This window comes from Eretmochelys imbricata, chromosome 2 (assembly GCF_965152235.1).
Source record: "Eretmochelys imbricata isolate rEreImb1 chromosome 2, rEreImb1.hap1, whole genome shotgun sequence".
Lineage (NCBI taxonomy): Eukaryota > Metazoa > Chordata > Testudines > Cheloniidae > Eretmochelys > Eretmochelys imbricata.
Genome location: NC_135573.1, coordinates 63,066,978 through 63,211,156, shown reverse-complemented (window position 1 = coordinate 63,211,156; position 144,179 = coordinate 63,066,978).

The following is a 144,179-nucleotide window of genomic DNA, read 5'->3' as shown; positions in this document are numbered from 1 at the left end:
TGGTGTGTGTGGGTGAATATCAATATTAACCCCAAAAAGGGGGGTGTGAATTTTAAAACCAGTTAAAATCTGTGACACTAATTTGTTTTAGATTGTTTTTACACATTCAATAATAGTAGCACTAGGAAGTCTAGAGGTTTAATTTCACTTCTGAAGGATAGGTTCACAAAATATTGTAAGAAACATGAGTGAAGGGACAGGAAGCCTGGGCTTGCAGTTAGACTTGGAATCAAGCGGTCTGGATTCTGTCTCACCCAGAAGGTCTATGGGAGATCTTGGGCAAGTTGCACATTTACCTACAAACCAAATTGCACTTGGGGTTCTAGCCACCTGATTTGTGCCTGTACTTAGGTAGTTCAAATGGAAATACTCACTCTTGTTTCAACGATTTAGCTGGAACTGGATACACATAAAGGAGGTCATCCTGAAAATGCGGTCCTTGAATGAACTGAGGCAGAGAGATTATCGGTAAAATGAAGACAATACTTACCCTACTCCCACGCAACCTATTAGACTAGTTTATCAATATTTGTAAAGTGCATTGAGATCCTTGGATGGAAGGCACTATAGAAATGTTACTACGAGTTTGGTGTTGATTCAGTTCCCTGTGGAAATGTGTCTTCATTGCACAACCAGGAGGCAATTGCCACAAATCTGGTGTCGTACCTGTCAAGTCTGAGGTCATTCACAGAGCCCCGTGGGCAAGCCTGCATAACCTAATGATGCCAGTCTCTTCCTTCCATAAGCACCAAATCCACCAACAAAATTTAAAACCTCAGGCTAACATTTTCAAAGTTGGATGCCTAAAGTTCAGCTATTAATTCCATACTTGGGCTCCTCAATATGGCCTGATTTTTAGAAGTGCCAAATAGCTGCAGCTCCCATTTAAGTCATTTGGCCTAAATAAATAAAGTTCAGGGATCTGTAACCTTGATGCTAAATGAACAGTATGCTGTACACAGAACCACGGACAGCTACGCTCACCGAGACCAACAATAGCTATGGGTATCTGTCTCTTATTGTCAGGAGCACTAAAACTCTCCCATTTGTTAAATACAGACCTAAGGGTAAATAGCAGAAAAGCTACTGTCACAGATGCTAAAGTGAAAACAGAAGGGTCAGTATATTTCTGGAAACAGCAGAAATAATACCAAGTATTAGAACAGTTTCAGCAATGAACGTCATTGTTGGCTGCAGTCCTAATGCAAAATTGTCATCATACTATTTCATATTAGTCATCACTAGCTGGCAAAATCCTAACGCGCCTTCCATGCAGGTGCAGAGTCTGAGCAGAGCTCTGTGGCCTGCCTGAGCTCTGCATCCATAGGGCAGGGTTCTAATGCTGAGGAGGTGGGGCCGCTCTGGGGGTATCTAGCCCTGACTCTTTTCCCAAAGGAGAGTCTGACACATGGCAGTGGGGGCTACTGGGGAGCGATGTTGGGGGAAGAATGCCTCCCTTGACATCACCGCCTGGGGGGGATGTGCTCTTCTTAGCTGAGTGACAGGGGTAGCCAATGAAGGGGGCAAGCTGCTCAACTACTTCACAGCATGAAAGCTGGCAATTGACTCCAAATCTGAGTTTCTGGTAGGGAACATGGAGCCCATCCTGGCCAAAAATACCCCTGTCAAAGCCTCTTGCAGCTTGTCCACTCTTGCAACAAAAGTGCTGGATTATGGAGCCCTCTGAGTATTTCCCGATGCAGCAAAATCCCTGGGGGTGAGGAGCATTGCCACTGTAGCATACTCCCCCATCTACAGGAGCCAGTGGAAACCTCTCCATGCCTATATGTTGCAGATGGGGTTCTGCAGGTCTGCTCAGAGGGTGCAGGTGCAGGAAAGGGAGAACACCAAGGGAGCAGCCACTCTGTACAACATGCTTCTCTCAGGTACTGGCTGATACCCAGCTGCCATCTTCACAGCTCTTAACACTCCTCAAACCATCATTACCATCCCTCTGTGCCTGCTACTGGAAGAGTAAGACGCAGGCACGAAGAGTTATCCTGGCTCCCTCAAAAACTGTAGTTCCCCATATCTATGCAGATGGGGCCTGGTTTCCCAGTGTAACCTGGAGCACGTGCAGGGTTTCCAAGTCTTACTCGCCTCTCCATGATTTCCCAGATACCTCTCTGTTGAGGAGAGCATGGACAGGACACTCAGTCCACATAGTAAACCTCATGGCATTTTCCCTATCCTGCCTGTAGCTTTACATGTGGGCCACATTTTCTATTTTATTATTGTTAAGTTAAGAGGTGTATTCAAAGGCTTATTTAGGAGGAGGAGTATTTTATTTGTGCCTATAGGTGCACCGTCATTTCTAAACTGAGAAAAGGTGTAAATTGTTCCTTTGTACTGAGTTAAGGAAACAGAATTAAAAATTGCAGTCTGCGATGTGCCCTTTTATTTTAACAGATTCCAAAAGTTAAAAATGTATGATTGATGGCCTACAAACTAGGTATGACTGGGCATTATTTATTTATTTTATTTAAAATGTGCATTAAGTTGAATAACCCTACTGAGGCCACAGTCTTGTTTTCAAAGGAGCCCTGGGATACAACGAGATTGAAAAGTTGCACACAAATTTCCATAAATTCAAATACACACAAACATCAGCATTAAAATTTAATGATTGTGTATCCATAGGCTTTTCAAATGCTGCTAGGGCTTCCTTTAAAATGATTGGGGCGTGTTGCGTGAATTACATTTCTGTAGCATTGTTACCTTCTTGATTTTTTTTCTTTTATCAAAAGTAATTTTAATCCTGCCTGCTATATGATTTCCTTTGGAAACTATATTTCACGTGTGTTTTTTCTGAACTGATATTTGCAAGCAGCTATTGAGGTACCGTTTGTAAAATCAGGGACTGTGCAGACATACACAACTGCTTATTTTATAAGAGGCTTGGTGAGATGTATTTGATGAGAAACATAATGTTATAAGGTACATGAGGTGCACATATTATAGCAGTGCAATCTTATTACTGAGAGCCTTGCCTGTCCTTACCTCATGCTTATAACTATTACTTGCTGCTTCACATGTAAAATTGGATCCTGATCCTGTTAAAGACCTAGCACGTGCTTAAGTTTAAGCATTGTGCTCACATGGAGCACATGCATAAGATTTTGCAGGATCAATTCCTTATGCTTTCAGGGCAGGGAAACATATTTTGTTTGTACTGTGAAGTGCCTATGTGATTTTTTTTCTGAATAATTAATGATGATTCCAAATTATACACTAAAATATTAACTTTAACACGTTTTTTAGATAAAAATGAAGGTCAAAATGTTCAAACTCGAATGACTGTTTGGTTTCTTAATCCATATTTAGCGTGGCTCAATTTTTATCCATTGTCTTCACATGACAATACAAAAAAGCTTAGTTAATACTGTTTGCAGTGCAAAATTTCACCCTTTTAATACCTTTTAATGTTGAACTCTATTATCATTCTGTAAACTTGGCAGTCATTTGGAGGAAATTCACAGTACTGATTCTTAGTAAGTGAAAATCATCTTTAGGCCATTGAAAACTGGCTTTTATTTTTATTACATGGACTCACAGAAGGTAGCAGGGGGTTAAGGCAAGCTTGAAATGTGCACAGGACTCGACTATTAGAAGCATCCCTTTTAGGTAGATGTATAGGGCAAAATTTCTGCTTTTAGTTTCGTCAGCCAAATGTGGAGTAACTCCATTGATTTTGACAGCAGACACGCTGGCATGTCTGAGAGCAGATTTTGGTTCATTGCCTGCATATTCACAGACAAAATGGCACAGGTCCTTATACTCAGTGAAATAGTGATAGCTTGTATTTTGCTCCTTCACACAGCAATAACAAAATGGTGGCACAAGAGCTCTCCTGTCTTACACATTCTGTGCTTACAATGCATTATGTACAATCCTGGAAGCCATATGGCCACAGGGTCTTTTAACTCAAGAGGGATACTCAGAAGTGCTAACAAAAAGGCAAGGTTACTATATATAGTTTACACTCCTGTGGAAAAAATAGATCAATAGCATATGAATTAATTAGGACTTTAGTTGCTATCATTAGGGGAAACAAGCTATCTAAAAAACCATTTAATTTTTGGAACATCAGAGAAGATAGAAACCTACAATACATTAAGAAAATCGACTTTTTGGCTTACTGTGTTCATCTGTTGCCTGGAAAGCTAATCTCTTAATGGAAGCATTGGTTTCACTTTCCTGATGCCAAACTTGTTAAAAAAAATGAAGTTTATTATAGTTTATTGTGAATTGTTCTCAATTCCTGGATTTATTAGACTAAGTGCTTGGTAATATTCCTTTTGATTTATTATTGCTCATTTATTTATGTTGTGGTGTTAGTATAACACCCTATATGTGCTATGGATCTCTCCTTTGATAAGGAAATTGGGCCAAATTCTGCCCTTTCACCCCACGCAACATCATCGACTGATTTCAGTGAAGCTATATGGAGTGGAAGTTAAGGCAGAATTGCGTTCCTGTCTTTAAAAGAAAAAGAACATCCTATTTCATTTCTGGCTAAAACTGAAGTTAGAAATCTCCTGGACACCGCTATCTTTCATACTGTCTCATCATAGCACATTTTTGTCTGGCGTCACTGGCAAATCCAATGCAAATTATTCTCCTAGTGGTATTTAACTAAAATATATGATAGCAGTGCTTCCCAGGGCAGATCTGGACTGGGAACTATTTGGTTCAGTGGTTCTGTCTATATTCTTACAGCCAATTATACACTGTGATTTGTAACCCACCTAGAAACCACTTATTGTTTTAGTTTTACTCCTGTATCTAAAAATAAAGGCCATATGCTCCCCTTCATTATTTAAAGTGGATGCAAGCAAAATACAAAAGAAGAGATCACAAATTTGTGGAAAGACCTACAGTATCTCTGCAAATCTATGAGCTCCTGTAACATCTGTATAGTATCTTGTTTCTTTTCATTGATGACATGGATGTCAGGGGTCTGCAGCAGACTTCAGCTACCACTGATGATCGTGCACAGGGCTTTAAAACACCATCAGTTTTGTAGTGCTGTCTATTTGACTTGCCTTTCTGATGAGACATGAAAGTGAGGCAATGGCTGCTTGTGATTATTAAAGATCAAGTTGCAGTGAGCTCTGATGTACTGTCCAAATTCTAATTCAGGTTATTACTTTTGTCCCATCTAAATTTCCCCTGCTGTTTCATTTGATAAGGTATTCTTCCATTTCCTTCCTTAAAAACTCTTACGTAGAGTTGCTGACACAATATAGCTACCGTATGACATCCATTTCAGTGGTGAGTGACATGATCCCTTACATAATCTAAAACATTTTTAAAAGATAGGGTTCAAAGCGGGTAATAAAATGTTTAAAAAAGGTAAGTTTCAATAGTTTTAAAAAGATCTGTTCAACCCAGATAGGGTTTTCTTCCTGAGTATTTAGGCTGTAAGTTCTGTAGGGCAGGGACTGATTCTTACTATATGTGTACAAGGTGCCTAGCACAATAGGGCCTTGACCTTGGTTGGGGCCTCTAGGCATTACGATAATACAAATAACGGTAATCATAAATGTGAATACTGTACAGTTTGAGTCCAGTTCACTGTAGGCCTGCTCAAATACAGCAATCAATAATCCACAATTAAATTGAGTTGGTTGGCTTTGGAGATACAAACTAACATGTCTGTTTCTCTCAAATGTTTCCATGCCTTCTTCCAGGCTGCCCTTGACTCACTGAAAGCTCTCTCTGAGCTGGTCCATAAGCCCACCACCCTCTCTTCCTTGAAATCTCATAAAACCCACTTCTGGCACAATTAGCCAGCTGCTGATGTCTTGAGGGGTAGATGGGTTTACTGACACTTTATTTGTAATTGTGCATGTGTATAATATATACTGTATATATTTAATTATATCCGTCTCCACCCAGTCATTGTATGTTATTTGTCTTCTTAAATTCTAAAATTGTCAAGGCAGGAACTGCCCTCAGATGTATTTGTACAGCACCTACCACATTTAGGCAAAGTCCTGATTGGGACCTCTATGCACTAGTGTAATATAAATATAAAATTATAATGTAATCTATCCTCAAGGAAACAATCACTTTGTATTTCATTAGCTGCAAGCAACTCAAAAGGAATAAGTGACCATTAACAAATCTTAAAGATTATACTGTCTAGATTAGAGATTTTTAATTTGCTCCTGATTCAGAAATGAAGACAAATTTGAATTACTGTAATACATTTAAATACACTCATTGACATAACCCCCAATGGAGACAAACCACAAGAATGCCTATTTTGGGTTATATGGTGTGTATGTAATTTATTGTTCAGTACTAATATTTGTAAAAGAGTTATCATAGAATGTCAGGTTTGGAAGGGACCTCAGGAGGTCATCTAGTCCAACCCCCTGCTTAAAGCAGGGCCAATCTCCAATTTTTGCCCCAGATCCCTCAATGGCCCTCTCAAGGATTGAATTCACAACCGTGGATTTAGCAAGCTAATGCTCAAACCACTGAGCTATCCCTCCCACCCATTTACTGTTTAGATTTACTCTTATTTATTGGTAGCAATGAGTTACTTAGTGGCAAATGTTCTCATAATTGAAGTTCAGTTGTAATAGCTTGATCACCTAATACTGTGATTGGAAAAAATGTATGAGATGAAATGATGAAAAAGGGGAATGGAATTTTAATAAACATTCATTCTCAGGAGGACTTGGGTGTACTGTAAATATACCACAGTAGTATCAAAGCAACATTTCTTTTGAACTGAATAATGCAAATTAGGAGTACCTTACTTCCATATCACTTTCTGTTTTTAGTCCAAGTAACTTCTTATTTTCAAAGGAAAACTAAATGTGGTCCGGCCTTGTTTTCTTCCTGAAAACTGGGTCTTGCTTATAATGCCAAACTTTCTAGTTGTCAACATTTTTACAAAGTATGAAATGCATTTTCAAGCTCATTAGTGAGTTAGGGTGAAAAACCAAGATACTGTGAATAGTCTAAACTTTTGATCATTTGTGACTGATGGTGCTTTTTAGCAGCCATAGTGCCACACTCTGCCTTCAATAAGACACATGCACAGCTCTCATTGAAGTCAATGGTAGAAATGTCCTCATATCTGAGAGCAGAATTTGGCTAATAGTTCAAAATGTTTAAATCTTTGCACTGAACAGCTTAAGCAGCATTAGGTACCGTGGTGAGAGGCACTATATAAAAAACTCACACAGGGCCCTAATCTGCTCCCATTAACATCAATCAAAATTTTTCCATTAATGTCAATTGGAAATGAATCAGACCCGTAGTCAGTTGTCATAAATGAGAATCAAATTCCTTCCATACACCCTACCGTCTTACCATATTCTGCTTATTGTCACTCTCTTACTCTGGTTTTTCCATATGCTTTTATCCACTACTTAGTCATATCAATGCTCTTGTACAGGCCACCTGCTTCCCATTTTCCCCTGCTCCCCATTTTACAATATCACAGGTTAGTATAACATGCAAGTCTTTTTTCATTATTTCTGCTGGTAGCTCTAGCTTTTCGGCTTATGTCCAAGATGTTGTTAAATAAATAACCAAACATACTGCAATATAATCTAATTAAAACAAAGTCATAGATTCTTTAACTTTTTATGTCACCAAAGAATTCAGGGTCATATCTGCCCATCCCACCTAAAAGCACATGGAAGCAGAGATCAACCTGAGAAGATCTTTTGAGGAGAGAATTATCAGTGGCTTCTGGGGAAGCACAGTTGTACCATGTCTGCCTCCTCCTTGATGCAAAGCAGCCAGCAGGTGGAGGAGATGTGGAGTGGTTAGCAAAAGATGTGTAGACTGAGGAGTCATGGGTAATGATCCAGGGTATACACATATTTCCATTAGGTCTCCACATAAGCCCCAAACTCTATTCTGCCAGTGGTTCTCATCCTGTTGTTGCACTCATGTACATCTTCTCTGGGTACAGGGATGCTGGAACATTTTTATAGTGGGGGTGCTGAGAACCATTGAACCAAACTGTAAACCCCGTATGTAATGGAAACCACTTCAATCCGGGGGGTGCAGCAGTACCCCCAGCGCCCCTAGTTCCAGCATCTATGTCTGGGTATGATTTCTGCCATTTGCCAAGAAACATGCCATGCACAGGTACTGCTCCCTGCATCCTCTCCTTTCTATCTATGCACATCCCATCAGTGGGTAATACTGCTCAGACATATTTGGTGTGTGCAGAATGGCGGTGACTGTGCAGCAGGATGGGACACACCCACATTGCAGTATTTTCCCTTCAGACAGCCTTCTCAGGTTCTCTTGCACATTTTTTTACACATACTATAAGGGAATGCAGCATATAGATTTTACATTTACAGTGAACCTTAGATTTCTATTGCACAGGGAAGAGGTATGGTCTTATGGTCAGAGATCATGACTGGGAATCAGAGTTATGGGTTTTATTTCTAGCATAATAACCATGCACCCCTCAGGAAGTCCATGCCTCAGTTTTCCCATCTGTAAAATGTGATTACACCTTTCTGAGAGGTGTTAAAAGGTTGAATTATTATTTGTGAAGTGCTGTGAGATCCCTGGATGAAAGGTTCTATATAAATGCACAGTGTGAGTTTTAATTAAGGCAATGGAAGGAACTACTGAAGGGTTGAGTTTGTATCATCGTCTGTTGATTGGTTGGTTTGGGTGTAATTATGAGTATATAAAGAATCCAGATTCCTATTATGTAGTTTCATATTGAGTACAACCTAGAAGACAGAGCAGCTTTTAAACTAAACCAGGTTCCTTTCAGCTATTTATTCATCTCTGACAATTACAATGTAGACAGCAACTATTGGGAGTCCACAGTTTCAGGTTTTTTACCGGTTTACAGAGAGTGGTGAACTGCTAAAACGTTAGTGGCATTGCTTTTAAAAATGTTACCTCCCAGACAATCTTGTGTACCACAGCCAACTGAGAAAACAAGTTAAAAGCTTAAGTTAAATGGTTTGTATATAATACACTGCCCCTTTGAATAATTGAACTGGAATCCATTTGAATCAACAATATTACCTGTCACATGGAACTACAGTTTTCAATATCAATGCACACCTTAAGTAAAACCCTTTACTTTTTATAAAAAGACATTTTAATTGTCCTGTTTGCAGCAGATTATTATTCTATTATTAACTTTACATTTAGTTAGCTCGCCCCCTTTTGTGTATACCTTTTTTTGCACTAGTCCATTACAGTAAAGACTGTTCTGAAACATCACCTATCAACAAATTCTATAATCCTGAAGGATATAAATCACCATGTTCTATAGATATGTTTTCAGCTTTGCCCCAAGTTCTGCCTTCCTTTAGGTGTGAGGGACATGGCAAGCTGATTTTTAGCTTAGGTTTGGCTCATTTTATATGGATTAGTTCAATGGGAAAAAAAGGGTGCCTGCCAATTTCAGCAAACACTAAAAGCTACGGTAAAACCAGAAAGTAACTGCTTCTACTGTGTGACTGAGTATTTGCCTTTGTCTTCCTATGTGTTTTGGTTTGCAGCCATTAATAGCTTGGACTCCATGAAGCAGTAGCAAAGGGGAGTGTGTCAGAGCAGCAGGCCAAAATTAAATTACAGCAACCTTGCGCTTTGCATTAAAATTTCCACTAAGTGATGGAGGCTTGTAATCGTCCAGATTTTCCTTAAAGACAATGGCCCTCCATGCAACTGGCTACACTCAGTTAATTCATGCTGTCAGCTTCCTTTATTGGCTGTGGGGAATGCAGTATTGATTCTTGAACTCAACAGCAGCACAACGAGCCACTAGTGCATGGTCAAAATGCAGCAATAAAGGGCTGGCAGCTTGAGAAAAGCAGGCATTCCATTGCACAAACAAGGTCAATTAGAGGACAGTGCAGCATAATATAAATAGCATTAGCATCCCTCTTAAACCCAGATGATATCATGCTGGCCAGATGACAGTAAATAAAATAAGGTTTAATACAGAATAAATAAAAAGGCATTTAGTGTGATACAATTGAAAAACCTTGTATCACTTTAAAAGTGCTATCAATGGTAAAATACTTATTTTTTAAAAAAATAATGGTTAGAGATCTATTCTTTTCACTATCCTGTTCAGGTAAAGCTCTGTGTAGATTAGCCAGTTATCAGTGTTCACATATGCAATGAAACTGTGGTGAATATTTTTGTTTGAGAACTGGCTAATTCTTACATTATAGTAATGAGATATTATGTCTGCCAATGTAATCAATTATTTTTATTCATTTGAACCTTTCAGTGGCATTTGAGTGTAAACACAGCACAAAAAAGTCTCTGTATTTTAGTTCAGCAAGTTTAAAAAAAAGGTTGCCATTATTGCTGTGCGGTTCTTTAAGGTCTTGCAATCATTGCCTTTTATCTATGAGACCTTTTCTTACTGCTGTGTCAGCTCAGAATTCATTACAAATGTAATATCATCACACTGTTAACCCGTACAGTCCATCAAAGAAGTGCAGCTCTCAGACTAGATATGGACAGCTTGGATAGACAGTTGGTAAACCTAGACTACGGAAAAAAGCTGAAAAGTTTTAAAGAATTGTTTAGACTGGAAAAGGTCCCTTTGTTTCAATGGACTCTTAAATAATGAATGTACTAAAGGTTGACAAAAGAAAGGAAAAGTTTGGAAGCCTGAGTCATCACTGCAGTCTTCCAGTTTTATGCCAGTGTAAGTCCATTGCCATTTTAAAAATAACAAAAACCCTGTTTCTCTGAGCTTTTTGAAAGGCTCATAAGCAGCTATGAGCCATTTTCCATTAAAGTTAATGAGAGTTGGATCAGGCCCTATGTGATGAAGATGTTTAGATTGAATATAAATTTTTCATATAGAATCAAATATCACATCGGGCTGTATTTTATATCAGGCCTGATGTCATGACATAATAATCGTGTTGTTCTGCCCTCGATGTATGAAAATGTCTATGAGGAGATGTAGAAATATCAGCGTTTTCCTGTTAAATTGCATGAGTCTTCCAAATTTCCAGTAGGATATTCAGTCATTGTATGGACAATTCCAGTCAATACTGTCAGTGATGACTTTAATGGGAGATGCTGGTTTCAGGCAGAAAACAACAGGTCTGTCTCCAAGGTTGAGAATGCAAGTCAGTGTTCTTTGTTGTCTGTCATTCCTGAAGTTGCTGCTTTCCTTCAAGGGTGAAGCCAAGTAAAAGAGGATAAAAGCAGTATAGAAGTCAATAAAGAGAAAAAAATAAATCTGAGAGGAAAGACCCAGATAAGGAGAGTACCCCAGTTCCTGGGCTCTGGGCTATGATGGCACCTCTCGCCTCTAGGATTTCCCCCCATTTTTCCTCTCAAGCAGTCAGAGTCCTTGCCCCTTTGTGGAGTAGCAGCCTTGGTTAAATACTAAATGCTTTTGGTGGCTACCAATCTGGAAAGCAGTTTAGCTTCTCCCTATTCCTCTCTTCAAGCGAGGAAGTATTATTGGAGATTTTAGGATCAATTTCTTTTCTGTGAGACTAAGATGGCTAAGAATATAATTGAGTTCCTGCTTCTGGAAGGGAATACCAATGAAGCTGAGCCCTCAGGGTGACGTCTTTTAAAATACAACCTCAAACTGACTGTGCGTGTTTTGGGACAAAACCAAAAGGGTGAGATAATGTATGTGAAGCTGAATGAAATGTACGCCAATCTAGAGCAATGGGCAGTTAAAACAAGTTCATCTTAGAGTTGGTAACATAAGTGAGATTTGTGATTTTTATTGTGAATTGAACCATGCTTTTCATTAACTGTTAGTGGAAAAATAAGGAGACCATTATCTTACGCAGCATGTTTCACTAATTTTATTAAGGTGCTTCTTCCATGCCTTTTTCACAGTGCAGTTGCCGGGAATCGGTGAAAGTCATAAACCCTTGGGGAGGAATTTTGCCCCAGAGAGCATAGACCCTGAGCTCCTGAGTGTGCAGGGGAAATGTGCAGGTTGGTGTAGTTTGCTTCCCTTTGCATGCCTGGTCAGTCTGCGGGTTATTAGTGGTGGGGGAATCATCTCCTCTCTGCACATCCTCTTTATGACCATGTCCCATCCTGGGGATGTAAAGAATGATCAGGGATTATACTTGTCCCTGGCCCTTGTGTATGAGGGAGGTTTCTTGAAGCCTACATCTCACCCCATGCAAGGGCCAGAGACAATCTGGCCCCTAGAAAGTAGTTCTTTTCAGAGGATGTTGAACCTGAAATCTGCTCACTCTTGAACACTGTATTGTGAATGAAACCACTGAGTTTCATCACTCACCTTTCCTCCCATGCTCCCAAAACTGCACTACCTTTACCACAGGCTATTTTCTTGTTCCTATAGGCCGTGCAAGGAGCTCACTCTCTTCTCACAGCCCACTCCTGACTATTGGCTGTGTCCTTCCCTTTTGGGTGCTCAGTGACTTGCTAGGTGACTATCCAATCCCCATCTCCTTTTAGAGTCATTGGAAGAGCAGGCTGTTTTTCCTTCACTCTTTTCAACAGCAATATGAGGAAATGCTCCTCTGGTTGTTCCGCTGCTACTGCTGTGAAGGTCATGCCATTTGGGACGTGATGTGTCCGTGAATATACCACATGATTAAAGAGGAACCTACTAGCCCCTAAAGAGCTCAGGAGGGTGGAAGAGACTGGCTACCCCCAAAAAAGCCAGGAGGAGAGGGATGGATTTTTCAGACCAACAGTCTCGCATCTCTCAGAAGATTCATAGATTCATAGATATTAAGGTCAGAAGGGACCATTATGATCATCTAGTCTGACCTCCTGCACAACACAGGCCACAGAATCTCACCCACCCACTCCTGCGAAAAACCTCTCACCTTTGTCTGAGCTATAGAAGTCCTCAAATCGTGGTTTAAAGACTTCAAGGAGCAGAGAATCCTCCAGCAAGTGACCCATGCCCCATGCTACAGAGGAAGGCAAAAAACCTCCAGGTCCTCTTCCAATCTGCCCTGGAGGAAAATTCCTTCCCGAGCCCAAATATGGCCATCAGCTAAACCCTGAGCATATGGGCAAGATTCACCAGCCAGATACCCAGGAAAGAATTCTCTGTAGTAACTCATATCCCACCCCATCTAACATCCCATCACAGGCCATTGGGCCTATTTACCATGAATATTTAAAGATCAATTAATTGCCAAAATCATGTTATCCCATCATACCATCTCCTCCATAAACTTATCAAATTTAATCTTAAAGCCAGATAGGTCTTTTGCTCCCACTGCTTCCCTTGGAAGGTTATTCCAAAACTTCACTCCTCTGATGGCTAGAAACTTTGTCTAATTTCAAGTCTAAACTTCCCAATGACCAAAGATGCACGGGGACCTGTTGAGGGAGAGGTTGTGCAGAAGGAGGCAGGGTCTTGAGTAGCCTGGATGAAGGTGCAGGCATTGTACTGGGGGAAATGATAATCTTCTCCCAAGTTGAAAGAAAAACTTGGAGAATTTCAAGTTAATACTGAAACTCAAACCCAGACAGTGCCCCTCTCCAACACAGCAGATCATGACTGCTGATCTGACCAGCAGTCATGAACCCCAACCCCCAGAAAACGGGGAGAAGTGCAAGAGGGGATAGCAAGGAAATGGAGATGATGGAGCTGTGCCCTTTCCTCATGCCTGAATGTACCTGAGGGAGGGAGAAGGGGCTTCTCTCCTTCCATTGGTCACATGCGGAGGCGGTGGGATAGGTGAACCAATTGGACTCCCTGCTCTCCCTCCTTAATTTAAGCCTTCTCCTGAAGCAAATTAGGTGAAGGGTATGGATGGAAGAAGGAAGGGGACAAACCCAGCAAGCCCAAGGTGACTAGGACAACAGAGAACTGGCCTGCAGTCTTATGTATATGTACATGTGTAATACACGAAAGGAACCCAGATCATAGTGTCTCCCTTCTCAAATATTAAGAATATGTGCTATCATCAGCACATGGCACATTAAGGGGCAGGGCATGGCTGAGATATGATGAGGTGTTTAGACTCAAGACAGCAAATGAGCCAAACTTGCCCCAAGTTCAGAAGGATCAACATCTATGGTTAGAATTCATGACTCCAATCCAGCATGTTACACAGACAGTGGGCTATCTCTACCAAAAATGCAGGATTCAAAAGGGGATATCAGGTCTAATGTCTGTTATGCATTTAATAAAAGGGAGTGTTTTTGTTCCCCTTGAAAATATAAGCATTATATAGGAAATGTGAAGGCCAACACAATCTCCATACTTTCTGTGCGGGTAGATGAAAGGTCCCATCTGATGAAAAGCAAGGTGGTTATTCCATTCCCAGCACTCCACCAGGAGCAGTGGATAGAAGCAGCAGTGAGGGGGAAAAACTCCATCTTTAGTTAAATTAGAGCTGTTCAGGACCTTTTTATGGGATTATCTGAACAAGACAGATGCAGTTTATTTGTGGAAGGGATTTGGTAGATTTTCAGAACCCAAGAAGGACAACACTTTCAGGTATAGGCAGAAAACTTGAAATTCATTAAGGATTAGAAGGAAAAATTTGTAAAAAGATTGAGGTGGAGGTAGCAGCTGAAAGAATAGCTGGACTGTTTTACCAGTGTTGGACCTATAGCTAGTCCCTCTGGGTGTGCTACCTAAAAAATCTAAAGGAGAATACAGGATTGTCTACCATTTATCTTACCCTTTGTGAATGACAATATTTACCCTCAATTGTGTTCAATTTGGTATTCTTTATTTGATGCAGCAGTAGCTATGGTTTAAAAATGCAACCTAAGGGCACAATTAGCAAAATGCTACTTTTAATCTGCATTTTGATTACTTCCTGTTCATCACTGGTTACTTCCTGTTCAAGATTTTAACTTCCTAGGTTTTCAGTTTGAAGGATATTGCTATTTTGACAAGCCCATGCCCATGGCTTGTTCTTTATCATGTTTAGCCTTTGAAAGGTTTGGCACAGGTGAATATACTCACCTACTGACAGCATTTCAGGAGAAGGCAGAGTGCTTGTGATTCTGATTAGCCTCACAAAAAGTGTAAGGAAGAAGTTAATGTATTTGGGAACTGAATTGGATACAATGCAGAGTGTATCATGGCTACCCAATGAAAAGTTAAATAATGTCAGGATGTTGATAAGCACAATCAAAGATTGTAGGAAAGTTATGCTAAGGCAGGTACAGATTATCACAGGTCACTTAAACTTTGAATGTCTGGTGTCAACACTGGGTAGAGCCTTTTATGTTCTCCTGGCAGCTACCACCTGTGCAGTCAAGAAGTCATTTTGCCAGGGTGACCAAGAAAAAGAAGAAAGATTTGGAGGTATGGGCAAAATTTTCTAGAATAGTGTAATGAGTTATCAGTCTGGCTGTCTGGATGCTGGGAACAGAGCTTCAGATGCAACTGGAAGAAGCAGTTTGGGAGTGTATTTCCAAGGGAATTGGTGTGCACAGAAGTGGCCTGAGGAGAGGGCGTGCCAAGAGATATTACTTTTTTCAAGTGTTTTCTGATGTTGGTTCCAGTCACTGTCTGGGATGAGGAATTTAAAAATAAGTGGGCTCATTTCTGGGTCAACAACCAAGCAGTGGTTCACATTTTAATGGGCAGTTAACATAGTTGCTACAGGTAATATAGCAGGTAAGGGCATTTGTATTTCACTGCCTTTTGTTTTAGCATACTTTTCCAGGCAATACCTATTCCTGGTGTTGATGATGGCATTGCTGATGCTTTGGTTTGGTTTCAGGACAACAGATTCTGGGAGCTCATGCCATTTGCCAGCTGAGACCCGCAGGTGCTGTCTCACCATTTGTGGAATTATGGCTCCTGACTACTTTAGGATTGGAGGAAAGTTCCATTGCCCCAAGGAGCATAAGGGTTTACAAGGCTAGTTTTGTTGACTTCATTTAATTTAGAGCTAACCCTAACCCCAACCCCGAGCATCAGATGGTGAGATATGCAGTGTCAGTGGTGCATCATGGACTGGTTTCATCCACAATATTGGGTCATTTTGTTGGAGGCTGGCAGGATTTGCTGTCTCTGTTGGAGCATTCTTACTAAGGAAGCACTTGGCAGGATGGTCCAGAGATGATGGATTCAGAGTAGACAACAAGCATCCTATAATCATACAGATTTTGTCAGGATTCTTGGAATTTTTCCATAGAGAATGCAACCTTGGGATGAAGGCAGTTCTACTAAAGCTGCATTCTTTGGTGCTTTCAAGGTTAGTGAGCTGGTGCCACTTCTTCACAATATAATGTGATGATCAGCGCAAGTTCTCCTATACATTTCAAAAGCTGGAGCTTCCAGCTTCACAAATTGCATGGTTGTACTTAGAAGAAAATCTTATCTCAAAACTGGATGAAATCAGGCGTGTGGCAAGTCAATAATTTTCCATGGTTTAAACTTCCTGAGAAGGACCACACTTCTGAAGCCTGGCACAACATTGATCAAAGATATCACACAATCTCTGAGCTCAGTAGGTTATTCTCAAACTCGTTGTGCAGCCAATCAGATATTGTATGCAATTTTCTGCTTCCTCATTGATTTATCTGAAATCAGTTCAGCATTAAAGCATTAAAAGAGATGTGTGTATAAGATGTGTGTATTATGTGTTTCTTTGTATGGTTGTTTTATTTTATTTAAACTATTATTCTGAATTGATTGAGGAGGGGAGGATTCCAGAGTTATTTCAAATCAAGATCACAAACTTCCCAATTTTCAAATGTGGTTCCTTAAAGTAGACATCCAAATCTTTCCATTGGCTTCATTGGGCTTTGGATCGGGCCTTAAATGAAGAATTTTATATTATCAATATTATATTTTTTACAGATGGAAAACATCATGCATATAGATGAGTGTAATCTATTCCTTGTTTTATGGATTCACAGTCCATGCAAAACAAATCAATGTGATGATCCTGAATGAGCTGGATTATGCAAACCATGTTTATAGCTTCTATCGGTAGTTAAGGTTGTAACAACTATCCCATTTTAAGTAGCATTGAATCTCTTCTAACTTTGCCACATAAAACAAACAAAGCTTCTTTCGACCTAAAAATTCTCAAGTTTAGTCTCAGGTCAAAGGAGATAATGTATTGGCAAGTCTTAAACAGATTAAACAAGCTGTTTTTTGAGTTTCAAGATAGCAAAACTCTAACTCTAATGTTTTTGACATTTAGACAAAAGTCCAAAATTGCTATATAAATTAACTCATTCTGTATCGTTCCATCAAGACAATGGACGTGCATCAAATAGCTTTGTAAAGAGCTGGATGTGTGCTGAAGTAACTATGTCAGGCAGCCTGAAGAGAACTGTTTATTTGTTAGATTACTGACACCTCCTTATGTCACAGAAAGAATACAGAGAACTGCAGCTCTTCGGAGAAATTGAGCAGCCTCTGAGAAACTGCAGAAAAGTACTTGATAGAGGTGGGTGAATAATAAAAGGCATTAGCAAACATTTATTCATGTTAAAAACAATGATTCACTTCAACTGTAATCACAACCCTTTTTATTCATTGTCCTTCAACATGCAAACATGTGACTTTTTTTTTAATTAATGGAAAGAGAGAGAGTTCTGTCTCTGTATTTACACTAAAAATGTCATGAATACTCATACAAATATGTTTTCACATGAATGTTTACCCCATAAGTGACTTCTTCAGTTCTTCCTCTTGTTTATCAAATTCATTCAGTCATAGAGTAGAAACAATACCATGCTATTCAGGTAACCAACCACACTGTTCTAATAGGTTAATTCAGATGTGAGTAATTCAAGGATAGTTCCAGTGAATACATAGAGCTAGGCTGATCAGACAGCAAATGTGAAAAATCGGGACAGAGGATTGGGGGGTAATAGGAGCCTATATAAGAAAAAGACCCAAAAATTGGGATGTCCCTATAAAATCGGGACATCTGGTCACCCTATGTAGTGCTAATGAGCGATTCATAGGATGAAAATGGTTCACTGAGCAAACTTACAAAAACTAGTCCAAGCCAAAAGCTGCAAGAAAGGAGACATGGGAAAATGATGAAAAATAAAGTTAACCAAACTTTTGTGAACTACATAAATATTTGGTTCAGTTTTGGAAAGTACTTTTGCCAGATTCTGTTCTGTTACACCAGTGCAAATCTAGATTAGCTGATGTCAGTGGAGTTACTCCAGACTGACACCAGTCTGAGGCCCTGACTACAGTGGGATTTTAAGCACTGGTGTAGCTGTGCCAGTGCAAACCCCTAGTGTAGACATGATTTACATTGGTGCATTGTAGTTTGCACTGGTATTGTTTACCCCATAAGGGTATAACCCCGTACTGATCTAAATGTTTTACAATGATACAGTGCAAGTTGTGCTAGTGCTACTTAGTCCACATCCATGCAACTTAGTGTAGACACAGTTTACACTGAGGTAGTTCACCCTACACAGATGCAATCCCTGGTGTAGACACAACTTAAACTGGTGCAGTGCGGTTTGTACCCGTGCATAGTGTCATAGATTCCAAAGCCAGAAGGTACCACTGTGATTATCTAGACCGACCTCCCAATTTTTATGTCATGAACTTTATCAATGATGATTTTATGTTTTTTTCCAGGTCACTAATAAAAATTTAAGTAGCTCAGAGCTCACGGCCAAAAACGTATCCCTGTTGGACCCCACTAGAAACACACCTGTTATTATTCCCTGTTTACAGTTACATTCTGAGACCTATCACTCGGCCAACTTTTTATCCATTTAATGTGTGCCATGTTAATTTTTTATCTTTCTAGTTTTTTCATCAAAATGTCATGTGATACCAAGTGAAATGCCTTACAAAAGTCTATTACATCTACACGATTACCTTTATCAACAAACTTGTAATCACATCCAAAAAAGATATCAAGTTAGTTTGACAGAATCTATTTTCCATATATTGATTAGCATTAATTATAGTGCCTTCCTTTAATTCTTTATTAATTGAGTCCTATATCAGCTGCTTCATTATCTTGCCAGGGATCAATATCAGGCTGACAGGCCTATAATTAGTTGGGTCATCCCATATATCCTTTTTAAATATTGGCAAAACATTAGCTTTCTTCCACTTCCGTGGTGTTCCAAGACTTATTGAAAAGCAACATTAGTCTAGTGAGCTCCTCTGCCAGCTCTTTTAAAACTCTTGGATGGAAGTTATTTGGACCTCCTGATTTAAAAATGTCTAAATTTAGTAACTGCTGCTTAACATCACTTTGGAATAGTAGTGGAAAGGAAAGAGTGTTATATGATATGTCTACATCATCATTCCCCCCCCCCATACAGAATAGAAATATTTATTGTACACTTCTTCCTTTTTTGCATTATTATTGATAATTCTACCATTTCCATCTAGAAATGGACTAAAACTATTATTAGGATTCTTTTTGTTCCTAATATATTAACCCCCACCCCATTCTTATTGTCCTTAACTCTGCTGCCCATGATGTCTCCTTGTCTCCTTTAGCTTCCTTTATCAGTTTTCTAGAATTCCTAGCTTCTGATTTATATTAATTATTGTTAATGTCCCCTTTCTTCCATTTGTTATATATTATTGTTTACTTTTTTTTATATAGCTGCCTTCACCTTCCCTCTAAACCAGATCATTTTTTAAATCAATGTGGCCTTCTTTCTTGATTGTGGCTTTGGGGGCATCTAGTAAAGTGTTCTTAAATTCCCAATTATAATTCACATTTTTCTGATTAAATTCTTCCTCCCAGCTGATTTGGCTTATAATTTTTTTTTGTGAAATTGGCCCTTTTAAAGCACTAAGTGTATATATTACTGGCCAGCTCTTTATTCTCTTTGTGCATTATAAATGTGATCAAATCATGATCACTTGTCCGTAAGTTACCGTTAATTTTTAGTTACGCGATTGGTCCCTATTTACTGTCAAGATGAGGTGTAATAGAATTCTCCCATGTTGTACACAGCAGTTTCTGAGTTAGGAAATTGTCATCTATAATATTTAGAAATTCCAAGGATGTTTCAGGATGCAGCATAAGACTTCCAGCATATGTCACTCAAATTGAAGTCCCCCATGATCACACAGGATTTTTTTTCCTGCTGCTTATTTTGGTGAAAATCTTGTTGCACTGATTTAAACAATGTGTATGCTGGGGGGAGGGGGGGAGCGCAGCTGCCTTTGTGGCTAAAACCCTAGTGTAGACAAGACCCGAGAGACAAGGAAGGGTGCCACAGCAGATATCCTGAAAAGAATAGGGCAGTGGAGTGAAAGTGACTTAGAAGTAAAGGAAACAGGACTAGACTGAAGTGAATGAAACTATTATCTGAAATAGATTTGGGTGGAAATATTGCATAAAGTAATTGTGGTTATACTTTGCTGCTGGTGTACCTCTGGTACTATACAGCAGCTGAAGCCTCCAGGAGGCATTCTGCCTTACTAAGTCAGAGTTCCTCATTGGGGTCTCCCAGGCAATTTGGAGTGTATCTGTATGTAAGTGTACCACACTCTTCATCATGATATGAGTCTTTCCCTCTCTCCACCCAGCGAGTTATTTTAGCCAGTGTAGCGAATGGCAGAGGCATGGCTCCACCCATGTTCTGGCAGCTAGCATCCCCTGGGGTGCTAGGAAGGGACAATCACATTGTGCTAGGCACATGCATAGGGATGCAAGGGGCAGGAGGAAGAGGCACATTGTTCCCCCTCCTCCATCTGCATATCAGCTCCTGGAGGGATGGGGCCACAGTTTGGCCCTAATTGATCAGGATTAATGTTATAACTGATGCCACAAGAAAATAATGGATGCTAATATCAGTAAGAGAGACACCCTAAAGGTTTTTGCATTTAAATAAGATGTATTGAATTACAAAGTTGTATCTGGAAATGATTTAAAAACCAGGAGGGTTACTGAGACTATATTCAAAAAAACAAGATGAGACTAGAAAAAGAATTACTGAGCAGATTTAGAGATATATCGTTTCTTTCAATGAACTCTTCCATTTAATATTCAATGAGTCAGTCTTTGCTGTCTGGAACACATTGAATTGAAACAAGAATTTGGCCTTAATACAAAAATTAGTACCATAACCAACCACAAAATGAATGTTAACTGAACACTCCATCACAGAATGCATCTTCCAAAAGGGCTTATCTGCATATGTTTATCTCTAAAATAGATAGTCTTCTCAAAATTGTGCCAATCAAAAATCAGCACATCAAAACTTCAGTGGCATGCAACCTCTGTGAAGTTTAGTCCTGGTGCTGCAACTGCAATGCCAGTAAAGAGACCAAAAAGCTTTTGGCAAAGTATTTTTGTTTTTTGTGAGTTTTTTTGGATGAAATACAAAAACTGCATTACATTCTTGAGTGGATAGGACTGTATTAAAATTCTGAGAAAAAACAGTGTTTTTCCATCATGAAATGGGAATCTACTTAATTCATTTTTTACCTGCTGATTCTTTTGGGTTCATGTGGGATCACACACTTCTAAAAATACACCTAGTGACCCATATGTATTCCCATTGAAAGGGTTCAGAGTGGCTGATGTTCCACACACTCACTCATATACACACACAGATACACACTCCTTGAATATTCATGGACCCCACAAAAATGGCATATTGAAATGATGGGAGAAAATATAACACATTCCATTTTTATCTTGAATTTCAGATTCTGTTTTTTTAAATTTCTTAGCGAATGTTGCACCCATTTAAGGTATTGGTTTGGTAACCCTGGAAACTGAAGTCCTCTATCCACAGAAGGGCCATGGCATGGACAGTGAAAGTGTAAGCTTCCACACACCATCTTGCTAGAGTGCCTCAGCCCTAATGTGGAGGGAGCATCCGTGGGGTAAGTGGCTAGTTCAGTTTCCATACTACTTCAATTCCTGGTCCTGCAGGCTGACACTGCCAGTGAAGATGTTGATTGGGCTAAAGTGGGATGTTGACATGTCCCCCTAAGAACTGGAGTGAAACCACCAACTTATTTCACATAGACCACATAACAGCCATGAGATTGTAATGTTACTATTCCCTTTTGCCATCTAGACCTCCAAATAAATTTTCACTGTATATGGAATTTAAATCCATAGTTAAATGCCCCTGTTATTTCATATGGGTCTCTTTAAGATCTCCGGTTATGTCAGAAAACTCTCTCTGTTTCCAGGGCTGAAGATATCAGCAGTCAGGATGGACATATCTGCCTATAATAAGAAAACTATGCAACCTTCCTATGGAGGTGAAATGCAAAGGATTTGTACACTATAAAAATAAATGAAGTATTATACAGTCCCAAGTTTCTGATCCTACAATCTCTCCTATCCCCTACAATCAAGGGAAGTGCCATATGCCAAGGGATTGCAAGAACAGTCCCACAGTTGATTTTTCCAAATCTGATCATCACGTATGATTTGTGGACCTGCAGGACATGAGAGTAATGTATAAAGTAAAGAATGATATAGACAAGGTAGATTTTGAATTTCTGTTCTGCCGTCACAACAGAAGAACCAGAGGACTGTCAATACAATTAAAAGATGGGAAATTCAGAACTGATAAAAGTAAATACTTTTCCACACAACATGCAATTAAACTGTGGAACTCACTGCCACAGGAAGTCCTGGAGGCCAATAATTTAGCAAGATTGAAAAAGAGATCGGATATTTATATGGATAGCAAGAATATCCAAAGTTGTCATAATTAATTATAAACATTTAGTTTAAGGGATATTAAACTTCATCTGCCAGGGCTTAAGCCACTCTCTGTCTCTTATAGATAAGAATGAGTCCTAACATAATTACCCCACATCTGCCTACTACAGGATTCTCATACCTTTCTAAAGCTTGTGGCTTTTATGACCGTTACTGGGGACAGGATACTGGACTAGATGGAGCTCAGTCTGATCCAGTTGTATAATTCCTATATTCCTAAAACATTTGCATGTTATATTTTTTATACAACCACACTTTAACCTATGGGTCTAGTGGCAATTAGTGAATTTTCAAATGAACAGAAAACTGGTTCAATTATAGAAAATAGCACAATATGATATTTATGAAGTGCCAATTTTGTGTAATTAGAGAAAAATCAGTAATTATCTGCAGATCTATTCATTAATATTTGAATGTAGGTAAATAGAAATGTCATTTATTCATTAAAATTCAAGAAAACAAAAGAATAGCTGATGATTATTATGCATTTGATTCTAGCTCTATGTGTCTTGTAACGAGGTGGTTAAGATAATGGCACCAGTAGCACTCAGCTGAATATAGGTTGCTTTCTTTGATGTGTCGGATAATATTCTGCTGCTGTATAATTATAATGCCAACAACCACAGTAAGAAAAAAAAAAACGACAGCATGAGAATTAATCGCTTAATAGCTGTAACTATTAGTATAAGGCAAAAGTGATCCCACTAAGTTATATACAGGTCACAGGCCTCTTGGTTTATTTACTACCATGAAAAGAGCCATTTATCACCACTTAATTATCGCCACCATACAACATAATTTTTGCTATGTGATATGTATGTGAGTAAAAGTATTCCAAACAGACCATCAAGCTCTGAGCTGATCACAGTGCCACTGAGAAAATGTGTAAATGCCTTATACATCTCATTACCAATAACTGCTATGAATTGTGATCCTGAGACAGAATGTTTCTGAGTATTTGAACCCAACTATTAGATTTTTATTGTCTTTAGTAATTTCAAAGGTGAAGCTGACTCATGGTCCTGAATGCAGATCTATAATTACATGATGAAGGCTATCAACTTCACAAATATAATTCAGGCACCTCCCACTCACAACTAGCACAAGATCCTGCTGGTGACAGGGCTCAAAACACTTGACTACAGATCCAATAGTCAGTAGTTTCAAGACCGCGCAAACCTGTTGCAACTGATCTGGGAGCGTTTTATTGTTTTGATCTTTCGAAGTCATGAATACAACTATTCACGATTGCGCCTTTGCTTCAGATAGACCCTTCCATGTCCACTACAAGGCATACTGAGCACTGTGGCCACCATCCAGCAAATCACATAAACACACACTTAACTTTAAGCAGGCGAGTGCTGGTAACACTGTTGACTTCAGCAGAATTTCATCCAGGCTTAAGATGAATAGAGACCAGAGCGCTCAGTAATTTACCTGATTAGACAGTAAATCCCGGATGGCGGCAGAGTTTACTGAAACTTTTCCCACTAGATTCTTATGATTTATTGGAAGATTTCAATTTATGTCATTTTCCTTTTGGGAGTTTGGTTACATCCTAAACTTTTATCAGACTAGATGCTTGTTTTTAGCCATTATAGAAAATTATTTAATTTTCTAGTAACTATTTTGTTGCACACTCACTGCAGATGGAGTTTTTGAAGGTAACTAGAGCAAATTTTGCAGTCTAAGGATCTTTATGATGGAAGTGTTGTTCATAACTGCATAGTTAAAGCTGGATTCCATTTTTGCACTTAAAACAAGGATCCAACCTCTTTATATGTATGAAGTCTATAGATAGTGTATCCTCCCCAAAATAATAGCAATTACTATTTGAGTATCGAATGAATTTTCTGAGAATTTACAAGTAAATCCAATAATAAGTGTACAAGTTAAAATTAATTACACCCTGGGTCTTTTAAGAAACTGGGCATCTGTGTCAGTCTTTTCTTTTTCCTGAATGATCTTAATGGAATAATGCAGATGCTTTATACTTTCCATATAGTTCAAATTAATTGAAATCTTCTGCATAGGCTTTATGTGAGGAAACTAGGATGTAATTAAGATAGTTATTAATGATTTTGTATCAAATTGTTCTGATTATGTAGGCTACTGACAGGTTCAGGTAACTCTTAAGTGAGTCCATTGTGATATCAAAAGTAACTCAATGAATATCACTCACCTTCTACGGCTAATTTCAGTGTAACCGTTTTATTGGTTCAGTGACTCAATGGTCTGAGGGAGAGTGGACACCTGTTAAGAGTTTTCACTGGTAGACTAACTGGTGCAATTGTCACTGCTTTTTAAAGATTGTGTGGCTGTGTACAAGGTGGGCATCAGTGCTTGAAATGTTCCTTATGGCACTGCTACCTCAGCAGTGTTGCCGGAGGAACTGAAGCAGGAGCCCAGATATATTGGGACACAGGGATTAAGATCTCCTAGCCCCTCTCCACATAGTGCTAGTCTCATTAACACAGCCTTCTAAAACAAATAAGTCAATTGCAAATTAAGGGCCAGATTTACTGGTACACTTCAGCTGCTTTGTGCTGCTGTGGTAATTCAAAGCAGCTGTAAACTGTTTAACTGGCTGCTTGCATTACTTGGGTGTATTTGTGAATCTGCCCTTAAAAGTTAAATTTAAAAAAAAATTGATATTGTTAGAACATATCTTCAGATCACTAGAAATACCATATCACCATGTTTTTTGGGGGGTATCGTGTTTGTGCATAAAATATTTAATTATTTTTAAAAATTAAGGAAATTCCTAGACAAATAATTACATTAATGTAGAGTCAAGGCTGAGGCGCGGGTTAATTTAAGGGCAAAAAACGTTAGTAGAATACTGCAATTAGCCCCATACCAATTATTATGACTTTAGGAAATTGAAAGTTAAAAGAAATCTAAATATATTAAGGTAACAAATGCCTTGTTAAGGTACAAAATAACTTTTCCCCATGAGGGTGAAAAATAGGATAAAATCTAATGTGTCATTTCAAATCAGTTAATCTAATCAGGGACCACAAACATTAAAACACCTTAACCATAATCACGTTGTTATTGCATGGTGTCACTAGTAAGTGTAGGTGTTCAGATACATAATGAGGGATAAATATGTAACAGGATAGATAGAACATGCTGTGAAAGATACTGCTGGTATTTTGACATTTTAGCCTATCAGTCTTGCTGTATTTGGATTTTAATACAGGCTAACAACAATCATACAAGGTGATGTGCAACTTAATACAAAGCAACCTTAGGAGATTCATTAAGCATTTATATATCACACCACCCTCCAAGTTTAGGATTAAAATGTATTATCAAATATAGATATATATGGAGAAATAAACATATCTGTGATAGTTACATTATGTTTGAAGAGAGAGACAGAAAATATCCATAGAGGTATTATATCCTTCTTGCTGCTGGCTGGCGCTGATGTGAGTTTGACAGAGTAATATTCCTACACTAATCCCATTTGAAAAAAACCAACCCTTTGTGCATAAATATATATTGTAGTAGTAAAATAATATTTAGGATCCATTCTTTAAAAACTGTCTTATTGTTTCCTGTAGGAACAAAAAATAAAAGCAGCCAATGTCTATAATGCAACTATGAAGGGAAAAACACTCCACTCTTACTTCGCTGTAATTGGTATTGAGCATCACAATGCACGTGCACTTGGGTCTTACTTGTATACTTCAAGGGTTCCATGCTATTTCTACTTGAACCCATTTTTTGATATGGCTCAGCTCTGCAGTGCTAGCTACCTCTTGTTATGCAGTTGAAAAACTGTGGCCATTAAAAATAGGATACGGTGTGATTTTGTTTTGCAGCGCTGTGTGGATAATCAGTTGCTGTTCATAACAGCTCTGTGGTTGGTTGATTTATAGCAGGAGGGTGACTTTGAATTGACAAGCAGGCAGTTCATGAAAAAGAATATTGTATCTTTAAGGCTTTCTGACTGATTGTGTTTAACTGTGCTACTCAGCAGGCAATAATTAGGCTGTAGCTTTGCTGAGAGTCTCAAAGCAAGGACTGTGTTGCTCTGTGCACTTGATTTTGTTTTTTAAAAAGCACAACAATTTCTGGATTTGAACAAATGGGATTTTTACTGTTTTTTAGCCAGTATGGGAGCAAACAGAAAGCAGACCCCTAGAGGCTCCTAAAGTTATCTCCCCATGCAGATAGTCTCTAGGGAGTTATGGCTGCTTGCAAAAGGAAGCAATGAGAACCATTATAGAAACACATGACACTATTGCTGAAGGTCAGAGTGGTACTGGAATAAAAGAGAGGCTGCTGATACAAAGTGACATGGCTGCCGTGTCTTCTGGCCTAGTTCACAATTTTGATTAGCATGTAGCTCAAATACATTGTTAACGTCATTAATAAATAAAAGTGCATAATAATCATGATGGAATGAACTGGTGCTTCCCCAGGCTGCTTTGGTGGGAGGTGGGGGGGAGGAAGGTGAGGGAAAATGGGAATCTTAGATAAAAGAAAGCAAACAGAATATGCAGTTAGAATTGCAGCCTGAGGAAACGTTTGCTCTGGAAATACTGCCGCAGTTTTATGAAGTGGACACTGCAGTGAACAATTGCAAACAATGTCACATTGCATGTGAGAACAACTCATCAACCTTTTCCTTCAGAGCATAGTGACAGTGTAACATAATGTGGAGAGGAAATACCACAAACTTTATAATCCAGTCTCCGTATAAACAGCACAGGACCCTCATTACTAAATTAGTTTGGACAACATTGTTTTCCCCTCACACCTCCAGTTTTTGTTGTTGTTTTGATATTTTTGTGCTCTGAGATATCATCAAATAATACCAGTTAGGCTTTTGTAACACTTGAGATTTTATTACATGGTTGCTCTCTAAAGTATAAAGTAAAGATATATTCTCTTCTACTCTACCAGTTTTGTTTAAAACAATACGCCTTTTTGATTTTTTTGGTGCTATTAGAGACAAAGAAGAAATGATGCTGTTGATGGTACTAGCCTATGCCGTGTTTAGCAACAGTTAATAGTTTATGCCAATGGGTCATATTTTAAGTCAGAAGAATAGAAGAATATTATATATATTTACTCCAGAGTGCAAGATTGTTGTGCGAGGTCCAACACAACTGTTGTGATGAATATGGCTCTGACTCTGAAAAAACATTGCTTCTGATAGTCCAGATAATAGTGCTGGTAATTTTGAGGTAAACTCATGTTTGCTTTAGAAATTAGTCTTCTTTACCCAACTCTCCTGTTAGCCCAATCTTTTAGTTTATCTCCTCAGTTCACCTTAACAAGAAAATAAACCAGCGTGTAAATTGGCAGGAGCAGTGAGTGCATCAACCCATTGTCCTGAGGTGTGCAGTTTTTAAAAAGGGTTAATCCAAGTAAATTATGAAAGTTTATAAAAATTCTCTCATTGAAAGATAAGAGCAAAAATTACTTTCCAAATACAGCTGGGCTTGCAACAGCTAGATGGATTCAGTGCCACTGCCTAAGATTCACCTATCTATATTTCCTGTTGTTTTCAAGGTTGATTCATTTTGTGTAGTTGATAAATGCTCTTTGGAATCAGGATATACAGAAGATCACAGATTAAATTGCAAAAGTATTTTTTCCAAGTGACAATGAGCCTAATTCACTGTCAGCTAATGCCAGGTGTTTTCCTCCCTAGTTCTTCAAAACAGTGGCTGTATAGGACTATTCACAGAGGCTTAGTGCAGGAAGGAAAATGATTACATGAAGTTGAATAATATGAATAATTCATGACATCACATTTTGTAATCCTGGTGTTAAGCATAAAACCAGTGGTTTATTTTTCAACCAAATGTTTTTGTATCATTTCAGAGAGTGCAAAACAATAACTGCATACATAATGTGAAAAGTGTACTGGCAAATAGGACACCTTATAGCGCTTTCAGTGTCATCTGGGGTATTACAATAAGCATGCTTTGAGGCAATGTCTGTGGGTGCCCATCGTACTTTGGAATCTTCTGGGGTCAATGGAATGGCTGCCTTTTCATTTATTTTTAAAATATTGCCCCAGATCTTTACTTCTAATTTGAAAATAAATATTTATATATTGATAAAAATACATACTCTCCCCATCCCATCTTTCCTGTTAATTTGCAAGGTTATGCTACTGAGAATAAAAACAGTGATTAAACCCTTTCTATTTTTCCATTACTATCTATCTATCTATAGAGAGAGTATGTAATGAGAACTGTTGTTCTCAGTTTTATTTATATATATAATTAATTGCGATTAAAAAATTAATCATGATTAATCGTGCAATTAATCACCCTGATAGACAATAATAGAATACCATTTATTTAAATATTTTTGGATGTTTTATACATTTTCAAATATATTGATTTCAATTACAACACAGAATACAAAGTGTACAGTGCTCAATTTATATTTATTTTTTATTACAAATATTTGCATGGTAAAAAATAAAAGAAATAGTATTTTTCAATTCACCTCATACAAATACTGTAGTGCAATCTCTTTATCATGAAAGTTGATAAAGTAGAATTATGTACCAAAAAACCCTGCATTAAAAATAAAACAACGTAAAACTTTAGAGCCTACAAATCCAATCAGTCCTACTTCTTGTTTAGCCAATCGCTCAGACCAACCAGTTTGTTTTCATTTGCAGGAGATAATGCTGCCTGCTTCTTGTTTACAATGTCACCTGAAAGTGAGAAAAGGCATTTGCATGGCACTGTTGTAGCTGGCGTCACAACATATTTACATGCCAGATGCACTAAAGATTCATTTGTCCCTTCATGCTTCATGAAGTCCATGCTGATGACGGATTCTGTTCAATAACGATCCAAAGCAGTGTGAACCACCGCATGTTCATTTTCATCATCTGAGTCAGATGCCACCAGCAGAAGGTTGATTTTATTTTTTGGTGGTCTGGGTTCTGTAGTTTCCACATTGAAGTGTGGCTCTTTTAAGACTTCTGAAAGCCAGCTCCACACCTCATCCCTCTCAGATTCTGGAAGGAACTTCAGATTCTTAAATCTTGGGTTGAGTGCCATAACTATCTTTAGAAATTTCACATTGGTACCTTCTCTGCATTTTGTCAAATTTGCAGCGAAACTGTTCTTAAAATGAACAACATGTTCTGGGTCATTATCTGAGACTGCTATAACATGAAATATATGGCAGAATGTGGGTAAAACAGAGCAAGAGACATACAATTCTCCCCCAAGGAGTTCAAATTTTATTAACGCATTGTTTTTTTTAACGAGTGTCATCAGCATGGAAGCATGTGCTCTGGAGCAATGGCCAAAGCAGGAAGAGGTATATGAATCTTTAGTGCATCTGGCACATAAGTATCTTGCAATGCCAGCTGCAGCATTGCCATGCAAATGCCTGTTCTCACTTTCAGGTGACATTGTAATTAAGAAGTGGGCAGCATTATCTCCCGTAAATGTAAACAAACTTGTTTCTCTAAGCAATTGGCTAAACAAGAAGTAGGACAGAGTGGATTTGTAGGCGCTAAAGTTTTACATTGTTTTGTTTTTGAGTGTAGTTATGTAACAAAAACCCTACATTTGTAAGTTGCACTTTCATGATAAAGAGATTGCGCTACAGTACTTGTATGATGTGAATTGACAAATACTATTTCTTTTGTTTATCATTTTTACAGTGCAAATATTTGTAATAAAACATAATATAAAATGAGTACTGTACACTTTGTATTTTGCGTTGTAATTGAAATTGATATATTGGAAAATGTAGAAAAACATTCAAATATATTTAATAAATTTCAATTGTTATTCTATTGTTTAACAGTGTGATTAATTTTTTTGAGTTAATTGCATGAGTTACTGCAATTAATCGACAGCCCTAATATATATATAAAAACTAAGAACAATGGTGACAGTGCATTGAGTGAATGCTGGCATAAAGTGTTATTTATTCCTACACAAAATGCATTGACATTTCAACAAACTTTACATTTTTTCTTTTCTGCCCCGAAATATTTATCATGTAGAATATTGGGACAGAAGAAATTTTTAATGAAATGCAATCCAGTGCTGTTTGAAGCTTGACACTATCATCTGATGGAACATCTTTCTTTCTAAAAATGACCCTACATGAGAGGGAGGTTGTTTTGTGTCCTCTGTGTTACAGTTTTCAGGTCAGAGCTTCTGGAACAATGCTCTTACATGGGGCTGATTATTATGCCATCATCCATGCTGAAATAATTGTGTACCTGGGCCATCTGCGTCTGCCTTTTCCAGCACCTTCCTAGGGACAGCTCCAGGGCACTCGCTTGAGGTCAGAATGGACTCCTACTGGGTTGTCCACATATTTGTCTTGTAGGAAAGAACAATCTGTCAATGAATTTCAAAGCTGTTTAACAAAACATCCACTGCTTCTAAATATCACAACACCAAATATCATCCATGTGTACACACCAAACAAATATATCTATGTAATGCAGTAAACACGTCAGTTAGAACTCTTATAACTGCTAGAATGGCATTTTAATCAGTTTTACTATTTAAAATAAAAAATTAATGATTAATTATGGTAGTCAGTCATCTTCAAACTGGTTAAGATTCTGGAAGCTCCTGAGAGTAATATATGAGTGTTTGTTTCAGATTTAGGCATGTTATAACCATTTTTGCCTAGTTTATATTTCTGAAAATCTAGCAGAATGAATTTGTCATTTTGTAGAATTCAGGGTTTTTAAAAATGGCTTTAGTGTATTACTATATAAAACAGGTCTTTTTAATTTAATCTTTTATTTAAAGAAATGTTTTCACCCAAGATACTAAAATAAGAACATTATAAACGTATTCAGGGCAAATGTAATAGATTTAGAGTTTAATTGTAATGTTCTGTTAAGAATTTTTAATGGAAAACCTGATGACCCAATTATAGAATGAAAGTAGAAAATCAGAACACAGTATCTGGATTTGAATATAAAAATGCTGAAATGCATAATACATAGGAGTTTGAGATCTATTCTACTTCTTCTCAAGAAGGTACAAAATTATCAAGAATTAACAGAGAGAGCAGACATCAGACCCTGTAAAAGAGCTGATCGTTCTGTGGAAGAATATAAATTATATTTAAAATCAGAATAATAGTACCACAGAATTTACTCCTAAACAGCCCCTCAGTGCAATGCCAAAGAAGTGATTTTCTTTTGCTCCTGTGTTGTCATCCCATGGTTCTCTATAACATCATTGCCTATAGTGTCACAAGTGTTAGCTTCTGGCCAAGACGCTACTGACTATCAATCATGGAATCTGCTGGTTTGGGGAGAGATTTTCAAAAGCAAAAAAGGCAATTAGACACTTGACTTCTTTGGAAAGCCAATGGGAGTTGTGCGCTTAGCTGCTCTTTGTATCTTTGAAAATGTCCCTCTTACAGCATAGATTCCTCTAATGCCTACACTTTCCCCCACCTTTTCTCTTCCTAAGAGAACAGCTGCAAAGTAAAGACTCTTCGCATAATGTACCAGTTCTGGTACAGGATAGTGATCCACTACTATTTGGTACGGAGATAAAATATTAGTCTTCCTTCAGTAAATGATACTTTGGATTCTTCTTAGTGGTGGCAAGGACGGGGTGAGTGTGGCTCTGGTGATGTCCTGATTTGGAGGAAAGAGGTTATCAAGCTAAGTTCTTAATATATTTCCCTTCCCTTGATGAAAACATGCAGATGTGCTGGTGCTAAAGACAGCAAACCCATTAACAACATGATATGTACTGGGTTTTTTTGTGGGTGGTCCTAAACTCCTAGGCTCAGAAAGGCATTACGTCTTGTGCCCTTCAATAAAAAGGGCTTAGTCTACCTGAGCTGGTCCTTTGTGTGCATGGGAGGTTACAGCTCAGCCCTGTGTTGGCTCTGTGGCACGAGCTGTTCTTTGGCAATCCTCCCTTGTTAGTAGGTCTGCTGTTGATCAAACTCAGCACCTATAGAGGATTATCTGTGGGATGAAGGATGTTTCCAAGCACAAACAGGCTATGACAGACCTTTTGGAACATGATGTGCAGATGTTTTTTTGCCTCCTTTCAAGACTTAAATCCACTTGGGCTTGGCTACCCCTTCACCTCTTCAATTGGCACTCACTTATACCCAGCCTCACAGCTTGGTTTGTTCTTTTAGTTTTTCACAGAGAAATGACAGGGGATGGGACTGGAAAGCACCACTCTCCAACTGGATTGTGAACCATAGCATCATGCACTGGGAATGCAAATGCAAATTAGCTCACGAGCCCATTCAGGAGAAAGCCAAAGGATGAAGTATGATGACATTACTTACAATTGCCCTGGATTCCTTTGTCCAGATCTCTCAGACATGGTAGCCAATGTTTTCAACCTGGAAACACAAAGAGAGATTAAAAACTGATTACAGGCTTTGCTGATGGAGTATGCCAGCTAAACTCAAGGTTATTGGTTGATCCCGTGTAGCAGGCATGAGTTCAGCTACTGTGCTGAAGAGGGTTGGATTTGCAGGGATTCTTACAGCTTATGTTGCTAAACCTAACTCTATTGATCCTCCAAGGATCCGAGTTCCTTCTGGGATATGTTGAGTACCCTCACCTATTGAGACAATTGGGAATTGAGGGCTCTCAGCGCTCTTTGGTAGGTACTCAGCTCCTTGCAAAATCAGGTTCTTGGGGAAGACTGCTGGTAGAACAAAGATGGAGCCTTACCTCCATCTTCTATTGCCAGTCCCCCTGAAAGGTGGATCAGAACAGGTAAGACTCCTGACTCCCAAAGAAGATATCATCACAACTGAACTGCTGCCCCAGAGCCCTTTCCCAGAAGTAGGTAAAAGTCTGAAGAAATTCTTGATGCGTCTTTAAGGGAATGAAAAAACTGATGTTTACTTGCAGACGGGCTAAGTGAACTAAGTGTTTTAAAAATACCCACAGAATTGGGAACTTCAGTTATCTGATCTTAATCCGAAGTAAAGGTGCAGCTGGAGTTTTCCAAAAAAGCAAAATAAATCCCAAATAAAATATTCAAAACTAACAGGTTCAGCCAGACCCTAAGGCCCATTTGAATAAAGCCTCAGTGTAGCCTGGAAGGAACTCTATTTCCAAAGCTGCAATTGACATAGGCAGCCCAGTGTGACCCTCAGTCACAGCGGGATTTACAATTACTGTCTAAAACAAGATTTCAGGGTTATTGATCCAGGCATGTATTGAGTTTCCTACTAAGGAGCTTTGCTAGTATGTTCAGGAAAAAAGATACTTTGAAACCTAAAATAATTATAGAATGTTAATGATAGAGAACTCCATACAGTATTTAGTTCTTGCTCTTTCTTTCCACCAGTTTTACTTACACACACATACACTACCCTGCAACCAATTAAAGCTGATGAGCTAGTTATAACCCCCACAACTCAAAAACGTTATTTCAGTAAGTTGAGCAATGCAGAAATATCAGTGGCAAAATAAGGATAGTTAAGTGGAAAACATAGTCAATAATTAATCAGCTGAGTAAGATCATACATTTTTAATACATGTTTAGAAGAATCTGTGCATAATGCTGCATTTGTTGCATACCAAAGAATTTGCAAAGATATGAAATGCAGAGCATATTGTGTGCTAACTTCAAATAGTTCAATATGTGAAATCAATGAAAGATCATGTTGATCTTTTATTGCCAGTCCTGCAAGGTATTGTGTACCTTCCCCGAAAGGTGTGGCACCACTCAGCTACCATTGACTTGGGTATGATGGCCCTCAGGAGAAGAGCTTGCCATCTTTCTGCATTGGAAGCTTACTCACTACTTCCAGACAAACAATGGGTGTGTGAAAAGTTTCTGTTTGCTTGGCACATAATGCAGAAAGGTGGCTCTTTATTTACTGCTGCCTTTAACTGACTATAGAAATTATGAGTGCAGGGCTGACCAAAAGCTATGCAAAAATAAAACAAGCTTGAAAACTTTCTAGTTTGGCAACAACTTGAAATTTCTGCAAAAGGCAGATGTGCTCAAAAAATTTAGTTTAGTCAAAACCCCAATTTCCAGTCAAAAAACAATTTTGACAGAAAATTTTGAAGTGCTTGAAGTACCTTGTGGAATTAAGGCCACAATTCATAAAAGAAGAAGAATGTAGTGATAGGCAAATCATCACAGAGTAATGCTATGGTGACAAATGTAAACTGATTTTAAAGGAAATTGTTGGGCTCTGTACATGGTTCTGCCACAGACTTACATACCCATGAGCAAGTCACTTAATCTCCCTGTGCCTTAGTTTCTCCATCTGTATAAAATGGGGATAATAATATCAACTCTGTAGGGGAGTTGTGAGACTTAGTTAATTGCTTATAAAGCAATTAGATCCTCCAATGGAAAGTGGTATTGAAGTGCACAATGTTACTATTGTTTTCAAAGCTAAAGATTGTCCACAACATTTGCTCAGAGATCATATGACATAAAGTAGTACTCCTACTTACTGACTAATACTCCAGTACCAGTAAGGTTTGGGAACATAACCCAAGGAACTGTAAGAAGCATAAAATTCTGGATACTAGAGAGCGATTTTTTTCCCCTCTTCCTGGGATAGTACACATTGAATTTTGTCAAGCTGATGTGTTTGGTGCTTGCATAGAGAAGGAGAGTATGAATAGGTGTGAACTACCCCTGCTCCTTGAAACTCTCTGTTGGTCATTCCATGGAGCAGTCTTGATGATGACTCAAAGAAAGACCATATGTCCAGACTTCAGGCAGGACGAACAGTTGCTGTGGTAACAGTCGCAGTAAAAGGGAGAAGAGTCAAGTGAGGGGAGGGCTACATGGACAGATACAAAAGAGATGATCCCAAATAAAGGGGGTGTATGTGTAATAATCCATTGTGGAATGGAATGCCTAAACGATTTGCCAAAACAAGAGTCAACTTTCCAGTCAAAATTACCTTGGATGTTTTTTACTTAAACCATTACGTTAATTACATTGCCACTCTCTATGCTGCTATAATTAATAGTTTTACAGTATTTCCATTATAAACTGAGAAATTGAGCACCAAGAAAATAGCAAATAGAAAGTGACTGAAATAAGTGAAGTTTCTGGGACTGATAATAGAATGCAGAGGTTTTTCTTTTATAACAGTAAGAAACTCCAAACCATCCAAAATAGTGAATATTGTAAGCAAAACCTTACAGGATAATTTACTTAGAGCAAACAGTATATTTTAAAAACACTAAGTGGCACAGAATTCTGAGGATGCACTATGATACCATGGCAATGGGCATCTTTATAATAACCTAAACAGCTAGCAAAGAAATCAGGAGGGTAATGAGCAGCATGGCTGATTAGTCAGAGATTGAACACTGTGGAAGAATGCCTGGAAGAAAGATATGAGAGAGAGAGAGAGAGAGAGCACAACTTGGAGTGAGATAAATAGACTGAGTAGAAACAAAGGCAGAAAAAGATCTGTTCTTGTAGGAGAAAGAATGAGGTCCATAGCAGAAAATACGGGGCTTAGAGAGGAGCAGTTAGCCTTGGGCCATGAAAGAGCATCAGGAGCTGAGTGAAGAGATGCCTAAATAAAAGGGTGTACATGAGGTAAAGAGAGAAAAGCTGGATGATAATAGCTATACATGGGGGTCAGGGGTCTAGCTGGAAATGGTCCAAAGAAAGGAGAGACCCTGATATTTGGAGAGGAAGACGGGCATGGTGACTCAAGAGATGACAACTGTTTCTGCTGATGAGGTACAATTTGTTTGGTGTTTGTTTGTTAGCAGAATTGTAACAAGGTTTCCCCTCTGTCCCTTAAAAAAGAGAATTTCAATGGGATTAAAGACACATTCCTATTTGCCTTCGCCTCTGATGTCTGTACCTTATCCCTCCTTCAGCATGATTTGCTGCTCTCCTCAGTTCTACTCTCTCCCTCAGTGCTGTCCCTTGTCTCGCAGGCAGGTGCTTTCCTGCATAACCTCTGCATTTGTACAATGAGCAGGCTCAAGTACTCTTGTCAAGACATCTTCAAAATGCTAATTCACATTTCCCTGTTTTTGTTTTCTCTTAGGGTTCCAGGCTCAGGTGAAATTCACTCCTATGCATCAGGCTGGCACAAGGCCTATGCGTCACTTAAGCCTCAATGACATCTTTACGGGCTTAGTGCTGGCCTGCAGCAGAAGCGGGGATTTCATCCTCAGTACCATTCAGTAGCTCTAAAACCTTTCTTTGAAAGTAAATGAATTTCAGACACATAACATCATCATGCCCCTTGTCATCAAGTCTTGAACTTGGTTGTAGACTAGTGGCTTCTTGTCAATACACTAAGCTATAAGAGTCATGAATTAAATCTTCCAATCTGTTCTTCTTTGTTTGGGTACAACAATATCAGTGGGACCTTCAACACTTATTTTAGCCCTTCTATCTGCTGAGTATAAATACCAAAGCAAATTCATTGATAAAGGTGCACTTTCTTACCCTACCTCACACACTGAATCAGCGTTGGTACAAGCACCTAGTACTACTGGATCACATTATGATAGGTAAGGAGCTGTGTATTCTTAGTGTGGATGAGCACACAACTGTGTAAACACTTGTGTTTCTGTAACTAATACATCGAGAAATTCCCAGTATTAGTTGGCTGTCAAACTCCTATTTCTACCTGTGTGTGTTTGTAGCTGAATCTCATATTGCCTTTGGTTGCTGTAATATACATTTCAAAAGGAACTCAAAGTTGTTCAAAAATTGGCAGAACTAAAGAAACAGTTTGCAAAGGGACTGACGCTGCAGTTCTGTATCCAACCATGCTCTAGAGGATCAATAATGGGAGAACGTTTGTATGCTGGGATTCAAGGTCAAGCCAACAATCTCCTGGAGAAAGTAAAAATGAATAATCATTTGATTAATGCATGTAGTGAAGGACCAGAAGATTAAGGGAAGATGTAATTTGGGCACTTTAATTTAGTACCCAAATATCTTTTAACAAGGACAGCACTTTGCCATTTAACTGGATTCCTCCTCACCCCCTTTTCACTATGAAACCATTTTAAATAGCTAATGCTATAAACTAAGAGCTAAAATGAGTATAGTGCCACACAGTTACATAAAAATCATTCTTGGAGAACTTCTATAGCTGCCTTTTATAATACAAAACAAGACAATACCCCATATCCTTATCTTCATCAGAACTCCATTTGGCGTAGCTGAGGGGGTAGCTCCATTTGGTGTAGCTGATGTTAAGATCTTTCTAGACATGTAAGAAGATAAGGTTGCCACGCAGAAGAGCTTATAATGTACAGGCCCAATTCAGCAAGGAAGCTCAAGCCTTACTTCTTATGGAAATCAATGGGACAACTCAAATGCTCAATATTATGCTCATGTTTAGGTATCTTGCTGAATTGGGGTCTTAATAATCTATATATTCCCAAGCAAAACTCATTGCTAAAACACTGAAGGATGCAAGTGTGTCTGAGTGGGGTCCAGCTAACACTTCAAAAACAATTTCTCACTTACAAAATTTCAAGTCCTTGCAAAAAAAAAAAAAAAAAAGGTAATTTAGTCTGGCAATGAAAGAGTTCTAGAAATTCCCCTCTGCCTTCATCACTCATTGTTACCCCACCCATTTTATATCTATCCCCCTTGCAGTCTCTTGATTTTGTATATTGGTTATGAAATGCATAGTAAAGGTATTGAAATAAATAGTCTCAGAATACTTAAGGTGTTGCCTAATTTTTGTACATTTGCACATAGTGTGATGTGCTTGAAGAATATTGTTATGAACAGCAATGGGATGAGTAATCTATTTGATATTAGGAAAGAGTGTGTTTGATTATATGATGTTGTAGATTGATGTAAGTGGATGTAGACTCTGAAAGTTTATATTTTTAATTACTGTGTGATAATTATACTGCATTGTAATAAGCTAACTCATTGTAGTTTTTATAGCAAGTCAAGTTGTGGTATTTGTTGTTGTTATTTTAAACGTATAGAATAGGAAATGTGACTTTATAATCTCTTAGGGGTAGATTCTGTAACCCTTCCTCACATAACTAGTCCCATTAATGTCAAGGGATCCATTTCCAATATATTATAATGCTCACAATAAAGGCAAACACCAGGAAGGAGATAAATTTGGGCTGAATATCCAGAGTGAAATTCTGTCCCATTGAAGTCAGTGGAACTTTTGCCATTGACTTCAATGGGATCAAGATTTCACCCCCTGTGTGCAGCCTCTGTTCAGAGCACTATCATATTAGAAATGTTATTGCACCATATAATACGTGAAACACCTATAAAATATTTATAGAGTGACCGAGAGAGATAGCATAACCACTAGCAACTGGCTTGATAGTATGCAAGATCTTCAGCTTGTGTAAGTTGGCACAGCTCCATTGAACTCATCGGAGAATCTGGCCCTGTACCTATAAGTGCTCTTGTCATATTATTTGGAGATACTAAAATTTTATGAATATTCATCCTCTCTGCTAGATTTTTTAATTTTTAATCTGGTTAAAAGTATTGTACATTATAATAGATGTTGCATATTAATTTACCAGTTGGGGACATTTTAAACATGATTTGATTAAATTAACTCTCTTGCTGCTTTACATTTCCTTGTTTAACAGCAAATTTAGATATTTGATGCAAATAGTAAAATAAGAGTTGAACAAAATTGTTCTTGAAAATATAGTACAAAGCTAATACCTTTATATAGAACAACACTCTGTTGTCTTTTTTTGATGATAATTCTAACATATAAATGCAAGTGTACATCTCTGCTGTTCTGTGAAATATGGCTTAGTTCTAATTGACTGGAAGTTGTGAAAGTCTGGTTTAGAACTGAACATGTAGAGAACAGCTAAATACACAATATGGGAATGTGTTTTAAATTCTCAGCTCTTTTGTTCCCCTCTGAAGAAAATACATTTAGTTCTGAGCTGAACAATGCTGCATTTCTACCATTGCACAAAAGCAATAAGGTAATTGTTTCTTTACTATTTTTTTATTATAGTGTTACAAACTGTACAAAATAGGAAAGGCTGTAATATTAGGTGAAACCTAATTTCAGCATGGTTATCGTACAGTTTTCATTTCCCTGAGGAAAAAATAAATACATTTGCAGACTAAGATTTCAGATGCAGAAGTAGAAGTATGAATGCTTCCCCCTTTCCTTTTATTATTCACTTTATGAATTAGCCCTCGTTTACTTGTTTCGATTGGTGTCGACATATTTTTGAATACTATTAGCATTGCAATCAGGCCTGTTCTCAGGTTATTGAATAGTGTGTTGACTTCTGAAATAAATAGATATGCAGTGTGAAGGACGAGCTGTCACTTTGGGAGAGCTTTGCTGATCTAAATTAAAAGGCACTTCTAATTGAAAACTGTAATAGCAGGTGGGTTAGGAAGACAATGGAACCACTCAGCCCTTTTCAGTTTCTGTGGGGTTGTGTTTGGAAATATAGGGAGAGGAGTAACTTGACAATATTATGCTACAGTAGAAGTAACAGTATTAAATTATGCTTAAGTAACCATATCACTTTGATGCACTTCAGATATTTGCTTTAGTCCCTAATGGAACTTTACTGTTACATAGAATACAGCTTTACGATACTGATCCTAAGGAGTGAAGGATTCCTGCAATTCCTGTTCAAGGCAATGGAAGTTCTAGGTGCCCAGCATGCCTTAAATCCAACCTCTGCTCCATCATCTTCATTACGGGCCCAGTCCAAAGCCGACTGAAGACCATGGAAAGTTTCCCATTGACTTTAATAGATTTTGGATCAGGGCCTAAGGGCCTGATTCTGATCTCAGGCACACCAGTTTTACCGTTATGTAAACACCAGTTTTATCATTATTACTGGCTTCAATAGTCGCTCCTAATTTACACCAGGGTATGTGTGCGATCTGAATCAATCTCACTGATAATGAGAAAAGCATCTTTATCTATGAGACAACATAAATAAATAAAGGCATAAATAAAGTTAAAAGAGTCTGTATTCTTGTGTATTAACTGCAATGCTATCTGTCAAGTGTTTGTTGTAATTGCTGTGAATGGGTATTTGTGTAGCACTGATATACGAAATATCATACTAAGGATAGTTTTGCAAACAGCTACACTTCTTCATCAGTGTTTCTAGTTACATATTTTTTCCAAAAAATAAGTTCACTGAAAATAATTATGGAAAGTTAAACTAAGAGCTAAAATAACCTATGGTTTCTCTTATTTGAATAGCTACCAGCTATCTGAGCCTGTTTTTTTCCTTTTTTATTCTGGTCCTCTAAGGGTTAACAATTGAGGCCTGTCTATAGCTCATTTCTATAGTAACAGCAAGACTGAGACTTTTTTATGGGCACCTAATAATTAGAAAGTGCTAGAAGGTATAACAATATAATGAATCAAAACTGATAGACTTGTGGGTTTCCATAGAAACATGTATAATTATGATAATCGGTCCCTGGCGTACCCTCAGAATCGTATACATTCAGTTAAATGCAATAAACATTAGGCACTATTTAGTGAGCTGTGATGCAGATTAACAGTGTGAGATACAGGGAGGCTATGAATAAAATTGCTGTACAGTTTATCTCAAACTAATTTCCCAGATTGCTTTAATAGGCATGCTATGTGGATGTGAAGAATTGAAAGTGTATTTTGTTAGTGGTAAAGCTAACAAAGATAATATTTCATAAAGTGGCTGACTGATTGTTAATTTCAATGCAGATCAAAATTTACTGCAGCACGTTATTACATGCGGGATCACAGAACCCACAGAGCAAATGACATGGTGGGGTTCAACTGATTTATTTTGAAAAATTATAAAGCATTCTTGTTTCCAATTTTACCCCCTTCTTACCGGTTATTATTATTTTTTGTTTTGTTTATCTTGCTCTTATTTTAGCAACACACTCCACAACATTGATGATAACAGGGCCTAACACTAATGCCAGATTATCTAGGGCAAAGCAAAGGTCTGGCAATTTGGCATGTGACTATTCAACATTACAGGATCTCCCTTTCAGTTTTCGAGGTGACCTATGTTTGTGTTTTTAATAGCTTATGGATAAAAAGGATCTAAAAATCTGTGATCGTTGGTAATTTTAGGCATATGAGCTGGAATGCAGGTCCCCAACACAGCTCTCAAACAATAAGCTGTCCATAAAGGATAGAGATCTGTGGGAAAAAACATATGGGGGATGGAGCCTTGAGGTCATGAGGCCTGGATGAGGTGATACATTTAATCATACTTTAATCAATCACAGTGAAATTCACTCGCATGCAGAGTGTAGCACTTTAAATTCTACTTAATCCATTGTTTTGAAAATGTAAGTGGACTTAACTGAGGCACTGGTCTTGCGCTGGCCTTCTGCACCAAGGGGAGTGTCACACCTAGTGTGCACTTTATCTTTGGGTGGTGGGGAAAGAGGTGTCTTTTTGCTCACCTACTCCTCCAAATCAGTTTCTCCCTTTTTCCATTCTCTAGCTACTGGGATAGAGGAGATCTGCCATTCTCTCTCTATCTTTGCTCCTAGAAGCGAGAACCTTCTTCTGATCGAAGTTAGAATAAATTCAAGAGGCTTCTGTGCAGTTCTGAGCAGTTCTTCCTTGCTTTCTCCTCTCCCTGAGGAAGGAAGAGGGGAAAGTGTTTGTCCATTTTTCTCCTCTTCTCACCTCCATGCTGGGGTAAACTAGGAAATTTCTGCACAGCCAGGTCTGGCTGGTCATCATTCCCCAAGCAGTCTGGGAAGCTTGCTTCTTACTGCTGTTCTTCTGAAGTCCAGGCAGAGTGAATGGAGCACAGATTAACACACTTTCACAGCAGACCAGGTAAGTGTGAGGGATTCTTACACTGCTGGTAGGACAAAGTATCTGCATTTGTTCATTTGTCACTCAGGCATTCATAAATGGACATTTCCAATGTGTAAACATTTCAGCCTTCAGCACTTCCGATGTGTTGCCCTTTTAGAAAAGCGTGACTTCCAGCTGAGACAAGGCCCCCTTGCTGGTTTGGTCAGGTCTTGAATCTGTTTTGACTCACTGGAGGAATTCTACTAGCAGGTTATGCTTCCAGGTGACCAGACTTCAATCCCATGTGCAGCTCCCAAAAGGGGAGGGAAATCAAAGTATCCAAAAAGCAACATCCAGACAGGTTTAGCACAGTCAGTCTGATTAGCTTAGCAAGACAGATGGTGCCTTTTGGTTCACCTGATATATCTGCTGCCTTCATGATAAGTGTCAGGGTTGTAGTTTCAGGTGCAGTAACTTACCAGAGGATATACCTGAAAGCATCCATTTAAAAAAAAAAAAAAGACCCCAGCCTAATTTTGTGCCTGCAGTTTGCATCTGCATTATAGTAAACTATGGGCATAAATTGATAGAATTTAGATGAGCAGCTACCTGATTTGACAACTTCTTCTCTTATGCTGTAAGCTCTTTGGGGCAGCCACTGTGTCTTTGTATCTTTGTGCAGTGCCATGCACATCTGGACCATTATCCAGATTAGGACTTCTGGGTGCTACTGCAATAGAAATAATATTAGGCACCTCCAGTGTCATATCTACCTTCCTCAATTGACTATATCTTCAGAATAGAACCCTCAATTGATTTCACCCCCAAAATCAGAGGGAGGCTGTTTTTGAAAATGTGGTCCATCAGACCCAGCCACTGGGTGAGGGATGCCATTTAATGATTAAGACACCACCATAATACCCTTCAGTTGTGTTTCTGCTTGTTCTATGATAAAGTGGGGCTCCTGGGGGAAGTTTCTATCACTTCCAGAATTAAGATTTATTTTCAAACCCGCATACACAGCTGTTCTTGACTTGTACCTCTCACCTGTTGCTAGATTTCTTTGTACGGGCAAACATCTTGTTCCCCTGTGATTTCTTTTGTCGTGGCAGAGTGAACTCTTTCTCATAGGCTTACTCAAAAGGTTCATAGCTATATTTTCATCTTACTTCTTTGTGAGTCAGAGCTCCCTACAGCTCAACATCTTATTCTTCTTTCCCATGTTGCTACAGTTGATTACCTCGGTATGTGAGCATTTCTAAGCAGCAGCTGCTGATCATATATGCAGAGTTATTGACTTAGAATTTCTCAAGCAATGGAAATTTAACTACAACCTCTCTTATAATATGATTGTTCAAATGCTAGATATAAGAACATTTCAAATATTAAAAACTAATAGAACTTTGTTGTGCAGTAGAAAAATCAGGATATGAACATTCTGTATCTTAATTTTTGTGAAGTGTGGTAATTATCACTATTGATCATTTTATTCATTAGTTATCTGTGGTTACAATTAATTTCAGGCATCAACAGACCTTACAGTGGCAAAAGAGATTCCAACCTAGTAAATGGTGAATATTTTTGTGTTTAAAAATTAAAAACAAAAAACATTTCTCCTCCAGAGATTAATTTCTCCCATATTTATATCCAGGAAATGAGGTCCAGAGATCTCAATGGGAGATATTAGAAACACAACCTTATTTTTCACAATATTTTATTAAATTGAAGATAGTGTCACCCAGCCTGAGTGCCATGAGTTCAGTTGTCTTAGTTTCCAGTAGCTTTGATAAAATAATAATAACTGCTGGGACAGGGTCGGGGGAGATGGCTGTAGGAGAGTAATTTTTTTTTGAAGCAAAAGATATTTTTATTTGCATAACACACTTACAAAGTAAAAACAATGTGCAATGTGTAACACAGCAACCAATCACAATTGTTTTCTCATTAGCTTCAGGGGAAGGAAGTGTTCAAGCTTGCCCGGGCCCAGAGCGAGGGGGCTTCATCGACTCCCGTGGTCTTCCACCCCCTCGAGTTACCTGGCTCCACGCCCGAGTGTCACCAACAATTCCCTCCTCTGAAAGCACCCAACAAGAGGGGCAGGCTGTGGGGTGGACAATCCTGGGGAGGGGGTCACGTGCACCCACGTGTGAGAGGACCCCTCTAGGGTGGTGGTGTCCACAGCAGCAATGGCTGGGGCTGGGGTCCCTTACTCTCTCCCCCAGTCAAAGGGTCAGACAAAGGGACCCGGACAGGGACACTGAGCAGAGAACCTCGGACAGCACCCACTGCTCCTCAAAAGCATTAAGGGAGTCGGTGGATGCCGCCCAGAGGAACTCTGCCCGGATACGTGAACGGACTGAGGATCAGAAAACGGCCCCACAGTCACAGGAAACTCCATCGGCCAACCTCCTCTCTCTGGTTTTATAGATGGCCGTTTTAGCCAGGGCCAGGAGGAGGTTAACTAGGAGATCCCTCGACTTTGTGAGGCCATAGATGGGGAGTGCATAAATAAAAAGGTGAGAGGAAAAATGTAACCAAAAACGTAATAGGAGATTTGTGAGGAGCCGGAACAGGGGCTGCAGCCTGGCTCACTCCAGATATACGTGCGCCTCACACCACAAAAGGGTTTCCCTCACACCACAAAAGGGACAAGTATCTAGGATGGGGGTGAACAGCGCCAAGTACGTGCCCGTGCTCACAGCTCCGTGAAGGAGCCGCCAACTGATGTCCCCGATGGGCCTCGGGACCAAGGTGGAATACAGGCTGGCCCACTGGGGCTGCTCACCCTCCAAAGGTGGCAGAAGGTCTCGCCATTTTGTGTTGGGGCGGGACACCAGGGTGAGGGCGTGAAGGGTGTGGAGTGCAAGCGTGTATAGATGTTTCCTTGGCACAGTTTGGAAGCATACTGGCTGCAGTTCATGCAGCCGGTTTGCAGTGAAGGGGCGGGGAGGAATTGGATCTGCGGGGCAGGGGTCCAACTAAAAAGTCTGGTGGGCCTGGGGTAGAGGGTGGGCGGGGCGTGGACCCGGTCGAGGTAAGCTCGAGCAGCGGGCGGCAAAGCGGCCTTCACCTCCTGAAGTACGCACTGGGGGGTACGAGGTCTGGAGAGCCCCATGTGCCTGGCGAGCGTCAGGGGATCCAGCCAGTCTCCCCGGTCATAGTCCAGGAGGTCTCCGACTCTCATGACTTCTGCCAGGATCAAGCTCTGGTGCACCGAGCAGGACTCCGCCACCTGCACATGGAGCTGGGGGTTGTGTAGCAGGGGCTCCACCAGGAGATCTACCCCCTTGGTGGCTGCCATGGACCTGGTTGTTAAAAATAGTTTCCAAGTCCAGGGGAGGTCCTGGTAGAAGATCGGCAGCCCAGAGAAGACCTCCTGGATGGAGATAAAAGAGCTACCGGTCATATCAGAGCCCTCGGATGCGGGGCAGGATGGCGTGCGCCAGTATGCTCCATGCCGAACTGCCTGCACCATAGAGGAGTCTCTGTAGGGCCTGGAGGCGGAAGACACGGACCTGAGTGTGTAGACACTTCAGGCCCTGTCCTCCTTCCTTCAGGGGTTAGATGAAGGACCCCTACAGGGGCCCAGTGCGTTCCTGACCAAAAGAACCCCAGAATCGATGTCCGGAGGTTGTTCAGGAAACCCGGGGCCGGGACCAGTGTGTTGAGCCGGTACCAGAGCTTGGACAGGACTAGTTGATTAAGCACCAGCGCTCTCCCACGAAGGGAGAGACATCGGAGTAGTCCCGTCCATTTCCGGAGCCGCTCTATCACCCTGCCCTCTAAATTTTCCCAGTTCTCCGGCGGAGAGGGATGCGTGGCAGAAAGGTAAACGCCGAGGTAGAGCAGCGGACCCGCGCTCCATCAGATGGTCTGAAGCGCGGGTGGGAGGGAGCTCTCCTGCCGCCATCTCCTACTGCCAAGCCAGAGCTCTTGACCCAGTTGACCCGGACAGAGGAGGCTGCCGAATAGATGGCCTGGCAAGCCTCCACCAGCGCCAAGTCGCCCGGGTCCTGGACCACGAGGAGCACGTCATCAGTGTACACCGATAGGACCAGCCGCAGCTCCGGCTCCCGCAGCACCAACACTGTCAACCTCCTGCGGAAGAGGCAGAGGAAGGGCTTGATCGCCAGAGCGTACAGCTGGCACGAGAGGGGCACCCCTGCCATACTCCTCTCCTGAAGCTGACCAGTTCGGTCAGGGTCCAGTTGAGCTTAACCAAACACTCTGTGGAGGTGTACAGCGCCCGGAGAAAACCCACAAACTGGGGTCCGAAGCCAAACACCTGCAGAGTGCTCAGGAGGTACCCGTGGTCCACCCTATCAAACGCCTTCTCCTGATCTAGGGACAGGAGGGCGAATGACAGACCGTCTCTACGCCCAAGTTCCAAAAGGTCCCGAACCAGAAATAGGTTATCAAAGATACTGCGGTCTGGGAAGGTGTAGGTCTGGTCTGGGTGGATCACGTCCGCCAGCACAGACCCTAGCCTCAGCGAGATTGCTTTCGCTACGATTTTGTATTCTGTGCTGAGGATGAGACGGGACACCAATTTCGTAAATCGCAGAGGTCCCCCTTCTTCGGCAATAAGGCGAACATGGCTCGCCTGCACGAAAGACGGAGGACCCTGCTCTGCAAAGACTCGGCCCAGATGGTGACTAGGTCTGGGCCGAGGACATCCCAAAACACACGGTAGAACTCCATGGTCAGCCCATCCATGCCTGGAGACTTGTTAGTGGGCATACAACGGAGGGCTTCCGAGAACTCAGCCAGAGTGAGAGGCAACTCTAGCTGGTCTCGGTCGCTTGCGCTGACCATAGGGAGCTCCTCCCAGAGCACTCTGCAAGTGCTAGGGTCGGTCAGATCCGGGGAGAAAAGACTTGTGTAGAAGGCTCGGGCCCTCCCGCACATCTCCGCTGGTTCTGTGAGGGGGGTTCCGTCTTCTGCCAGGAGGCAGGTGACGTGTTTCTTGGCCCCCCTCATTTTCTCCAGGGCATAGAAGAAGCGGGGGCTGCGATCCATCTCCCGAAGGAGGCGGATGCGGAATCGAACAAAGGCACCCCGGGCCCAATGGTCCTCGAGGGCCCGGAGCTCCTCCCGCTTCTCCCAGCACGCTCCGCAGAGGAGCGGGTCTTCGGGGTTGGCGGCCAGATGCCTTTCCAGCTCTAAGACCTCCCATTCCAACTGCTCTATCGCCGCATTTCTCCATCGGCTGGTGCCCCGCGTGCAGAAAAGCCGGGCACACACCTTTCCCAGGTCCCACCATCGCCGTGCCGAGGGAAAGGCATGCCGCTGCCCTCGCCAGGCCAGCCAGAATTCCCGGAAGGATGTCATGAAGCTCTCATCCTCCGACAGGCTGTTGTTAAAATGCCAATAGGCCGGCCCCGGCCTCTCCGCACAGAGGGAAGCTGTCATGGTGGCTAGGTGATGGTCAGAAAATGGGGCCAGCTGAATGCTGGAGGAGTTGGCTCATGAGAGATGGAAACGTGATAGATAAATGCAGTCCAACCATGAGTGGCTCGACTGATGGGCTTCCACCCAGACAAAGGTGAACGTGGAAGTGTCATCCAGGTGGTGGTCACGCCAGATGTCCACTAGGGAGTGATGTTCAACTATCTCCCGGAGGGTGTCTGTGGCGGCCGGGCACTGCTCGGTGGTATTAAAATCCCCTCCCAGGACCAGGCACTCGTGAGAATCTAAGGTGCCGAGGAAGGCAGACGCCTGCTGATAGAATTGCAGCCGCTCCGGGCCCGATGTCGGGGCATAGACGTTAACGAGTTTAACCACGAGCCCCTCTATACGGATCCAGAGTTGCAGCAGGTGTCCCTGCACGGCCTCGGCGACCCCTAGCACCTCGGGCCGTAGGTCGGGGGAGAACAGGGTCCACTCCAGCCTGCCGAATCGTGGAATGGCTAAAGTAGACCCTGTCCCCCCACTCCAGCCGCCAACTATCTTCAGCGGTCGGATCCGTATGGGTCTCCTGCAGGAAAATCACAGAGTACCCTCCCTCCCGAAGGAAGGAGAGCACTTGGAACCTGCGGAGAGCCATCCTACAACCCCGGGTGTTCAACGTTGTGATGGTGAGAGGTGTCATGGGGAGGGCCGGGGGGGATCCTCGCTGGCAGGGAAGCTTGCATCCCCCAGTGGGCCACGCAACAGTCCCTAACCCATCCCGTAGGTGAGTAACTGGTCACGGAAGACGCAGACCCGCCAGTAGGCTGCGGCATCCTGCTTCCCCATCCCTTTGCCTTCCCCCATGAGGGCCCTTGTGGCCCGGAGGATTTGAAAAAAATCCCCCCATCGCTGGAGAGCAAGCTGTACCTTGTTGCGGGAGCCACCGACATCCTCTAAAAACTTCCGTAGCTTTCCTCGCAGCTCATGGCGGGGTGAGGTTATGGTTTCCTGGTTGTTCCCCGGCGGGGCCCTTGGTGCAGCCTAGTGGCCCACTAAAACGGGCAAGCAGGGTGCGGACCCCCGACGGGGTGCCTGGTGGGGTGGAGCTTCTAGGCCCGCCTCAAACCCTGGGACGATAGGGGGTGGTGGAGGGAAAATAGCAGCTCCTAATGGGTCGGGGCAGGAGAACGCAAAGGCCGCTCCCTGGGGGTCATCGGTTGGAAAAGGGAAGGAGACAGCTCTGGGGGCGGCGATAACATCGCAGGAGGTAGACTGGATAGGGGTAGGGGCAGGGGCAGCGGCAGGGGCAGAGGTGAGGTTCTGGGTTTCGGGAGGCAAGCAGCAGGATGGTGGCGCCTCCCAATCAGGCTCAAGGGTTAAGGGGGTAGGGAGGGAGCTCTCAGTGATACCGGGCACGGGCTCTATGGTGGATTTAGTGGCTACAGCATTAGGAGGTGGATTATCTTCTATAGGCCCCCGCCCGGGAAGGAAATCGATTGCTCTGCACCAACGGGGGGTGCCCCTGGACTCCTCCATTGACCTGGCCGCTGATGGCGCCAGCTGTCACCTGAGCAGGCTCAGTGGTCATCAGCGGGGTGCCATCAGCGGCCAGGTCAATGGAGGAGTCCAGGGGCTTCTCGGAGGTGGGAGCAGAAACAGCAGTTAGGGGGAGGGAGCAGGGGGAAAAGAGGAGTGGAGTGAGGTCGCCCAAATCGAGGTTTGCTGGCAAAAGGTCGTCCTCCCCCTGGGCAACCGGGGTCAGATCTAGGGCCTTGATCTCCTTGAACATGGAGGAGAGGACACTTTCCATCGCCTAGGGTTCTCCCCGCTGGCACCCGCCACAACGGTTGCCTCGGGGTTCACACGGGCTTCGGGTAGTGTCAGGACAGAAGGGGCTTCCTCGAGGGTCTTGGAGGGGAGGGTCTCCCGTGGAGGGGAGACACTACCTTCCGGTGCTACCACGTCTTTCCTGGCTGACACCGGTGGATGGTACGCACTCGTGGGCAAAGTGGAAGGTTCAGCATCGGTGCCACCCTTCCTGGTCTTCCGGGGGGCCTCCGCCTTGGGTAGATGAGGCGAAGCTCAAGCCTTCCGCTTGCCTTGCTTCCCCTGGCCTAGGGCCCAGCCCTCCATGGCATCATCTGGGGGCTGTTTAGCAGGGGTTGTATCAGGGGGTAAAGGAGATGGCTCAGGGGCTTCATGGGGGGGACGGTGGGGTAGCATAAGAGAGGGAGGATTCTCCTAGGGGCAGGCTCTACCCCACGCCTGGTGGTATCTCTGCCACACCCTCCTCCATAGGCCCCGCCAGATTGTCAGCAGCAAGGGCGGGGCTCTCCCGCTTGTCTGGGCGTTGTAGGGGAGGTGCCCCTTGGGCCTGAGCGGGAGAAGTGGTGGTCCAAAGAGGAAGGGGGGCGGGTTCGGGTATCGGGCAGCCAGGGGCATCGACAATGATGGGGCCAATGTCCTGCCGGGTCTCAGGGATCCCAGGTGCCCCTCCTTGCTGGGCTAAGGGGCAGTCCCTCTGGACATGCCCTGATGCCCGGCAGAGGTAGCACCGGGCTTCCCCCGTGGAGAAATACACCCAGTAACGGGCCCTGTGGTGGGGGACTAGGAAGGACCCCTCGAGCGCCTCTCCGTCACGTGCCACCGTGTAGAAGCTGCACTTGCCGGCGGAAGGAAAAGATGTGACGGAGGGTGGGGTCCTTGCAGCCCAACAGGAGAGGGCTGATGACAGAAACAGGTTTCCCCAGGGTGGAAAGGGCGGGTAACAGGGCAGCATTGGGGAGAAAAGGAGGGACAGAGGTCAGGACCAGGCTGACGCCCAGGTCCTCCAGCGGCTCTAGGGGGACAAACACCCCCCCACCGCCAGGCCCCTCTCCACCGCCTCCTGGGCGGCAGCCTCCGATGCTAAGAAGAAGACTACCTTCCCATACATTTTGGAGGCCGCCACAATGGCCAAGGGCCCCACCACCCTCGCCAATGCCCACACGTAGGTCTCCACGTGGGGCGAGGCGGGCACCAGGAGGCATAGGACACCGTGCTTCCTTGTCATGGTGGGGAAGGGTCCCCGGCCACTGTTGATGGTGGCGGACGCGGTGGGCGGGAGAGCTGATGAGGCGGCAGGCGGGGCGGCTGCCACCGCCAGGGCATACGTCCTGGGGGGTGAGGGAGGGACACCCACAGAGGTGTTGGGAGGAGGCCATGGGGAAGTAGCCCAGGGAGTTGTAGCTGTCGCACAGCTGTTCCAGGAGGCACTCTAGACAGCTGCATTCCACAGGACCCTGGGCTGGAACCTGGAGTAGAGGGCGGGCCCGGGTTCCCCCCAAATCCTCCCAACTCCTGGTCCGACACAGGAGGAGTCGACCAGGACTGTGAATTCAGAAAAATGGCCAAGCTGAGGGCTGCCGTGAAGCTCCAAGGTGAGCAAATCCACCAATAAGCGCAAGACCCACCAAGGTAGAGCAGGAACTTTGTCACACTGTACATGGCACTAGCTGGCCAACTTGTTGTCAATGTGGCACAAAAGCCAATGAGTGAATGAATTTTGGTGACTGAACTAACCTCAAGCTTTCACTGCAGTACGAAGGTTGCTTTTTAAATTTAAGAGAAGGTGATATGCTATCAGACTGGTTACCTGCAGTGACAGTGTGTTGTATGTATACAGAAGACTTTAAAAATGTTTGAATCCTTGCTGCTTTATATACTGCCTGCAGGGGCAGAGTGACCTTTTGCTGCTTTTATTACTGCTTATGGCTGAGCTTTTGACTGCCTTCAAGAGGTCTCTCATTGGCTTTAGGAGGCAGCGGGTCCCATTTATTTAGTTTGCCTACAGCCAACTGTTTATTGGAACCTTCCCCTTGCTTTGGGGGGTTTTTAGAGTGGGGATGGGGCTGCTTTCCTAAGTCCACATTTTGCCCATGGTTGTTAAAGACTTGCTTTGATTTGTAAGTTTGAGTATGAAATTCAAGTGAGCGTGAGAAATTGACTCTTTTCCTAGCTCAGCCTGTATAGGAGGTGGGTTGAGGTGGCTAATATTGTGAATCATGCTTAGTGAGACAGCAATGAATTAATTGTTTTCTAAATCACCAGCTGGAATAGCTATTCCTGAAAGTCTTAAAAGCTACTCAGAAAATTGACAGCTGTTTTTCATCTGACTGGAAAGCAGGGCATTATGGATGGCTGCAACATGTTCTGGATAAAACTTGCAATGGGTGATTTGCAGGAAGTGTTACAGGAAAGAGTGGGATATGTGAAAGTAGTGTCATTGTGATTGTTGGCAAGAACTCTAGGAGAAGCAGCATGCATATGGGGTGCCTTGCGGAGAGATTAAAGAGTCTGGGTGTGTGTGGTTGGAATGGTGAGCACAAAGGCAGACGGACAAATAAGGTCCTGAAAACTAGTTAAATTGCTATGTTAAATTCCTGGAGAAACTGTAGGAATTGCAGTATTAGTGCACAAGTATCCAATGTATACTTCCATATGCATGTGTTCACACATGCACACACAAAATAGAGTACATTAATAACTTATTCCTGTTGCTATCTTTGAAGTTATACTAAAGTAGCACCATTTTACTATTCAAATAGTATCTATACTGCTATCACCACAGATTATAATAAAGTCATACCATTTTATCAGTTAACCATTTTAATTGATACTTTAAGGATTTTTAGAATAATTGATTTGTAAAATCCGTTGTATTTCTTAAGATGTCATTTCCCCCCCATTCTCATGCTGACCAATTAGTTTGTTTTGGCATGTTGTAAAAGCAGGCATTTTTAATCCAGAGAGGGCCTCAGATTTATTCATTTAAAAATATTTTGCCTAATTATAAATCATTATAATGACAGTTTAAAAAAATACATGTGAATCTTTCATAGTTCAAATCAAAAGTTATACTAATTGTATTCTGAGAACTATGCAAAAGAAGAAACTCAGTATAAAATTACCATGGTAAATTTAGACTTTGTATTTAAAAAAAAACCACACTCTGTGGTTGAACTGTAATTATTGTAGTAAATATACAGATAATAACTTGCAGCTATTATTCAACATAATTACTATAGTCTTACTATTATTAGGATCGATTTACCATAGTTTTAATAAACTGCAGAATAATTAGTGGGTTTACTATAATAACTGTAGTTCAGTTGTAATTTTATGACAAGATCTAGAGCTTTATTACACAGTAATATATATTCTGGGATGAAATTATAAAGGGAAGAATCATTAAAAATAAAACTGAGAAGTGATTTAATGTAAGGTTTTACCATTTTTGGTACGGTGTAGTTGTATACGACAAGAATAAATACAAATTTAAGTAAATAGCTTTACAATAAAAATAAAATCTATTGATTTAATTTCTTCTGACAAAAGATGAACTGAAAACACAAGAACTAAGACTTTCTTCCCAAGCGAATGGCTCATTATGGTCACCTCACCACTCCCTCACACATACAAAATTCTCAAGGTGCATATTTAGTACAGTACATGTTGTTTCCATACTGAACACAGAGTTCAGTAGTTGAAATGTAAGCTCCTTGGGGTAGTAACTTGCCTTCTAATGTGTTTGTAATATGCTTGATATACTTATGGCATGCGAAGTAATACATAAACAATAATAAAAGTAGAGGAGAAGATGTTTATCCAGATTTTTCACTTTTTTCCAGTCATCTGTTATATAAAAGTTGTGTCAACACCCGTGGAAAAACCTGGGCACAAACTCTCCCCTACAAAGGAAAATAATCATATTGGGGATGGATTTCAATTCAGGTTGAAGTTGGGGTAAGGATCTGTATGGCTTTTGGGACATCTGCACAGAGCACCAGTGCTTTTACAGTACATCCAGATTTCTTTCCAAAATGTCAGCTTGGCTCCTGAAGGAATCACGCTGTTAATCATAGGATCGTAGGACCTCGAGAAGTCACCTAGTCCAGTTCCTGCACTCATGGCAGGACTAAGTATTATGTAGACCATCCCTGACAGGTGTTTGTCTAACCTGCTCTTAAAAATCTCCAATGATGGAGATTCCACAACCTCCCTAGACAACTTATTCCAGTGCATCCTCAATGACCAATGCCTCATTTCATAATGACTCTTTTCATAATGATTCACCAAGTGATGGAGGAATACATGTAAGATCACTTCAATTAGATTGAAACAATCTAACTCATGGGGTCATTCCAAATAGCACAGTGAGGCATGCTGTATACATCCCTACATGGACAGGGACATTTGCCCTTATGTCAACCCATCAATCTTGAACCTGGTGGTGCATCTGTAGGATAAGTAATTATATTTCTCCAATAATAATTAGGAGAATGGGGAGAGATGCCATGGAAATTGACCGTCCCCATGCTGCATGCCTAGACCCACTTGATGTGCTTCCTCTGTGTTCATGGCAGAGGACGTTACCACTGGGCCTTACTCTTTTAATAAAATCTGTAACTTTATGAAACCTATTGGGCTCTAAGGTTTCTTATATCTCCACAAGTTACTCTTAGAGTGTGGAGCATGGCTTCACACTGAATGAACTGAAAAGAAATAATTCTAGGTCAATTTTCTGCATGTGAACATTGTGAAGTAATAGCACTGGTTAGAGACAGGCATAGTCTGGGCAGAGGCTTTTCAGGTGTCTTTGAGGCCACGGTTGAGCCACTAATAAACTTCTATCCACCCTGGAGATTCTCTTGAACAGAAAATGACACTTGTACTAAGGTATGAGGTGGTTCCATATTGTGGGCAAATGGAGACTCAGCTGATGTAAATCAGTGTCGCTCCATTGATGATGGTGAGGTTACACTGATTTACAAGAACTATTGTGCTACCATCAAGTTCATTTTTAATAATACAGTTCCTTTCTCCAAAGGATTTGAACCTGGGTTCCAGAATTGCACAAAGGTGCTGTGGCACTTGGCCTCCACAGAATCCTTCCTGGAACATTACAAAAGACCCTTCAAAGGGGAAACAAAACAATTATTAAGGATTTCTCTGAATACACTGTCTAGCTATGTTTGTATTTCCCTGCAATACTTTATTCAATGCAAGATACTAATTAGTTAGGATTAGCTGAACCTCAGCCAAGTTGGTTCATCATCCTCTGTGCGTAACTTATGGGTCAGTCTTTGTCATAGTCATAAATATAGATCTAGAAATAGATAAAATCATGGGATTTACAAAGAAAATTCTTCAAAGCTGCCTTCCCCTAGTACTTCATTTAAAGCACAGCTGCAAGGTCCAGACATCTATGTATGGAAAAATAGAAGGGGTAGAAATGAAAAGAAAGATGAATTGGAATGAAAGGGAGGGGAGAACTGAACCGAGCAGAGGCAAAGAGATGGATGAGTCAGATTTTTTTTTTCCAAATTTGCTCTCATGTCCCTTTTCCCCCTTCCACTCAACTAGACCAAACTGAAAGGGAAGATTGAAGCAAGCCCTGAGAAATCCTAGCATTAAATACATTTGAAAGTTTGAAACTAATCTCTTCGTGAGGTTTAATATCTCTATTTTAATATGGTGCCAAGTCAGAGCATTCAGCATCTATCCAGCCTTTTAGGCATATGACATCATGCGCTCCACAGATTCTGATGCCAATGCCTTTATGAAGCACTAAATTCCTGAATACAGAGAGGCCTGGCATAAGAGCTCAAACAACTCTCTGCAGAACCTTGAAAATGCAGCTAGCTTATTTATTTTGAATTTACTGCATAGTTCTACTCTTAGCAATAGTTATTGGAGAAATGCCATCTTACTCAACAGATCTATGCTCCTTGTGAGCATAGAGAATCATTTCTGCTTTCTACAGTGACAGAAATAGCATTTACTATTTACTTTCTCCTGGTAGCTTTGGAGAACCAACACAGCTATGAGTGTTGAGTATGAACTAGATTTGCTCTGTTTTGTGTACAGTCAACAACAATCCAAGTTCTAGTCTAAATTCTGTCCTCGCTCCATAATTGCAGAGAGGGGGATTAGTTAAAACCATTCTTCTCTACTGAACACAATGAGATTGCACAGATGTAATTTAGGGCTTGTTCTGAAGACAATGGAGCTGCAGAAAGGGCTGAATTTGGCATACAGATTCATTATTGGTGATCATGCATGACAAGGAAAGAGCTCAGCTTGAATTCAGTGGCTGCAAGTTTGCGGCACTAGCAAATTCTTCTTTCTTTTCCTGTAAACTGAGTAAATTTTGATTTTAAAATGGTTGTGATCCAGTAAACCTGGACCTACACAGTACCATTTTTAGAGTAATTTTCTAGGCTAAGTGTGCATTTGAGAGTGATAAACTCAGGTAAAAGGAGAAATACTTTCATCCTTTACAAATGAATCATTTTGACTTGCTCATAAAAACAAGACCTGCCTGTTTCTTACGTATGACAACTGAATTTGCACTGTGTTCTCTATGTTAATAGTGTGCAGGGTGAAGTGCTGGTATAACATTTTCCATAGTCTTTAAGCTAAATTCCTCTGTGTTTTTTTTTCTTTTACAGTTATAGGAAGAATTAAATCTTTCCATTAACTTTATAGAAAAATAATTTCTCCCAAAATTCAGCTGCACCAGCAGTTTACAATGTGCTCTCAAGGGATCTCAAGCCAATAGCTGACTTCTGGGAAAATTAACTTCCGTTTAATTTTCAATACTCTATAACAGAGCTCAATTAACCTTTTATTTTGGTCATTTTGAGTTACGATTGATACTTGAATTTGTCACAAGTCAGTGTTTAATCCAGTGTTATGCTGGGGGTTAGGTGAAACCCCATTGAAGCTTGGTCCGACAGCCACCCTTCATTCAAATGTCAGAAACAGTTAAGCTCCTTTTGGAGTAACATAGCTGAAACAAGAGGAGCCTCAACCCAAAACACCGGCAGGTAGGAGTTGAGCTATGTGAGCTGGGGGCTGGATGCACACTCAGGCGCTGGATATTGTTTTGATTGAGCTGTGTGTGAGCAGACACAACCAGAAACAGCACAGAAGCAGACAAAGAAGACAACAAGGAAGGCCCAGAGACAGCTAGACATAGTATGACCTTGAAAGAAAGCCAACAGAGGGAGCTTTGTAGGGAAAGTTCTGGTTGGAAAACAGGGCTTGGAATACTGAGCAAAGAAACTGCCTCCTGTTATTTGATACCTACTATGTTCGGAGAAACTGGACTTTGTGTATATTCTTTGTAAATAATCAGGATTGCACCTAAGAAATACCTAACTACATCTAATTCCCCCCTTCTAATGTAAACAACACACAAGTCGCCAATTATTGGCTAACTGCTCAGAACAATGAAGTGGTACGCTGATATATTTTTAAGCCATTTCATCATATGAAAACTAATTATGTGGAAGTTTTAAGGATTACTTAGCAAAGAGATCAACATTGTATTAAAGGAATTTGCCATGCTAATTTTCACCTGTGGCTTTTCAATCTAAATACTGGACAATATCTCAAATTGGAAAAGTATCTCCGAGAACAGTTTTGAGACATGCATGCGACATTTGTTTTAACTGAAAACTTGGACAAAGAGACTACAAAGGAGAGAACTTTCCCCAAGAAAGGGTTGACCCTGTTTTACTAATACATACATAAATCAGGAGTGAAAGTAAGCCAGTATGGGTCGGTACGGCATATTGGTAAAAAGTGGCTTCCAGTACCAGCCCGTACCCAGCTGACTTTAAAGCACTGCCATGGCTTTTGTTATTAATGTCATTGCCCCTTTTGCCCCCACCTCCAGCTGCCAACGGAGGCGAGGGCAAAAGGAGCAGCTACCCTGGGGCCAGTGATTTAAAAGGGCCCGGAAGCCCAGGCCCTTTAAATTGCCGCTGGAGCCCTGGACAGTGTGGGCCAGGCAGCGTGGATGGGCTGGCTGGGGGATGCTGACCCCCAGCCCCGCCTCTTCTGCCCGAGGCCCCACCCCTTCCAGGGGCTGAAGCAGGCTCCCGTACCAGTAAGTCTTCCACTTTACTTTTTCCCCTGACATAAATACATACATCAGCATCAAGAACAATAGTTTTTACAAGATGGTCTTGTGGGTAAGGCATTGATCTGAAACTCAGGAGCTCTTTTCTCACCTTTGCTAGATATTTGCTCTGTGACCTTGGGCTTGTTATTAAGGGCTCCATCCTGCACCCACTGGAGTTAATGACAAAACTCCCATTAATACTATGGTACAGGATCAAACCTCAGCTTCCTCTTATACTTTTACACATCAACACTCATAATTGCCCAATTTTTATGCAAACTCAAAGGAATACTAGAATAATACTGTAACATAAGATGGCAAAATGTCCCACATATCTATTAAGGAGGTTTTTGATCTTCTGGTTAGAGTCCAGTGTTTTGAAGGGTTTTTGTTTCCACAATATGGGCTTAATCCTACTATGTGCTGAGCACTCTGGTCCTGATCTAACTAAGCACTGTCATGTGCTCAAAATTAAGCACATGCTTAAGTTCTTTCCTCAATCAGGGCTAGCATGCTCAGAACCTTGGAAGCTTGAGTCCTATGCTAGCAAGTGCCAAAGATGCTGGAACTTTGGACTACTCCCCTGTAAGGATTCTTTGAAAGAACACTCCAGCTAGCAAAAGAGATTTTGGCTTTGTGACTCAAACAGAATATAACTCAAGTTAAATCAGTAGTTCATGCACACTACATTGTGTTATGCGTCCAACCTGTAATTAGCTCAGACAACAGAGAATTCAAAACACAAGAAGCCCAATCAACAAAAGCTATTTACAGCAACAACACAAGGAAATTCTGCTGAAGTCAGATCTCATGTACTGACAGTGATAGTGACACTTCACAATAGCAGCATTTTTCTACATTCCAGCTCACGAATTCTCATTGTGAGAAGTTAAGGAGACACCAGGGAAATTTTATTAATCTGTTGGTAGAAGGTGCATACTTAGAGAAGAGAAGAAAAAGAAACTCTGATACCAGGAGAAGAATTAAAAAAAAAAAAATACGCCATTGTCTTGGAATCTGGTAAAGAGAAACCTGAAAATAAGGATGATGGATCTTAGAGAGAACCTTACCTGATAAGGCATAGAGATTGAGAGTAGGGCAGATGGACCACTTTTTTGTTTGTTTTTTTAACTGTTGTGAATACTATGGGTGAAATCCTGACCCCCATTGATATCAACAGGGTTTTTTTTTTGTTTGTTTGTTTGTTTTTGTTTTTTTTGCTGTTGACGTCAATGTGTCCAGGATTTCACCCTATTTCTTCATAGATATAAAGATGTTTGTTGCAATTCATACTCCTTTTATAGAGGAAATGGTATCAAAATCATTTCAGAAAGGTGTACTGGAGAGACTGGATCACTTAGGGAATTAATAATGAACTATAGAATGTTTTACTTCTCCATACAAGTTTATATTTGGCCCAGATCAGTGGTGACTAAAAGTTGTTACCAGCAATGGTTGCTTACTAACCTGTATCAAGTGTGCTGGTAGATTCAGTATATTGTCTAGTATACAAAAAGTTTTGCACATTATCACTAACAGGGAACCTTCCTGACAGTATCAGCTGAGAGGCCAAGGACTGAATGGGCCTGGAGACTGAATTGCTCTTTCACATCCTATTCAGTTGCTATCCTCACATCCCGTTCCTTTAGGTAATTGTTGAAACTAATTGACTGGTCAGTGCGGGGACACTTCAGCTGACCGTATTCAGCAGAGATAGCAGCAGTGCAATACATACATCTGCACTTCAGCTGTTTGATGGATAAGATGGAAGTGCTGTTAATGGGCATGTTACACTAACACCAAATTAATAATAAATAAATAAAAGAAGGGCTTGCTGAAAATCAGGGATGCTTAACAGTAGTAAAATGGGTAATTTTGCCATTTGAAAGGGTATATGCTAGATCTGTTTTACTAGCCTTGATAAGGAGATAACTATGCTATAGATAAAAAACTTAGTTCTTTTCATAGAACCAATTCTAATTCAAACATCTGTACTTATATAAAGAAGCCATTGTTGCATTTCTTAATGAAACCTACCAAAACACAGCTTTATTGAAACTAGGATAGAAAGTGTTTAGCAGTTGTATTATTTCCCACTAGTCATACTTTAAAGGAATGTGTTTTTCTTGTCAGCAGTGTTGAAATTAACATATTGGGAAGTGCAATGTGATGAGATCCATTACAGAATTGCTATTCCTTTGCTTAAATAGATGTAACAAAAGGGTGTATGCCAAGAAGAAAATCAATCTTGTTCCAGAAACTTTATTATATTAATCTACTGTAGCACTGTAGGGTCTCATTGTGTGGGGAGGAGATTCCCCAGCCAAGGGAGACCAGGGTCCCTGTGGGAGGAAGGTGAGGGGAATGATCAGGGTCTAGAATTGGGACCCTGCCAGGGTATGAGGGCAATGGAATTTGCCCTTCCCTCAGCAAATAACTGATTTGGTGCCCCCACATCATCTTGTGATCATCTGGTCTGACTTCCTGTGTAACACAGGCCATAGGAGATCATTTCTAAAGCATTTTTTAGAAAAAATATCTAAACTTAAACATTGCCAGTGATGAAGAATCTACCATGAGCCTTGGTAAATTGTTCCAATGTTAATTCCTCTCACTATTAAAAATGTAAGCCTTATTTCTAGTCTGAATTTGTTTAGCTTCAACTTCCAGCCATTGAATCATGTTATACCATTCTCTGTTCAATTGAAGAACACATAATCAAATATTTTTTCCCAAGTGGGCACTTATAGACTATGATCAAGTCACCCATCAACCTTCTCTTTGTTAAGCTAAATAGATTGAGCTCCTTGCGTCTATCACTAAAAGGCATGTTTTCTAATCCTTTAATCATTCTCATGGCTCTTCTATGAACGGTCTCCAGTTTTTCAACATCTTTCTTGAATTGTGGACACCAGAAACACAACATTTCAGCAGTGGTCACACCAGTGCCAAACACAGAAGTAAAATAACCTCTCTACTCCTATTTGACATTCCTCTGATTAGTCATCCAAAGACTGCATTAGCCCTTTTGGCCAAAGTGTTGTACTAGGAGCTCATGTTCAGGTAACTATCTACCACAACCTCCAAATATTTCAGTGTCACCGCTCCCCCAGATTCCCCTATCCTGTAAGTATGGCCTACATTCTTTTTTCCTAGGTGTATATGTTTACATTTAGCCGTATTAAAATGCATATTGTTTGCCTGCACTGAGCTTACCAACCAATCCAGATAATTCTATCAGTGACCTGTCCTCTTCATTACTTATTACTTCCTCAATTTTTGTGTCACCTGCAAACTTTATTAATGATCATTTTATGTTTTTTTCCAAGTAGGTCATTAATAAGTGTTAAATAGTGCAATCCAAGAACTGATCCCTGCGGGATCCCACTAGAAACACACCCTCTCAATGATGATTCCTCATTTACAGTTACATTTTGAGGCCTATCAGTTAAATAGCTTTTAATCCATTTAGTGTGTGCCATGTTAATTTTGAGTTAATTTTTTGTCTTTTCATATTGATTGAAGAAAAGAAAAAGGTTGACCCTAAAGCAAGGATATTTGAAAAGATTGGGGACGTATATGTTTAAAAAAAACCAGTACTCTAGCTCACTAATTTAGAAGCTGTTGTAAAACACAAAGTTGGAAAAAAGTATTTTAAAACATAACAGGGTTTGATGTTGCTTCTCAGCCACAGAGTTGCTAATTATTGCAAAGAGCTTAACTACTGATCCAAAAGGGTGCTGATGCAAAGAACTTTTAACTCAGTGGAAAAATTCCCATTGATCTTAATGGATTTTGGACTCGGTCCATGTGGAGAAGGTCCCTGAGCTACAAAGTTCGTATCTGGACCTGAATTTCTCTAATGTTTGGTTTGTGTTCAGATCTTCAGAGTTTTGGTTTGGTCTTTACAGAGGGAAAAGCTAGGCAAAAGGTTTTTATCTGGACTTTCTTAAAGTCCAGGTATGTGGTGTTTTAAAAATGTTATTTATTCAGGCCTCCTTCTATAATAATTTGAGACCAAATTTAAATGCAAAGTCTATGTGGGTAGTTTGACTAAAGATATACAGTACTAATTCTGTATGAAGAACTCTTTGGGTTTTGTTTAAGATGGAGAGAACAAAAGTTTGTGGCAAATTTCTAGCTTCTTGAAAACAGACAAAAGGACCAGGAGTTTCAGAAATAGGAGCCTAAAGTTAGGCTTCTAAATTCATACTAAGGCCCCACCCAGTCCTGGAAACAGGTACACCTGTGTATAACTCTAAGCACATGAGTAGTCCCACTGAAGTCAATGGAACCGCTCACATGCGTAAAGTTAGGTAGGTGCATACATGTTTGCAGTATCAGAGTCTTAACACCTAAATATGGGGCCATATTTTCAAACGAATCTGAGCCCCCAGCAGCTCCTGTTGACTTCAATAAGAGCTTTTGTGTGCTCAGTATTTTTGAAAATCAAAAGTCACATTTTTAGCAGTCTAAATATGGATTTAAAACTTTAGGTTCATATTTCTGAAAATCTGACTCTTGCTTTGTGTATGTACAGCACCTAGGTCAACAGGTCTCCAATCTCAGTTGATGCCTTTAAGCAGTACTGTATTTTTAATCACCTTTCAACCCTGGTTCCTTTTGGTTCCCATGCCTGACTTTATTTACTATTGTAGCTGTATGCTTTCTTTGTTTAGAATGGCATTTCGTCACATCTTGAATTCAGTTATGCTGCTTGTCCAGTGGGCTTTTATAAACAACTTTCCTTACCCTTTTTTCTTCCTAATTTTCTAATAGCAACATTGGAGGGTCTCATTTTTGCATTCTTTGCAAGTGCAATTAGCTTGTTTTCCCCACAGATCATTTATTTTTCATTTTTCTGCAATTTGACTTTGCATTCTGCTGTTTTGCGTATCGTGGGATGAATGTTTCAGATGCATTTGTTCCTTTTCTGAAAAATCCTGGCCAGTATGGTGCAATGCCCTCAGCAGATGTATTAAAGCCTTATCTGAGCATAATTCTCGCTTCTATTTGCAATATATTTCTCTAAGAATTCAACTCGGTATCTTGTTTGTCTTCGCTGCAGCTGCACATTGGGTTCAGGGCTGCAAGGATATTATTTTGCAATAACTCTCAAATCTCTTTTCTGATCATTATGCCTCAGCACCTTTCCAGTAAGCAGATATTTCCTCTTTTTTATTCTTTGCTTTAAAGCTCATTATTTTGCATTTATCCGTATTGAACCATATTTGCCATCTGTTAGCCAAGGCACTTTAATGTTCTAAGTCCTCCTATATTGGACTACCGTGTTTCTCATTATTTACTCTTCTTCTCAATTCAATATAATCTGCAAATATTGAAGGGTGAAGATATGGTAAGTGCTAGCTGGTCTTGTTTGTGTTTTTGAACAGATATAGGATGAATTGTGATACCAGTGCAGAAAAATAATGAAAGAGAGTAATCATGATATTGAGAATGGTCCACTTCTGTCCATATACATCCATACAGTTCATAATGCATCCTTCCGTGCAGAACTGGGTCCAGTCTCAATATCAGGCTCTATACCCTTAATTAATAGATTATTTGGAAGATTTTGCCAATATGTGAAGTTCATATGACAATAAAGGTCTGTGTAACATTGAAAGTGATTTATTGTGAGTCTCATGTAATGAACACATAACATTCTCACAGGACTATAGAGAGAGATCCTATCTGTTTGTGTAGCCCCTTGGAAGTCAAATTCACAAACTTGTTTGAAGTGGAAAAAATTGCTAGTTTTAACTATGAAGTGGGAAGTTTGTTTTGTTTGTTACTTACCAAATTCTGTCCAGGTACAAATTGTGGGTATTGGCAGATTGGCTCCAGAAGAAAAAATCTAGTACAGCCAAGCAGAACACAGGGAACTAAGTAATCAGGGAAAGAAAACTGCACAATTATGATTCAGTAAAGGTACAAAATTCCTGGACTGATTGTTCCATTTCTTTATAGCATATAAATAACTAGATTAACCTGGTACAAAATAATATATACTAGTGTTAGTAGAAATTATGTAATAGAGGTTCAAAGCAATGTTGTGAATGAATTACAAATCCTGGATAGAATTATTTATACAAGGAATACAGCTATAATTACCCAGTCATTGACCAGTACTATGGTATATTCATGCAACATATTGATGCTGTTTAAGGTAGCATAGTCTCAAAAGATTTTTCTTCTACTGAAAAGTGCTGTAAGAAAAATAAATGTCTTGATATTTTTTAGAACTACTGCAAATAAAGAACAGAATGTACAGAACCTTCCTTGAAATTGACAGAAGAAACTGATGTCCTTGGTACTACAGCCAAAGCTAAAATACTTAATCAAGTTAAAATTCACAACTATTTCATGGCCAAGAAATTAGAAATATATTAATTTGTCATATTTTATTATAATACAATTTCCTTTCAAATGTGTGTGAGGAGTCACTTTTCTTCTCTTGACTGTGATTGTTTGATTCATGCAGGCACAGCTGTAGACCTGTGAGCAGTCAACTGCAGGATCAAAGCACCACTGGGCATAATTCTTAATTGCTGTGAGTGAGTTTCCTTGACTTCATTGCGACTACTTGCTTAACTAAAGGTGAGCAGATTCAGACTTTAAGGGCCTAATCCAGATCACACTGATTTCAGTGTTTTTTGGATCAGACAGTCAGATGTCACACTGATGAGTATAATACGAATGAATGAATTGTAGTGCTGGCCAGAGGATGACTATTTCAACTCAAAGGATTTTGAGATTTTGAAATTTGGCTTTGTTTCAAATTAGATTAAACCCAAATATTTCAAAATTCTCTGCAAAGGCAAAATTTTAAAAAATATTGTTTCAGAGCAGTCAAAATGTTTTTCTTTCTCCTTGACATTTTGTTTCAATTTGAGCTTTTAATTTTATCTTATATTGTAATAGAAATAAATACATTTTTTAAAAATGTGAAATGAAAATTTATTTCAAAATGGAAAAATTGAAATCTTTCATTCCAGACATGTTGAAACGGGTTCTTTTGTTAAATTATTGGAATTTTTTTTCCTAAATGAATTTTTGCTGAAATTGGCATGATTTCATAATTTAATCAGAACTGCATTGTCTGTCAGAAAATGCTTCCATCTGCATTTTTCTGAACAGCTCTAGTGGACTGCTAAATATGAAGTGTTTGCAGGATAGGGAAATAGAAAAAACTACGCACAAAGCCACTCATAGCTTCACTGCACTGTCGCTTGTATTAAGCAGTTAGCTACAACACAAGAAAATAAAGTGCATTGTTCCTCCCATTGTCATATTACATATTTACCTTTATAAACATCTAAATCCATGTATTATAGAAAATAAATATATAACATTAAAGGCAAAAGTCTGAGTTTTCCATCTTGCACAAAGAGTGAGGGATATTTAGGTGAGTTTCAGATATGGTCAGTGTCTGGAGCAATGAGTAGCACAGTTGGGAATCATCTCCCCCACCCATTTCTTCTTGCCTCAAGGTCAACAGCCATCTGGTCTGACTCACACTGTCTCTCCTTTGAGAGACAGAGCTGCTTTTCCAATCATGCCCCAGAACAAAGCCAATGGCTGAATTATGGAAAATTTAGATTATGCTGTTATAGCCATTTTCAGTATCCCAATTGTTCTGCAATATGCTCCTGCGACATTTAATGTCACAAAGTCAGCAGAAAGTTCAAGAAAGGAGTGCGGGAGGGGCAGTGTGAGGAGAAATGTGCTTTATACTAGCTTCACTCTGCACAGTAAGATAGTTCTGCAAAATGCCTAGTTTAGGTAACGAATCAAATTAGAGCTCTGAAACCTTAAAAAAAATTCTGACAATAAATGCTCTTACAGTACATCTGTGCTGCAAAAAAAAAAAAAGTCCTGCAGGAGCCTGGATCAACTGACTCAGGCTTGCAGAGTTCACTATATAGGCTAAAAATAGCAGTGTAGATATTCCTGCTCAGACTGGTGCCCTGGCTCTGAAACCCAGCGAGAGGGGGTGGTCTCAGAGCCTGGGCTCTAGCCCCAGTGGGAACATCTACACTGCTATTTTGAATCCCATGACATGAGCCCTGCAAGCCTGAGCCAGTTGACCCAGTCTCTGAGACTCACTGTGATAGGGTTGTTTTTTTGTGCTCTCCAAGCTGAAACATGTCATCTTTTTCCCCTTCAGAGATGGGGAAATGACATTTTGTACTACTTTTAGGATCACATTAATATTTTGACATATTTTTACCATGAAGAAAATTCAAAATAGCTGTACAATGCATGTCCTTACAAAACAAAAGTGTATTAATGCTAATCCTTTCATTCGCCTGGCAGCCCAAGTACTGAGGTAACACTCCTCATTTAATTTGCATGCATTTTGTAACAAAAATAGCGTAAACTCTATCCAGTGTGAATGCTATCCAAGCAACGAATTGCAGAATGTACTCTGTACCATACAATATGTATAAATTTATATCATCTTGAAAATATTTTGAATACATTGAGCCATTCATGCACTCTCTAGTAAGCAAATACATAAGTGCTGACTATTTTGTTCATCCCATATCCTAATTCTGATAGTGACTCCCTCTCTTATCTTGGGCAAGTCACTTAATGTCTTGTCTTCAATTAGCCCCCCATGAAAAAGAGATTTTAAAGTACTTACTGATGAGTGAAAGGGAGGAGACTGCCTGTGGGAAAGGGGGACTCCTTACACAGTTTCTGAGACCTGGATTGCACCTCATTTCATGACAGTTTTTTTGTTTTATGTATGTGGATATATTAAAAATCCTTGCTGTTGGCTGCTTTATCTTATTTCCACATACCTACCCTGAATTCCAGTGGCTCAGGTGGGAGACCCAAAGGATGGGCCAATGGTTAAGTTACGACCCTAAGATTTGGCTACAAGTCTCTGCTCTGCCAGACTTCCTGTATGACTTTGGGCATGTAGCTTAGTCTCCCTGCATTTCAGTTCCCCCTCTGTAAAATGGGGATAGTTGAACTTCCCAACCTCATATCATTGTTGTGAGGATAAATATGTTAAACATTGTGAGGTACTTAGAAGGTATGGTAATGGGTGCTATATACGTACCTAAAATAGTTGTGAACAGACTAGATTAGTTTCCCTCTGGCATAGAGATAGGTGTAAGCCATGACGTTTAGATCTTCAAGTTTCCCACAAAGTTCAAGGCTGTTTGGACCTGATTCATAAAAATCAGACGGAACTTTGTATTTTGCTTTTTTAGCAAACAATAGACTGTATCAGGCATAGCGGGTGAATTCCTGGCCCCACTGCAGTCAACTGGAGTATTGCTATTGACTTCAAAGGGTTAAGATTTCATCCGGCATTCTTCTTATTAGATACAGATTTGAGTTCTAAACCTAAAACTAAACTCCTGCAAAATTAACAATTTGTGCTTCCTAGTTATTCTGGGTGTAAAATCTGAGATTTTGTGACTATTCTCAAGAACTTGGATATTATAAATAAGGCAAAGTTTGGCTATTTTTGGTAGTAAGAACAGCTTTTGTTGAGATCATGGCAATATTTTCCTGAGTTATAAACAGGTGGATCTCTCACTGAACCTGAAGAGAGTCTCTTATTTTCATGGCAAACTGTTTCCATGATGGAAAATGAAAAAATCTTAATCTAGAAAATTCTTGTTTTTTATGTGAGATCTCCAAAATGCTGATTTGTTTTCTTTTGCCAATAGGCAGACTTTCTCTTGCAGTCTTAATCTCAATCTCCTAAACATAACCCAGATCGTTTATCTAAAAGACTAAACAGTCTTTGATTAACAACCATGGGAACTGCAGGTATTAAAATCATCCCCAAGTGATTCCATAGTGTTCCAGGAATCTATTAGGAACTTATTCTGAATTACAAAGAATAATTAATTAAAAAGTATAAGGACTACAGAGCTCCATAAAGTATGCTCCCTTGAGTTCATGCCAAGATCTATATGCATGCAAAATGTCATAAATAATAATTTGCAGTATAGTTTGCTTCTTCAATAACAAGAGGAATACAGAGAACAGTGATTTTCTTATTTATTTGTATTGCTATTGAGCCTTCCATAACAATAACTATTACAATAACTTTATTACTGATAGAAGACCAAGACGGTCTGAAGCACAAAATATTATTCCAGTACTTGGAATTGTACCAATGGCAATACTCTAGAGAAGATAGTCCCTCAAATTTGGCTTCGTAAAACAGCAAACCATAATGCTCTTGCCCTCAGTTGGCCACAGTTATTAGGCTATCAAAGCCATAAGTGAATTATGAAGATCTTTAAAACGTACAAACTTAACAGAACAACACCCTGCACATTCTGTTTATTCCACATATATGTCTCGTGTTGATAGAGGGTCTAATAGAAGCCCCCAAAGCTATGTTTCTTTCCTCCTTAGGCCCATAGTATCTAATGGCCAAATATTCAATGGTATTTAGGCTTTTAAAGGTACAGATAGGTGCCTCGTGGGATTTTCAAAAATGCCTAAACAGGTTAGGCCACTAAATCCCATTGATTTCAATGGAAATTAGGTGCCTACCTCCCTAGGCATTTTGAAAATCCCAAGAGGTGCCTATCTCATCTGCATCTTCATCTTTGGAAATCTGGCCCTAAAGCGATATTCATCAGATCACATCAATCAAATCAAATGCACGTGAGTAGTTATATTAGTCTCAGTTAAGGAAAATAGTTAGGCCTGGATTTTAAAGGTATTTAGGCTATGCTGCTCTCAGTGTTGCAACGGCTAATTGATTTAAGAGCCCAAGATGCACTTCTAAAAGTGATTTAGACAATGGGATTTTGGCTCCTAAGTACCTAAATCACTTCTGAAAATGAAATGGAGACTTGTAGATCAGTTAGGCATTGAAATGCTGAGAGCAGAAGCACTTCAGTACTTTTGAATTCTGGGCCTTAAGCACTTGCTTAAATCCCTCCACATCCAGGACAGCACTTAAACATTCATTTTTTTAAACTGCTGTCCTAAACCAGGGTGTTTTGCTGACTCTGGGCTATCTAAGCTAATGAGACTAATCCTGTGCCTAAAGTTCCTCATGTTTTAAATACCTTGCTGAATCGGGGCCACAGCTCTGATGGAAACGTTTAAGTGATGAAGCATGGGGTGGAATTTCATGACATCCCCCAACTGCAGAAACATGTCAGATTCTATCCTTGTTTGTGAAATATATAAGTTGATGTTGGTTATGTTTTATGTATATATAGACATCATATACAGGGTATCTATCTACCTGTATACAGAGACCAAACGATGTGAAGGTATGTAGTTGACCTGCTAACATCATAGTCCTTTTAAAATGCTTCACTACTGCATTTGGTACACAGAATAAAGACTGTGTATGAAAGAGACAGTCAGATCTATTTGTTTTCTATCCAAATGGTTGAAGGCATTAACTGCCATTGCTATAAGAAACAAGTTTTGTCTTTACTGTCTAGTTTAAGTAGCATTGGCTGAATCCAATAACTCTTTGCTTGCAAAGCTTAAAGATTAAGATCATATATATATAGCAACAGCCTGTATTGTTTTTTGTCACTGCTGTCATTTGTGCTCTCAGCATAGTGGAATTTGGACAAGCATGCTAATTCAGAAAATATAGGCTTAAAAGCTGTGTCAAAATATATGCTTTTCATATAAGCAAGAATTGTGATTTAGTTTTCACTCTTTTACTAGCCCCATCTCAACCCAAATCAAGTTTACTTTCATTCCTCCTGCTGTTAGCTGTAATTTCTGTCTAATTCCACGAGAACCACAATTAAAGACGCAAGGCATTTCGTTGAGTACTATTTTGCTCATGAGTAGTCCCATTGAAATCAGTGGCGACAACTTGTGGAGTAAAGTACTACTCACTACAAGTAAGAGTGGCAAAATCTGGCCCACAGTTAATTATTTGGGGCTGGATTGTGCCACCTAGTCAGTCCATATTAAGTAGCAGCATGTTGCAGCACCATCCCAGGGAAGGAAATGTGGCTCAGGGAGACACAGTTCTCTCCCTACTCCCCACCCACTACTTCCTCCAGGGGGTGGTTGTACACTGCCGATATATACCAAAAGCAAATATTCCAGCAAACTGAGGAATGGAAGGGGGACAGATCCAAGGCAGGGGGTCAGATGCCATCCCTATTTACCCATTTCCTACCCACATGTTTAGGAAGGGGAAGTAGCAGTTGCACAGCTTCTACCTACTTCTGCATGCCCAGACCCAAGATATGGGTTTCCCACCCAGAGATCTAAGAGGGCATTTAACCCATAGAGATTCTTTGCACCCCTCCAGGGATATGGGGGTACAACTCAAGTAGAATACTGGGAAAAGTTTATTTATTCCTGTTTATCACTGATTGCATGGACATGTAATATTTCCATCTACCCAAAGTCGGAACAAAATGAAAACCTGGGTCATTTAGCTAAAACATAGGGAGGTGAAATCCTGGCCCCTTTAAAATCAAGGTCAAAACTCCCTTTGCCTTCAGTGGTGCAGAATTTCGGCCTGGCTGTTTTTGCTTGGGGGATAATCCTTTCTGGATACAAAGCAGCAGTAAAACCCTTTTGACTGGTCTCTCTCTGTGTGATCGAGCATGAGAAATAGCAAGGAGAAAAGGTTCTGACACTGCAATAAAAATGTTTAGAGGTAATTAGAAATATATTTCCTGTACACTTTCTCAGTCTTTGCCTTTGTTTTTTCCTGGCAAGGAGTAGAGACGATGCTCCTTGGCCCAGAAAAGTTTGAATGCCACTGAACACACAGACCAGTGATTTGGTTGGGTGTTTTTCCCCTGAAACAATTCACGAGACCATTTTGAATGACATCAGTGCAGGAGGCCATCGCTAGGTGTGACATGACAGCATTCAAGAGTGTTGATTGGCTGCTGAGAAGTTTAGGAATGTTTCCTGAGATGATGTCATTCATGCTGATACCTGGCAAACTCATGACCCATAGGCAGATTGGCTATTTTTTAATTAGAGTTAGATTAAGCCTTTAGATTCATCCTTGAGTAAGGGTGGCATGTAACTGCGCCACACTAAGGGTATGTCTAGACTGTCAAAGTTACCGCGCCGGCAGTCACAGAGCTGATTAGAGAGAAAGGAAACCACTGTTGTGTGTTCACACTGTCGGCTGCCTGCGCAATAGCATGTTCACACTTGCGGCACTTGCAGTGGTATTCGAGGCAGTGCACTCTGGGCAGCTATCCCACAGAGCATCTCTTCTTCTTCTGCCGCTAAGAGTTGTGGGAAGGCGGAGGGAGTCACGGGGCATCCTGGGTCCTGTCCCAATGCCCTGTGATGCATTGCTTGACATCGCAGCAATCCCTGTGCTTCCGTCCGCATTTGGTGCCATCTTTCAATAGTTTGTGTACACCTATCGTCGGGATGGATCCTGAACTGCTGACCAATATGCTGCTCGCTCTCACTAACACGTCATGAGTGGCAGTGGAGTTATTCCTTAAACTACAAAGGCAAGAGGAGTGCAACATTGATCTCACCAGGTGTAGTAGCAGTGACATGAGATTGCTTGTGGCATTCACGGAGGTGCTGACCACAGTGGAAAGCTGCTTTTGGGCTCGGGAAACAAGCTCTGAGTGGTGGGATCACATCGTCATGCGCGTCTGGGATGATGAGCAGTGGCTGCAGAACTTTTGGATGAGGAAAGCCACATTTACGGGTCTGTGTGATGAGCTCTCCCCAGCCGTGCGGCACAAGGACACAAGAATAAGAGCTGTCCTGTCATTGGAAAAGTGCGTGATGATTGCACTGTGGAAGCTGGCTATTCCAGGCTGCTACCAATCGGTCGCTAACCAGTTTGGAGTGGAAAAGTCGAGCATTGGACTCGTGTTGATGGAAGTGTGAAGGGCCATTAATCGTATCCTGCTCCGAAAGACCATGACTCTGTGCAATGTGTGTGACATTGTGGATGGCTTTGCACAAATGGGCTTCCGTAACTGTGGAGGGGCGATAGATGGCACACATTTCAATTCTGCCACCAGACCATCTAGCCACTGAGTACATTAATCGGAAGGGGTATTTCTCAATGGTTCTCCAGGTGCTTTTGGATCACCATGGGCGTTTCACGGACATTAATGCAGGCTGGTCCGGAAAGGTGCATGATGCACGCATCTTTTGGAACACTGACTTGTTCAGGAAGCTGACTGTAATTGGTGCAGAAGATGCACAATGAAGATTTAAGAAAATTGCCTGTTGCTTTGCAGGGCTCTGTTTGCTTTCAATAAATGGAGTAAAGATTGCTTTAAACAATTTATTTTATTAAAAACAACAACTGGAGGAGAGAGACAAACAAAAAAACACGTCAGCACTGAAAGGGATGGGGGTTGGGGGTGGGGGAGGGTCCCAGGAGGAGGTGGGGTCCCGGGATGGTTAAAGATTTGTGTATGTCCAGGTATCATATGCAACCTTCTCTTTCGGAGTACAATGCAGTGGGTACTGTACTTCAACAGGGCTAAACCTCAGAAGGATGGGTGTTGAGTGCAGTGGATACTGGGAGTCCACAGGGCTGGACTGTGACGGGGCAGGAGTGGAATGCAGCGGGTACAGACTGGAGCCGGGAGGTTGATAAGAGAGAGTGTCAATCGCCAATTGCTGTAATCGCCATGGTGTCTACACTGGCACCGCGGCACTGTAGCCCCGGTGCAGAAAGCTGTATACGTCTCGTTGGGATGGTTTTTTTTACAGCACTGCAACTGTGCAGTTTCTGTGCACTAAGTGGCTTGGCAGTGTGTACGCCTCAGGAGTTACAACACAGAAAGCTGCTTTACTGCGCACAAACTTGCCTGTGTAGGCCTGTCAGAGAAATGCAAATCAGAATCATACTCCTTTCCCTTTCCCATCTTGCTCAAGGGGCATGTAAGTTACTGCAGCCTTTAAAAGGAGACCGCTCATTTCACCATTGGTGACTGAGCTATTCTTGGTGTGTGTAAGGGGGCGGGAGAGTGGTCAAGGCTCCATGTACTGTCTGCCCCTCTCCACCTGCTCTCTGTCCTTCTCCACACCCAATACCCCTTCCATCCTGTTGCTGCCCACTTGCTCATGTGGCGAGTGGGCATATAGAAAGCAAAAGCTGCACTTTGCTCCAGATCCAATATCTGGGCAGGTGTAACAACAGTGGGGACAGGAGACTGCTCTCCTTTACTCCGTAATTCAGAACACAATCTAACACTTAGTCAGGCTGGTCAGGGGTATCAACACGGATCCATCTCTAGGGGAAAGATGCTTTGAGGAGGAGTATGTTTTAGGGTACAATCTTTCTCTTCAAACTACAGACTCCAGAAAGCTGGAACAGGGAGAAAAGACACAAAGATGAATACAAATTTCCATTGTTGGGGGGGGTAAGAATCAAATCAATAAAAAGAAATGATTTTTGAAGACAGTAAAGGGTGTAGCTGCCTGGAGCATTTTGTTTGGACTTTCTGGATGATAAAAATAACTCTGTGTGTGTGGTGTGTTTGAATATAGCATCGGGTTAACTACAAAGGACAAAAATGCAGTTGTTTATGCTGTTCTGCACATGCTCCCTCCCTGTGTTCACTGCCAATGCCTTCCTCTTCAATTTCATTTTTTAGCTCATTGCAGACCTTGTTCTTTAATAGGAGTTGCTGCCCCCCCCCCCCCGCAATTGTATTTCTTATAAAACTTTCAGTTCGTTGCTGTGCTTTCTGTAAAGCTAGAAAACATTACATGCCAACAGAACAAGCCAAGATTAGAGCCTGCACTCTGAGCCATCTGGAAGAGTAAATTCCAATAGAGAGTAAAGCCTCAGGCTTTTCGACAAAGCATGAAAAGCTTTACCCAGCCTGACGTACACTCCCAAATTCCATAGACAGTCCCTTGCTTGCCAGTAAATTATTATATAACAATCATTGCAGTATTTCTCTGGTATATCAAATTCCCCTTTTAAAGATGCTTGTTCAGATGATTCTGGACAATAGTAATTTACTGGATGTGGCTTGGCAGCCTCCCTCTAAATCGGTACAAAGAAGCAGTCTCTCTCTTTTCTCAGTTTGGGAACCGCACTGCTTAGGTACCACATAGTAATTATCCCTACTTATTTGATATTGCTTTGGAACTCTTCAGTACACCTTCATTTTCTTTCTGCAACATCAGCATCTTAATGCACTGCACTTACAACTGTATGTCTAGTGCCTTTCATTCCAAGGACCTGGTTTGTGAAACCCTTATCTGTAAGGGTGAGGGCATTTATCTGAGCAGTCCCACTGAAGTAATGCAAGTCTGGGATGCACAATCTATGGTGTACCAAAGTGGATACAGATTACTGCCCCAATTTTATCTATGGGGAAACTGTGGCACAAAAACGTTATGCAACCTGCCTAGATTTTATTTACTGTGACTCAGTGACAGTCCAGAATAGGACCCATTTTGAATATCCCTCTCTTACTATGGATCTAGACAAATCTGCAGTAGCCTTAATATTGGGTGTCCAGCTATTTCTTTGTTTAGGATTCCAGAGATGTTTTGTTTAACATCTGGGCCCTTAGGACTCAGTCCTGCAAAGGGTTGAGCACCTTTTGCGAGGTGTTGAATGCCTTCAACTCCCGTTGGCCATTAATAAGGTGTAAACTTTTAACAAAGAGTGTAATTAGCCATTGGATCATCTTGCTGATGGATGTGGTGGTGCCTCTGTCATGTGAGGTCTTTAAGTCAAGATTCAATGTCTTTCCAGAACAGACGATATAGCCAGAAGTCATTGGCTCGATGCAAGAATCACTCACTGAAATTCAGATAATCACAGTTTTGCCTTCTGGCCTTACATTCTAAGAAAGGATGGGGGCTGAGATTGCTGAGCATCTCCTGGGGGAAGGGTGCTCAGCACTTCGTAAGATCCACCCTTTGAGGCTTGGTTTTCAAAAGTGCAGAATAGCCAGTAATTTCTGTTGATTCCAGTGGGGTAAGGAGGCTAACTTTTTGCCTTAGTGGGTAAACTTCTCATCTCTCATTATGATCAAGCTTAAAATATATATTGAAAAGATAAGCCAGAATTATTATTTTTTTTTAAATAATGGCTGACTGATAACTTTTTCCTGCCTCTCCCCTGGAACTGTGAAGGCCTTTTTATTTATGTTCTATCTTGTCCTTGTGTTTATGCCCCACTGGTTTTGATATCACATTGGGAAGAAAAAAATGACTTTACATTTGTCTGCCACATCCTGCTGCTTCTCTGCAATTTATCCTTATGCAGGCAGTTTTAAAAATGAGCAAGACGAAAGCAAAATTCCTGTGTGTTGACAAACAAATATTACCAATGGCTTGGTCAAGATTCCAAGACAATTGTGCAGGCTCTCTCTCAAATAATTACCAAACATTCTGATGATTCTTATTTATACATTAAGTTACCAAAGCTTTAGAAAGCAGAGGAAGATTCAGTTACATTAAAAATTATGTAAATTGCTGTTATGCAATTTTCCCCTCCAGCACGAAAATCCTGGCTAGAATGTCCATAAAATGTGCAGTACTGTAGTTGGGGGGCAGAGGCGGGGGGGCTGCAGGGGAGAGGACATGTGTGCAGAGTGAGACATGATCACCCAGCAAAACTCTTAAGCAAACGGTTAACTTTAATCACAAAGGTAACCCCACGCCTATTCATCAAAGCACTTGAGCAGGTGCTTAACCTTAAGCATGTGAAAAGTCACATTGAAGTTCAAAGGGACTACTCATAGGCTTTAAGTTAAGCATTTGCTTAAGTGCTTTTTGGAATAAGGATGTGATTATTCATGTTTTTAACTGCTTTACTTTACTGGGATCTTATTCTGGACCTGGGCAATGGGGTGATTCTTATGCTATGGTTATGCTTGCTTGAGCTCATGCTACTCTTGCAGGAGCTGAAGATCATACCATGTTATTGGAAAGGTAGCTTTCTCTAGTTGTGCAATAAAATAAAATCTATTCAAGATTTAATCTATGATCTTGAGTTGCTGGGTTTGAACTCACCCTAAACTATTAGGAGTTGTACATGTGTCATACAGTTTATTATTGTAAAGGTAATTTTAAAAACTGAAAAGGGTTTATGATGTACTATTTTTACCCAGCATGCCGGATCTCGGGGTGCCCGCGACTCAGAGTCACCTTGTTACCCACCTGGCCACAGTAAGAGGAAGACTTGTTTGTGCTTAACTGGATATCAGTTTCCTGACATCTCTCATCTATTAGCCACCCAAACACTCTCCTCAGGGCTAAGCCAGCCCTTGCTTTGCCTTGCAGATTAACAATAAATGCTCCTCAGTCCCTGAGCCCCTTTGAAATGTTCCCCTGTAGTGTTCAGTCTCTTAACCACTGAACACCCACAGAAATACCAGGTTTGCTATCTTTAAGTGGACACTATACGCACAAGCTTGAATGACTCATCTCAGGATCAGCTCTTCGTATAATACCACGGCACTGAGTTATATTTATGGTGCAAACAATCACAAGTTCATTATCAAAGATTACGATTTAAGAGAGCATGTAAAGATAATGGAAACAGAAAGGTTACCTTTAAAACAAAATCATAGCATGCTTTCTAGAGATTAAACTGAACAGGCTACCCTTCTGTCCAAGGAAGTTTATCTCGTCCAGATGTCCTTCATAATGCTTCCAACTAGGGCAGGATGAGATCCCATTTTCATGAGCATAATCAGATTGCCCACAATTGCTTTCTTGGGTGCAGGGTAAAAGGGTATCTTTTTCCCTTTACCTTAAATTCTCCAAAGTTCATTGTCTGCATCCAAACACAGGGCAACTCCCCATGGTTCATTCTCTGATGAGCTCCTTTCCTGTTGACTCAGTATGTCAATGGCTGTTGTGTTGGTTTTCAATGCTTAATTTACATTTCGACAGAGATGCACATCTTACCTCTTGTCTGGAAGAAACCTGTTTTTCTTTTTATTTGTTGACAGACTTTAAAATATATTTTCAGTACATATACACAGCTCCTTAAATGTCATCCATCCATACATATCAGAATGATTACAAGGCTCTGTGTGACATATGCTTTTAGCAGAGAACTTACATGACATCACTGATGGATAAATACCACGAAAGCAGCATGCTAGGTGTAATGAGTTTGTCAGGCCTGTTAGAAGTTGCGGTTACACAACAGTGAACTCTTTGACTGTTGGCATTGAAGGGTTCTTACAGTCATGCTCAGGTAAGGAGCTCAGAAATAGGGGATGATTTAAAAACAGGCAATTAGAAGTGGAAGACTAGGGGAGAACAATTCCATACTATGCTAGCATTGTAATAAATCCCTGACAGATGCTACTGAAGTAAGCTCTGTAAAAAATATTGAGACACCTTTTGAGATATTTTAGAACCAAAGATTATGTTCAAAATGCAATAAAGAGCAATAACCCTAATGTTAAGGAGAGCAGAGTTCTCTGGCCACATGCTTTTGTATATTTTTGAGTAAGAAGATCTGCCTTGCAATTATTTTTTTTTATTTACACATGGGTGGACTGATAGTTTGGGTCCCTTGTCACTGCATTTTCTTTTGCCACTCATGAGCAACATATGTAAATTAACAAATACAGGATTTAAAGAAGTCTTGATATATTCCCTCTGTACAGTATGTGTTCTTATATATAATACACACGCACAGACACCCACCAACACACACAGATGCTTCAACTTGTCAAACAGACAGGTCCACTTCCTGGGCAGACTATATCATACCAGTTTCCCTCACTCCGCACTGACTCTTAATCCATTTCCTGATCTTCCTGAAGATTTTAAAAAGAATCCTTAAAGTGGGCTGGGGCATATTTTCTTTAGATACAGTCTCTCTTCCCAATATTCTCCCACAAAAACTTACGTCAACTAGGATGTTACAGCTGATGGAGGCCAAGAGTGTATTTGGAGAATGGGCATTCTCAGGCATGGGCCTCAACCCTGCCACCAGCGATGAGTGAGCCTAAATCTCACTGCTTTCAGAGCACAAGATACCATTTTTTTTTGCAACAGCCTTCCCTCCATAACAACGAAGACTACAGAATGGCCAGCAGTGCCCTTCCTGGAAACAAAGATTTACAGATTTTTCAGGCCAAGCAGAGGCAATTTTGATAATCTAGTCCAGGGTTTCTCACGAGAGTACTCCAGGTGGTCCATGAGTCATGTCCGGGGCGCCAGCCCCGCTGATCAACTCTTACCCCTCCCTCCTAGTGCCTCCTGCATGCCACAGAACAGCTGTTCAGCGGCGTGCAGGAGGCGCTGGGAGGGCGGGGGAGGAGTGGGAACAGGGAGTGCTTCGGGCGGCGGGGACGGAAAGAGACAGGGAAGAGGAGTGGCAGGGGTGAAGCGGGGGAGGGAAGAGATGAGGTGGGGTCTGGGGCTGAGCGGGGAGCTTGGGGGTCCACAAAAAATTTTAAATCAAAATGGGGGTCCTTGGATTGCTAAAGTTTGAGAACCGCTGATCTAGTCTGCTAACACAGGGCCTAAGACTTCCCTGAATTAATTCCTGTTTGAACTAGAACATGTGTTTTAGAAAAATATCCAGTGCTGATTTAAAAATTGCCAGTGATGGAGAATCCACCACAACCCTTGTTCCAATGACTAATTACCCTCACTGTTAAAATTATTTCCAGTCTGCATTTGTCTAGCTTCAACTTCCAGCCATTGCATCTTGTTATATCTTTGTCTGCTAGACTGAAGAGCCCACTATCAATTTTTTGTTTCCCTTCTAGAAAATGCCAAAGGCAGCAGCAAAAATTATGATTTGGGAGATCAGCGTTCTTTTGTTTAGAATTTATGCTCTTTAATGTGTATACATGATGCCTTCATCACTACAGTGATAGCCACATTAAAAATGCCGAGGATCTTTCCATTGTCTTTCAATTAACTTCAGCGAGCTTTGGATCAGGGCCATACTTCTCCTATCCTATGTCAGTATTTTGCTTCTGTGAATGATTCAGAGTTTAATTAGTCAGATGGCATATTGGAATATATGTTTTCAAAGCAGACTGAGGAGCGCACACATGCAAATCAAATCTAACCATTTGTTAATGGAACGTGTTCATATCTATCCGCCCAGGCACCCGCTGCCCACTGTGAACTTTTCCCATTACTGCATGTCCTCTGTTGCTGCTGAGTGTGCTTGAAGCCCATGGCTTTGAGTGAATGCTGTTACTAGAGGTGCAAATCCAAAGCCATGCTCAATTCTTTTTCACTTGCAAGTCATCTACATATTGCTGTATGTCTAAAAATGGGATCATGAGAGTGAATTCTACAAATTATTCTGTGATATTTTTTGAAGGCTGTTAAAGGGTTTCACAAAAATATTTGGGGATTTATGCCTCATGAACTATGTAATCTCAAATTAAATAGATACTGTATTAAGGCATCAAAGCAACAGCTGTAATCTGTTTTTCCCAGTTTTAATAGTTTAAGAGCTGAACCTTATCAGAAACAGCTGCTACTAATGACAGCCTAACATTTGTTATACATTTTCCATTATTTTTTCCCCTGTATTTTTCTCTTTTAACCTATTTAACCTATTTGTAAAAGGTGGTGGTTTAGCTGTTGCCTGAGGGGTCTTATTACTCACTTGTTTTGTATGCCTGGCTTAAATATTTAAAAGCCTACACTGTGAAAGTTGTAATGTCTGGCTGGATTTTAAAAAAAGTAGTTAGAGTTTAACTGCGGTGTGGATCAGATGGAATTTTTGTGATTATATGATTATAGTAAAATCATTCTGATGACTTAATATTTCCTTTCATTGTTTATTAATCTGTCAGCTGGATGACAATGCTTTGGGATGGAGCTATTGAAATTCATAGGATGGAATGCAGCTGTCTGCAAAAGCTTAAGGTCTCAACCCTGCAATTTGTTCCATGAAGGTTCAGTAGGGTGCCATATAGGCACAGGAATCTGCAGGACAAGTCACAGGAGCCAGGACAAAATGATTAAGGTTTGAGATAATTTCAAGTGGGAGAAGATATTAATTATGTCTTGACAAAGTTAAGCCAAAATATATTCTAAATAGGGGTGTGTGTGTGAGAGAGAGACCCCCCCCACACACAGAGCAGACTTAGGCTGAGCACTGCATATTTTGAATTCCAATATTATATTTAAAAATATATATGCAGTGCCATGATTATTGTCATCTGCAATATTACTAGTATTTGGTTCAACATTACGGAGTGTGAACTTTGGTTCATTTTGTTTTGATCATGTTTTTCTGATGTTGTACAGTGCCCCAAGAACCTCAGTGGTCATGACTAGGATGGAGCTTTATACATAAGTTATTAATTATTATGTATTTATTTTTAAAAGAGCGCAGCTTCAGATGCAAAAATCTTTCCTCGCAGAATTGCTTTCATGGAAAAGTTGGCTTTGTAAAAATATTTAATGTATTTCTAGCTTCTCTTAATACAATTTAATAGATGGAAACAAGGAGGAGAGCCAACGCAGTGTGACTTGATAGCCTCTGCAGACTACTCGCAAGTCCTCTGCAGACCACCGATGGTCCAGGAGCCACAGTTTGATAACCACATCACTAATCAATCAATACAAATAAGACAGCACCATCAATCATTCTGGAAAGTTCATTCTTTCAATCATCAAACTCCATTGCCTTCTTTTTAAATAAACAGGAAATACATAAAAAGGCAGCCATCAATTCTGAGCGGGGCAAGTCAAAAAAATTCAAATTGAGAAATTTCTCTGTGGAAAATAGTGACATTTTTGCTAACGTATTCTTGAAAAATTGTCCTGTTTTCTGACCAACTGTACCCACAAGCAACAGAAATAATACATGAAAAAAATTGACTCAGTGAAATAGTGAGCAAGGTTTGACAACTTGCTGCAGCAAAACTCTGTGAGCCATTCTGTCTGCAAGGCAGAAAGTCTATTGTGCTAGGTGTGTGCCTGACCATATACCACTGCAGCTCTTGGTCTAAGTAAGGGCTCAATTATCCCCACTTAGGCCTTTTCTAGGTTGAGACAAATTATGTTATTGGGATAATTTTAAAATGTCCATTGCACACCATGTTGGCAGGAACCATCAAATACGTCAAAAATGTGTTTTAAGTCACACTGTAGTCTAGAGACCAGAACGTGGTTTTCAAACACTGTTTTCAGACAATTATGCCCGGCCCACACTGGCCACCTGAACCATAGGCATATGGCAACGGGATGCATAGTGCTCCCAGATCCTTACACATCTACCAACTTCCATATGGAAGCGGGGGGGGGTTCATCCCCTCCTGCTCTTGGACACTGCTGTACACTTTGTGGGTTCAGGTCCCCATGGGAGGAGTTTGGGAGGCAGATTGAGACCAGGAAGAGATAGGCCATATACAGTGATGAAGAGGAGGGACCACAGATTCCTGTCTTCCTAATTCTTCTGCCCCTCCTCACCTCTTGTAGGAGTGAGGTCCATCTTGGAATGTGAGGTCCACAGTAGAACAGTTTCACGTCGGGCCAGTGAAAGGGAGCAAGCATGAAAATGACTCTGTAGCCTGGTGGTTGCCCACAGCAGTGCTCTAAGTGCCAGCGTGGTCAATTTCATTTTCAAGGTCCAATACACTAATGCAATGCTGCAACAAATGGACTGTGGACAACGTAGAGCACATCTATTTGTTAAGCCAAGCAGTTTTATTGGGATTTATGGACCAGTCCTGCAATTGTCTATTTGCGTGGGGGACACACACAGTCAATTGTAGGATCAGGGCCTAAAATAATATTGATGGAGAGCAAATTTTTCCATTGGTCTTTGGTTTTATAAAGATTTATTTTTCCAAAATTAAATTAAGTGTTGGTCCAAACTTGACCTGGTAGTGTCCTACTAAAGAAAAAATTCCCTCAGTCCTAGATTTAGTTTCACTGAATACATTTTGCTAGTGGAGTTTAATCTAAATTATTTTTTCTATTTATTTCACATTTATACACTTAATTACCCATAGGACATATCCAGAGTATAGAAGAAAACCTTTGGTAACTTTCCTGGGAGAGCCTAGAGAAGAGTTAGCTGCATTTTTCCCTGCAGCCATTGCCTATCTCTAAATGGTCCCAGATCAGCTGGTAATAGCTGCCTAAAAGTATGTGAAGTTGGCTGGCCACAAGGACAGTAGTATATCTCATCACTAATGAGAGCGACCTTTTCACCTCTACAGCTTTACATGATTGAAATCAGGAGAAATTAGTTTAGTAAACTCAGATTTTACGTAACTGTCAGTGCTAGAATTGAAATCGTTGGTCATAGTGCAAAGGCTGAATTAATGAATACTTGGATCTATTTAAAAATATTGCAGGAATCAGAATGAAGATAAAAGAACTGTGATTGAACCAACTAGTTTCTCTAAAGTTTTTGACTGATAGGTGAAGAATAATAATGTCTCCAACGTGTCTAGCCTTCCATCTGGCGCATTACACATTTAACTGGAAAATCAGTGCTGCTGAACCAAAAGCCCCACTGCTTATACAGCTGACAAAGGCTGTGTTAGAGCACACTTAAAAATATAGACAAGAACATAGGTTTTGTGGAGAGAGTTCCATTGGTGTGTGAGCTGAAAGGTAATGTTTGAAATCTCTGCTGATCATGATTCAATCTCATCATTTCCCATTTATTGTTATAATTTAACATAATAGGGGCTTTAGATCTTAATTTTATATATACTATTATATAATATATATACACACACACTCACCATATAAATACTAAATACTTTTAACATATTAGAATGTTAAGATTGTTCTAAACATAAGTATGGGGGAAATTATATCATTAAAATATATCATTTTATTCAATACAAAAATATAGTGGTTGGGGGAAAAAACCCAAGACCCGTGTAGTATGATACACTGTTAAATTCCAGATAAAGGTGATTGGAAAATAATTGCTAAACTGAAATTCACTCTCCATATATTTTCTCATGGGGAATTATCTCAGCTTCCACTTGAAATATAAACTAGCCACTTTTATTTTATACAGATGTAATACAAGGATGAAACACAAAAGCAGCCCCGTCCTTTGTAATTTTATGGACCCTTCTAAAATCTTATTGTGTAAGGATGCCCTTTTATAGGAACTTTTCCACAGCATGGCTTTCTGGAGCTGATTCTTTACATTTGGCAGAGGCAAGAAGCTGTAGCTCTCAGGTGGCCATTTTGTAAATGGAGGCTGCTTTTGCTGCTGTTCCAGCTGAATAAGTATTTTTAGTTTTCCTTTTCTTATTCCTGCGAAGCAGGCACATTCTCACAGCCTCAAGGGAGTTTTATTTTCCAAATTTTGACTCCTTCTGCTAATAATAATAAGTATGATTATTTTCTGTTTTTTCGGCTCCCTGTACTACCACTCAGTATAGTTAATCTGAGCAATGCTTAGATACTATTATGACGGTTGCTTAAGAGAAAACTGGAGAAAGATTATGGACATTTAACAGCATTGTCTTTATTTGGCACTGTATGGCTGTAACTACTTCCGTATCCTACAGTCCTGTGTCCTTGAGGTTTTCTAGACTGTCTGTGTGGTAAAGAACTGTGTCTTGCGTTATTGGTTGCTGAGATCTTCACAGAGAGGTCAGACCTCAAAAGCACTTTTTCCCTTCAGACTAGAGGCTTTTATGAGTTTAACTCAACAATGTGTCCAATGCACTAGCTGACATTGAGGATAATCCTGGGATGGACATTTGAAAAAGATAACTTTTAAAAAAACTTCTCTAAGTGCAAAAAAGGCAGCTAAAATCTGTTATCTGGAAAAAATACCATCTTCTCATGCTCATATCTTAAAAAAGCAGCCCGACGGAGTTATATGAAACTTTCCAAAAGAAATTGACCTTTGGGTGAAGAAGGAATAGGAACATTTCTAACAGAATGTAATTTTCTCAGAAAGTTAGGTATTTGAAATTGGGGACTTACATTGGGTGGACTTCTTCAACTACAATTGGTAGAGTTAAAGTGGGTATCAGGGTATCTTTCCATTGACTTGACTGGACACTGGACTGAGCCCTTATTGCCTTTTTAAGGATGGCTGGAGTTCCAGAAGAATCAGGTAGGAGACATGTTACAAAATGTCACCTTCTATAGGCTGCCAGTTCCCTTGCAGAATCCTTCCCTGAGCTCCTGAGGGAGCAGTGCATCTTCAGCACTGCCATCTCATTGGCCAGTGGCAAGATGACACAATTTGGCCCCATATTTTCAGATAAACATCCAGCCTGAGCTATCAAATGTTTTGGGTCTTGTTCATCACTACAAAGATGAAAGCTAATTAACATTTTTCATTCAAAACTCTTAACAAAAAATTACCTTGTTCACAAATTGTCACAGAAAAATCCATTTCCCCCTAAAATTTTCTGATTTTTTTAATGGAAACGTTTTTAAAGTAAAAATTTAAGAAAAAAGTTGGGGGGGCGTCAGTTATTTTTCCCCTGTTCTGTCCCCTTTTTCCCATATTTTCATTGGCAGAATGGAAAAAGAGAGAATAAAAGAAGGGAACAGGGGAGGAGGGTGCAAAAGTGGTCAGGGGGAAAGGGAGAGAAGGGGAAACAAAATGGCCAAAACCCAGAATGATTTTGGTTTTGTGGTTTTTCCGTTTTTGATCAAAACATTTTAAAATGCAGAAATATTTTGTGAATATTTTTGAGACAACAAAGTGTTCAAAATGTTTCATATGAAACATGCTTGCCGTTTCCATAATTCTGATATCTATTTCTTTAAAGATTTCACTCCTAAAATATCTTAATCATTAACTTTGTTACCTTCCATCTGTTATGTCTCTTTTCCTGGGAATTATTTTGGGTATTGACCCCAAAATGAACTCAACTGAAGTAAACAAAATGTTGAGGCTACCGTGAAAGAAGCAGACCCTAAACAAGCATACAGTATCTACCTTCTAATTACACTGATGCAGTGCAGCACTTACCACTACATTTGAAAGGCAAGTGATAGTTATTTGTAGGAATTTTTTTTCTGATGTGGAAAGGTAAGATCCTTTGTACAACTATACCAAATGGCTGACTGACAACCCAGCTTTATATAACAGGGTTTGTTTGTTTTTAACATATTGTCTAAGATATTACACAGGTTAGACTGAAAAGCTACCAAGAGTTCTTAGCACTACCAGCCTTTTCTAGTTTCTCATTCTGCTATTTTAATATATCAGGAGGAAAATCCTTAAAACATTACAAAGGGTACAGTAATGAAATTGGTATAAATATCATGTACAACAGAGTTAATGAGCTAGGTATGGATGTTAAGGGTGAAAGAAATATTCACCTAGATAAAGGTTAAATGTAGTACAGGGGTAGGGTGTTTACTAGGGATTTATACTATGACTTTCTGTTGCTTTTCACCTTTTTTCACTTTAGGGAGTCACAAAATCTTTGTCAGAGTTTGTCGGAAATAGGATTTTTTTTTAATCTGGTCATTTTTACCATATATTGACTTTGCATTATGAACTTTATATGTTGCATATGCACATTTTGTTACTGAAAATACTTGTCTGGTCGGTTTATCCACCTGTTGTTGTTATTTATGTATTTGTGCTATGGTAATCCCTAAACATGATCAGTGGTCCCATTGTGGTGGGCACGCTACAAATTCATAGACATGACAGACAACGGATGAGAGAGGAAACAGAGGAAGAGAGAGGTGAAGTGAGTTGGCAACAACAGTGAGGCCCAGCCCGGTGAGGCACAGCTTAGGTTGTGAGCTCTCCATGTCTCTGTGTTACTTGTTTGTACAATGCCTAGCACACTACCAGTGTGGGATGCTTAAGCAATATCACAATAGAAATAGTTTTTTTAAAATGTGACAACATAGTTGGAGTTATTGGCTTTGAGACATGAAATAAAACCCTTAAGTATTATTTGTTTGTATGAGGGTATCCATGACATTTTGATTTACATTAAGAACAATTATTTCCCTGCACCAGTATAATGTTTCACCTTAAGCCCTCATCCCCACCTTTCTGCCACCTCAGTATGTAGCACAGGCCAGCGTGTGATGATGCTTGTTACCAAAGTTATATTTGGCTGACAGTTACCATACAATGGTATCTGAGACTGCCATAGTTTGCCCTGAATCTTAGAATGGAAAATATATGTTGACAAAGAATAAATATTTAATTACATCTATGGTACAGCATTATTTGTTACTTCTGAATTTGGTCCAATGATATGAAGAAAAGTATAAGTAAGCCATTGAAAATAATGTTGTTATTAATTCTACTGTAGACTTCCTCTAATGGATCCACTTCAACTCATCCACAGTAATTCACTCAAGTGGCAAGTACTACAGATGGATTAGGAGTAATACAGATTATCAATCAAACATATCATATCATAATAACTTATGGTATATGAGAAGCTGCAATGTACACACAAAACACACAAATTGATTTTGTATTAGCCCAGTAACAATTTTTTGGGAGACACCGTCTATAGCAGTCTATAAATCATTAAAACTGAGGGAATGATTAATAACAAAATGCCTGCAGTATATTTGCTATTTGAATTGGGTTGGTTAGTTGGCTGATCATATAATTCACATAGAATTGTTCCTGCCTTTATTAATGTATTTGCATTATGAGCCAGATTTTCAAACGTATTTAGGTGCCTAAAGATGCAGAAGGGCACCTCCTGGGATTTTCAAAAGTGCCTAATGGGAATTAGGTGTCTAACCTCTTTAGGCACTTTTGAAAAACCCATGAGGTGCCTATTTGCATCTTTAATGTGAAAATCTGGCCCTAACTGGTATAAATACTTACAAAACCCAGTTTTGTGAAGATACGGATTTGATTTTGAAATTCACTTTCTGCAAACATTTGTGAGAGCAAAGCTCAATTTCCCCAACATTAATGGAAAGTAAATGCGAAGGGACACTAGCATGACCAAAGCATACATGTGACAAAATAACTGTATTTTTTGTTTGTGTGCAAGTTCACCCAACTTGGTTAATCATCATCCATGGATTCAGGGCCAATTTTGCAAAATTAGACACATGCAATTGCACACATAATTTGTATGCAAATAGCTGATGTATCCAAATACCTGTTGTTCATATAAAAATTGTCTTTGCTCATGCATGTTGCATGTGCATTGATGCCTAATCTAACTGTACACTCATGAATGAAATGCCTGATTTGTGTGCATACAGTCATTAAGCAAAAATCACTTCATTGATTTATCCAATTTATCTGTCCTTCACTGTGAATTTTCAGCTGAAATAGAATGAACATAGGTGCCATGAATAGAGAGACAGACTTTTTAAAGTATGTTACTAATTATGTGTAAGGGGACTGTTGCCCCCTTGCTAACATTCAGTGGGGGTGTTTTGGTTGTCTAGCTCCCAGTACTAAAAGGGGAAGGGTTTATGGGAAATCAGACCCTGAGACTGATAGACCCCAGGAACAATGGGGAGAGGCCAATGCTCCAGGTCAGCCTGAATGACAGGGCGGGCAGGCTAATCAGGGAGTCAGGAGGCCAGGGAGGTCCCGTCCCCCGTGTGAGCTGGATTTGCCTGGGTCAGACAGAGTCGGGCCAAGCTAAGGAGAAAGAAGGGGCCCAAGCTAAGCTGGGGAGCAGAGCTGTGCCAGATCCAGAGGGACCAGAGAAGCAGCCCAGAGAGAGCACACCCTGTCCTGGGAGCAGAGCTGCAGCCCCAAAGCTAAAGGCACAGCCCAGAGAGAGCAGACCTGCCCTGGGAGCAGAGCTGCAGCAACCAGAGGCAGAGGGTCCAAAGAAGCAGCCCAGGGAACTGGAGGCAGAGCAGCAGCAGGAGTGCAGAGACTGAGTGGTGGAGCTGGGGCTGGAGCAGTCCGGAGCTGGGTGCGGTGAGCAGTTGGTGAGAGCGAGGGGGACCCTGAGCAGCGGGTCCAGCGCAGGGAGACGCCTCAGCCAAGAGGCTCTGCTGGCCAGGCTTGGATTGTAACCCCGACAGGGCGGGGGCGACACTGGGAAGAAGGGTCCCACCACTTAGAGCCTGAGAGCGTGTGGCCACCACCAAAGCAAGTGTCCAACCCACAGCATCCCTGCAGCACAGCCAGGGCCTGAGAAGAAGGCCTGGGACTTACAAGGAACAGACTGTGAACTGCCCTGACGTTCCAGAGACACTGTTTGTGATGTTCCCTGCCACAGAGCGGGCCGATGTGTTTCCTTTCCCATTTTTCCTTATTCTTTTTAAAATTAATTGTTGATTAAATAACTTGCATTTGCTTTAAATTGTATGTAATGGTCAGTGGGTCAGAGAAGTGCCCAGTGGGGACACCCTAGCCCCTGTCCTAGGTGACCACAGCAGGTTTGGGGGTCGAGCCCCCCAGGAATCCTGGGCCCAGCCTTGTTGGGGTTACAAGGACTCTGCCAGACAAGCGAGTGGAAGGGGAGTCCTCAAGGGTAGGGAGGCCACTGGGTAAAGGAAGTGGGAGCGAGGACTCAGATCCTTTCGCTAGCCCACTTCACCGGGGTAGTGCAGAAGCCAGGAAAGTTCCCCACAATACCGGAACTATTCCCCCTCTTACATATTTATATACTTCATCAACAGCTAAGTGCTTTTCCAGTGCAGCTTGTAACCCTTGTCCAGCCATCACCCTAACTATTTTTTAACTTTTCCTTTCTTTTTGGTAGTGATCTTTTTGTTAAAACTAATTGGGTACTTAAATATTTCTAAAGCTAGCAATTAAAAAATACTCCATTGCATAACCAATACATCTTGGGAGGAATACATAAACAGAAAAAAACAACTGTCAAGCAGCCCCACAAATTAGAAGCCAATTCTGAATGCCTTGACTTTTTCATACCTTTTATAAATAGCACAAGAAAATACTCTGAAAACAGTTGATGAGAAGTAGATATGCAGGCCTTCTTTATTAACACTGTACTCTGAAAATATGAAACACAGGCAAATCTATGTTTAACTCAAGCATACCTAGGTTTGACACCAAAGACTGAAGCTAAGACTTTCGGGGCGGGGGGGGGGGTCAGTTTTCTCTTGAGAACTGAGAGTGGGAAGGGAAAAATATCATTCTATGTGAACTATATTGATTAGCTGCTTTCAAGTTTATCAGTTATACTGCAATTATATACATATAATGTTTAATGTGAAAGCTTCTGAGTTCAAATGACTGGATTATTTCAAATGCCTAAGAAAGAGAATGTAACTGTCAGTGGTCAAAGAATCAAAGAATAATTTGTGATTGGAAAGGATTTTCGAAAAGGTGCTCTCTCTCTGTCACCTTGTTTTTATAATAGCTCTGTGGAGGTGGTGAATGTCAATTACAGCAGACCTAATTACCTGAATAAGGATCTGTGGTGGCTAATCATTAATAAGTATTCAAACTATATAATTCTCACCTAAAATACTGAAAGTGTCCAATAGAATCTCATCAAAAAAAGCTAACAGCTAATGGCCTGGTTTTCATTTATACTGAGGCCCTCTACACAGAGCACTATAGAGGGGCCTTAGTGTAAATGAGAATCAGACCTGTAGTCTTATATCTGAGCCGTCAAATTCATTCATCTAGAGATGGATTCTGACTGAAATTAATTACATTGATTTAATTTGTTTGAAATTTAAAAATCTAACCATTCAATCCATACAGATCTTTCAGATTTCTGAGGCAGGGACCCACTTTTTTTGTGCTCTTGTACAGTGCCGAGCACTGGTCCATGACTAAGGCTCATAGATGCTGCAATATTACAAATAATTATGGCTGTCAAGCAATTAAAAATATTAATCGCGATTAAAATAATTAATTGTGTGATTAATCGCACTGTTAAACAATAATAGAATACCATTTATTTAAATATTTTGGATGTTTTCTACATTTCCAAATATATTGATTTCAATTACAATACAGAATACAAAGTGTACAGTGCTTACTTTATATTTATTTTTGATTACAAGTATTTGCACTGTAAAAAAAACAAAATAAACAGTATTTTTCAATTCACTTAATACAAGTACTATAGTGCAATCTCTTTATCATGAAATTACAAATGTAGAATTATGTACAAAAACCCCTTCATTCAAAATTAAACAGTGTAAAATTTTAGAGCCTGCAAGTCCACTCTGTCCTATTTTTTGTTCAGCCAATTGCTCAGACAAACAAGTTTGTTTGCATTTGCAGGAGTTGCCCATTTCTTGTTTACAATGTCACCTGAAAGTGAGAACAGGCATTCTTATGGCACTGTTGTAGCCGGCGTTGCAAGATATTTATGTGCCAGATGCACTAAAGATTCATTGGTCCCTTCATGCTTCAACCACCATTACAGGGGACATGCATCTAAGCTGATGATGGGTTCTGTTCGATAACAATCCAAAGCAGCGCAGACTGACACATGTTCATTTTCATTATCTGAGTCAGATGCCACCAGCAGAAGGTTGATTTTCTTTTTTGGTGATTTCGGCTCTGTAGTTTCCTCATCGGAGTGTTTCTCTTTTAAGTGTTTCTCTTTTAAGAAAGCATGCTCCACACCTCATCCCTCTCAGATTTTGGAGGCACTTCAGATACTTAAACCTTGGGTTGAGTGCTATAACTATCTTTCGAAATCTCACAATGGTACCTTCTTTGCACTTTGTCAAATCTGCAGTGAAAGTGTTCTTAAATGAACAACATGTTCTGGGTCATCATCCGAGACTGTTATAACATGAAATATATGGCAGAATGCAGGTAAAACAGAGCAGAGGACATACAATTCTTCACCAAGGAGTTCAGTCACAAATTTAATTAATGCATTTATTTTTTTAATGAGCGTCATCAGCATGGAAGTATGTCCTCTGGAATGGTGGCCAGAGCATGAAGGGGCATATGAATGTTTAGTATATCTGGCACGTAAATACCTTGCAGTGCCGGCTACAAAAGTGACATGCAAATGCATGTTCTCACTTTCTGGTGTCATTGTAAATAAGAAGAGGGCAGCATTATCTCCTGTAAATGTAAACAAACTTGTTTGTCTTAGCTATTGGCTGAACAGGAAGTAGGACTGAGTGGAGTAGTAGGCGCTGAAGTTTTATATTTGTTTTGTTTTTGGAGTGCAGTTGTATAACCAAAAAACCCTACATTTGTAAGTCAAACTTTGACAACAAAGAGATTGCACTACAGTACTTGTATGAGGTGAATTGAAAAATACTATTTCTTTTGTTTATCATTTCTACAGTGCAAATATTTAGAATAAAAAATAATATACACTTTGATTTCAATTACCACACGAATATAATATGTATGAAAAACATCCAAAATATTCAATAAATTTCAACTGGTATTTTATTGTTTAACAGTGCAATTAAAACTGCGATTAATTGCAATTAATTTTTTTTAATTAATCGCATGAGTTAACTGTGATTAATCAGCAGCCCTACAAATAATAAATATTAATCAAAGGATTAATGACAAAGAGCCTGGTCCAATGTCTATTGACTTCAGTGGGAGTCTATTGACTTCAGAGAGCCTTGGATCAAGTCAAAAGAGACTGAGCTCTCCTAAATACGTAAACCTCTTCATTTACAAGGGTATGTGATGGAATGTCCACTCCATGCAAGGCCTGAAAGGGTAAATTAGGCCAATTACCCAATAGACTGCACCTGGAGGAAATCCAGGGAGTGTAAAGACCTAATTGCTGATGAAGTCCAGCTGGGGGAGGAGCTGGGCTGGGTTTATAAAGACAGGAAGTTGGTAGCAGAAAGGGGCTGTGTGGGAAGGAGTTTGCAGTCATTATCTGGGGGAAAGGAAGCGTGTTTGGGGCTACAGTGCTAACTAGCCTGCACTTATTCTCCGGGGAGTTTGGGCTGGTAAACCTAGGGGGAGAGCCAAAAAGTAGAGCTGAGAGGCAGGAAGGAGTCCAGGGGAAGAGCAAAATGATCTGGGAGAAAGCAGGCCACTGTTGCTAGTGTTAGGGTCTCTGGACTGGAATCCAGAGTAAAGGGTGGGCCTAGGTTACCCTACCAGCCACTGGAGGAGTGGCACAGTCAGGGCAGTGATGGGAGACTGCCCTTTTTGGAGGGACTTTGATACCATGGAAGATGAGGACTATAATGACCTGGCTGGAGGGCTGAGTCATGAAGAAGGAGCACCCTGAGTCCTAGAGAAAGATACGGACCATAGGATGAGGAACCAACAGAAGGTGGCATCAGACCTGGAACCAGCTAAAACCCAGAGCAACCAGGAGGAGGCAGTCTAGTGGTGACTGTGAGTTACCCTCTGACAGGGTCCACTTAACCCACTTGGTACTTTTAGGAAAAAAAAAATAGGAGAAAGGGAAGGAGTATGGGCCTTGCTAAATGATTAAGGGGCTCTGAAAGTATCTAACAACTTTTGCAGAACTTGCCACTTGTTCTTTACCAACCAATCAGTGATCTGTTAGCTTTTCCTTTTTTTATGGTCTCTGTGGGACAGGGAAGATGATCCATAGCCAGCCAGTTGCTTTGCCAAGAATAGGTTGGCCTGAGGTAGTAGTATTTAATTTTCAGGGCTGGAGCTCTGGGACCAAAGACTTTTGTAGGAGTGGAGAGCTCACTAGCATGAACACATCATTAATGAGTTCTATTCCACCAGCAGTAAATCTAGCTTGATTCATGAAAATGTTTATATCTGACTCAGTTTACAGTGAGGTGCATTTTGGGGAGGGAATGCAGTAACTCCATCATAGGTACTTTGGGTGTGGATTCTGGAATAAACTTGGCATGCATACAAAACTCTAGGGAAAGACAGCATCTCTAGGCCTCCTGACATGAAACAAATGTCTACTTTGCATTGGAAGGCTTGGTGTTATTCTTCGTGTTTAGTGATCATATTTTAAAATGTAGCTTCTACCATGTATTGGTATTTCATGTACTTAAATCTCGATATGGTGAACTCTTCATCCCATACCATGGTGAAATGTTAAGATTTTAAATACAAGCAACTTTTTGGTGATCTTGGGCCACTTATATCTTTAATGGCTCACCAGCAGGCTCACACATTTGTTGTCTGAGCTCATCTGGGAAAAAAATGCTTGCTGCTGAAAGACATGGGGAGAGCACTTCTGGACTTGCTCTATGGCAGTGGTTCTCAAACTTTTTTTCCCACGGGCCACTTGAAAATTGTTGAGGGGTCTTGGCTGACCACTTTAATGACCACTTTCCAAATGTTGTTTGTACTGTTAGCTAACCATTGTATAGCGCTTTTATCCAAAGCACTTTATAAAAATAAATGAATAATTATTTTTGTTCTACAAATAAAAGCACACAACTCCTTTTAATATCCGTAGTCTTACCTTTCTTGTATGATGGATGTGCCCTCTCTCCCCCGCCATGTCAGCCACAAAGCTCAAGCTGGGAAAGAGGGCTGTCTCTCCCTGGCAGCTGCAGCCCTGGAGCTGGGAGAAGTTGCCTCTTTTTCTGGCTGCTGCAGCCCTGCATGTCCCAAACTCTTCCCACCTCCCTCTTACCCCACTGGCCCCTCCCACCTATCTCCTATTCCCCTCCAAGGTCACCACCTCACCTTACATATGCGTCTTCTCCCGCCCACTTCCTGGATCCTAATAGGGCACACAATAGCTTAGTCTCCTGAGGGCTGTAACACATTGGTCTAATTCTGGTGGTTAGATTTGGTGTGTGGGTGATGTTTGGTGTCCTGTGATATACAGAGGTCAGACCATGTGATCTGGCGGTTCCTTCTGACCTCAAACTCTATGACTCTAGAAGCATTTATGTTCTTTCCATCAGTGTTGTAGTTTTTTAGTCCTTCTGGTTGTAAATTGTGATGTTTTCATTGTCCATATAAATGCCCTTTTTATTTTAATCTTGCTAATTCATTGGCCTTCAGGATATCTTATTGCAATGAGTTCCACAGACTAATGGCATATTGTGTGAAAAATATTTCCTTTTGTTTTAATATGCTGTAAGAACAGAGAGTGGAAGACAGGGACAGCAATGAGATCAGGTGGCTGCCTAAGTGCACAATGGGCATTTCTTAAAGGATATGTGGGTTTTTATTTCTTTATTTTGTTGGGCTTAGAAATGTAAAATCTATTTTCATTTCTGACAAGAGAAAAGCATTTGGGTTTCATGGCACTGTGCATGCAAGTGGTCATCTTGTAGCAATAATGCTTCCAAGTAAAACGTACCACTTTACATGTTCAAGTCACTGGGCAGGTATTAAGTAATCCTCACAACCCTCAGCTGTGAGAATAAATATTCATCCACAAACTGAGGCAGGGTGCTAAAATGACCTGCTCAGTGCCAAACAGCAAGTTAGTGGCAGAGCCTTTCCAGAGCTCTTGATTCCCAAATCATCATTCATTTCTCTAGATCACATTTCCTTACGAAAAGGGTGGGATGGACAGTGGGAATTACGAAGTAAAAGAATTGAGAGGAAAGGAGTGGAGCAAGATGATGGCTGCATGGATGAGTCATCATTCATCGCACTGCTGTGAAAGCTGTTCTCTCGATCTTCAGCAATTTCTGTATAGAAATCTAGTAGTTGCCAGAGGCTTAATCTCCAGCACAAGTTTTGAGATAGTTTTGAAGACCTAAGAAAGGAAGAATCAGGTGGCAAGTTCCTTAAAGCAGTTCTTGGACCAATAAACTTCAGTGACTGTTACTGGAGTGAAAGCAATCTTGCCACCCTGTTCCTGTTGCACTGAGCCACTTTGGAAGTAAGTACAGCTGCAAATGTTGGTGTTGATTCCTTGGAAAAGACTTCTGTATTGTTGGGGCAACTGAAATGTTGTTGGATACTTTCTTGGAAGTGTTTGAATCAAGAATAAGTTCATTTATCCCTGATTAGATTGTTCTCCACTCCAGAGCAATCAAACAAGGTGCATGGCTTCTAGTCAGAGATGGGTAACCCTAACCTTTTCTGATGTCTTGATTAAATAAGACAAATTTATTTAACAGTCAAAAATGGAGACTCATCAAACTATCACTAAAAAATGTTGGGGGACATACTAGCCCTATTGAAGTCAATGACAGAAATACCATTGACTTTAGCAAGACCAGGATTTCACCCTTTAAGCTTAGAGCCTGGTTCTGCTTTCATTTGCATTAGTGTGGAGTAACTCGACTGGGTGTCATATTGGGAGTTACACCTGTGGAAAAAGTAGTGTAGCTGAGGAGAGAATCGGGCCTTACAGTAATAGTCTCAATGAAGGATAGATATCCATCATCCATGCAAATTCTACTATCCAAGTGAAGAGAAAATGTTACCTATTGCTTAAAGGATGGAATGCCTTTCATATCCCACTCAAATTTATACAGAATCAAAAGACTTTGGAGGGGCCTAAAACAATTACCATATTGTGTTCCCGCTCTTGATTAAAACATAAGGACTGGAGCATTTCTGTGGTGTGGGTGTGTAATCTCTTTTTGACCTTACCTATTGCCTGATCTATAGACACCTGAGGATCCTGTAGGTGAAAAACTGCCAAAACTTTTACTGTAGTTGCTTGGTTGGTAAAATAGTTCTATGTAAATAGATATGTTAAATTTTTTTGACAAAGATATTTGGAAACAATTGGTGATTGATGTACCCGTTATTGCAGAAAGCCCTTTTCAGAGCTGGCACAAGGCATAAGCAAACTAAACATTTGCTTAGCGCCCCGAGCAGCTCAAGGGGCCCCCCATTCACTTTTTATTATGTGTTTGGGGGGGTGTGCTTTACAGTGAGCTGTAGCTCACGAAAGCTTATTCTCAAATACATTTGTTAGTCTCCAAGGTGCCATACGTACTCCTTTTCTTTTTGCGGATACAGACTAACACAGATGCTACTCTGAAACCTAAAGAGGACCAGTAACCCTAAACTCAAAATCTTATATTAAGACTTATTCTGTCTTGGTTACTGCTCTGGTTCTAGAATCTAGAACCTTCTGGAAGTTTGAAGTTCCTGTTTCATTTTATGATTTCTTGATAAAAACATCAGTCAATAATATTTAATTACATATTTGACACAATTGTTTTTTCCTACAGGGCTTGACCCTGCCCTCTGATAAATAATGTACATCACTGGAGGGAAAAAAACCCCACAGCTCGTCTACTTGTACACATGAACCACAGCTGATCTTCCAAGGAACACAGAAATATGTATGATATATCAGAAGGCAGGATCAGTGTCATAAATATAAAGGGAAGGGTAAACCCCTTTGAAATCCCTCCTGGCCAGGGGAAAGCTCCTCTCACCTGTAAAGGGTTAAGAAGCTAAAGGTAACCTCGCTGGCACCTGACCAAAATGACCAATGAGGAGACAAGATACTTTCAAAAGCTGGGAGGAGGGAGAGAAACAAAGGGTCTGTGTCTGTCTTATGCTGGGTCTTGGCCGGGGATAGACCAGGAATGGAGTCTTAGAACTTTTAGTAAAGTTATGTTTTAGTTTTACTAAAGTTTTAGTAAAGTTAGCTAGGTATGTGTTAGATTATGATTTCTTTAAATGGCTGAGAAAAGAATTGTGCTGAATAGAATAACTATTTCTGTCTGTGTATCTTTTTTGTAACTTAAGGTTTTGCCTAGAGGGGTTCTCTATGTTTTTGAATCTAATTACCCTGTAAGATATCTACCATCCTGATTTTACAGGGGGGATTTCTTTATTTCTATTTACTTCTATTTTTATTAAAAGTCTTCTTTTAAAAAACTGAATGCTTTTTCATTGTTCTTAGATCCAAGGGTTTGGGTCTGTGGTCACCTATGCAAGTTGGTGAGGCTTTTTATCCAACATTTCCCAGGAAAGGGGGGGTGCAAGTGTTGGGAGGATTGTTCATTGTTCTTAAGATCCAAGGGTCTGGGTCTGTAGTCACCTAGGCAAATTGGTGAGGCTTTTTACCAAACCTTGTCCAGGAAGTGGGGTGCAGGGTTTTGGGAAGTATTTTGGGGGGAAAGACGCGTCCAAACAGCTCTTCCCCAGTAACCAGTATAAGTTTGGTGGTGGTAGCGGCCAGTCCAAGGACAACGGGGGGGGGGATTATTTTGTACCTTGGGGAAGTTTTGACCTAAGCTGGTAAAGATAAGCTTAGGAGGTTTTTTTCATGCAGGTCCCCACATCTGTACCCTAGAGTTCAGAGTGGGGGAGGAACCTTGACAATCAGTAAAAATGAAATGGCTTAAATAATGGCAAGAAATGGTTCTATGGCAACTCACCATACAGAGTCATGGAAAAATATCTGTAGCCCAGAGGAAGAAAAGAAAAGGATATGTATGTAAAAATATGTATAAGAATGGGATATATAGGTAAGCAATTATAGGAAAGTAAAAATAGAGAATAAATTAGAAAGGGACATCTGAAAGAAGATGTCAAACTAAACATAATTCAGAATGTGAATTTTTTTTAAAACTGTCCAGTGTTGGCTTAACTCCATTCCTACTGGAGTCCATGGAAATATTATCATTGACTTGAATGGTAGTGGAGTTCAGCCAGCACCTAGTGCTTTTGACTGTCTCACCCTTAATCAAAACAAATTTTGTTTCATTTGAAGGGTGGGAGAGAGAGAACTTCTGAAACAACATGAATAGGAATCAGAAGAATTAGTAACCAACAAAATAATTATGGTACTATAAACAACAACCAATACAAGACTAGTTAATAATTCATCTTAAAAAATAAGAACAAAAAGTCAGCATATTGTATGAAGCATTATAACTGAGGCTATGCATTTCAATGAATAGAATACAAACTGGGGAAACAAAGTGTGGGGGGAATTAAAAGCAAATGAAGGAAGATAACCGATAATTTAGAAGTTAGTGGGATAACAAATGCACTGTGAAGATGAGACATTGTTTTAAAGATGTACCTTTCTTATTTCAGGTTTAAACACAGTACAGTCCTTGCTTCAATATACAGTTGAATTACTCATTTTTTTTCTAATGAAAAACACAGTGAGAGGATTGTTTTTTAAAGATCTAAAATGTTTTATGGAGCGCTGGGGCTGCTAAACTATGAATAAAAAGCAGACTCAATTATCGTTGGTAGATTAATTTATTATGCAGATAAAGGATTAACTTAATAAGGAACAGTAATAATGGAAAAAAGACTGCAACTTCATTAACCACAATAGACACAGAAAAGGCCAATAGTTTTTGCTGCAACTACTGCCTGAGTCCTATTAACTTTCAAAATTCCCATTGCTGGTTGAGATACCTTGGGTAGATCCTCTCAAATGTATTTTATCCAAGAGATTACAGCCACAATTTTACTGCTACTTAGGGCATTCCTACTGTTTTTCTTCTAATATGGATGGAAGAAAACTATTCTATTTCATTTCCCTAATAACTATTCCATTTTATTTCCCAAGCGATCTCAAGCTGTCAGCCCACTAAGTTGGTGCAAAGAACAGTCAATATGGAATTGTCTCCTCCTGCTATTTTGATAGTGCAAAGAGAAAACAACAATTAAGTCTGCTTGGTGATCTCTGCACAGATTTCAGAGTTAAACCACCATATTGGTCCTGATCTGGTCAAATTTGTGGCTCTCAATCCCTCCTATGAAGGGCCTAATCTTGCAAGTTTCTAACTGTCCTCACCTCCCACATCTACTGCTAGAGTCAGGACTCTCCAGTCTCTCCTACAGGTCTGTCTGTACCTCTCCATACGTTGGCCACGCACTGGAATTACAAGTCCTATGAAAAGTGATAGTATAGGACTTCTGTCTGCTTTAATTAAACTTCTCTCTTTTTTCTGCGGTTCACCTGGTGACAACAACAAAATAAACATTTTAAGAAAGTGCATTTTAAAACTCCTCCAGAATGTCAAGATTAAAACAGCGGAGTGGATCCATAAATCTGAACAAAGAGGGAAAGTGAAAGAAGCCTGTCAAAACAATATACTTCTGTTAAATCCTTTTCTAAAGGTGTAAATTGCCATTTTGACACAACTGCCAGTCTGAGCTACTTTGTCTGATAATGAGTTTGATCAAAAAAATAGCTCCCTGTGGCAAGAAGACAGATGGACTATCAATTCCTGAATTTAGTAGCCCATGAAACAGATCATTTATCAATATTTATACTTTACCTGGACATAATAAAATACATTTTAAAGCTGACTTGTATTTCTACTTTATTAATGTTCAAAATTGTGAGTTTGGATGGGATAGCTTAATTCCTAGGATTAATCAGTTGATTGATTTTACTTATGTTTTATGTCCTCAGGCCACTCCTAACTTAAAGGTACGGTGATCAGATGTCCCATTTTGACTGGGACAGTCCCCTTTTTCAGCTCTGTCCTGTGCATCCCGACTTTTTTGCCAGAACTGGGCATTTGTCTCTGCTGATGACTTGTGCAGGCAGCGCTGCTGCCAGCAGCAGTGCAGAAGTACGAATGGCAATACCATACCACACAACCCTGCCTGCTGCGCAGATTCTAGTGGCGGCTCTGCCTTCAGAGCTGGGCGCCTGGCCAGCAGCTGCAGTTCTCCCACTGCCCAGTTCTGAAGGCAGTGCCGCTACCAGCATCAATCACATGTTGCACATGTGATGCTTTTGGCGAGGGCTTGCGCATATTTGTGTCATTAGAAGAATCAGTAGTTTGTGTGTGGTCATTTATTGCTATAAAACTTTGAGGAAATGTCTGTGTAATTTTAATGGAGACCTCCAAAAACAGGTCAAGTCTTTAAAAAGACACCTCGACATTGGCCAACAGCAAAGTTGTATATGAGACATGTGGAGCACATTTATCAATTGTCCACAGCAGCCAAAATGACATTACCCAGCACCTTCAAAGCAAGAAACACAGAGTTGCTGATGAAAGTAAGCGTTCAACACCAAGTGTTTCAGGATTTTTTTCTGAGCCAAGACACAGAAGCTGAAAGCTTTTGCCAGTGAGTGGTAAGCAAACACTCAATGTGGCACAGACACAGTTTCCAGTCTAGTGACTGTTCATCACAATTAATTAAGAAACGATACCAACCTAAGTTTATTTGCTTGCACAACAATCATTTGCTGAGGCAATCATTTGCAACATCTTAGCCCTGTTTTCCATTGAAGTACACTTTGAGTTGAAAAAATGTTCCTTTATTGCGCTTAGTGTGGATGCATCAAACAAAAAGGAGCAAACACTAATTCCTTTTCCTGCACAGTATTTTCTCCCACTGAGTGGAGTTGCACAAAAAATTGAGTTTTCATCTCTACCTGAAGAAACATCTGATTTGCACTGTGCATTCATCCAGGATGTGATTGAGAAGTACTCTTAGTGACAAAATTGTTGGAATTTGTGCAGACAAGAGCAACACTATCTTTGGCAAAAGATGCAGGCAAACTTAGGAAAAGAGACCTTAAGTATTGATGCATATGGTGAATAACTGCCTCCAAGCTGCAGTCGATTGTCTTCCTTTAGACATGGAGATCTTCGATGTAAAGGTTTACACATACTTTCATATCTATACAGTGCATTTTGAAGAGCTGAAAGACTTCTGTTGATTTGTCAAACTCAAATATATCAAATTACTAGAGCAAGACAGCACACGATTCCTCTCACTGGGACCAGCAATACACAGGGTTTTTTGATTTATTTGATGGACTTAAAGCATGTTTTTTTCTCTAGATAAGTGCCAAACTGCTAAAGAAGCTCTTTGATGATCCTGCTACTCAACTGTGGCTTCTCTTTGCCAGCAAACTGCCACATTCCAAAAGATAATGGAGAGGATCGAGGAAAAAACTTGTTGGTGACAGAAGTTGCACTGCAAATACGTTCCCTGCAAATTAACTTATCGGAGAGGCTTGGAGAAAGATTTGTCACAACAGAAGTGAAGAACCTACTGCACACTCTTGTTGAATGTGGGCAAGTAAAAGAAAAGGAGTTTTACAATGTAGTCAACAATTTTTACACAACATGCCGGTCCTGCTTAGAGACTTGCCTTTGAGTGCACCCTGCTGAGGAATATACCACAGTGGAGAGAAATGCATGACAGCCTGTTGCATGCTGTTCCAGAATTCCCACCTTAAATATGTTGGATGAGAATCATCTCTTTGAGTGGTCCAGTGCAAAATCAGTTGTCTTTTTAGACTGGAACCATCAGACAATGCCCATGACCAAAAAGTGGCAGAAAATTTTTCGAGAACTGGACCGTAACCAAGGCTGTGGAATTTGTGCTGTGTCTGCCTGGTACTATAGTGCCCATTGAACATGTCTTTTCAAATATGAATGATGTGTGGTCTTCTGAAAAATCACCTTTTGAATGTCTCCACCCTGAAGGCTGTCTTGTGCATGCAAGTTAACTTTTATCTGGACTGTACTGCACCCTACGACAAGTTACTGGAAGACAAGCAAACCCTTGGAAAAATAGCACCATCAGAGAAATACAACTGGTATCAATCAGCTTCACACCCTGAAGAACAGCAGCAACACAAGGAACAATGCCAGTAACTACTGAATTGTAAGTAATGTATATGAAATTATAAAATGCATGAACTGCCTTATCTTTTGTGTGTACTATAATTAAACTCCCCTAAGCACTGACCATCTCTTACCCAGTGTCTCATTTCCAGTTTAGGAAAATATGGTCACCCTACTGAAAGGGAACAAAACAGTCAATACTGTATTAAGCGTCTAATAACTTGTATTAATATGTTTTTGGGTCCTCGGCTTGAATTGTATACATATTTCCCACTAGTAATCCCACAACTAGACATCTTGCAGCCATTCCTGTCAGTGGAGGAAAGTTCACCAACCATGAGTACTACTGCAACCTTCAGGTTACAATAGCGACTGTGGAAGAGCTCCACTGCTGGTCTCCTGGCCTGTGTAGGGAAGGATTCCTTCCCCAGCTCAGATGGATTTCCCTAGAGCTACTGTAACCCATGCCTGTTTGGTGTGGCACTCTGTCCTCCTCTAGTGGTAGCTAGAGCAACTAGAGATTGATGAGCCGGCTACAGCCTTGGCTAAAAGAGATGTATCTTTTAGCTCCTGCAGTAGAGGTTCATGTACTAAGATTGAGAGGTCTCAGGTTTGTTCCCGGCCAACAACAACGAGGGTCTGTCAGCATTACACAGGCACAGTTAGTCATGTTTAAGGCTCCATGTGTGTCACAGCATGACAGTGAGAGGGAGCCCAGATTGGTAAGACAGAGGGCTCAGTGGTACCCCAGCTCCAGGTTGCACCCCAGGGAATCCATCACACTGACATACTTCTAAAAAACATAATCTTGAGTGTCGCACACGCACACACAAAGGGAATAAGGGGCAGAGAGAAGCCAAGAAGCCAGTTTAAAGCATCAGTGTGTAATAAGCAGGATTGTTGTATTCATGTAATTGAGTGTGTGCTAAACAGTGTTGGTCAGACGTGTATTCAGTCCTTAATGGGATTGGAATTTGCTTCTGTTTTGAAAGGGTGATTTGTGGAGTATGGCCACAAACCTTATTTTTTTATACGAGCCCTAGTCATAGATCAGAACTTCAGTGTGCTAGATGCAGTACAAACACAGAATCAAAGAATGGCCTAAAATAACGGTGTGGATCAGGCTGTCATAAAATACTCTTATCTACTCGTTGATCCTTACACTGTTCCCCTTAAATTGTTCCTGTGTAGGTACAAAACCCAGGAGATGAGTATTTGCCTTGGCCTCATGGATAATCTCTTGGGTTTCTGGGTCTGTCTCAATGTTACCAATTCTTGCCATGTTTGGTGGGGTTTTTTTGCTTGCTTTTAAAGCCACACCAACTGGAGTCAGGTTTTTATGTTAGGATCTGAGGTTTAGATTTTTTTTAAGTAAGTTTCTAGTCTTCATGGTTGCAGAGGAAAACATGGAACCAAAAGGCTCAAAACCAACCAGACAAACCCAGAAGACTAAGAACTCAACACATATTTTTTAAAAATCTTGTGCTTTTTTTTTTCAAGTTAATTCAATATTCTGGGGGGCTAGATTCATAACGTTTGAATGCCCGGGATTGGCAATGCTGCAATCATTACTGCACTGTTTTCCATGATGCCTTCATCTTCCCCAGCCAAATCTGAGAGACATGCCATTTGTTGTATTCTCTTATCCAGCAAAATTGTGTCTGACGCAGCAAGGGGCAGCTGTGATTGTTATTGAAATTATAAAGGATCAAAGATTTGCTTAAAATTCAATCTAGGTAATACCTCTTTACAGGATTAACTCAAGGAACAGATGCAGTCAGCTTTTAAGATAAATATTTGCTTCATGAAGAGCATATACATGTGAATGCTCTCTCTTTCCTATAAAACTTGCATCATTCCTATAAATGGGAGATCTTCAACTTTTTGTGTGTGCACTTTCTGTGTGGTGATTACTGCACTACCCCTCAAGAAACCTGAAAATAACTCTTTTTTTTCATAAACTGTAATTACTTTAATTGCAGTATAATTATATAAATAATGCATTTGAGTGTAGGTTTCAGTTTTTCTTTGTTTTCTAAATATTATCATTTTTCTGTGTTTTCAGTTGTATAAACAGGAAACATTTAAGTTAAGATGCAGAGCAGGTGAACTGCATGTGGTACCAGGAGAGACAATCAAAAGATGATTAGGCTATTGAAAACTGTCTAACTAGGTGATAATTTTTAAGTGAGCAGGTGTACTTAGTCATTATAACTTTAAAATGGAAAATACATTTGAATTAACAACTGAAATCCTATATTAACAGGTCTTGTTTACATTGACAAAAAAAGCAAGGAAGTTCTGAACTAAGGTTGAAATTCACTTATTAAGCCCCAGGGATTAGTCATTTTTTTTAAGAACCAAACCAACAGGAAGAATATACAAACTTGCAGTTTCCAGTCAGTGATGGAAAAGCTTTTTGCTTTATAGAAGACATCTTTGTTTCCTTATTTTTATAAATGGACTGCCGAAGCTGCTAGAACCAAGGAAATATAATCATCACGTCATTATCCCAGTTGCCAGATCTCTGGCAGGACCCTTCTCTTCAGGTTCCACTGGGGCCCTCCCTTCTTTATCCACAATTCCTAAGACTTCCAAGAGGGCTTATTCCTGGGAGTATTGCTTGAGTAAGGACTGGGGGAATCAAGTTGTTTAATGGTGAAATCCTTACTCCATTGCAATCAACAGCAAACTCCCATTGACATTAATGAGGCCAGGTTGTCACCTTAAAATTTTACTAGTATCAGTTGGTCCTACCATATGGTGACAATTCCACATGTTTACATTCTCACCCCTTTTCCTAGTACAGATTCATCAGAGAGTGGTACAATATCTAGGCATGACAGAACAGCCTAACAGCAGTGGGACTAATATTGTTTTGGTTAAAGTTTTTAACTAGTCAATAAACAACCTTTGATTAATTCAAGTGTGTATGTGTGTAGGCTAATCTTGTGATTAAAGTGAGGACCAGAAGTCCAGATGGGTCTACAATAGTCTTCCTATGCCACCTTCAGAAGATCACTGAATGTTTCTGTATCTTAGTTTTCACATTGTGTGAGGTGATTTCAGATTGAATTCCTTAGTGTTTACTAAAGTGCTTTGAGATCAATAGAAAATGCTACAGGAAAAGAAATACATACATTGTTTGTATGATGTTGTCAAGAAATAGCATATAACTAAAAGTTACTCAGTCTTTTTGTTGGTTTGTTTCATGTACTTATTATATTGAAATGCAATAAGCAAATCTCCACAGTATAGGACAGGTACAAACAGAACACAGGTACCATGCCCAAAATGCTGAAAGGCATAGGAATCCACACTTCGACATCTGCCAATAACTAAGTGGCCTGATTTACAAAGGGTTGCTGGGCCCAAAACTCCTGAATTTTTTGTTCTTCTATTGATAAGCTTTTCTCTGCTACTCATTGCCAGAGTAGTCGAGCACATGTTAACAACTTTGTCCTTGTATCACTCCTGTGTGCAAGGTGTGGATTATTATCCCCATTTTTACAGGGGGAACAGAAATGTTTTCCAAAGTGGGTTGTAATTTTTGGTCCTTCGCTTTTTGAGCACATGCCACTCTCCTGCCTCAGCGCATGGGGGAACTTGATGGATCCCACCATGAAGGGTAACAGTTCCACCAGCGGGGGGGGGGGGGGGGAAACATTCACTGAGGGACACCAGGTAGGTCGTCTTGCCCCCGGGAGTCTCTGGCACCCATTAGCTAGTTGGGGGGGTGGGGGAGAGGAGAGGTGCTGATTGGCCAGCATTCTCCAGCTCCCAGGATTTAACCTGGAATGGGGTCTTATGGAGCCTTTTTCATGTCTGTTCTAGCAACCTCACTCTACCCACATTGATCTAGGAATGGAATCCAGCCTGACAGATGCTATGGGTCTAGCAGATCGTCCATTTGGGGGTCAGAAAGGAACTTTTTCTCCCATGAGCCAATTGGCAGAGGACCAGGGAGTTTTCCACCTTCAAGCCACAGTAGGTTAAGTAGGAATACATTTAATATCTAACCGAAGTACTTGCAGCCTGTTTCCAATGTGGTTAAAAGGATAAAATGAACAGTTCCTAGAGGTAAAAGACCTGGGATTTTGGTGATGGGCCTTGGGCTCATGGGATAGGGTGCAATCCTATGTTGGCTGAAATCCTCACCCTTCTGCACCCTCTGCCCTCATCATCGGGGGGATGGTACTAAGACTGAGAGAGCTGAGTCCAGGACGGGTAAGCTGAGGAGATCTTACCCCCAGTTATGGATTCTATGGTAAGGATCCCTGTAACCCCCACACTGGAACCAATTAAATGCCTGGTATTGGAGAGTATAGCACTGCTTGCCTGTGCTAAGGTTTTTAACTAAAGTAGCAGCCTGTCACTTAATTCTATGCATATGTCTGTCCTCATTTTGCCTTTGTCTTCATCAATCAAGTTTTGGACTTTTAGAGGTGCTGAGCACCATCTAATCTGTTATCAGTGTGGGTGTCCAGCCTTCTGATGCTCAGGCAAAATCTGAGCCACCCAAAGTTAGAAGCCATTTTTTGAAAATGTAGGCAAAAGTGATTTCCCAAAGGTCACAAAGTCAGTCTATCATAGTTCCTGAGTCTCTGTCCAGGAGACTAACCACAGGACCATTTTCCGTCACCACCTCCAGTCTTTGAAGTCAATAACAGTTGTCGGTGCTCAGCACTTCTGAAAATCAAGCCACTTATTTAAATTCCTAAATATGGATTTGCCTAACAAATTAGAAAAGTTTGACCAGTGTGTTTCTGTTAAGCAGCAAGATAGAATAGGATGTATTAATTCAGCTAACTCCTAGTGTGTTATGGGAAGCATGAGGCTGGTGGCCAAATGCCATTAATGAAACTAAGCATGAATTGATGTAACACAATTCTCGCCACTAGAGTGCCTTATTGTCATCATAAAATGTTATAGGACAACTTTGTATGTACATATATGTATGTTTCTCACAAGTTCTGAGCCCAGTGGCTTATACTGTATGACACTGCTCCCAATATTCTTATTAGCAAGTTAGCTCATTGGTTTGTCCTGGCTACATTTTTAAAAGATGAAACTTATATTTTGACATGTATATAATTGAGTTCTATTGCTCTGGGCTCATTTTCAATCTGGCCAATTGGTTTTTAGATCTTTTCTATGGACCCTCAATATCTCTGCAGTCTGCATGATTTCCTCCAAATCCTTCCTTTGTTTAAATTCTGTGGAGCTGTTTGCTGATTTGGTCAATCAAAGTATCATTGTGATCTGACAAATAAGTCTGCACCACTACACTGAAGTCAAACCAATTAAAAAATAAAACTCAAATTCCCCACTATGAATTATGGTTTACCATAGTCACAGCTGCAACTCTTACTGGCAAATCATTTCATCCACTTCTAATGTCTGTTTTATTGGCACTTCTTTGAACGCATGAGGGCCAAGTTCCTCTCTTGATTACACTGATGTAAATTCAGAAAACTCCACTGAAGTCAGCATTTAGATACCCCAGCACCAAGTGCTTTAATGCGTACAGGTAGAACCGAGAGCAGAATTTGACCTGTAGTCCTTCTCAGTACACCCATCCATAACAAAAGTGTGTTTAAGTTGTGTACACTTATACAAGCATCCGGCTACTGTACTCTCTTATATCAGAGAGGCTCATCCAGTACACTTGTGTGGATTTCTTTCTAGTCCACATCATGCTTGGCTGTAATGAGACAGAGTTAGATATTTTCCATTTTGGAAAGGGGGAAAATGTGGCTTGTGTTTGTGTCTGAAGGAGACATGTGAAAGGCACTGTGCAGTGAGCTTCCTTGGTCTTTTGGAGCATGCCTGTGTGGCAAGGCACTGGTTTGTACTGTGTGACATTGAACAAAAAGATTAAATGTCAGTCACAAAAGTCTGATAAAACAGTTACAAGAAGAGGCATTCACACTTTGTTCCCTCTTTAGTTCTGTGTCCACATGTTGTAAATTGTATAGTCAGTTGCCTGACCATATGTTTGTTATGAAAGATATTCAAGAGATCAAATAACCACTATTACTTTTATTGCTAAAAGTTGTCAATAATATAGTACAGGAAGAAGATTCAGTATGATAGCAGTTTCTGGGAAGCCGTCTCATGCAGTGTTATCTTCACCTTACGCAGAAAGTGTGCTCCCAAAGTTACACCCCTAAAGCGGTCCTTTTTATAACAATACTGTTTACAAATAGAAAGGTGCTAGGCACCTCATCTGAAACTAGCTTTAACTAATCAGCTGTTTACCTCTTCTTTTTTTTTTTTCTCCCTCTGGTACCATGGTGTACCCTTTATCTCTTTGTTCTTTACACATATATTCTAGCTACCAAGGGACATGAAGGCACTTCCTAGGTTTGTACCAGGGTAGAACAATCCTATATCTTGTCCTTGTCATTTGGAACATTTCAGTACTGCCCTGTGATAGTAACTCCTACCTGTTGCTATGGTAAAACATCCATCTGTCCTGAGCCTGACAGTTTTCTGATCTACTTAAGCCAAAGTTAATTTCAGCTAACGCAAGGTATTATGGAATACTTGACATGGGTGAACAGAATTATGGGGAGAGTATAATACATTGTTAGCATAACTTCCCAACACTTACATATATGTTAGGCATAGTGTTAATATATTTGCTAACATGACGACACACATTGGAGTGCATGCAGACATAAATACTGCCACCGAAACATGACAAGAAAGGGAAAAAAGCAGCAACAGCAAAAGGCAAATTTTCTTCTAATTGCCTGTTCCTGATCTCCCTGCTGTGATTTCTCTAAGCTGGTGACTTGAGAGCAATTCTGATGCCATTATTATAGAGGAGTAATTTCATAATGACAGAATTAAAGGCAGGAGAAGATTCTTGTTAAGATTGTTTAGATGTCATTTATCAGATTCTGATCCGAGTTACACAGGGTAAATCTGGAGTAACTCCACTTATTTCCGTCTGGCTCTATAGTACATTAAAGCAGGTCCTATTAATACATCTGCTCTTTTATTTAGAGTTGATTTTATTCAGGTTTCATTTTTGGTGGTAGGTGAATTATGAGGGCTATGTGAAAACATCATAGAATTCTCCAAGGAACGATATTCCCAATAGTGCCCTCCAAATATATTTTGTGGGCCAAAACTTCCTTTTATGTGGAATTTTCACAAAAATGTTGACTTTTCATATTGAAAACTGCAAAATTGTATGTTTCTCTAAGGAAACTAATATTGTGTAAATATACTTGTGAAATTTACAAATCCTCCCCTCCCCCGAAATTAGGACCCTTTTTAGTGAAAATACTACAATTTTGAACAAACATCCACAGAACATCAGTTGTGGAATTGAAACAGAATGTGGAAACTACAAGTTTTGAGGGCTTTGAAGTTTGCTGAAAATGTATTGCACAGTTCTAATTATCATCAGCTATAACTGTTCATTGCATTTTAATAACAAGATTATTTTTGTTTCTGTAAACACAAATCTTCACAAGATATTTTATGCACTTGCTCTGTTTCCATTTTCTTTACAGCAGAGTATACTGTGGCCATACTGGTTTGATAAGGCCTGATTTTGAAGCTCATTGAAGTCCATGGGAAGACTCCCATGATATCAGTGAGCTTTGGATCACGTGCACACACACACACACTATATATATATATATATATATATATTAAAATACATAAAACCTACACAGAGTACACCAAAAATTGTGGCAACATCCCCCCGAACCACCATTCCCAGAGACATTCTTGCTCCAGGTGACAATGGATCATCATTTCAGGCACTGTTAATCCATTCTTATAATTACAGCATTTCAAACCTACATTTAGTGTATGGCAAGCCTGGATGTTCACCAGCCTGCTGTGCTCTAAGTTTCCATGTGAACTCTGCTACCATGCACTAAAAAGTCCATAGTGCGCTTTGATGTCCTGCTATTTAAAATAGGAGTACCTCCAAGCACAGTACAGAACTTGTAGTGCACTGTAGCAGGGCCAGTGAGCATGGAGCAAGTTAGTGTGCTGTACATTCGTATCCTGACTTGCCACATTCTAAATTGCCATGTGAATAAGCCTGTAGTTACTTCATGGGCCTGATGGAAGTCTGCACACTGCCCTTTGAACCCCAATATTTAAAATGAATCAAATGCATCAAAATGTATGCCTTATCCCAGAAGTAGGATGTGTCCTCATATTTGGAGATACAATACTTGTGTTTTCTGCAGTACTATGATCATGATGTCTCCACTTATAAACTGAACACCTTCCATTCTTACTGTTCTTCCTCACAGCTCTTAGCCATTTAAATGGTGGAAACTGTTTATAGTGCATTAAACATTTATGCTATTTCATGTTTCCCAAGTCATTTATTTCCATTGTCATATGAAACCATGACCCCCAAGGTCCTCAAAACACAGAGAAGCAAAATACTAGTAGTGGACATCAAGAAGCAAGAAGTTTGTGGGTAATCAGCTAAGTCCACAACTATATGAATGATAGAAGTAATGCTACCAAATACTCTGCAGTTTGTATCTGAAGGATTTAACTTTCTGCATATTTTCTAGTAATGATATTTTTGAAAAACAGGGCTTACGGGGCATTTGTTCACTAAAATATATTGAAAGGTCACTTTAAGCTTCCTGATGCATGATGTCATTTGCTGGATGAAAATGGGAAAGTCAGGAAGCTAAGCTGTTTCCTTTAATTGGAAGAGATGGCAATTTCTCCAACAAGCAACCCTATATCATAACACTACAGTTCAGAAAGAGAATTGATTGTAATTACATTGTAAACTCAAGAGCTTCCCAATCCATATGAGAAAGCTGTCCATTTGAACAGTTGTTCTGACTGGCTTGGACAATTAAGTGTTGTATACTTATATGCCAAGTATTAATTACAGTATTTCAAATGTAGTTACCATGTGCATTAGGACTCTTGATTTGCATTTCTTCACTTAGTGATATTGTCCCTGTTTATGCTTTAATGGATACTTAGTACACTGCAGTTGCAATTTAACAAACACTATGTATGGTGAATGGCTATAAATAACTATGATGCTTTGCTTTTGCTTTGAGTTCTAAGTTGCATAAAACTTCAGTAATTATTTTGGGATCATAGTATATAAAGCATAAATACAATGCTGTATATTCACATGTAACATGAGAGGCTTTTCAAAGTGAAATTGGAAATGTCATGTGATTAGAATAAGTGTCTTTATTCCTTTTACCATTGTATCTGTCAGGCATACAATATCTTACCGTTGTAGGCCTCTATCCTCGCTCTATCTCGCTCCTGATGGTCTTTCAAGGGAGCAAACACTGAATAAAGTGATAAATCCATTCCATTTATTGATATCAGTTATGGTCTCTTCTATAGGTCAGAAGTCTTATGGCTCACATGAGAGCTGGACCTGTGCCCTTTTGATTTTCCAAGTGAATTATTGAACTAGGAGCTCAATGGGGCCAGTTCGGCGGTAAGAATGACAGTGTATATCATAGTCAAGCTCAGGAAAATATTTAAATATGAAGGACCAAATTCATCTCTGAACCCTTTTGAAATAAATGGAATCATATAAAAAAATTCACATAATTTATAGACCACAGTAAACCCCCTGAGCACCATACTGTGTGCTTCTTCTCATTTCTAAATTCTAATTATATTCCCACTCCATCTCTTGAGAGACGGCAACTAATTTTGGTCATGATAGATCTGGGCCTAATTTGAAGCCCTGGTTCTCTCCTATCACATCACATTAGGGGGCTATTCAATCCATCAGCTCTTTTGGAATGTTGATATTGTAATATACTGAGCCGTACAACTTTGAAATGCAGCTCCTGGACAAAGTTGCTATTTTATAACATCTGTATTTACATGATAAACCTCTGCATCTGTTGCAGTCTATATGCTAAAACCAAGAAAAAAAGAAAAAAATAAGGCCTCAGTCAAGCGCGAGATCAATAATACATTTTAGTTTAATAGAAATTACCAGTTTAATAAGAAATAATTTTGAAATACTTAACTGAAAAATAAAATTATATCTATGTATTAATTGGAAAAATAGAAAACAGGTCAGATGAAATTATCACAGGGAAATATTCAAAAAAGAAGCTGTTTCCTCAAAAACCATCTCTAAGCTTTAAATTGCAGTATGGAAGAACTATTCCTCTGTCTTCTCTCCTCATTCATCGCTTGGATTTCCTTTCTCATTCTCTTTTTTTTTTTTTTTGGAGGAGGGGGATACTCCTCCTTCTCTGTCTCCTCCCTTCTCACTGTTAATGGTGAGGAAGCTCATGCAGAACAACTCTCGGAAGTGAAGAGAGTATCCTTATTTTTTGTATGCTCTACACCAGTGGCTCTCAACTTGAGGTATGTATAACCCTGGGCATATGCAGAGGTCTTGCAGGGGGTATATCAGCTCATCTAGATATCTGCTCAGTTTTACAACAGGCTACATAAAAAGCACTAGCAAGTCCAAACTAAAATTTCATACAGACAATGACTTATTTATACTGCTCTATATATTAAACACTGAAATGTAAGTACAATATTTATATTCCACTTGATTTATTTTTATAATTATATGGTAAAAATGAGAACATAAGCAATTTTTCGGTAATAGTGTGCTGTGACACTTTAGTATTTTTATGTCTGATTTTGTAACCAAGTTGTTCTTAAATGAAGTGAAACTTGGGGTTATGCAAGACTAATTAGACTCCTGAAAGGGGTACAGTAGTCTGGAAAGGTTGAGAGCCACTACTCTACACAAACATCTCATATTAAAGGTTCTCCTCATCCCTGGGGAATTGTTAAAAGGAAAGTGTGGAAAATTTCCTCAGTGTTGTGTTGTGGATGATTCACTTTACCGATGAAGTAAGGGGCACTTACATAAGCTCCAATATAACTAATTAATCGACACTCCATATCTGTTCCAAAGTGGCTAACTCTGAATGCACAATGATTCTTATTACCCTGCTCCCAGCAGAATTACCAATAACAAGAATCAGATAAGAATGAAGAAGCTGATATGGTTACCAGGCCCTCACTTTCAATATCAATATTCTTTGTTTATTCCTTATGCTAAATATATTTGTTAAATTCATGGATCCTACTGCTCCCCTTATAGTCCTGATCCCCAACTGCCTGACTCAGATATTTCTTCATCACAAAGATACTTAGCCAAATGGGAAAGTGGCCAAGAGGAGGAAAGGATCATCCCACTTAGTCATAGTGGACCCATATGGAGGGACAATAACTTCTCCAGAGATCTACTACCAGTAGTATATGGATGTGGATGAAAGCCATATGGAACATGGTCACTATCGTTCAACCACAGATAGCCTTAGGTGAACACTTATGCACAATTTATTTGGGTTAATTTCTGAAATCCTTTCATCGAATCATAGAATATTAGGGTTGGAAGAGGTCATCTTGTCCAATCCCCTGCTCAAAGCAGGACCAGCACCAACTAAATCATCCCAGCCAAGGCTTTGTCAAGCCAGGGCTTAAAAACCTCTAAGGATGGAGATTCCACCACCTCCCTAGGTAACCCATTCCAGTGCTTTACCATGCTCCTAGTGAAATAGTGTTTCCTAATATCCAACCTAGACCTCCCCCACTGCAACTTGAGACTATTGCTTCTTGTTCTGTCATCTGCCACCACTGAGAACAGCATAGCTCCATCCTCTTTGGAACACCCTTTCAGGTAATTGAAGGCTGCTATCAAACCCTCCCCTCCCCTTCTTCTGCCGACTAAATAACCCCAGTTCCCTCAGCCTCTCCTTGTAAGTCATGTGCCCCCGCTCCCAAATCATTCTTGTTGCCCTGTGCTAGACTCTCTCCAATTTGTCCTCATCCCTTCTGTAGTAGGGGGACCAAAACTGGATGCAATACTCCAGGTGCGGCCTCACCAGTGCTGAATAGAGGGGAATAATCATTTCCCTCGATCTGCTGGCAATGCTCCTATTAATACAGCCCAATATGCCATTAGGCTTCTTGGCAACAAGGGCACAGTGCTGACTCATATCCAACTTCTCGTCCACTGTAATCCCCAGGTCCTTTTCTGCAGAACAGGCTGCTTAGCCTGTAGCTGTGCGTGGGATTCTTCTTTCCTAAGTGCAGAACTCTGCACTTGTCCTTGTTGAACCTCATCAGATTTCTTTTGGCCCAATCCTCCAATTTGTCTAGGTCACTCTGGACCCTATCCCTACCCTCCAGCCTATCTACCTCTTCCCCCAGCTTAGTGTCATCTGTGAACTTGCTGAGGGTGCAATTCATCCCATCATCCAGATCATTAATAAAGATGTTGAACAAAACCGGCCCCAGGACCGACCCCTGAGGCACTCCGCTTGATACCAGCTGCCAACTAGACATCGAGCCATTGATCACTACCCATTGAGCCTGACAATCTAGCCAGCTTTCTGTCCACCTTATAGTTCATTCATCCAATCCATACTTTTTTAGCTTGCTGGCCAGAATACGGTGGGAGACCGTATCAAAAGCTTTGCTAAAGTCAAGATATATCACATCCACCGCTTTCCCCATATCCACAGAGCCAGTTATTTCATCATAGAAGACAATCAGGTTGGTTAGGCATGACTTGCGGTTGGTCAATTCTTTCCATTATAGCTACTCTTCCACATTCTATAAAGAGTAACATAAACACATTGGAACATTTTAACTCTCATTTGCCTTGGTTTTCATTTTCTCTCCTCCATTTTGAATCTATTCAAACATTGTGAGTTGAACTAGGACATGGGGGAGGCAGGTTCACATTTACACTAATGCCCTTCTATATCACACACACTGTAAAGAGGACGCAAGTATAATTTACTCTGACTTTAAGGCCCTTTTACACTGCCAGCACAGTGTGAAGGGGCCTTAGTGTACAGAAGAACAAGGTCCAGGCTGTTGAATTTAGAAAAGTCTGGGATGAGGAGGGGCAGGTGCAAAGCAGAAAATCCCAGTGAACAAAATGAATCAGAGTGTTTTCAAAATAGAAAAACACAGGATCTGATTGACTTCGCACTGAAGTCAGTGGCAGTTCTGCATCCAAGTGGCAGGCAAGTTTGAAATCTGTGTTCCATTGGAAGATTTGTTGAAAGTTAAAACTGACACACATCTGCAAAACATGGTCTTCAATGAATTGGCATTTTCCAACAAATATTCCATCTAAAAATTTCTGACCAGCTGTACTCATGAGCAGAATTTGGCCCTTATGTGTTTTAGAAGCTGAACCAGAATTTAGAAGCCACCAAAATGGTTATATTGTGTCTGCTGCGCTTTGGACGTTCAGGTAGGTTCCATTCCTAGGAGGATAATTCAGTTTCTCTCTTCACACAGAACGTTAATACAAACACTAGATAACTTGCACAGACTTCAAAAGAGAACTATGAAAAATGCTTTATAGCCTTAGAAAAGGAGACCCCCTTCTCTCTCTCTCTCTCTCTCTCTCTCTCTCCCACAGCTTTATAGTGAACAGCCATTCTTTAAAAAAAATTCAGTTGAAAATGGCCAACTGAATTTTCACAAAGCATTTCTGGTCAGTGTAAAACTGGGAGGGCAGGGGGAAAGAGTGTGGTTTTCCTAATCTCTGGATCAAAGTGGGTGTCCTACTGCTTCTGAAACTTAACCCCAGAATTCAATGAATACAGATATGAGTGGGGGAGGTGCTTTTATTTGGAAAAAATATTTAATGTTACTTAATTTGAAAACAAGAATTTAAAAATATCTTTGGTATGACAATGCTATCGTTGAAATGAACACAAATGAAACTCAGCCATCTTCTATTCCTTTTGTACTTGAGTTTCAAATAGCTACCTAAGTTGTGTACCTGTGTCTTGAACTTTACAGTCTGCCCAGTATTCAACATCTTAGATTCACCATCCTATAACATCAGGGCACCTTTTACAATGGTGAAAGAGTAACATCACTCTCCAGTTACTATGATAAAGCAGCCAACTTTCTGGAATAAGTCAATACAAAAGAACCACCTGTACAGTTCATACATACATGACTTCTTCTGTGGTCTGGGTAAGCCTTATTCCATTTTAAATGTGTTATGACTGGCAATTCCTGACAGAGGAATTCACAAAGCACAGTGGGATGTTTGGTATGTCCATTTTCATGGATGTACCTAGATGCCTTTCAGTTCACAGCTGTTCCATAGCATTACTAGTGTTGGCATTCCAGGAACAACCTAAGGGTCAGAGTAGATCTACACTGTAAGAAAACAAACACTACCAAAACACGACAGCGAGTCTCACAGCCGAAATCAATTGACTTGGGCTCAGGAGGCTCACATTATGGGGCTAAAAATAGCAGAGCAGACCTTCTTACTTGTGCTGGAGCCTGGGCTCTGCAACATGGCAAGAGGTGTGCAGTGTAGACAAAGGCTTGTTTCTGTGGATGTTCCAGGGTCACAACGGTCCTACTTCCTGCTCCTCCATACACGATAGACTCCCTGTGTTCCCTCAGGTCCAAGGAACCTGAGGGCTGGGGAAAGATAGAACCTGATTACTTATCTCATTTGTTTACATCCCCACCCTGAAGTTTTTAGCAGTTCTGTCCTGTGCAGCTGCTTTTCCCCCCCTTGCTTGCTCTTCTGTTCTCAATGCTGTACTCAGATCTACCAGTGGGAGTGGAGAGGAGCAGCTGAGGAAGACAGAAGGAGAAGGAATCAGCCACCATTTCATTGTACACTCTGCCAAGCTGGATGCTGGCATTTCTTTTAATACCTCAGGCAGCAGCCAGTCTGGGACCGTGGCTGGAATTGTGAATGACTCACATCTGTTTCACAAACCTGGGTTGTGTCTGGACTTTTGGCAGCTCTGTATGCAAAAATGTGCCACTAAAAAAGAGCAGCAGGGATAGACCATTAATATATGACGACTCTTTGCCTGGGCCCTCTGCATGGAAGGGATTCTGCGAATTTCAGGAGTTGGGGTGGGGGAGGGAATGACAGCTGTCTGCAGCACTGTGCCCTGCTCCACACCTGGATTTAATTTCTGTATAGAAATCCAGGCAGAAGGAAATGCAACTTGAAGCCATGCTCAGTTGTTGCTGAGCAGTAACAGGGGACACAGCCTGTGTAAGAGTGGCTCCAGCTGGATCCATGCCTCCAGGGAGAAGAAGACCAATTGAACAGCATGGCTATTAGCCTTTCCCTGTGAATCTTGGAGATCTGTGGGACTGAGGAAGTGCATTTTAGAAAACCCTCTGCTTCCCTAATCACTCCTACTGATACTTTCCCATTATTTTCCCCCACTGGAGCAGATGATTTAGCCCCATATTATTAATTTAATCAATAGAAAGTTCCTCATGTCTGGAAGTTTAGTACATTATGTGGTACATTCCCGCAATGACTGGCATGGGGATCTATGTGCATAACTTGCACTAACATCAATGGCAGCTATTGGCTTAAATCTCTCATGAATTAATAGGAAAATCAATTCCTAAGCATTCAGCCAAGCTACCTTCTTCTTCTTCTGTCATTTTACTTTTCATTGAGTTGAAGCTGCTCAAAACTTTGAACAAGCATGAAGTTGCTTTTAGAGAGAGGTTTTTCTGCCGTTCCTGATGCACTGGAGCGTGTATATTTATATGTAATCTCAGCTTTACTTTTGTTGCATTAGCATTCGATAAACACGTGTGGAGATGGACACACACACCATAATGCCATATTGACGACAACCACTAAGCTGATTCTGCTGGGGACAAAGCTTTCCTCAAGGCTTTCATGTTTTGTCTAGGTCTGACTCAAGAAAACATACAATAATAAATTAATAAACAAGTAAGTAGGTAAATAAATAATTGGATCATTGCTGATAGTTTATATAAATACAGTTTTCTTGAAAGCTGCTTGGATTCTTATTTACCTTTTCATAAAACTCAATCACTTTTGCCACGGTAGATCATTTTACTGCAGAATGAGGTTTTGAAATTGGTATCCTGGCATGTGGCATATGCAGGCTCACTGTTATTCCTTCTATGGGCTTGTTTTCATCTGGGAGAGAAACACATCATCCCCATGAGAAGCAGCTTAGTGGTCCAATTATGGGTGCAATATACCCAGACCCTCTGAAACCACAAGTTCAGATAGTACCTTTTCATGTGTATAATTAATTCTATCTACTTTATTGTGTGGGCTCTTTCAGGTGAGATTTTATAATCTTAAGTTCTGTGAACAATGAAGCTTGTATGGCATTCTTCATCAGAGTTGAAGCTTGCCACGGCTGTCTCATCCAAAAATGTCCCCCTGACGAGCTGCTGCTGTTCCCTCACCCCAGAGGTTGTTCTATAATTATACCATTTGTAAAAAAAAAAAAAAAAAGGTCTCGTTTATATGTTCGTTATAGGCAGGGCTAGTAGCATTACTTTTAGCTAAGGTTGTCCAACACTTTCCATTTAAGACTCTGTTTTCAGTTGCTTATAACTTTGCTAAATTTTAACGGTTCAGACGACATTTTTCTTGCTGGGTGTTTTCTCCAGGATGAATTTTGTTTGGAAAGTTTTAGCAAAAATGGATCCGCTATTTCCAAAAATGTGATTGGGGAAAAATGTTTTGCCCATGTCAAAAACAGTCTTACAGCTGTTTTGTTGAGAAGTTCTAGAACCTCCATGCTTTTGTAAGCAGAGTCAGGATGAGCTCCACCCTGACATCTGGTGGTGAGGTGTGGCAAGTTGTGGAAAAGAACTTCAGGGACTGATCTCATTTGCATAGGCACACCCACCCTGCCTAGAATGAGGCCATAGCTGCCCAAATGGTCACTTTGGCTGCTGTGGGATCCCCAGTGTCTCTGTTATTGGGGCAGGAAGAATAAATTGTTATTACCCTGATTATGGGAATCAAGGACAGTAGAACTGCACTTGGCCTTTTGCTATGATGGAGGGACTCGCCATCAACTAAGTAGCACTCGCTAGGCAAGGGACATGGGTTCCAAAACTGTGAATTGAGAGAGGCTGGGAACATGTATTAATACTTGGTGGCATGGGCCCCCTGGTGAGAGCCTTACATGCTAATTGCACTTCCTCCTCTCTCCACTGTGGAATATTGGAGCTAATTTTGATTCCATTAGGAGTCTAGTTACAGGCTGCTGAGCTGAATTCACTTTGGGCTAATGGTGCATCGGCACTGAGGCTCCCCTACTACAAGCTGAAATCACAAAAGAGCTGAACTGACTAAGAGCTGAAATCACTAAGTGTTGTGTTAAGTAGTGGGGGAGCCTGAAAATATATGGTGGAGCAGTTTGCGGGACGGCGAGCAGAGCGGCTGGTGGAGCAGAGCAGTTTGCGGGACGGCAAGCGGAGCCGTTCGTGAGAGAGCGAAGCTGTGCGATGTGGAGCGGAGCCATGCGTGAGACAGCGAGCAGAGCGGAGCCCTGTGGAGCTGTGGGGTAGTCAGCTTCAGGTCACATAAGGTGCCCCTTACCTCTTTCCCCCCTGCCACAGGCACATTTTTACCCAGACTGGGGAGTAAAACTCTGCAGATAAACTTTTGGACTCTGGGGCTGCCCTGACCAGGGACAGAGACTTTTGGGTCGTTGGACTTTTGGGACTTTGGGTAATTTTGGGTTGCTGGACTCAAGAACTAAAGGGAAAGGACATGCCCCAATTTGCTTGGTGTGGGTTTTTTGCTCATGGGTTGTGTTATGAATCCTGTTGGTGGTGTTTCCCCAACATAATGCCACATTGTTTCTCTCTGTTATTAAAAGGCTTTTTGTTCCACTCAGACTATGTGCTTGCAAGAGGGGAAGTATTGCCTCTTGGAGGTGCCCAGCGGGGGTGGTATATATTTGTCCCAGGTCACTGGGTGGGGGCTCGAGCCGGTTTTGCACTGTTATTGGAATGGATCCCCTAGATACTGAACCCGGCCCTTGTTGCTGCCAACTCTGATGGGTAGAAGGGTTACATTTTCATAAGTGCCAGACACTGAGCAAGGTGTGGGTCAAGGATTTGCCTTTTTCTGTTTCCATGGGGAAAAAAACAGCCACATTGAGCGAAGTTATACACCTTTGAAAAATCTCAGTTTGTACATACAGGCTCAGATGAGGCTTAGAGTTTAGCAGCAACATTCTCCAATGACTCCACCTTTACTGAGAGCATGCTCTAGCTTCATACTGCTCCTATGTGTCTGTGCAATCTTAAGTTGCCTCCCTTGTGTGTACGCATTATGACACAGCCTTTAATTACGTGAACACATTTATTCCACAGGACTTCTGACTCATTCAGTGCATAGGATATACTATGCTCTGGGGATGAATCAGGGTTGTGTAGTGAACATAGCTGTTATCTGAAGTCCCTCGGTCTCATTTGTTGCAGAAGTTGGAAGGTGTGTGGTGAATGATGCAGGGGACTGCAGGAAAAGAAAGCATAGTCTCATTCCTGTATGATGCTATTCAAGTCACTTAAACCAAACTTTTCTCAGGTGGCCACTAATTGTGCTTTCCTAATTTTCTGGGTGCCTTGCTGAGGTCTGATTTGCAGAACTGCTGCGCACTCACAGTTGCAACTGAAGTCAACAGGAGCAGTGGTTTGAACATATAAAGTACCATATCATGCCAGCTTAGTACTCTGAAAAACCAGGTGCTAGGAATCTCAAATTGGGCACCCAAAATTAGTGGACCCTTTTGACTTTAATTTCTTTGTGCCTCAGCTCCCCATCTGTAAAATGGGGATAATAATACCACCTCATCTCACTAGGGTGTTGTGAAAAAGTTAATTGCTGTTCTGAGAAGCACTGAAAAATCAGGAAAAAAATTGATTTGTGTCTAATAGAAACATTTTTTGTGTTTTTTCTTGCTGAAACAAAAAATAACCCAAAAAATCATTTTAGACAAACAATTTTTTTTTAACCCAAAATGATTCCCCCCTTGCAACTCAGTTTTTCATTTCATTAGGTTTGGGGGTGGTTTTTTTACTCTTGTCTAAAAAAAAAAATCTAATTAAATTTCTAAATGAAACACTGTTTCAAAAAGAAAATGTGAAACGTTTATTTTTGAAAATATCTAAATGAAGCATTTTAATCTTTTTTATTTTTTTTCATTGGGCCAAATCTATTTGCCAAATTCTCTAACAGTTTTGGTTGCCCCAAATCTGTATCCTTCAGCAAATTTACTATTCGACCAAAAAAGTTCACCCAGCTCTAATTCTGAGTATCTACAGCCAGACTTGCTTTTTTCTGGGATTTCTAGTCTTGTTTTTGCAAGTGGAAAAAGCCCTTATTTTAAAAAAAACAAACCCAAAAACCCAAAACCAATATGGTTGTGTCATTTATATTACCTCAATCAGGTTGAATAAATCGATTCTTTTCAGTTCTACACAGATATAGCTCACTTCAGCACTTGTGAAGGATTTGTTCCTTTCTGCATCAAAATCTGTACCAAACCTCACCATGCAATAAAAATACAGTATGGAGGGGACAATGAATTTCTGTAAAATTATATCGCACAAACCAAGCTTTCAAAAAGTACAAGTCCTACAGAAATTAAATCTTGTGTTTTATACATAGCTTTTCAACGGTCATCAAAGACCAAAAAAAAAGGCACTAAGGGCTGATCTATGAATTCTCACTGCTCTGTGGTAGTGCTTTGCACAATAATGCTGATCTAAAAGGAAACTGCAGCTCTCTGCAATCCTTAAACTTCATGAAAAAATTCTTTTAGAAATGCTGGCATCTCCGAGATGATGTAATCTGTTCACTGGCAGGGATCCCACATAGGAATAAAAAAAATGTACCATAGGAATTTTTTATACTATCTAAAAATAACAAACAAGGTACATGACTAGTCACAATGCATATGAGTATCTGGTGAGTAGGTCAGTGTCACCTCGGTGGTTTTGTGATAGCTACAAGAATTCAGGGGAAAATGTAAGAGATAAATATCAGTCTATCATATTTTTCACTAGTTGGGTGAGAAAAATCTCAATTGACTCATTCCTTTCAATGCCTCCGTTATCAGCATTCTTTTTCTCACCTCCAAGGTCAGGATTAACTAATTGTCTTTCACTACTTTTACCTATGAAGAATGAACTAAATAAATTGAATTGACAGATAAAGTAGTTTATGAATAAATTAGGAAGTCTTTCCCTCTTGTCATTGTCACCCCTTGAAGTGACTGATTAGCTGTTAATCTAAAATCTATCAAGTGGATTCTTTGGGGGGTGAAAAACCTAGCTAAATAAAAACAGCTATAAAAAGCTTTTATTTTCAGCAAGACAGAGAATGTGCGAACTCTTGGGGCCGCATCATTCACTCGACTCTAGAACTGGGGTTTATATGGATTTTTAGTGTCTGGAACACCAGTTCCTTTTTGAGGGAGAAGGGATTTCCAAGTCTGAGAAATTCCATTCACTTCAGGTTTCAGAGTAACAGCCGTGTTAGTCTGTATTCGAAAAAAGAAAAGGAGTACTTGTGGCACCTTAGAGACTAACCAATTTATTTGAGCATAAGCTTTCATGAGCTACAGCTTATGCTCAGATAAATTGGTTAGTCTCTAAGGTGCCACAAGTACTCCTTTTCTTTTTCCATTCACTTCAGTATTACCTTGCCCTTCTATCCTATTCAAATGGGATGTGATTTGTCTTTTGTTTCTAATTAAATGCATCTGACAAAGTCCTCTGGCTCATGTTTCAACTTGGCTTACTAACAGAAAATTCAGATTTCAGTGTAGCAGCCATGTTAGTCTGTATTCGCAAAAAGAAAAGGAGTACTTGTGGCACCTTAGAGACTAACCAATTTATTTGAGCATAAGCTTTTGTGAGCTACAGCTCACTTCATCGGATGCATTCCATCAAGTGATCTGTAGCTCACGAAAGCTTATGCTCAAATAAATTTGTTAGAAAATTCAGAGTTGAGGCTGCAACTTCATCCTCACTCTACCTAGCTATGCCTGCATATTGCAGCACATATGGAATGTAACATCCTACACTGATCTCAGACCTTAAACTATACAGACACAAAAGAACAAATTAAGGGCAAAATCCTCCTCTCATATCTGCTATGAATGGACCAGGGTTTTTCTCACCTGCAATGCACAAACATTATTTCATGAGATCCCCTCTAGGCTTCAAATAAAGATTGTGCCAGCTGTGCACAGCATCATCTCTGGGCCAAACAAAGTGCCAAGAGTGTGTGGTCTGCCCCTCCCTCCACCCCCCCCCCAAAAAAAAAAAAAAGAATGCTTTTACCCTGAAGTCTCTTCTCCCATTAGATATGTTCACACTTACACAGTCCACTGGACAGGAGATTGAATCAATATATGAAGGCAAGGTAAGGAATGAAACATGACCACTCAGTACAATAAATAAATAAATTAAATATTGCATTATCCTCAGCCTGATGGGAAATTCAAGTTGTCTTGGAGCATTTTATAGTTTCTATTCATAGAAGTATATTTTCTCTCTATTTTGTATGTTTAGCCTGATTTACTTATACTCCAATTAAAAGAAATGTTACTTAAATTTGCTATGTTTATCCTTTGTCAACCTATCCAGTAGGAACCTGCTTTATTACTGCATGAGAGAAATTTAGTCTGCCTTTAAAGTTAATGGCAGCTATGCATGTATATAGAGCCCTGTGTGGATACCAAATTTATATCCGCAAATGCAGATATCTGTGAATATAAAATGGACATCCGAGGAGCTGCAGGGCTCAACCAGGAAAGGCAGCAGCAAAAGCAGCTACACATTGGGTTGTAACTCGCAGGAGCCAGCACCCCACGTGGGCAGCTCCTCCAGCATGGCTGTACTGCCCCCAGCCCCACCCACTGATGCGGGCACCAGACTCAAAGACTTACATGCTCCTGGGCTAGTGTGACCAGGAACAGCTGCTGCTGAGCCTGCTGCCCAACCCAGTGGATTGGGCTGGGGGCGGTACAGCCAGGCCGGAGGAGCTGCGAGTTGCGGCCCAATGTGTGGCTGCTTTTGCCACTGCCGTTCCCAGTAGAGCCCTGCAGCTCCTCGAATATCCAGTTTATATCCATATCTGCAGATAGAAATTTGGTATCGACGCCGGGCTCTACAAAATTCCCCAGCAATTCAATGGGCAAATGTCCCACACACTGAATTAAATATGAAAGAAGTTTGCTTTATTTACCTTTAGTTAACAAGTCACATCATATTTTATATGCCACAGAAAGAGAATCTCCTCAAGGTATGGCGAACTGGGAACCCAAAGCCAAATTCTTATCACCGAACTTCATATGTCTTATTTTAACCACACATGTACCCGTGCTTCACGGTGAATGTGTTCGTCCCAAGTAGAATATCTTTCCCCATTCCCAGGAAGGCGCAATCTTGTGTTTTGTCATTACAACAAGCATATTGGAACAAGTAAATATATTGCCCTCTGTCCCTAGATATCGAGATAGTTAGTGGTGAACCAGTAGCTAGGTTTTTGACATGTATTTCAGAAACCACTCTTGCAGCGGGAGATTTAGGAATGTGCTAATGAACAGAGATCTATAGACATTTGAGAGAACTGTTAGGATATAGATATTCAGGCCTGTCTGCAAAGGCCTGTACTTTAAGAATTTAGGTGTATTCTTATCACTTGGCTGGTTAGAGGTATAAAAGAAAGAATCAAAATCACTGTCTGCCAGTGTAAGGTCCTTCTCTTACTGTGACAGTCTGAGGCCCTGTTCTTAGGCTAAGGCCTTTGGCTAATCAACAGAGGCAGCCATAAGCTGGGAAGCAATCGATCACATCCTCACATTCCAAAGTAGTCACATTGAAAGAAGGTGCTATTGGGCTGTTAGGAATACAATCCTGTCCTGATAGTGCCTATCACCTCCAGAGAAGGGGAAGTGCCTAGAAAATGTAAAAGGAAATTGAGGTTGATAGTTTTCTGTCTGGTAAGAACTCACTTATCAATAGACACAGCTAGGAAACTCTTATGTCTTTATAGATGTAGTTGTGAAATCCTCACTTCTGTATTGTTTTGTCATTATAGTTCCCACTTTGCTATTGTTTATTGGCATGGTCTTTGTCTGGTTCTGTGATTGTTTCTGTCTGTGGTATAATTAATTTTGCTGGGTGTAAACTAATTAAGGTGGTGGGATATAATTGGTTAGCTAATCATGTTACAATATGTTAGGATTGGTTAGTTAAATTTCAGTAGAATGATTGGTTAAGGTATAGCTAAGAATATTGCTATATAAATTAGGGGCAAACAGGAAGTAAGTTGGGATTCGAAAATAAGGAAAAAGGAACTTGTATTTAAGCTTGCTGGAAGTTCACCCCAATAAACATCGAATTGTTTGCACCTTCGGACTTCGGGTATTGTTGCTCTCTGTTCATGCGAGAAGGACCAGGGAAGTGGGAGAGTGAAGGAATAAGCTCTCTAACAAGAACAACCAGGCTTCAGGATTCGACCTTAAGGATGGATTTTGAAACCGTAACTTTGAGTTGGGTTTGCTTGATTTTACAGATGGGTAAATTGAAGGACAGGGATGTTATCAGCTTGATTTTTCAAAGGTACTGAGAATCTCCCATTAGTGTTAAGAATCTTTGAAAATCAAGCTAAAAGAAACTTGGCCTAAGATGACATAGGAAGCTTATTGCAGACCTGGGATAAGTGCCAGCTTTGTGCTTTAGCCACAAGACCATTCTTTTTCCCTATTTAAGCATTTGTTATTGAAATTGTTATAAGTATAGGCCAGTTTTTCATCGCTCGTATAAATGGAGTTGGAATTAATTTGGTCCCTAGATTTAGTACCTTGTTTGAATACAAAATATCAGTATTTATTAAAATATCATTGCAGTGTCATTAGGAGATTTTTCAAATATCATGGTAGTTGTGTTTTTCTCTTTCAGTTTTCAAAAAGCTTTCTCTGTGCTGGGACAAGTGCAAGATCAGATAATAATGTGATACTTTTTCCATTATAGAACAGTCTTTAGCAGAAGGCTGAAATAGGCCCTTATCAGGTGAAGTTGTTTACGAAAGAAACAAAGCTATTCAGAAAGATAGTGTCTCTTTGTTTTTCTAAATTATTTAGAAGGAACTGTTGATCCACTGATAGGTAGATAGCTATCCCATGTTGTATTCACCATCACCTTGCCCAGGTATCTTTCTACTCTCTTGTAATTACTGAGCCTTAAAAAAAAAAATGTATTTTTTCTGTGGGTAAAGTGTAGCACTTTAGATAACATTGTAGAGGCCTATTCTCCAACATACTATAGATAAGCAGTTTTTCCTTGCATAAATAGACACTCCTCTTGGATGATTTCATTATCCAAAAACTTCCTAACAACCGGTTTAGGAGCTCAGAACTTGTCTTACCAAATGGAAGAAGACAGGCTTTTAGGAGTTGTGGCCTGTGTCACACACGAGCATTTAGGAAGTGTGCTTTCTCTCCTACATGCAGAGACAAGGATGTAGATATGATCTTCCCTCTACTGGCGCCTAGACAGCCACTATCATCACTGCTCTAGAAATTTTTGATTTATAAATAGAGGAGACTTGTGCTTGCTGGGTGCTTCAAAGAACACTTTTTGCAAGCTCAGGTCAGCTTTCACTTTTGAATATTTGGCTTTTTATACTACGTTTTCTATAAGTGGAATTTCCTGAAAGATGATTTTGTGATGTTTTTCACTGACATCTTGAATTTTGATAATAAAAAGGGATATTCGACAAAAAAGTCTGTCAAACAACTATCGAGATGGTCGACACATTTCAAAAATCCTTAATTTTGAATTTCAAGGGGGAAAAGGGACAACATTTTAAGCATTTCTCTGTGTGTGAAAATTTAGTTCCAAATTTGACCAATTGCGAGAGTTTAGAGAGCACCTCTGTAATACAACAGATGCAATTACCCCGTCTTTGAAAACAAAATAGAGACTTACAACCAGAGGAACACATCTGATCACTGTACTTATTCAAGTAGTCCTACGGGGTAAGGCAAGTTGAATTTGGATAGAGTCAACAATGTGAAAGATAAAATGTCTACAATGGGCCAGCACCTGGGAAAACAAAACACTAGACGAAAGGCTGCCAGAGAAATTAACATCTATCAGCATCCCAGATAATCCCATTGACTTCAGCAGGAGTAGAATTGGGACCAAAAAAACAGTTTATAATGCCAATTGTTGGAGACATTTCTGTAAGGAGCAAGGTAGGCATTGTTCCTTGGAGCTGTACTCCTGTTGCTACAAACCCCAATGCAGCAAGCTTCCCAGCATAGGTTGGTCCTTGCACCCACCTAGAGTTCCATTGATCTTGGCGTCCACATGAGCACAAGAGGTCGGCCCAGGGAGATGAGTTTAAATTAGCACCTAAACCTGTTCATCCGACTCACACGCAGAGTCTCACTGAAGATAATAAGAGTACTCATAGGAGGTAATCGAGCTTTGGCTCAGTGTCCAAACAGAGTGCAAAAAGTGAGCAAACATCAATGCTAGGAAAATAGAGCCCTTAAGAATTATCTAAAGGTCATAGCAAATGAATAAATATTAATGCACTTATGCAAAATCTGAGCAATGTGCTGTAACGACTGAAATATTATTCAAAGACAAGTATTGTAATTATGGGTGGTTTTTCTTCCCCCACTAGGCAGTGAAAAAGAAATCCTGGGTTTATTTTCTGCCTTTAGCTAAGGAGTTGTTGTTTTTTGTTTTTTAATTCTGATATGAGTTCTTTCACGCTGAAAGAATAGCTAGTTAATACTTCAAAAGTATGGCACTCCTGTTGCGAAGCATTTAATTTTTTCCGCCCTGTGCTGTTACTTCTAGGTGTGCTACTGGGCTGCAGCAGCTGCTAGTTTGTGTAACCCCTGGAAGTCAGAAGGCGTAAGAGTCCCTAGAGCTAATACAAAATGTATGGGCATGTCATATCTGGAAATTCTTGCTCTTGGAAGGGCAAGCTTGGAGGGGAGCCAGAAAGCCTGAAGGGGAGAGGCAGGGACAAGATTTAGAGGAGAAAGGAAAGTGGGAAGAGGGAAAAGAGAAGAAAGTAGGGAGCATAAAGTGGGTGGATAAGAAAGTGAGGCCTGAAATAACTGGAACAAGAGAGGGGCTTTGGAAGGAGAGAAAGCTACTACTCCATAGTGATACAAACCTTTTGGGGATTATCTCAGCCAGATCCAGAAGGGTGCATTTTTCCCTATCCCACATAGATGTTAATTAAGTGTCCCTCCCCACCATTATTCTCAAAGGCCCACGATACCTACTGCTCCCCTGGATTAGGAAGCCATAGCCCAACTACACAAACATGACAGGCAGCAGCTCAGTGGAGTGGCTATTGTGGAGGTGCCAGCTGACACACAATGACAAAAGCAATCAACAATATTGGTAGTATTATTTCTGTCCATTGCCTCCTACACAACATTTGTGAAAGCAAGAGTGAAGCAAGTGTTTAACAGCCAAAATGAATTGAGGAGGTTAACGGCCTTCCTGCTAATTATTTATTGACGCACAGAGAAGCAGTGTAACCCGGTGTGGTGAAAGCTGCAAGCATCAAGCATGCAAATCTACTGTGAGATAGTTTGTGCACATGTTTTGCTAGTGCAGGGAGAGAAATGAGTGTGAGGGGATAGATAGCATAGAGGGCAGATTTTAATGTTATAATTTGTTATTGTTTTGTTTTGGTGGTTGAGTGTTTGACCGTAGGTGATGGCTGGGCTTGCCCCCTTTATCACAGTGTAATTAATATTGTTAATGTATATGATCTAGGGCAGTGGTTCTCAACTTGCAGCCCATGGGCTTCTTGCGGCCCAATCAGCACACAGCTGAGGCCCATGTGACCTCCTCAGGGCCATAGAGGTAGCATTGGATATAGCCCACATGACACATCGTGGGCCACATATACGGCCCACAAATGTAACTAGGTTGAGAACCACTGGTCTAGGGTGAGGGAATATTATGGGATAGTGAAGGAGGTAGGTGGCCAGTAGGCTTTAAATGGTAACGTTTTGAAGGTTAATCATATTCTGCTTACAAAATCCTAACAAAGATGAATGTTGAAAAAACAACTTCATTTAACACACAACATTCACGTCATTTGAAATGAGTAACCAGTGTAAAACCACACCCAGAGAACGAACCATTGTCCATATATAAGTATTCTAGAAACAGGCGAGGTGGCTTGCATGGGTTCCTGCTCTCTTTCACCTGGTCACAGGTGACAGTTAAGTGCCATGGTAATGATCAGGAGGGAACAGGTGAGAATAAGGCACTGCTACTGTCCTGTATCATGGCACTATTTTAAGGAGATAGTCCATGATGCACATGGCCTGTGGAGGGCCATAGTGTGAAATTTACCTTTGTCTCTGCATGTATACACTGAAGAGCTCCCTGTGGCACTCTTCCTCCTGCAGCCACATTCACTGTCATGATGACTGTGACATGGCTTCTGTCTCCTCTTCCCTAATATCTATTTTGGAACTCAAATTGTGGGTTACTTTGCCATGCTGCTTTTCTGTTTCTTTAGCTCCGCATCACAAATTCTGTCATTGTCCCTTCACAATCCTCTGAAGGTCAAGAACCCATTCGTCTTTGTTCTCTGCCTCTCACCACAGAGACTGGTCAAACACTCTGCCTCTCGTAGTGCTGATGGTCACTATCCTGATCTCAGGGGATGACAGAGGGCACAGCTGAACCTTTTCTTGTCAAGCGGACTGACTTATGTTATTGCATTGTAATCTCGGGGGGGGGGTGTCTTTAATGGGGCACACAAGTCTCCACACAAGGCAGGAAGGTGTTAATAGGCTATTGAAGGGCTAATTAGCCCTAACTGAGGCACCTGGAGCAGGAAGTGGGCTTCAGGGAGGGACTTAAAAAGAAAAGCCCTGCTCAGTTTGAGGAAGTAGGCAGATAGAGCAGCTGTGGAGCTGTCACTGTGGGAGAGAAGGATGGTCAGGGTCAGACTGGTGCCTAGCAGCTCTCGTGGAGGAATGGGAAGAATTTGTGCTGCTTCATACCTGTTATGGATTTTAAGAATGCTGAAAAGGGTAAGAGACCTAGCAAGAGGGCTAAGTCTTTGCAACCCAGAAAGTGTTGGAAGCTGAGTAGAGCAGAGGAAGAGAAATTGGAAACAGGGTCCAAGTGGCTGCTGCACAACACAACACTGAAAGGAGGTGCTCTGGTAAAGACATGCAGTTACATGTGGTGGAACATGCGGGTAGGTGAACAGACCTGGGACTTGAGGGGAAATTGAAGCTTGTGAGTAATTGACTGACACCTCACCCAGTTTGGGTAGTTGGGAAAGATGGAGGAGCTAATATATCCGCTGTGATGGTGTGGCAGCAGAAACAGCAGCAACAGTCCCAGACCCTGCTCCTGCAACTGAGGCAGAAACAGCAAATGGCACAATTTGCAGGTCAGCAGTGGTGGCAAGAGGCCCCCTTCCAGCAACAAGAGTGGTTGCAGAAGCAGTTAGGCCAAGGGGTTCTAGGGACTTCAGCTGGTACTGGAGAGGGTCCAAAGTAGCCCAAAACAAGGGAAATGACAGAGGAGCTACCAGTGCTTCATTTGGTCAAAGTTATTTGGGTGCTTCAGTTGTGTCAAGCTTGGGCATATCATGTGAGAGAGCCCAATAATGGAGAATGATTACCTGGTCTATTTTCACAGCTAGGTTTGTGACCTGGGGTCCTCTCTGAATGGCACTAAGACTCAGCCAGACATGCTTCTAGTCAGGTGGTGTGTCAGTGGAAGGTGTGTCGGTGGAAGGCCATGGACTCCGTTTGCAGACATACCCTTCTCCAGTAAACGGGGGTTTGGCAAAGATGGGCCCTTCCCTGTACATGTCTTGTGCATACTTGACAAGATGTGGTCTACCCCATGGAAGAGGTTGATCTGGGGGGTCCTGGGCTGGCTATGTGTCTGGGCACTAAAGGATCTTCTGTGGCCTGTCACCTTGGGAAGAGACTAGTGCTGGCCCTGATGAGGAGGAATGTAGGCCAAAAACTGGAAGGGAAAAGGTGTTGTGAACCCACAGCAACAGCCTAGGATGGGTAAAAGCAACGGTCAAACAGAAAAGGAATGGAAGGAGCTGGAAGGGCCAAGAGGAAGCCCTCAATCTTCTTCAGTGATTATGGGAACAGCTGAAAGATTGTCAACAAGAGGTGGAGAACATAAGCACCTCCCAACAGAAGATTATCACATAGATAATTAAACCAAGAGTTTGCACGAGTAGGGGTGAAAGCAGGGCATGGGAAACAACAGCGCTTGATGCCGGAGTGGTAGTTGGCCATACTCCAGGCAGAGAAGGGTGCCAGGGAATGGAAGTTTATGATAGAGACTGAGCAGTGTACAGTAGAGACCTAAGCCATATCTCATGCAGGAGCTATGTGGGTGACCTACAGCCCCTCGTCAGCATGCCAGGTAGGTGGCAGGGGCAAAAGCAGTGTCACCTTGCAGGAAGTGAGCCAGGGGATACCCATCTGGAAGAACTGGTAGCCACAGAACATGCTCCACAAGTGACCGGGACAAGAAAGGCGCGGCATACTGCGGATCATCCGGTGACTCAGGAAGAGAGAAGTCGCTTGCTCAAGATGATTAATGAACTCAAAGGAAAATTGGGCCCTGCGTTCAGAGACCCCAAAATCCCAGGGAAAGAAAGTGACATACCTTGTTGGGCTCACTCTTAAGAGGGAACAGGTGTAAGGGGCACATTAACCTCCACGTAAGGCAGGAAGGGGCTAGTGGGCTACTGAAGACCCTGTTAGTTCAAACTGAAACACTTGGAACAGGAAGCGGGCTCCTGAGAGGAGTTTAAAAAGAAGACCCCTGCTCAGTTGGAGGGAACAGATGGGGGAACATACATGGAGCTGTCACTGTGGGAGAAGAAGGCTGGCTAGGCCCAGGGAGTGGGGAAGATTGGTGCCTAGCAGCTCTCCCAAGGAATGGGAAGAGTTACTGTTGCTTTATACTTGTGGATTTTGAGGACCCTGGCTGGAGTAGAACTGTAAGTGACCTGGCCAGAGGACTCAGTCTTTGTACCCAGAAGGTGTTGGAGGCTGGGTGGGGCAGAGGAAGGCTGATGAGAAACTGAGGCTGTGTGGCTGCTGCACCACACATGCTGAAAGTTGGTGCTCTGGTAAGGACATGCCATAAGAGCGCCCTTCTGCCTCAATGGCAGGTTGCATCTGCCCGATTCACACCAACAATGGGAGTGTTCATACGAACCCAAAGAACTGTCCTCCTTTACAAGACCATTCAGACACAACCCCAAGCAGTAAGAAAACCATAAAAAGTAACATATTCTGGGTAGAGGCCTTTGCCTTCCTGAAGTCCTCCTTAGACCCAGAGATAGCAGTTGAGCATGTCTGGGACATCTCTGCAGCTCCTGCTTCCATTAAGAGATCTAGGGAGACCAGCACTCTTCGGTGGCCACTTTTCCAGTTCAAGAATTGGACACCTCTCTCAGCGTCAATCTCTGTTCTCTTGGTGTCTTAATAGCATGCTGTTCGGTACCTTGGTGCTGTCCAAAATGACCTCTAGCTCTGTAGATGCGCAGGTACTGAGAATACAGTCAAGTTCATGATAAAAGGGGTAGGTGGCATGTTAGGAGGACTTGTTGCACCATCACAATTGCTAACTTATGCCTGCTGTCTGCATTGGCAGAGACTGACAGTGGAGGTCAGAATGGCACTCTGAGCCTTAAGTGGCATCCAAATGGTGACGTGAACACCTGCGCACCTTTGATAGCAATTGTGTGTATGTAGGGTGTGGTGTGTTGGAAGGGAAGGGGACACATGTTGGTTAGCACATGAGAATCCACTAGGACAGACTAGTGAGAACAGAGGGACTAGGGGGCTTAGTAGGATCTGACAGCTGAGGCACAAAGGACAGGAGTCTTACAGAAGTCAGACACCAATTATTTGAAAAAAACAAAGCATCCAGCTGTCTGCTTAGCGACCATCCTAGAAGGCCCCTCTAGCCATTGGGGTTGTCTCTCTAATTTTTTTTTTTTTTTAGTAGTAAGTTTTTATTTTTTCCTAGTAGGAAGTTCTGGAAAGTCTCTTCTAGCCCAATTTTGCAGACTCTAGAATTTTGGATAGCTTGGATAACCTTATTTGCAACTGAATTTTGAATCGTATGGGGTGCTCTCAAAAAAATCACTCCTGGTGTGCTCCAAAATCACTTGACTGTCTGATAGAAAGAGTGGCCTGAAGGTGGTGGGGAAATAGATTTAGACAGATCAAATTTAAGGTAGTGGCTGAAAAGCTCCGATGCAGTAAAGGCCTCTGTGATCAGATTCTTTTGTGTTGCAGTAATTGACTGTTACTGGAAGTGGTATAGACAGGAAGGCTACAGTTAAAACAACCTGATCCTGAAAGACCACTGCAAGCAGACCTGCCTCTACATCATGGGAGATCTGCATGCCTAGAGTCTGCAGGAGTGGTCTTAAGGTAGATTAGGCACTGAATGCTGAACGTACAGCTGCACTAGGCAAACCAATTTTCTAAAAAAGCCTGTAAGCACATCATCCTTTTCAGCCCTCTGCAGTTGCAGGTGTGATAGACTGCTTCCTGTTAGCTTACTCTGATGTTGCAATACTAAGGCAAGCAAGATTCAGAGTAGCAGCCGTGTTAGTCTGTATCTGCAAAAAGAACAGGAGGACTTGTGACACCTTAGAGACTAACGAATTTATTAGAGCATAAGCTTTCGTGGGCTATAGCCCACTTCATCAGATTCATAAAATGGAACATATAGTAAGAAGATATATACCTTCTCTGTACGCAGAATTCAGACACCAATTATTTGCAATATATATATATATACATACAGAGAAGGTGGAATTGCCATGCAAACTGGAAGAGGCTAATTAATTTAGATGAGCTATTATCAGCAGAAGAAAAAAAATCTTCTGTAGTGATAATCAAGATGGCCCATTTAGACAGTTGACAAGAAAGTGTGAGGTGCTGTCGTCATTATGAATAAGTTGGAATATGAACAAGAGGCTGCTAGGCAGCTCTCTAACTCCATGTTCTACAGGCCATTATCCTCTGATCCCACTGAGGATTACCAAAAGAAACTACACCATCTGCTCAGGAAACTCCTTGAAAAAGCACAGGAACAGATCTGTGCAGACACATGCCTAGAACCCCGACCAAGGGTATTCTATTTGCTACCCAAGATCCATAAACCTGGAAATCCTGGACGCCCCATCATCTCAGGCATTGGCACCCTGACAGCAGGATTGTCTAGCTATGTGGACTCTCTCCGCAGGCCTTACGCTACCAGCACTCCCAGCTATCTTCGATACATCACTGACTTCTTCTTCATATACACATCTTCTTACTATATGTTCCATTCTATGCATCCGATGAAGTGGGCTGTAGCCCATGAAAGCTTATGCTCTAATAAATTTGTTAGTCTCTAAGGTTCCACAAGTACTCCTGTTCTTTTTTTCTAAGGCAAGCAAGAGTAATAAACACACACCAACTAAATAGGAACTGCCAGGAAGCAAGGGAGGGGTGAAGCATGGTTCCAACCCATAATACTCTGAGCATCCCAGTTAACCTTTGACCAAGTATGTGAATTTCCTGAGTAGGGAGGAAGGGTAAATATGGCTTTACCTTGCAGGATTTTTGATCTCGTTGCAATGGAAGGTTCAGGCTTGACAAAAGGGAGGAAGCAAGTGGACTGTCTTTTGGGTTTCATAGCCATCATATTGGGCTTTATTTGATGCCTGTAAATGTTACTGAATAGGCAACTTGTTTTCTCTGTCTTTATATGCATCATAAATGCTACTGGATGCAGGGATAGCTCAGTGGTTTGAGCATTGGCCCGCTAAACCCAGGGTTGTGAGCCCAATCCTTGTGGGGGCCATTTAGGGAACTGGGGCAAAAATTGGAGTTTGGTCAGGAGGTTGGACTAGGTGATCTCCTGAGGTCCCTTCCAACCCTGATATTCTATGATTTGTAATCAAGATCATGACACATCTCCCAAACACCACAGTGTTGAATTTTCATTCTGTTTTGTTTTGAAAATGTAACATTAAACCCTGGCTAAATATCAATATAATGAAAAATGGGGGAATGTCAAGCAAAGCTATCTGCAGCCCACAATACCATTACTTTAAGATCTGGTTGTGCAGCTCAGCAGGCAATCAGTGTACCCTAGTCTAGAGCAAAATGGACTACAGATAAATTATTAAGCTTTTCTAGGAGGCGGATGGGATATTTTCATGTAGACAGCAATGAGTGTCATCACATACAGCAAAAGGATAAACAGACTTGGGCCAACTTGATGAAAATTGATAATGACTTGTACATCCTTATTCATAGGCAGTCATATCCAGATTAAGGCAGTTTCAGCCAGCAATTTCCAGAATAATCCTACATAACACTTCCAGGCTTCCCTAATCATTAATATGTGTTGATTTGGGAAAGAGTTTTAATTTGCTGATTCAGGGGTTCCAGCAATTGCCTACTGAATAATGAGAGGAGAAACTTTTTCATTTTCATTTCTTATTGAAGGCTAATAGGTTATTGTTGGAAACCTTGTTATAGAAATTCAGCCTGAAAGTATGTAGATATCTGATTTAGTCTGATTAATGACATCTATGTATGAAAAAATGATTTAGCCCCAGGATAAATTTTTCAAAAATACCTAAGTGTCCTAGGCACATTTGACAATGTTAGACTCCGTGTGCAGTCTGAAAGCTGAAGCATTTTAGGCAGCATATCTGTTATGATCCTGTAACCACTGATTTGTACCAGTATTTTCTCCCATGAGAAAAGTCAAGGAACCAGTACAGCAGCAACATGCATTTAAAATAGGGGGTAGGCAATCTGGAGGCATTTGGTTTCTTGCTACAGAGTTTTTTCAACCCCAGCAACATTTGCTTCACAATATGTGTCCTGATGTCACTCCAAACAGCTTTGGGAGAGTATTCCCCAGAGCACACATGGCAGGAGATGGCTCGCTATAAGGCAAAGCAACTGGCCTTCTGCCATCCTTGATCTAGGGATTGTGGAGTATGATGCCTTCTAGGCCGATGTTGTGACACACTGGGATGTAGTCATCACCAAACACCAAACTTCCTGAACCTGAGCGTACTTAACGTCAGCGCATTCAGCAAACTCCCAAAGGGTTGCTGTGAGGATCTTCTGAATAGTTCTTCGAACAGGAATCTCTGGTTCTGGTAGAGCTAAAGTTCATTTGGGATTTTGACTGAATTCCTTCTAGATGTTTCAAGTGAAGGCAACATATTGGTCCAAATTCATCCCTGGTAAAGCTCTGAGTTTGAAGTTGGTCCATTGGGTTTAACAACCAGACAAAATACAACTGCAGCTAATATTAAATATGTGGCACATGAACTGTGTTGCTGCCCAGTAAAGAAGAGAAAATAGATGGGGTGGGAGGGAATAGCACATTACTATTTAATGTATCAAGGTGGTAGTATCAGATAGTAGTATCTTACAATGATAGAATGTCTAGATCCTAAAATTCTTTCCAGACAGATAGACAAGCTGTAAAGTGGGGTCACTAAAGACAGGAGAGAGAGAGATTCCATCTTCTAGCCCGCACAATATATAGCCCTCCCCTACTCTGGCTTAGCAGAGGGGTGAAGATTTAGCCTTTGGAAGGTTGATAATTAAAGGAAAAGAGAAAGCCCTTTTGATAGAAATAAACATGATTTACCCTGAGTCCTGGTATCTGTTACTATAGTGCCAGGTGTGTGTCTACTAGTAGGTTTTCTACAGCACCCTTACTGTATTATATAAATACTCCCCAGGTAAATTAGGTTGGCATAGGAAGATACCTAGTAGACCTCATGGGATCTTCTGGTCTTCTTTGGTTATACAAGTCTCTGCTTAAAATATATGTATATGTTTTAAAAATATTCCAGTAAAAAAAGAAAAGCTTGATCGAAGAGGTTCTTGCAATATGTCCTAAAACTAGTTGGACTCTGAATAAGTCTGAGTTCCTTTGGAAATTCATTCCACAGCTGAATTGTCTGAATGGAGAGTGCTTTATCTTTGACCAGGTGAAGCTACGTTGTCTCAGAAGAGTACAAATGTTTTGTAGGCTCACAAATGGGGATGCGGTAGCTGCTGTAGTTGGCACCTGACTTGTTAATGGCTTTGAAGATCAAAGCTAAGGTACAAAGCCAACAATGGGGTGGACTAGGAACCAGTGGAGGGACTAAAGTATAGCGATGGATGTGCTTAATAGCAGCCTGTTCCACTGAGGAAGCAGTAGCCATATTCTGTACAAGCCGGAGCCTCTGCATTGCTCCCACCTTCAGCTTCAGTTACAATGAATGATAGCAACACAGTCTGCAGCTGATGAAAGCATAGATCACTGTGATCCTTGTCTGGGAGGAAAAGATAATGTTTCATTGCGAACTGGAGGTAGAAGAAAGCATTTTTCACCATGTATAGTAACTGATCTGCTGTGTTCAATGATAAGTTGAACAGGAGGACCTCTGTTAACAAATGAGGAATGGATCCCTTCAGTAGAAGGGGAGGACATTATTGTAGCCAGTGTTCAAAGTGTTCGTCTTCCAAACAGCATTAGCTGTCTTTTCTGGATTCAGATTGAACCACCTGTTCTTCATCTGGGAGCTGATCTCTTCTGGTCAATGTGATATCCTTGTTAAAGCTGTGGTTTCATCTGTGGAAATTGAAATATAGAATTGAGTCTCACCAGTGTTTTGTTATCATGTTACATCATTTCTTAGTTAGTTGTGGTTTTACTCTGAAAGATGGCTCTGTAAAAATAGTATGAGTTAGCCCATGCAATCTTAATTCAGCCCTCTTGTGCATATTACTCCTGGGAGAATTCTGCACCTTAAAAAATAAAATTTCTGTGTCAAAAAATTAAAAATTATGCACACAATATTTTAAAATTCTGCAAAATTCTGGATATTTTATTTTTCAAAATAACACTATATAATCATGCCAGTTTCAATTATTTTGGTAATTTTTAAAAAAGACCTGCTAGCAAGTATGCTTGTAACAATCCAGGCAACAAAAAAGATTCAGGAAATGTTTTTTGACAAATAGATTCCTTACTAGGAATATTAATACAGAACTTTGAGTAATAATTAATTTAAACTACAATACAGAAAAGTATTTCCTGCACCCCTCAGAAGCAGTGCAAAGGCTTGAGGGAGTCAGGGGTAATGGAAGAGCTGAGGGAGAGCGAAGTAATTGCTGGGAAGGAGCCTGGGAATGCACTTGAAATGTTGTTGAGCGTGGGTGGGAGAAGTATGGAACAGGGTTTTGTGTGTGTGTGTGTGGGGGGGGATTGTTAGGGAATTGAGAAGCCTCTCCCATGCAGACCCTGGTTGACTGACCTAGTCTCCCCCATTCATTCAGGGACATCTGTCCCTGTCTCTGTGTGTCCCTGCACCCGCACTTCCCATTCAGGCAGGCATATATGCACATGTCCCCATGTGGTCCTGGACCCCCACTCCCTTATATGGCCCTGTACCCTCAATCAACCAGGCATAGCTGCCCTGTCCCCATGTATCCCTGCACCCCCACTCCCCTTGAGTCCCTGGCTCAGTGTTGTTACCCCACTAGCTCCTATACCTCTGCCCCTCTCCACTAGCTCTTCTGAACCCCAGTCTGTGTGATCCACACCCCACCCCCGTACTGTCTTGAACTACATGTCCACATACTGCTTTTTCCCATAAGACCCCTGCCTCAAAGTGCTAGACAACCTTAACATTGCTGCCAGCTCCATCTATAATAATGGTCATTCTGAATGAAAGTGCTGTTTTACAACTGAAAACCTTGAGCTGGCTGCCAGATATATTCGATCTTTGTTGTGTTCCTCTTCTGTTGGTCCTGAGACCTACCTGAGCCTCACAGAATGTCACTGAAGTACTTTGAGATTCTCAGATAACAGACACCATTGGCAACATTTTCTAATGGTCACTATTTTAAATGCTTCAGTTTTTGAGTGTCCAGCTTGAGAGGGGTGCTGAACGCCTGCAGTTCCCATTGATTTAAATTGGCATCAAAGGTGCTCATGCTTTAGAAAATCCGGCCCAAAGTGTTTCAAATCTGAGTACCCAAAAATCAGGGGTCACTTTTGACCCTTATATAAATGCAAAGTTTATTATTGATGTAAGCAGTGTCAGGATGAGCTCCACCCTGACATCTGGTGGTGAGGTGTGGCAAGTTGTGGAAAAGAACTTCAGGGGCTGATCTCATTTGCATAGGCACACCCACCCCGCCTAGAATGAGGACATAGCTGCCCAAATGGTCACTTTGGCTGCTGTGGGATCCCCAGTGTCTCCTTTATTTGGGCAGGAAGAATAAATTGTTATTACCCTGATTATGGGAACTGTGTTTGGAACTGTACTTGGCCTTTTGTTATGATGGAGGGACTCACCATCAACTAAGTAGCACTTGCTAGGCAAGGGTCATGGGTTCCAAAACTCTGTGAATTGAGAGAGGCTGGGGACAAGTATTAATACTTGGTGGCATGGGCCCCTTGGTGAGGGCCTTGCATGCTAATTGCACTTCCTCCTCTCTCCACTGTAGAATATCAGAGCTAATTTTGATTCCATTAGGAGTCTAGTTACAGGCTGCTGAGCTCACTTTGGGCTAATGGTGCACCAGCACTGAGGCTCCCCTACTACAAGCTGAATTCACCGAAGAGCTGAACTGACTAAGAGCTGAAATCACTGAGCATTGTGTTAAGTAGTGGAGGAGCCTGAAGATATATTGTGGAGCAGTTTGCGGGATGGCTGAAGTGCCTTGTGGACAGGCTGGTGGAGCAGTTCGTAGGACGGCGGGAGCTGCTGTGGGACGCGGAGCAGCTTGTGGACCGGCTGGTGGAGCAGTTTGTGGGACGGTGGGAGCTGCTTGTGGGCCGCGGAGCTGAGCGAAGGAGTTCGTGGGCGGCTGGTGGAGCGGAGTGAAGCGAAAGCCTATGGAGCTGTGGGGCGGTCAGCTTCAGACCATGTAAGGTGCCTCTTACCCCCGTCCCATCTCCACCCAGGTTGGGAGGTAAAGCTCCGCAGATAAACTTTCGAACTCTGAGGCTGCCCTGACCAGGGACAGAGACATTTGGGTCATTTGACTTTTGGGACTTTGGGTGATTTGGGGTTGCTGGACTCAAGAACCAAAGGGAAAGGGGCATGCCCCAATTTGCTTGGGGTGGGTTTTTTTTGCTCATGGGTTGTGTTATGAATCCTGTTGGTGGTGTTTCCCCAACATAATGCCACATTGTTTCTCTCTGTTATTAAAAGGCTTTTTGCTACACTCAGACTATGTGCTTGCGAGAGGGGAGGTATTGCCTCTTGGAGGCGCCCAGCAGGGGTGGTATATATTTGTCCCAGGTCACTGGATGGGGGCTCGAGCCGGTTTGCATTGTGTTATTGGAATGGATCCCCTAGATATTGAACCCGGCCCTTGTTGCTGCCAACTCTGACGGGCAGAAGGGTTACATTAATATATTTATTGTTATGGGACACTTAAAGCCGAGAGAAACCAAGCTGATTCACACACACGCACAAAACAACCCACTAGAGACACACTGACTTGGAACACACAATGTGTTGAAGAGCCTGATAAAACTCAGGATTTCTGGTTTGTGAGAAATTTCAATTATTTTTTTTAAAATTTGATTTCCTTCCGAATGGGAACGAAACTAAATTTTTCAAGATTTTGTGTGAACTGGAAACCCCAAAACGGTGTTTTGGAAACAGGGACACATGGTGTTTCTGAAATTAAATATGTTCTCTGGGACCAGCAGCTGCTGAGTGAAACTGACATTTTTGTCAGTTTAACCCTGGTGAAATTGACAAGAGTGTCAATTTGTCAGCAGTTGCCTGGGCTCCCAGGTGGATTGACCTGGGCTGGAGTCTGGTGCTTAGCTGACAGTCTGGAAGCCTTGGGGTTTCGAGTCTGTGTTGTTTTTGAGTCACAGACCTTAGAAACTGGGGTACCTGGCCTCAAGGCTATTTGTATAGCAGGGCAAAGTCCAGGACCCAGAAGTCTGAGCTCCCCAGCAGCCCACCAGGCTAGCTGGCAGGGAACCAGGTAGGTTTTGCTGTGCTTGGCAGACAGAGTTCCACTGGAACCCTGCCTATGATGTGACAAAAATTTGTCAAACCCAAACTGTTTTGCCAAGACATTTCACATTCAACAAACTAGCATTTAAGCTCGCTTGCTGAGACATAGTTACACTTCATACGTGTATATGTCTGTGTGGAATTAGAGGAGTAAATCGAATCTTTCTGTTTGATGGACTTGTAGCAATCTGAGTAACTGTTGCCCTTCATTAGAAAGCACAAAATAAGAGTGGTATCAGAATGAGTGAGATAAATAGTGAGCACGTCTATCTCTAACTCATTATATAGAAAGACCTAACAATTAGACCTGGTGGCTACATCAGTAGGAGGTGTTTAATAACTACTCTAAGCTGAACAATGCCCTCTAAAATGAGACACCGATACAGAACAGTTAGAGAGGAGGTAGAGCTTTGTTTCACATATGCATTATTTAAGCTGGGCAGAAAAGCAAACCAAATTTTATTTCTCAGTATTGTCTTTTGAAGCAATGGTGTGGAAAACTGTTTAGAAAAGTACACATTGAAAAAGAATCTCTCGCCAAGAATAAAATGTAATGAAAGAAGCTCAGAGCTCTCTGTTGCTAGACTGAGATGAACAAAACCAGCTCGATACCTTGGGCTAGCAGATCTGGAATTCCCTTCATCATAAGCACTGATTCATTTTGCCTAAATGTGTCATGCTGGTGAATCCTGAGGTTAATTATTAGATTATTCTAATATACATCAAAGGCTTTTGGAGGTTCCTGAGTCTTTGCAGTTTAATATGTTCATTTATCAGGAGCAGGTAGGAGAAATGAAAACTAATTAAATGATTTTTTAAAAGTCTTTTAAAATTATCTATTATTTTCAAATCCTATTCATGGAGCTGGCTCAGTGATACAGAAGGAAGTGCAGTGCGCTGCTTGCGGGAGACCTGGGTTCCAACGATGGTACTCACTGATTCTCACTCTTTGACCTGGGCTTTGGGCGTAGGGCTCTGTGAGCTTTTTGCATCAAAACTTGACACCAGGCAAAACTCAGCTGGGGCCTGATCCATTGCCCTTTGAAGTTAATGGGAGTCTTTCCTTTGATTTCAGTAGACTTTGGATCAGGTAGTTGGTGTCTGGTTTCAGGCCAGTGCTGCCCTTTACATTCCCTTCTCTTTACAACTGGCCTAGGCTCCCCATAACTACATGAGATGAAGGGTTCAATGGTCTTCTCTTCTCTTGCATTCCTAATGTTTTCAGGGACAGTCATCTAGCTCTCAATCTTGGACTTCAGGAGGCAGCTAGCTGCCCTCTAAATCTTGGTGAACTTTCTTTGCGGGAGTTTTTAGACAGAGAAGAATTACCCACTTTATGGCCCACTTTACATTTCGATTCCTATTACAGAAGTATCTCTGATCCCCTTGCTTCCCCTTATCAAGGACTAAAGATGATATGCTGCAGAATGCATTAGGATGATAAGAATTCCCAACTGGAGGAATGCAGAAGCTCACAATTACTTTGTGTTCTGGTATGTTTCAGTTCCAAAGTGTGGTAAAGGGACTGGATAAGTAGCAAGAGCTGGATCACAGAAAGTTTTCATGGCCCTGTTGCAACAGAGCAGCATAAACGTGTAAGACAGCAGAGTCCACAAAGACATGAATGAAATGTAGGGGGATCTGCCTACATTCTGGAACCTAAAATGCCAAAGAGGGAGTGGGCTAGTTAGCTACCCAATGAAGACATCAGGACGGAAATGTGAGTAGCAGATTACTCCAGCCTTAACTCAAGACATGTATTGCTAAGAAGAGAACATGATCCTGTTGGCAGGAAAGCGAATTGTGGTGGATGGTGAAGCTCTCTGCTCTGACTGCAAAATCACTGAGTTTTACTTAAGTTTATGTAGAAGATTTGATACTACCTAATTTTTGAGTCTGGTGATATGAGGCTGTGTCAAGGGAAAGGAATGGGGTTATATAACTGGAAAAAGTCCTGCAGGGAGGAGGTACAAGGTAATTACATTTCATTTAAACATTGTTCACTACTGTTTGGTTGGAGCAAAACAAACGTTGTGGAGTTTTACATTTTGCACTTTCCTAAATAAGCTTTCAAAAGTCTTCTCTAAAAATGAAATATTATGGAAGAGCTTATAATATGAAAAGGAGTACTTGTGGCACCTTAGAGACTAACCAATTTATTTGAGCATAAGCTTTCATGAGCTACAGCTCACTTCATCGGATACATACTGTGGAAAATAGAGAAGATGTTTTTATACACACAAACCATGAAAAAATGGGTGTTTATCACTACAAAAGGTTTTCTCTCCCCCCACCCTACTCTGCTGCTGGTAATCTCTGGTCACTCAATTTCTGATCTCACAGTGACTATCCTTCAACAAAAAAACTTCAAAAACAGACTCCAACTAGAGACTGCTGAATTGAAATTAATTTGCAAATTGGATACAATTAACTTAGGCTTGAATAGAGACTGGGAATGGTTGAGTCATTATAAAAGGTAACCTATTTCCCCTTTGTTGTTTCCCCTCCCCCCCCCCCCCACTGTTCCTCAGACGTTCTTGTTAAACCCTGGATTTGTGCTGGAAATGGCCCACCTTGATTATCATATACATTGTAAGGAGAGTGATCACTTTAGATAAGCTATTACCAGCAGGAGAGTAGGGTTGGGGGAGAGAAAACCTTTTGTAGTGATAAACACCCATTTTTTCATGGTTTGTGTGTATAAAAACATCTTCTCTATTTTCCACAGTATGCATCCGATGAAGTGAGCTGTAGCTCACGAAAGCTTATGCTCAAATAAATTGGTTAGTCTCTAAGGTGCCACAAGTACTCCTTTTCTTTTTGCAAATACAGACTAACACGGCTGTTACCCTGAAACTTATAATATGAACTGATTATTATTTTTTATTATGCTGTTGTGTAAGGAGGGGAAATTCTCCTTTAAAAAGCATTAAAGTTCGGAAGAACTTTTTGTTTGTTTTTACCGTAAGCACTCTTTTGCACGTCTTCCTTGGATGTCCAAAATAAACTAGGCAAAGAGTTTCAAAAATGACTAGTAATTTGGAGTGCCTCTGGTTTTTTTGGTGTTCGTTTGAAACCTTGTAAAAGGGCATGATTTATTGGAGGGCAAATGCTCAGGACTTTCTGAAAATCAGGTCCCCTCATGTTGCCCCCCATAATCACTACTCACCTTTGACAATCCTGGCCTTCAAATATGAGTGAAAAAATAAAATAAAATACAACAACAGACGAGTCAAATAATCATCTCATTATTATTTAATTTACATGCATCATATCCATTACCTATTTATATATACTGAACATGGCACCAGTCTTTTCAGAAAAATCCTTACGATAGCCTTGCTTTCTCCTGTTATGCAAGTTCCTCCCCCCCCCCCCCTTTGCAAATCAATCACCATTAAGTTTGTGGAAAAGTCTCTTCCACTTAATGCTTCTATATCTTCCAAGGCATTAATATGTTTTGTTTTTACCACTATCAATCTTGAACAGATCCAGTTCCAGATTAGGATCTCATACATCTTTAACCCATACTTTTACCTCAATTCTTAGTCTACTCTTTATCTCTTTATTTAAATTTTGAATGCATAGAATGTAGAGATCCTGCTCACCAATTCTGTTACAATGATGTATATTTCCAGTGCCTGATGTATTGAGTTACAAAACAGGATATCTCAAGAGGTATTTGTAGTGAATGAATGGAAGTTTGAACTCTTTAGCATACATTCTCAACACCATGACCAGTGGTCATTTCAATATAATTTATGTTTTAATAGTAAATTAGTGAATTCATAACATTATTTTAGTCAAACCAATTTGTGGATTTAAAAATTCCTCTTGCGATATAATTATCCTAATGCATTCCCTTTACTTTTTACTTTATCAAGGATTCCCTCCCCCATTTTTTAATGCTTTTGTGAAATTCCTTAGACGCAATTTTCTTTTAATCACATGCTCCCTTCCAAATTTTCTGTGACCTTGATTAACCAGATTCAGAATATATCAGCTGACCAAATAAATAAGATATCCCAAATAAACAATCTAAAATCTTGAAATCAAAATAAGGAAAATGTCAATAATTTGGGGAGGGAACATTTGGGATTTTGGATATAACCTTCCCACTAAAATTCCCAGCCTGTATTTTTGTAGCAGAAGATCCTGAGTTCTATCCCCAGTGTCAGATGTGTGCAATTTGGCTGGCACTTGTGGTGATCCTTGTTTGTGGTCATAGATTTATTACATGTACATAGTATTTTTAAGCTTGTGGGTGGTACTCTCAGCTGGAGAG